The following is a 144179-nucleotide window of genomic DNA, read 5'->3' on the forward strand; positions in this document are numbered from 1 at the left end:
ATGGGTACATTGGGCAGGAGAGTAAGAGGACAAAAAAAAAAAGAAAGAATTCTTGAGACATAAAATACTAGATACAGTAAATGATGCTTAAAGATGATAATACATAAACTTTGCCTATGTCATTATTTTGTCTATGGCTGCTCCTTAGTAGGGACCTATTTTTACATGTAGGGACTTTCTATGCACCTCTCAATTCACACTACATATGTGAATGGCAGACCATTATTCTGCCTAAGGCCAAGGTCGACTTTGCCTATTACTTCTAATTGAGATTTGCTTCAGTTAAGCAAAGATGGTATTTGCATCCAAACTGTACATGGAGTACCATGTCCTATGTATACTATATATGGAGTATTGTGTCCTGACACTCATCATAAAACTTTAGCCATTACATAAAGCAAAGAAGACTATTTTTTGACATTTCTCTCAAATGGTGCAAGCAAGCTCTGCCTAGTCAATTTAGGTATTTTACAACTCCTCTGGATCTCATAAAATAAGCCATGACAGTTCTTACTTGGTGAGAAAGGCCAAAACTGTCTGGCAAGGGAATGGGTCCCTCACAGAATGGCTAGGGTCAGCAGGCAAAAGCTACCTGAAATGTGTTAGCTTCCATCTGAGACTTAACTTGAACAAATGATTAGATCTTTCATGTTCACTGGTAAATCTAGTCAGAACTATTTTGGGCACAGTGAGCGTGGGCATAATTTTCTATTCCCTCTGTTCTATTACCCATGGCTCTTCTACCAATGGGGGAGGTACACTGAATGTCGACAAGGCCCTAAATGAATTCCTAAATAAGGCCCCCTATTTTTTAAAAATTAAAATGGTTACAAGTGCCTCTAATGGGTAGTTTGAAGTAACATATAGATGAGGCAATTTTACATCCCCCTAGGACATCAGTGGGCCTGTGCCACACAGTATCGCCACAACTTCCTATGTAGTTGCAACACTGAGCTTTTTTGCTTTTTGTCTGATGATTTGCACAGGGGTTGTCAACAGCTCTGGCTTAACCTTGGGTTACAACAGGACTAGGTAGACCATAAAAAGTCAAAATTTGGAATCTGGTTAAACAAGAGAAGTTTGATGGATATTTCTAGTCTGTGCAGCACAGGGACCAGAAGGTTAGTTAAGATATTGAGTGGTCATTGCAGGTCTAAATCTAGTACCCATTAAGAAGGTCAGACACAGACATAAGGGTCCTAGACATAGAATTTGGAGCTGAAAGAGATCTTAAAAAATCATTTGGTCTAAGCTTCTTATAAAGATGAGAAAACTGAGGCCTCAAGTGGTTGTGTGACTTGCACAAGGACACACAGGTAAACGAAGCCAGGATTCAAATTGGGATCTCTTGATTCCAAAAGCAGGGAGTATTTTTACCATTAGGTCAGCTAGATGGTGCAATGGATAAAGGACCGGACCTGGAGTCAGGAAGATCTGAGATCAAATAGAGCCTCAGGCACTTACTACCTATGTGACCTTGGGCAAGTCACTAAACCTTGTTTGCCTCAGTTTCTTCATCTGTAAAATGACCTGAAGAAGGAATGGCAATCCACTCCATTATGTTTGCTAAGAAAACCCCAAGGGTGGTCACAGAGAGTTAGACAGTACTGAAGTGACTGAATACTGCCACCACAACCACCAAAAATTTTTACCACTACCATATAATACTTCAACAACATAAACATTTTTACCTACAGGCCTCTATGCTCTCTTCCCAGTTTATTATAGGCACTTAGTGTGCATATATAATGTCCTAATAGGTATTGGGAGAAAGAAAGGCAGAACTCTGCATTTCAATATAAAATTTAGAGCTTAGGTTTTGGAATCAGGAAAACTGAATCCAAAGCCTCCCTCTAACACTTATCTATGTGATCATGGCCAGGACACTTCACCTCAAATCCTCATCTTCCTTAGCTGAAAAATGAGGACAAGACCTTAGGGACACCCTATGTAATCTCATTTGATCCTTCCAAACAACTCTGTGAGGTAGTTACTATTATTACCCCCAATTTATGAAAATTTTTATCTTCCTATATGAAAAAGCCTTTGCAAACCTTAAAGCGCCACATATTTATCATCATCATCATCATTATTGTAGTTGTAGTTATTAAGAAGTAAAGGTCTGGGCCTTCCTGGGAATGTCCTGTTATTATACTATATTAGGTATGTTCAGAATGTCCCAAGAAGTGTTGGTCAAGCCTTTACTCCATTTTATTATCTCTTGAATAGGTATGGAATTGCTGGACAAGCTGAAAACTTGAAAAGTTACTCTAGGTGTACTCCAAAAGTATATTCCAATGTGTATTGTGTATTTGTTGGCCTATTGACAGTGTATTTTCCAAAACATACAAAAAACATTTAGCAAGAAGAGTGGCATTGTTTTACATAATTTTGAAAATCTCTTTAATTACTGGCTTAATAGAAGACAGTTGGATTCTCTATTTGCTGTTGTATTCTGTTTTGCTATGTTGTTTTGGTTAAAGTATATGAAAAAACTCTGGCCTTATACAGATATTTAGTTGGAAAAGTGATGAGTATTTTAATAGGCAAATAATGTCTTAGGTATTTGCCCCTGTGGATCTCCTAAAAGGTTCTTAGGGACACCCAGAGGTCTGTGGACCACACTTTGAGAACGACTGCTCTAGATCAGAGGTGTCAAACATGTAGCCTGCAACATTCTGGAGTGCTGCCTGAATCAGATTAAAATGTTATTGGGAAATATTTAACAACATAAATAAAAATATAATAAAACAGAGAATAGTATGTTTTAAAACTAAGTCAATATGTGGTCCATTGGGATCCTTATGTACAATTTAGTGGTCTCATATTCTATTTGGGTTTGTCACCCACTGGTGCCTAAACTAGACTAAACCAAAGGCTTTGTTCAAGCTGGAACTTTAGGACAATCAGACTCTTGGAGCAATGACTGGATCTTGCCTGTCCCTGGTCACATAGATTGTAAAGATCTGAGAGGGAGGGTCCATTTTTTAGTGACCCTAAGTTCTTCCCTCATTTGAGGGGGCCTCAACCCCAAGGCAGCATTACAAGTGTGGAGAATTGTATAAGTCCCCTGAGGAAGGTGGGGTTTACCATAAGGAAGTGTTGCCTAGCAAACTTGAGTTCTTTCCTTTTGTGGTCATTGGACAGAGTCGGTGGGGCAGGGCTGGAGTGAGGGGGAAAGCAGGTCAGTACAGTTATCCTTTCCACATCAAGAGGGTTAGGGGCTCGGTATCCTCAAGATCTGAGAAATCCACATAAAATTTTTTGGCCCTCCCTTTGTACCAGAGAAGAAGTCTGAACTTTTTCTTTTATGGAATGTTTACAGTATCATTATTGTAAAATTTGGGTTAATATTATACAATACTATACATATATTTTATACTTTTCTGAGTTTCTAAACTTTTTTGTGTCAGTTGCCAACCTTCGCATGTCATCTGTAGCTTCTGCAAAACTCCCCCAAAATTCCCATTTAATTTCTTATGCCAACCCTCAAGGTATCAAAACCTCAATGGGGAAAGTTGCGATGTTGAAGGGATAACTATACTGTTAAGTATGGGGCACTGTATAAGTCTGTGGGAGGCAGAGACTCACTAGAGAGAAAAGGGAAGTAATTTGATTCATTGTGAGGCTTAGTCCTTTACTTTTTCTCTCAGGTTCAGTGTTTTATTAACTTGAATACTGCCAAGGGAGCTGAAGGTCCATTTCCTTTTCTGCATAGAAATTTGGTATTTCTGTATAGAACCTTGGCAGGAGACATGAGGCATAAGAGGAATTTTGGACAACTCCCCAAAAAACTTCATTCAATTCATGTGAGTTTAGATCTTTTGTAATGGACTGACCATAGGTCAGAATAGTTGTAAACCTTGTAAATTCCTTGAGAATAAGACATATGTTACATTGCATGACTCTTCTTATTGGTGGAGATTGTTATTCCCAATACTGACTACATAATACATTTTTAAAAAACTAACTTTTTGAAGTATTACTAACATTTAAGCAGTCTCTTTTAACTAGTTAATAAACTGCTTTTAAAATCTTTTGACTAATCTGGACAACTTATGTGCATTTTGAATCTGATACTAGGAATGGAGCAGTGGAAGTGTATGGAATTATGTAAGCATGAATCAATTTTTACTGATATACAAGATTTTACCAAAATACAAGTGATATACAAAACTGTCACCAACTATAGTACTACTCTGAAACATTAATAACAGAAAGATGACTATGTAATTTCTCAAACATAGGTCTCCTATAGGTATTAAATTCAACCAAAAACTCCTGAATATAAAAAAACCACTGCGACTATCAGAAACTACTAAAAAATATAAAGTGAATGTTTCCAGAAAAGGAGGAAAGATGAGAATAGCAATACTGAAGTTGGTTATGAAACCTGACCATATTAGGAAGAACACCTAGACATTTAAATTATCTTCCCTTCTCCCCACCCACCCCTTGTCTTGACATTTTTGCAGCCGCTGATGCTACCCTGCCTCTTCCTCCCTGTACCAGTATTCTGAGCATGAGACTTCTAAAATCGATTTTCCAGGTTCCTAAAAAAATTAATCTATTCGGTTTTGGAACTCCCACCCTAGGGCTGAGCCATCTCAATTAGTGACTGAGAAAGTACAGATTTACCTATTCTTTATATCCTGTTCCATCTAGTCATCCTCCCAGATTTCCTCTCCTTTGCCACCCCCATCCCCACATTCTCCATAGTAATCAAATAAAAATTACCATTCCTTTAGGAAAGGTGTATAAATTGACTGAGCTATGGATCAGCTTACCATCCCTGTGGCTTTCCAAACCAAAGTTCACATCCCTGGATACCATTCCCCTATCTGTGTTGTTTCCTTCATCATAATGTAAGTTTTGTCAAGGCAGATAGTCTCACTTTTAAAATTTGTATCCCCAGTGCTTAGCAGAGTGCCTGGCATATACATGCACTTAAATGCTTTATCATTCATTCGTTGATAATATTTGTTAATTCATTTGATTCATTGATAATGATCATAATCATTTAAAACAATGCAAATAGGAAGTTGAATTAAGAGAGATATCTCATTAGAAGTCTCACCGTTTGCTGAAATATTGATAGGAAATAGCGAGTTTTCCCCAAAACTGCAATTATCAATGGTTTACCTGCAACTCTGAAAAGGAGTGAAAAATATCTGAATAAGAATAATACAAGTATACTAATCATATAGAAAAATGTCTAGAATATCAAGAATGTATATATATTTTATCCATTGAAAATAAATCTCAGACAAAAAAGAAAATTCCACAATCTCAGGTCCTTAAGGGTCCTTAAGCTGCTTTGTTTTGGTCTTTATTCAGATCTCAATGTCTAGCATTTACGAGGTAAATAATGATTCTTTGTTGTATGTTGAAAGAATGAGTGAATTTCAGTATTTTGAAACACAGGCTGTGTAATGCACAGTATAAAGTGGAAAGTGCATTTGGCAATAATCTGGTTCATTTAATCCATGTAGACAACCAAATTATTCTTTTTGGTTGATATTTTATTTTGTTTTCTGTCTACAAAAAGGATATTGACTAGGCAATTACTAAATTACCACTTGGAACAATGTAGATACCTTCCTAAGTATTTTGATGTTTTCTGTTTATTTCCAATTGTTGTATCTTTATAATTTTTTTCTTTAATTTATTTAATTTTAGTTTTCAAGATTCACTTCCATAAGCTCTTGAGTTTAAATTTTCTCTGCCTCTCTCCCTTTTCCCTCCCCAAGACAGCATGCGATCTGATAAAGGCTCTACACATACATTCTTATTAAACATATTTTCACATTAGTCATGTTGTAAAGAAGAATTAGAATGAATGGGAGAAACCATGAGAAAGAAAAAACAAAACAAAAAAAAAAAGAGAGTAAATAGTATGCTTTGATCTGCATTCAGACTCCATAGATCTTTCTCTGGAGGTGGATAGCATTTTCCATCATGAGTCTTTTGGAGTTGTCTTAGATCCTTGCATTGCTGAGAAGAGCTAAGTCTATCAAAGTTAGTCATTACACAACGCGGCTGTTACTGTGTACGGTGTTCTGTTGTTTCTGATCTTTTCACTCCACATCAGTTCATGTCTTTCCAGATTTTTCTGAAGTCTACCTACTCATAATTTTTTATAGCCCAATAGTATTCCATTACATTCATATACTACAACTTGTTCAGCCATTCCCCAATTGATGGGCATCCCCTCAATTTCCAATTCTTGGCCACCACAAAAAAGAGCTGCTAGAAATATTTTTGTACATGTGGGTCCTTTTCTCAGTTTTATGATCTCTTTGGGATATAACCCTAGAAGTGGTATTGCTGGGCCCAAGGGCTATGCACATTTTTATAGCCCTTTGGACATAGTTCCAAATTGCTCTCCAGAATGGCTGGATCAGTTCACAACTCCACCAACAATGTATCAGTGTTCCAATTTTCCCACATCTTCTCCAGCATCTATCATTTTCCTGTTTTGTCATGTTAGCCAATCTGACAGGTGTGATGTGGTACCTAAGGGTTGTTTTGATTTGCATTTCTCTAATCAATAGAGATTTAGAGCATTTTTTCATATGACTATAGATAGCTTTAATTTCTTCCTCTGCAAACTGCCTGTTCAACTATTTATGGAAGGTGAGGAAGAGAGAAGGGTTAAGATGACTCTTAGGTTCTGAACCTTGAAGCCTGTGAGGATGGTGGTGCCCTCAAAAGAAACAGGGAAATTTAGAGGGGCAGGTTTAGTGGGGGAAGATGGGCTCTATTTTGCATTCAATTTGAGATGTCAACAGAACATCTACTTGGAGGTGTCCCGCATGCTTATCTTTCACATTCACATTGTAGCAAGTGCTTTCTGTCCTATTCTCTCAGAGGAAGGCTGGCTACATCCACTCCCCTGAGAGTTCTAGGGATACCTTGGAGAAGTTGGGTCTTTTCTTCTCTAATTCTTCTCTAATCCTTGAGCCCCCATTCTAGGTTTGCTTCCCCATCCTACCTTCCCACAGTGTTAGATGCCGCTGATTACAACTCCAATGCTATTTAGCCAATTAACATCAACTAGCTTTTACAAAAGGATCAATGACTTCAAAGACACAGCAAGAACAGAAGTATAAATTCTTCCTTCACACAGACAAATGCACATACACACAAATTTGGGGATCCCAATTCTCATTCTCTATAGAGAGTGGATTCAGACTTACTTTAGTTTCTACATTGGTCCCACCAAGTTCATGTTCAAATTAAACACTGTTGCTAGATGAGTCTTTGTCTCGAAGGTTGCTCCTTATTCTTCAGAGCACAGAAGCCAGACAGACTGCAAATTCCTGGCACAGATTCCACCTCTGGATCTGTTCATGGCTTCCTGCAAGACCTTCCGAAGCTCATAAAGTCATAGTCATCTCTTCTTTCTTTACCTAGAACAAAAGAAAACATGCCAAGACAAAACAAACAAACAAAAGCAAAACCCCCTGAAAACCAAAAGAACTCAAGGTCTGTGTTCATGGGCCCCATGTTGGCCTCAGATGGGGAGGGTCAAAGGCCTCTCTTCTCATAGCATTATCTCTCTCTTCTCTCACTTCTGTCAGCCAAGAAGAAGTCACACAAAGAAAAATTGTTGAGACTGGTGCTACACAAGTAAGCCAAAGAAGTTCTTATTTACCAAAAGTCAGCAGATCAGAATTAGTTACAGAACACCTGAGGATGCCCCAAATCTCTCCATTACAATCATCATGACTCTCCCAGAAGCAGGCTGCCCAGGCTGGACCAACAGCACTTGCTCATGCTCAATGGGACTGGGCTCCATGGCCAGTCCTCTGTTACATACAAGTTAAATGCTCCTTAACTTTTCTTCATAGATCCCATTTTCTTTTTTTATGTGAAAACTGTCATATTTTATTTTTTTCCAATTAGATTTTTTCTTTTTTTCTCTCCTTTTTTTTTTTGGAGGGGGGAAGGCAAAGTAATTGGGGTTAAAGTGACTTGCCCAAGGTCACACAGCTAGTAAGTGTCAAGTGTCTGAGGCCAGATTTGAACTCAGGTCTTCCTGATTCCAGGGCGGGCGCTTCATTCACTGCGTCACCTAGCTGCCTCCAATTGCATGTTAAAACAATCTTTAACATTTGTGTGTTTTTTTTTTTAATTTTTGAGTTCTAAATTCTTTCTTTCCTCCTGTCCTCCTCTTCCTCCTCCTTGTGAAGGCAAGCAGTTTGATACAGATCATATATGTGTAGTTATACAAAACATATTACATACTAACCACGTTGTGAAAGAAAACACAAACCAAAAACAAAAAAAATAAAGAAAATTCTAAAGAGTATGCTTCAATCCACACTCAGACTCCATCAATTCTTTCTCTGAAGGTGGACAGCTTTTTTCACCTTAAGTCTTTCAGAATTTCTTAGATCACCATATTGCTGGGGATAGCTAAGTCATTGACAGTTGATCATGGTACAATATTGCTGTTACTGTGTACAACATTGCTCTGGTTCTGCTCACTTCACTTTGCATCAGTTCCTGTAAGTCTTTCCAGGTTTTTCTGAAAGCATCCCGCTCACATAAACCCTATTTTCAAGTTGTTTCATCATTCTAATGACTTACTCTCTTCCCAGCTTTCTCAAAATGTACACAGAATTTAAACAAAGGGAATAAGAAAATGTGTGTCAAAATTATTAAACTGATGAAAGAAATAAGGATTAGAATAAGGACCTTTGAGTAGATGACCTTAAAGCTTCCTCTAGTTCTATTATCCTATAATATTAAGGATGTATGGAAAAAGCCGGCTATTTAAATGCAACAATGTCAAAAATTTAGAGTACTGCCTTGTAAAAAAAAATCAACATGTGGAAATCAAAAATTAAAAATATATAATTATCTAAGGGATGGTTGTTTCAAATTTTAAAAGTTACTCAACTTAAACAAATATTCATTAGGTAGTCTTCCTAGGTTGTGCATGCTCTCAGCAAATTAAAAGTATATTTTGATTTACACGAATTCTACACAAATCATACAGTTTCTCTAGGACACATCCATTTTATCAAGTGATCAAAGATAAGTGTGCTTTCCCTATGCTATATTGAGGACTAGGCTCTATAATGACACCATTATAATTAATGGACTGAATAATTTTTAGCATTTAATATAATTTCTCTGATAGGAGTAGGTCAAGTTCAGAAGCAATGTGGACGGAATGGATTCAAAAATAATCAAAAAGCTACTGTAATTATATACTGACTGCTTCTTGTCATTAGTGCCTTTTCCAGTTCTGGGTAGATTGAATCATTAAGTACTTACTTTAATGCATCGTGTGGAAAAGGTCCAAAGGCTTAGTTTGTCTTGGTGCTAGTATGAGTCTATGGACTGATGATATGGAACAGCTAAGGAGGAAAAAAAAAAAAGAGAGTTCATCAATCATTTCTTGTAAATCCAGCAAAATTTTCCAGTGCATGTCTTTGTTATCTGAGCATACTGTATTCTATTGGTAATAACTGTTTTATATTAAAATTCCTCTGTGCAGGGAAATTATACTTTGCTTTATTAGTTTACAAGCTGATAGAAATGCAAACAGCCTGGGCCATGATTTTATCAGTGTGGCAGGATTTGCTCTTTTTTTTCTTCACAAGTATTGTGTGTCTACTAAATGAGGTTTTACCTTTTGTGATATAAATTAAATGGCACAAATTGAATTTTAAAATTCTTTAAAAAAAAAAGCATTGAGATTAGATTTGGATGCCATACAAGGACTAAACCCCCCTAAGGAGAAGCTCCATTTTAGGGAGGGAATAAAATAATTTCCTCTAAGCTTAAAAAAGAAAACCAGTATTTATTATATTAGCATCATTAGCTTCCCCCATGATTTGGCAACTTGTTCTAGAAATGGAAGAACAACTGTCGCAGGCTGTCAGTTTGCAAGAGGATGAAAATAGAAGATGTGTCAGAAAAACTGCAACCACAATCCACAAAGGCAGTTTCCCTTCCCCCACTCCATGCTAAACTACAACTGACTTCAAGTTATTAGATTGATACAAACGATTTTCATATTTTTCAGACATGTGGCCCAACTTGGGTAGAGAGGTCAAGGAAGGAAATAGGCAAGGTGCAAACACAGGATTTGTTCTTGATTCAACTCACAGAATATTAGAGTTGAAATGACTCTTTGAGATAATCTATTCCAATTCCCTTGTTTTATAGATAAGGAATCTGAGCCCCACCGAAGAAAAGGGGTTGGTCCAAGGTCACTTAGACAATAAATTGGCAAACTCAGGGCTTCTGAATCTTTTGATTCAAGTTCAATATGTCTTCCATGAACATTAAACTTCTCCATTTCTCAAACTGGTGATCAGTTTTTTAAAAACTGGAGCTTTGGAAAAACCAGTGGTGTAAGAAATACAGCAATTTGGTTCCTGGTTGGAAAGAGGGCAAAGGTCATCAGCACTACCAGTTCCACCCTGCCCTTTTTCACCTTGCTCAGAAATTGATTTGCATAGAAACTGATGTCTTTGCCAGGGTTGGGAAAGAACCTCCTCATTCTGGCCCCACCCAGCTCCCTTTTTGCTAAGTGGCATCTCTGGTATGATTTGAAAGGAACATCAACTGCTGACCCAGAGATGCCATAGTTAAAAGGAATTTTGGACCATGACCCAGATAAGGATTTAGAATGAGAGACTTTTCTGTACTGCAACTGGAGAAAGGGAATTAATTGAAAGGATGAACTTAAAATACCTGAAGGTTTCTCTGCCTCAGGGCTTCTTAAACTTTTTCCATTTGAGATCCCTTCCTGACTTCTCAAACCATAGGTTTTTTAATGGTAGCTTGTCGGCCTAGCGAGACTAAGTAGAGTCTGCTTTCAACTGGCTAAGAAGAGAGCCGCACGACTATAAAGAGCTAAGAGACCATGTCCCCATTCTCCATGAAGACGGTCATAACAGCTACAGTGGAACAGTGAGAACAGAGAGGCTAAGGACCCCCATTTTGTGGAGAAAGCAGTTGGTCTGATAATATCATCAAAAGACAGAAGGACGTCTGCTTTATTGGAATCCTGCTGTGGAGGAACATGTTGCCCACGCATGCCCCCTTCATGAATGTTCTCTGGCCATATGTGTTCCCTTGTTTCCTCTCCCCCACTGGTGGTATAACTTGTTGGAGAGTGTACTGTACCCACTGTTTATGAGGAAAAAAAAAACTTCCTTAATACTTATTTTGTTGTGCTATTTCTTTTGAAGGAATGTGTTCTCTGGTTGGCTTAGTAAAAATAAACATTTGTGGGGAAATTTTTCAGTCATGATTTTTAGTGGACACTGCCCCACATAGTATCTCAAACTTGGGATAACTTTCTGGGAATCTATGTGTGAAGGGTTTGCTAGAGACTATGACTTAATTTTTTTTTTTAAAGAAAGAAAAGAACTTGGTCTCACAAAAGATTCAAATCAGTAGACTTGTTTGAATTGTACTAGGTAAATGATGATGATGAAGAAGGAGGAGGAGAAAATTTGTTGGTTGAGAGTAGGCTGGAAATTTAAAAATGGTTCAGTGTTTTTAATGACCCCCAAATTTTCTCTGAAACAAAGGCCAATCATTTTAATACATTTTTTCCGGCAGGTAGGTGGAACAGTGGAAAGAACACTGGGCCTAATTACTCTGGGAAACTCAATCAACATCTGTCTGCCTCAGTTTCTTTAACTGGAGATGGCAATAGAATCTATTTCACAGGGTTGCTGTGGGGTTCAGGGAGATAATGTGTGTAAAGTTCTTAGTACAGTGCCTAGCACATAGCAGGTACTTAATAAAAAAAAGCATGTTCTCTTCCCTTCTCCTTCTGGTGATACTACATATCTGTGAATGATGGAATGGAGAATTAAAGTTACAGGCCACCAAAATGCAGGGAAAAGACATATAATTGGTGTGAATAATCTGTCTATTGCTAATGAAGAATTGTGCACCAAAGCCAACTCAGAGACATAAAAAAGATGTAGGACCAGAAGAAAAGATAGGCTGGTCATGTAGAGAGAGTGAGGGATAGACTGTTTACATGTTCCATTGATACCTAAGTAATGTCCAGTAATCTCAGCCTTGTTGAGGAAGGTTCCCAGCATGTTTAAAGGACTCCCTGTGGAAGATCTATGGGAAGACATGCACAAGAGTCACAGGATGAGAAAGCATCAGTAGGTTGTAATTGACCTCCCTGGAGTAGTATATACATCTACTAAGTGGTATCAAATTAGGATGTCAAAAATAAAAAATGTTCCTTATTCTTTCTTTTTTACAAAAAAGAAAAAAAAAAGAAAGAAACCCAGTCAACAGTGCTTGAAACATTTTTTTTAACCATAAACAGCTTTATTAGATTAGTAAGTGTATAGTGATTGAAGAAGCATGTAGCATAGACTACACCTTTCATTCAGTCCCTGGATGTAGCTCCTTCCAAGGAAGAAATACATTTTAGACTGGAGTCCATTTCTCAGCTACAGCATGGTATTATAAGAGAAAAAGAACCCAGACCTCAGTAACCTATGATAGTCTTCCTGTCTCCCAGAGAAATTAGAGTTGCACAGTTAACTCGCCACCAATCGTCTACACCAAATTTTTAAAGTACTGTGGAATCTTCACTGATTCTTGTGGTGACCTCTACATGAGTAAGTGGAAAAACTGAAGGCCAACTTTAGGGTCTCAGGAACTCCTCTGCTAGATTTGGAATTCTGTTCTATGGTCTACTCCAAAACCTCCAGCACTGAATTGGGAGGGAAGGAGAGAGGGAAACAAACATTCATGCCTATTATGTACAAAGCACTATGTTAGTCATATTATAAATAATCATTTCATTTGATCTTTACAACAACCCTGAGAGGTAGTTACTATTATCACCCTTATTTTACTGTTGAGGAAACTGAGGCAAACAAATGTTAAGTGACTTGACTTGGCACTGCATTTGACTCAGATCTTCCTGACTTACAACTCAGCACTCCATTCACTGCACAACCTGGGCATAGCTAGCACCAAAAATGTGCTGGAGCCAAATCTAACAGGCTTGTTTGCATAAATTTTCTTTCTACTTCCCTCCTTTGTCCTACCACCTCCACTCCCCAACTGAAACTGGTTGTTAAACATTTACTAGCTTACATCTGTATTGTTCTAATAATCTACAAACGTTGCTTGTGTTCAGCAGGAGTTCAGTAGAAGGCTCAGGGAATGAAGGAATCATTGTACTGGAGACCTGGATGACCTTCAAGCTAACAAAAACTGGCATTTCTATAGTGTTTTAAGGTTTGAAAAGTGCTTTACATCCATTATCTCATTTGAGCCTCACAACACCCCTGGCTACTACCCAAAGGGTACCTCCTGGCTGTAACAAATTTAATTTTGACAATAATGGGGTCATAGATGCCACTTAGTCACCACTGTGTCTAAGTGTCTATCTTTTGCTTGTTGCCTTGTCTTGCTTGGCCTCTGTTTAATCATCCTGGCCAGTTGATTTTACTGTATTTTAAAAAATTCTGAAGTTAAACAAAAAAATTTTGATGTACATAACAGAACAAACACAAAAAAGGATTTTATGTGAAACCATTAATCTCTATTTCACTATGTTTTATAAACAATGAAACCCTACACATTACTTTCAAAACTGCCCTGCTTGACTCTGCTTCTTTCTGAACTTCTTTCTGTTCTCTCCCTTCCCCCTACTAAAATATGTGAGAAAAGAAACACATTGCAATAATAATTTTAAAAAAGCACAGTCAAAAAAATTAATCCATGCAGTGGTCAGGTTTAAAAATGTATGCCTTTTTCCGCAGCTTTAGTTTACCATCTCTCTATGTCAGGAGGTGGATTATGTTTCATCATAGGTCTTCTAGAGAGGTGATTGGTCTTGTATTGATTAGATTTCTTAAGTCTTTAAGTTTTTATTTTCCAATCATACATTTTTCTTTCCTTCTCACACCTCCTTTACCCACTGAGAAGGCAAGCAATATGACAGCAATTATACATGTGAAATCATACAAAGCATATTTCCATATTAGCCATATTGTTAAAAAAGCAAGAAAAATAAAATGAGAAAATTATACTTTGCACTCAGAGCTCATCATTTCTCTATCTGGAGGTGGATGATATTTTTTTTATCATGAGTCCTTTGGAATTGTCTTGGATCACTGAATTGATCATAGGAGGCGAATCTTCCAAAGTTGATCATCATTACAATATTGCTATTACCAAGCATAATGATCTCCTAGTTCATCTCCCTTCACTTTGCATCAGTTTATATAGGTCTTGTCATCTTTTTTGAAACCTTCTCCCTCCAACCCCTGGTAATTTCTTATAGCACAATAGTACTTCATCACAATCATATGCCACAATTTGTTCAGCCATTCCCCAACTGATGAGCACCCCCTTGATTTCCAATTCTTTGCCACCTCAAAAAGAGCTGCTATAAATATTTTTGTATATATAGGTCCTTTTCCTTTTTCTTTTTTCTCTTTGGGGTACAGATCTGGTAGTAGTATTGCTTAGTCAAAGGTGATGCACAGTTTTATTGCCCTTCGGATGTAGTTCTAAATTATTCTCCAGAATGGTTGGACCAGTTCAAAACTGTGCCAACAGTGTATTAGTGTACCTATTTTCCCTATTCCCCCCTCCCCTCAGCATTTTTCACTTCTGATTGGTTTGAGGTGGGACCTCAGAGTTGTTTTAATTTGCATTTCTCTAATCAATAGTGACTTAGACCATTTTGTCATATGACTAGCGTTGCTTTCTTCTTCTGAAAGCTGCCTGTTCATATTCTTTGACCATTTATCAGTTGGGAAATGGCTCTTATTTTTATAACTTTGACTCCCTTCTCTATATACTTGAGAAATGAGGCCCTTATTAGAGAAACTTGCTGTAAAATTTTTTTGATATTATTTCATTGTCTATGGTACCTTCTAGCAAAGTGTAGTTTCTTTGATTATCTCTTTTAATTAAGTTTATTTTTGCTTTTGTCTAAGATCATGATTGCTACCCTGGCCTTTTTTAGTTTAGCTGAAATATTTTCTTCTCCAGCCCTTCATTTTAACTCTGTGTGTTTTTCTGTTTCAAGCGGGTCTTTTGTAAACAACATATATTTGGATTCTAATTTCTAATCCATTCTGCTTTTGGGTTCTTTTTTATGGATGAGCTCATTCAATTTACATTCACAGTTATGATTACTGTATATTTCCTTTTATCCCATTTTCTTGTTTCTTTTTCTTCTCTGTTTTTATCCTGTCCCTTCTCAGAAGTCTGTTTTGCTTCTGATCACTGACTTCCTTAATCTGCCTTCCTTTTATCATCCCCTTTTCTCTTATCGCCTTCCCTTCCTATTTTTTTTTTGGGTAAGATAAATTTCTTTTCATAACTGAAAGTATATTCTTAACAGGATTTTTGCTCAGACAGTCTCTAACCTGAGAATGGTTGGCCACACAAAGTAGGCCTAGAGACTCGAGTGCCAGTGATCAAATAGTTTAATCAATTTCAGAGTGAGGCATGCTCTCTAAGCTGAAGAAAAAGCCAGAGTCATATGCTTAAATTGCAGGTGGGGAAGAAAAGGCTAAGGCCAGGGTTTGAGTGATTTCCCACGGGAATCCCACAAATGCTACAATACAACAATTCTAGAGTTAAGTCTTTGGGGATTGTGACCATCTTCCCTAGGGCACAGATCTAGAGTTCTGTGATCAGAATAGGTTCTACAATTCTTGATTTGCTTCACTTAAGGTACATGGTCACAAAAATGGCAGTGATTGTAAGAGCTGTCAAAGGTTTGATTGATCATTTTAAGCTACATTGTTAATCTAACTCGCAAGTTAAAAAAGGAAATTCTGAAAATCAAATCTGTTAGCATATTCATTACATGTGTCATGTAGATTATTATGCAAATCATAATTCTACATTTTTCACACTTAATTTTTATAATATTTTTACATTCACTTTTGATTTGTGTGTGGTTGTTATTTCCATTTACATTGTATACATACGGTTTTCTTGACAATGTCTACTTCACTCTGTTATCAGTTCACGTAGATCTTTCCATGCTTCTCTATATTCATTACATACATAATTTCATCAGTAAGCAGCAACACATGTGAAAGAAATGGTTATTAATAACTAATTATGGGGGAATTCTAGGCTTTTTCCCTGTTCGAAGCCCAGACTTTGAAGGACATTACTGACCTCTGCCAAAAATTTACCCCACCTAGACCATCTTATTTAGGTGAATTCCTGCCCACTGTGTTGTACTTAGGTTTGAGTGGAGATAAATTCTTTGATTAAATTAGCCAAGGCTGGGGTGATTTCAAAATAAATGGCATGATCAAAGTCACATCCCCCAACTCCTCATTACAACAGGTCCACCTCTTATTATAATACATATTCTCTCTCATTGCTTGTTAACCAATCAGGGTCAATTGCCATCCTCGGGAACACCCACTCTTCCAAGGGCACATAAGCATTAAGTAGGTTCCATGAAGAGTCTTTATCATTTTAGGGTGTCACTGACCTCTTTTAATAATAATATGCTAACATTATTAATAAAATGGTTAAATACCCAGAAACTATGTCTCTCGAACCTTTTAAACATCACAAATGGAGATAGCAGAGGAGAGCTCAGTAATATACACTTAGCTTTGCCACCTTGAGTGAGATCAGTAGGAGTACCTGAGTAAAATGGAGTGGACACTTATCCTACCATAAGGTTTGATTTTAAGTGTGAAAGCCTAGAAATAGACACATTGCTACTTTCCTACGGGAGTCGATGGAGGGAGGTCTTGAGTTCCTGGGTTCTTACCTTTCTTGCCAAAAATGAAGGCTACTTTGTGGTCAGAATGATCTTATGGGCTAGGAAGAGATAAGATTGCTTGGGTCAATAATTTTTGCCCATTTTACACTCCTATGTAACTAGACTGATGTAATGGAAATGCCTCTGAACATATACACATATTTTATACTGGGTTTTGGTCTGGCAACCATACGGTCAATAGGAGGCTCTTTGATTAGATGTATAGACAGAACTGAGTTTACCTTCAAAAATCCTAATCATCTTTAGCTTCACCTAATTCTCTTCAGCTGCATTTTGATGGTCTGAGTCCTTCACTGATAGGATCTGGAAAATGACAACAACCTGGAGTGAAATTTCATTCTGCCACTGATTAAGATCTGGGAAGGCAAGGCCAACGGTTTATAAAATGGTTCTAAATAAGGATGCTAGATTTATTTCCTTTCATTTTCATTATATTTAACAAACTATGTAATTACAGCATGTTAAGCATCTGAGTCCTATTATTTTGAGTAACTAATAACCTGTCAAATCAGAGTCCAGTTACAGGGTGGGAGCTGTGTACAATCACAGATTTCATTCAGGCCCTTCTCACCTCATTCCAGAAATACTGCAATAGTACCTTATTTGGTCTCTCTGCCTCCTCTTTCCACTCCATCCTTTCTCTATATAGATGCTAAATAAAATTTCTGTATAAGTGGGAGTCTATGTCATTCTCCTACTCAATAAACTCCAGTGGCTCATTACTGTCTCCAGAATCAGGGATAAATTTCTGTTTGGCATTTAAAACTGTTCACAACCTTGCAACAACCTATCTTTTCCAGCCTTACTACACGTAATTCCTTTTGTCCAAGCAAGAGGGACTTAATAAACGCTTGACACTTCCCTCAACCCCCAACACTACAATCTAAGCAAACTGGCCTTCTTACTTTGTTTTCCTCTTGGGGAAGAAGACAATACGTCTCCTGTCTCTCTGCCTTGGCACAGCCCAGGAATACACTCTTCCTCGCTTCCTCTCTCAGAAATCTTAAGTTTCCTTCAAGTCTCAGCTCAAGCCCTACCTTATACTTGAAGCCTTGCCAGCACACCAATTCCTGGTGGTTTTTTTTTTCTTCCATGTTACCTTGTGTCAATTTTTTGTATTCTAAACTCCTCTAAGACAAGCTATTTTGTCTTTGTATCCAGGACTCCTAGCATCCTATTGGGTACATGGGAGACAATAAAACGCTTGCTTAATCTTTACTTCTCCCCGCCCCCCCCCCCCCTTTGCACTTCTCTTCCTCTCCCCTTTCTCTATATGTTCGAAATTTATCTTTGTCATGGTCGTCGTCATCATCATCAAAAAGCCTTAAGCGCCCAATTTTGTGAGGTGGTGCTGTCCAGCCTTGCGTACCCGATCTGGCCAGACCCTGACCTCTAGGGCGCTATTTTAAAGAACAGACCACAGTAATTCAGACTAATTTAAAAAGGGGTTCTTAACTGGGGGGGGGAGGTCTGTGAACTTAAATTTTTTTAATAACTATTTCAATATAATTGATGTCCTTAGTACTCCTATTATTTTATGCATTTAAAAACATTAGTCTGAGAAGGGATCCATAGACTTCACTAGACCAAGGGGAGGGGGTCTATAAGAAAAGGTTAAGAACCTACGAATAACAATAAAACACTTAAAATATACAGTTTAAGCCACATTTTGACTCATCCATTTCTCATCCAGTCTCTTTCTATTCTTTTTCCCAACGTGAAAAAGTAGCATCTTAAGTCATGGAAGGCACGTGCTGCTGATTTTCTATCAGATACTTTTTCCTTTGAACTCCAGAGAAAACCTACGCCTCTCTCTTCCCCTCCCCCCTCCCTTGCCTTTTTAAGACTCTGAGCCACCCCTGGTCGCTGGAAGCGCAGCCTCGCACCAGGAAGCTCTAGCAACCTACAGAACTGATCATTGAGGAGGAGTAAGAAAAGGAGGCGGCTCATCACGTTTGTAAGGACCTCTGCTGACTTCCCAGCTCCGCCTTCCCTGGAAAACCCGGCGTTGGATTAGCCGAAGCGAGCTCGGACCGGAGCCAGGAACCTGGGTGGGGAAGCTGCCACCGCCTCCGCCGGGCGCGCGCATGCTCCTTGGCCTCCCCGCCTGCTGGGTGGGAGGAAGCTGTGGCAGCGTTCTCCGCTGGGCCGGGCCGGGCTTGGGCGTCAGCGCCGGCGGCCATCTTGGCTTCTCCGAGAAAGGAATTGAGAGGGGAGAAGTTGTAGAGGGGGAGGGCCGGAGTGGGGCGGGGAGAGAGAGCGAGGAGAGCGGGGAGGCGGCCGCGGCGGGCTGGGCGGGGACTGCCGGCCTGACTGACTGGCTGGGTTGCGGAAGTGGAAGCCGCTGGCCGAGGCTGCTGCTCCCTCCCTGCCCGCCCGCCCGCCCGCCCGCCGCTGCCGCTGCTTCAGCTTCCTCTCTGCTTCCCGGGAGCGCGAGGCCGGCCCGGCTGTGGATGGTTAGATAGCCCCCGCCGCCAGCCCCCCGTCCTCCCCGCATCCAGCACGGACCCGACGGCGGCGGCGGCGGCGGCTGCAGCGAGAGGAGGAGGAGGCGGAAGATGGCGGGACGGCTGCCGGCCTGTGTGGTGGACTGTGGCACCGGGTGAGCGGCGAGGACGGGCCCCATCGGGGACCGAGCAGAGCCCACGGGGGTGCGGGGGGGAGCTCCGGCTGAGAGGGAAAATGGCGGGGCGAGGGTGTGAGAGAGAGAGAGACAGAGAGGGTGTGGGGGAAGAGATGAATGGCGTGGGGAGTCGCCACCACCGCCGCCGGTCGGGGTGTCAGTCACCGGCTCTGCTGGGTTCAGGAGGGGTGGGGCCCTGGAGAGAGGGACCCTCCCTCGGCTCCCTCCGACCTCGCCCTTTTCGGACCTGGCCCAGTGTGGGGGGAGATGGGGGGGCGAGCACTCTTCTGGGGTTCAGAGTCGGGGGTGGTACAGTGGAAAGGTTCTGTGAGGACCCCCCCCATCCCCTGAGCCTGCCCCTCCCCCACCCCCTTCTGTCTCGAAGACCTGGGGACCCCCTTGCTTCTCAAAGGTTGGGGGGAGGGTCTTCTCTCGGATCAGAAGCCCACACCCATTTCTCTCTGGCTCCCATCCTCCCTCCGGTATCTGCGGGGAGAGCTTGTGAGAGGCGGGGTGGGGACCGGAGGAAGAGGACTAGACAGAGGGGAGGGGGGAAAAAGGCAAGCCCACGTTGTGGGTTTTGCAAGGTTGCTCTGACAAGACTCATGCCCAGGGTGTGGGTTGGGGAAAGGGAGGAATGCACTTCCTTCATGGGAATTGAGAGCAGTGTTTAAGGAAAAAAAGAATCAAAACTCGCTTACTAAAGCTATGAACATCTTTTCCCCCCTCCCCGCCCCCCAACTTAGTCTGCTGTAGTGTCTCCATTCCCTTTTACATATTTTGCAAGGGAACCAAGTCACATTTTAATTTAGAGTGAAAGATGTCATGTGTTACTTCTCTTGTCTCAAAGAAAAAAGTCCCTCAATGAGCAAGCGCGCAACAACTTCCTTAGTTTTGTCAAAGCCTCTTCCTGCTTTAAATCTTTTGTATCCTTATAAGGTAGTTTTCGATTTCAAACCTGAACAATTCTACTAGATTTTTTTTTTAATTAAGCAAGTTTAGATACATGGTAGGGTGAGTTGTAGGTGTTGGGCATTTTTATGAATTAAAATAAAATGCATCTGTGTCCTAGAAAAAGTAACAGAAAACATTTTATTAAGTAATTGTAGTCTCTGTTGCAATATTTTTTTTTAAAAGAGAAGCTGTCTAGGTGTTTGTACAATAAATGTGGTAAACTTGCAAGCATTTCATTTACTAAAATTTGAAATAAAGAAAACTTGGCCAGTATAATACACTTTAAAAAGTGTATTAAGAACACCTTATATGTTAAACATTTTTTAGTTTTAGTAAGTTGTGGTATCTCAAAGAAAAATTAAACTTTTTTTTTGCTATACTTGTTTATATAATGCTTCATGGTTTTTAAAGCCTTGTGCCTTCCCCCGGCCCTCCCCCCCCCCCCCCCCCCCCCCAGCAAGCCAGAGGATAGATGGTTCAAAGTATTTTTGTCCCTATTTTATGGAAGAGAAAACTGAGGCCCTGTGGTAAAGTGACTTGCCAAAGTTCACACACAGCAAAGTAAGTTTTGGAGCCTGTGGTGGGCTATTTTGGAGTTATGTATTCTTAGTGGAACTCCATTTATTTCCCATTAAACAGTATTTCTCATCTGTCTGACTTGATGGCATTGAATTCCCAAACATTCTCTTTAACTTTTGGTTCCCAATTTTTTTCTCTTTAGAATTTATTTTTGTTGCCAAGTGTTTATCACTTTCCTATATAAGGTACTACCTGTTACACTAACATAAGATTTCTTTACCGTGAAGTCCACAGTGACTGCTCTAATGACATTTTCAGATGTTACACTGTTGTTAGAAACAGCAGAATTGCTAATACAGGACTCTCCTTGGAGTGGGCACATTGGCAGTTCTGTATCTTTTTCTGATAAAATCTCTTTCAGAATGAAAAGTACTATTAATTTCTATAACATTTCATGTCATTGAAATAGCTATGACATTTTCAAGTTAGATATAATCTGTCTTTTTGTATTTTTGTTATTTTCTTTGTAATAATTTTTTTTGGTTATTTTATGAGGTATAATGATGCTGAAGAAGTTCAGTGTCCTCATATCACCCCATTTTCCAAAAGACAGCCTTGAATTTAACCAGTCTGCCCAGTAGAAGAGGTCAGTTTGTTTTGAATTACAAAATTATTTAATTAGCATTTAATTTTAAAGAAACTTGTCCATAGAAAACTCATTTATGAACCTGAGTAATTAGGACTAATTCATATTTATGAATTGTGAAATGCAAAATCAAGACTTCTGTCTTCACTGGATCATAGAATTTGAGTCTTGACAGGAATCGCAATGGCCATCTCATCCAATCCATAGATGAAAGGAATATCTATAACATAGCCAACAAGTGGCCATACCATTTCTCCTTGAAAACTTTCAGGGGAGGGGAAAGGGTATGGAGCAGGATGATCCATTGTTTCCAGACGCATCTCATGTAACTTTTGAACAGTTCTAGCACCTTCAATCACAGTGCTATTTTAAGTAATTTTTTGGCAGGGGTGGATTGAGGTACAACTCTGTATTTTCATCGTTTTTGGAACACCCAGTGTTGAAACTGTCTCCAACACAAATCTGCAACTCCTCTGAAACTTAGTTTTAGAGAATTCCCTTGGAGTATGGAGAAGCTGATACAGTAGAAAGAGCTGTGATTTCAGAAATGAATTTGAACTTGGGTTCAAATTCTATCAAAGAGCGGTGATTCACATCAGAAGTCCTGGGTTCAAATTCCACTTATGGTACTTACTGTCTGTTTGATTTCTAACAAGTCATTTAACCTCATAGAATTTGAGATCTGGGACTTAGAACAACTGTGTAGTCCAGATCATACACAGAAGGAATCCCCACATAGTTGACAGGTAGTGGATACTATGACCTCCTCTGTTAAATAGGGGGTTGGACAAAATGGCTTTTAAAGCCCTAAGGATTTCTTTCAGTCCTAGTTCTATGATCCTATGCCTGTCTACAGCTTCATAGGATGTGTCAAATCCTGGACTTGAATCCAAGTTTTCTGAATTCCAGGGCATATTTTCTAGCCCCTATGCCAGATATTATTCATATAAATATATTGTTTAAATGACAATGTGTCTATATATTATTACTGTTTAGTTAATATTTGACAACAAGAGAAAGTAGGTATTAGCTTAGTGGAACAAAATGTGGATGTGAGTGGAACAAAAATAGCCCTAGAATCTGCTTCAGGTGTCTGACATACCATTTGAGATTCATTTCTTTTGGGTCTTCTCCCCTTGTTATTTTCACATTTTAGTTTTCGTCTGAGGACAAGACCATGCTGAAATGCAACACAAAACAAGCATTTTGAAGAAGCTCTTTTTAAAGGAGTTGTCAGGGGCAAATTTTGTCCATTTTGTAATATTTTTGCTAGTTTTAGAGCCTTTTAAAAAATTAAATTTATCCCATTTAAGAGAAATAAAACATACTGAATCAAATCCAGCTTTCTGTTATGTTAGTTGGGCAATGCTTGAATCAAAAAAGAGGAAATGTTTTTAGAGACTGAAAAATGTTGCTTAGAATCGGCAAGATTTAGGAAAGTTGCTAATCTAACAGAGTACAGTGACCCTTCTTCCCACCACCCACTCCCTACCTTATTTTTTTTGAGACTAGATTTCTCTGTTTCTTCTAGGATGGAAGTGTAGGGGTTACTCACTGCCTTATCCCACTGTTGACCATCTTGGAAGCTTTTTCTGACCTGGGTGGGCTCATCCCTTCTTAGGCAGTCTGGAGGCCTCCCACTTCTGGGAGTTCACCATACTGGTCAGTCAACAAGCATTTATTAAACACACACGTGGCAGGCACTGTGCTGTGCTAAGTGCAGGGGATACAAAGAGAGGCAAATACATTTCCTGCCTTTTTTTAGGAACTTACATTCTAATGTAGAGATAATATGTAAATAACTATATATAGGTGCCAGACTTAGTATGGACCCCCAGACCATCCCTTTTGTCTCTACTGGGGCTTAGAACTCCAGAACTCAGGGGATCCACCAGCTTCTGATTCCCTAAATACCAGAGATTACTGACTTGTGCCAACAAGCCCAGCTCTTTATTCTTAACAATTAAAAATTGGGAACTTTAAGCAGAAGTAATTCTGACCTACATTAAGGAATAAGCAGCCAGGACTCACCAGTTAGTTTTATCAATTAGAGGGATCATTTTTTAAACCACCCAGAAAAAAAAGTTAGATGATAATTCATCTTAGATAATAGTAAAATTAAATTTCTGAACTTTTTCATTGTAGATTAAAATTAGAACATAAAAATATTCTGTATTCTGAGGCTAATTTTTTCAGTTACCCAAAGTTTAATTGATAAGAATTAAATTCTTAGAGCTATAGAACATTGTAAAGTTTTAAATTATTTCCTATACATATATTCAAGATTCTCCAACACTTAAAATAAGATTTTCTAATACTTTTGTTTTAGATATCAGTTTTAATTATTAAATTTTTCTTTTTCCTTTTGTCATGTCATTTTAAAAATTGTGTTAGTAAAAATCTTTTTTCCTTGGGACTTTATGTGGGACTCTTAATTGTTGGAATAGACAATTTTTTTATTTTTGCTGAACAGTTAAACTTTCCAGTTGTATTTAACATATGAGAATATGTACATATCTAGGTAGGGTAAAGCATTAAAGAAAAATTTGGAAAGGCTTTTTTTTTTCTCCCTTGGTTATATTGCCACAGTCTTGTTGCCTATTCTGTATTCATGAAGTATGGGGGATTCTGAAAAAAGAAACGCATGTTTGTCTCTCATAGTCACAATACAGATTACTAGTAAACATTACTAAATGTTTATTGAATGAATGGTCACATGCTCTTCTTCCATCCCAAAGGATTGAAGTATTTGTAGTCCCTTTTGTTGTCACCATTAAATGTATTTATTAGTACTTATCTGTACCTGTGTTATTTGTTGTAGCTGTTGGACCAGTTAGGATATAAGTAAGTTTAGAGTTTTGTCCCCTGCTATCTAGGAGCTTATATTCCCTTTCTAGTACATCATATTCTCTTTCATTCCTCCACCCTAGATGGAAAGGTTTATTTTAGATTGTGTATATGTTTATTAAATAAATATTACTACTTTACTCTGAAACCTACTTAAGGAACTTTTCTGCATAGAGTTCTCTATGTGTTATTTTAAAAATTTTTGGCAGTGATGACCATTAGACTGCAGCTGTACCATTTTACCACTTAGACTTTATCAAAATAAAAGTATTTTTAAGGGTTTGATACCTTAGTTTTTGGGACTTAAATTTGATTGGAGTAGTCTTTCCATGACATACTCTGTGAAATTGTAGAGTGTTTTTTGGGCCTTGATATTTTGGGTGTGTGAATCCTCAGAATATCTATTACTGTGACCTCCTGTTTAGCGTTTTTTTGGGTTTTGTTAATGAAAGAATGGAGTTTTGGGAAAGAATTTTAAATTGATAATCTTTAGAATTTAGTTATGTAAGTAAACTTGGTATTTGCAAATCATGCAAAAATGATGTGCTTGTACAGCTGGCAAAAATGGCATTAATTGTAAAGTTAAAATTGAATTGAGTCTGTGCTCTATGCTAAATACTGCTAATTGCTCTGAAGAGATAAAAAGCATCAAATAACACTTTCCCCATAAAATTACAATCCCAATGATAAGACAAGACTTAACACAATGTTTTGTGAGAAATTGTCTCTTGCTGAAATGTGTCCTACAGATAAGTATTATTGGGATTAGGAAGGGAGAAGTAGTGCTCTCATTTCGAGGACCAACTGACATGAAGAGTATATGTTGTTGGAAAGTTGTAAGGGATAAATTTGATAGCAGGGTTATTGAAGGCCATGGTTGCCAGGCTGAAGATCTGAGTTTTATCATGTGGGGTCTTCCTAAGAACTTGAGAGCAATTGACATTATAAGTGAGGTTTAAGGAAGATTAATATGGCATAAGGGTGCGGGATACATTGGATGGGATGGGAGGAAAGGTGAGTGAGTGGAGAGAGACTTAGATATTCACAGTATTTTGGAGAAATACTACAGGAGAAAGACCTAGTTAATATGGTAGCAGAGGAAGTAAGGAATAAATCAGGGAGAAATTTTAAAACTAAAAATAAACAATGCATGGTGATGGTTTGCATCTAATAAAAAGGATTTTGTGATTTTAGAACCTCCTTTTTGTATTTTTGGCAAATCAGGAAACTGAGGCCTGATAGAATTGCTAGGTACAATGAAGTAATTTGAGGCATAAATTATAAAGTTTGTGATCATACGTGAAAAAAGGCCCTGGATGAAAGTTTAGCTTTGCTGATAGCTTAATGATTTCCTCTCCAGTGCTAGTTGGGCCTGAATTTCCAAACCACCTACCAAAAGAAATACAAGGTCTAGGCATTGGGAGGACAAAAGGAGTGTTCTTTCCCTGTTGAATATAGAGTATTAGTAGCTGACTCAATATCTAGCAGACTAGAAATACAATGGACTCATTTAATTACAAGAATCTTTTATAATAAAAACAATTTTGGAAGTGGTTTGTGGAATCGTTATGAAAGAATTTCGGAATCTTTTTTTTGAAGGGAGAAGGCAGGGCATTTGGGGTTAAGTGACTTGCCCAAGGTCACACAGCTAGTAAGTGTGTCAAGTGTCTTAGGTTGGATTTGAACTCAAGTGCTTCTGACTGCAGGGCTGGTGCTGTACTCACTGCGCCACCTAGCTGCCCTGTTATGAAAAAATTTTACTTTCATTTCCTTGAAAGTCCAGAAGTGGCATTATTGATATAGACTGTAGTCAGAAGTATAGAGACAAGAATAAGTTCCTTAATAAAGTGATTAAATGTGAGGACCAGTGAGATTTTTTTTATTTGTTTTATTTTAAATTTAGTTCTTCCAGGCAACATGATTCAATAGACCTTCGTTTTCACTTGTTTACTTCTCCAGCAATGTAGATTGCAACTTACCCTAAATGATTTTTGTCTGTATCTTTCTTAAATGCTCATTAGATATTCTCTATTCACCCTAAATCTCTCCATTGCTTTTTGGGTCACCTCAGATTTTCTATAGAGACTGGTATTCCTCATTTGAAGTCATGTGTGTGTGTATGTATAAATACTGGGAAAATACTGGTCTTGAAAATGTGGATTTTGTATTGGGAAGCAGCTTGTCTCAAGTTTCTCCCCATTCCAAACCATCCTCTACTCAGCTGGTTTAGGTCTGATCATGTCATCTCTCTACTCAATGAACTCCAGTAACTCCCTATTACTCTAGCTTCAAATAAAAAGCCTCTCTTGGCATTTACAGCTCATTTTAAACTGACCCCTTCCTGGCTTTCCATTCTTCCTCTGTTTTTCTCTCCTTCAAGCCGTCTATAATCTAGTCACACTAGTCTACCCATATACTTTGCACATGATAGACCCTTCTCCTTGTACCTTTGCACAACTTGTCTTCCCTTGCCGGGAATTCTTCTTTCCTTCCATACTCCTCTTATCTTCCCTGGCTTCCTTCAAGTTCTAACTCAAATCCCATCTTCTGCAGGAGGCTTTTCTGGGTCCCTTCAGCTGCTGCTTCCTTCCCCTCTGGGATTTCTCACCATCTACTCGGTGTACATTTTGTATGTACTTGGCTATTTACTTGTTGTTTCTTGCTTTAGAGTGTGAGTTTCCCTTAAGGGAAAGGACTGTTTTTGCCTTTGTATCCTCAGTGCTTTGCATACTGCCTGGCACATAGTGAGTGATTTATAAATGCTTTTTGCTGGACTGATTTTCATCATTGAAAGCATTGTACAATTTTGCAAATGCATTTCAGCTTGCTTTTTTAATCTTCTATTTAATTATCCATTGGCTCATTCCTTGTCTTTCTACAGTGACTATCCAAGATGGATGTACTGATAGATTGACTTGCCGGATTGCTCATGCAGCTGAATGTCTGACAGTGAGCAGATCCTTCTCAGTCTCCTTTGCTGGATCTTTATTCAGATTATTTTCTCTAACTATAAGTATCCCACAGGGTTCTATCCAGGGCTCTTTTCTCTGCTGCCTCTATAACAGGGCTGTCCAACCTTAGGTTTTTATTGAAACAATAGACAATATATTTTGATTTGCCATTTTAGTGAGAGCTCTGCAGTAGCCCAGCTTTGTTTACTAAAGCATTTATGTAAATTTCTATACTTGTAGGCGGTCTGCATAAATCACACTGCAGCATTTTGGACAGCCCTGCTCTATACTACTTAATTTGGTGATCTCATTAGCTCCCATATATTAATTATCTCTATGTTGATGTTTCACAAATCTACCTATCCTACCCTAAACCATCTCACAACTTCAGCTATACTTTAGACTTGAACTGGGTGTCCAGTGACATCTTAAACTCAACATGTCTAAAACAACTTATTTCCCCCCCAAACCTTCCCCCGTTCCAAGCTTCCCTAGTACTGTGGATGGTAACACCATCTTTCCATTTCCCCCAAGCTCAAAACTTAGGTTTCATCCTTGACTCTTCACTCTTTCCCTTCCACCCCTTCCCCCAATCAAGTCTGGTGCCAAAGCCTGTAAATTTCATCTTTTCAACGTCTCTAAAATGCTTGCCCTTTTTCCCTCTGACAGTGCTTCCACTCTGGTGTAGGCCCATATCACCTCATGCCTGGAGTATTCCTGCCTGCATCTGCCTGCATCATAGATACACCATACATCTGCCTGCATCATAGATACACCATACATCTGCCTGCATCATAGATACACCATACATCTGCCTGCATCGGGTCTCTCCCTACTTCAATACATCCTCCATCCAGCTCAATGATTTTTACTGAAGAGAAAATCTGACTATGTAAATGTTTCCTCTCTCCACTCCCCGGCCCCCCCCCCAAAAAAACCCAAAACACAACAACTCCAGTGGCTCTCTATCATCTCCAGGACCAAATACAAAATGCTGTGTGTCAAAGCCTTTCATACCTTATCTTCCTACCTTTTTAGTCTTACACCTATTCCCTACCATGTACTATTTTTCGATTCAGTGAAACTGGCCTGCTTGCTGTTCCATGACCTCACATCTCTTGGCTCCAGGCATTTTCTCTGGTTGTCCTCCATGACTGGAATGCTTTCCCTCATATCTGCTTACTGCCTTCTCTGAAACCTCAACTAAAATCCCATCTTTCTCAACCCTTCTTATTTCTAGTGCTTTCCCTCTCTAAATTATTTCATATTTATCCTGTATATAGCTGGTTTGTACATATTTATGTGCTTGTTGCTACCGCCACTAGGTTGTGAATGCCTGAGGGCATGGACTATCTTTTTCTTCTTTGTGTATCCTAAGCAGTTAGCACTGTGCCTGGAATATAGTAGACATTTGAATGTTTATTTGCTGACTGACCATTTGATTTTTCTTGAATGGCTTTTAAAAATATCTCTTTTGAATGATAAATTTAATGAGGTGCTCTTCCAGTATGCGTTTGACCCAACTGATCCTTGTAGTGATGAGAGGGGAGAGAAGGTTCAGAATAAGGAGAGAGAGAGAGTGTGTGTGTGTGGTGTGTGTGTGTGTGTGTGTGTGTGTAAGTGTGTAGAATGTTAAGCACATATGTGTAGAGGCACAGAAGCAGCAGCTAGGCTGCTGGATTCAGGGAATGGCAAGACAATTACTTTATCTGGAACATAGTGTATGAAGGGGAGTGATATGAAATAAGCCTTGAAAAGTACATTAGAACTAGTTTGTGAAGGGCTTTATAAATGTTTCGTATGTTATCCTAGAGGTAGTGGGAACCACTGAAGATTCTTAAGCAGGAGAATGACAAGAACACATTTTTTTAGGTAGAGTATTTTGGCTTCTGTGTGGATGATATATTGGAGAGGGTTGAGACTGGGAGCAAGGGGTTCATTTAGCAGGCTGTTGTGATATTGCAGCTATGAAGACTTGAACTAGGATGGTGGCAACATGAACAGAGAGGAGAGCAGATGTGTTGTAGAGGTGGGAGCTATAAGATTTGATGACTTGTGAATGTGAGGGAGAGGGAAGACACTTTCAAACTTTAGGATTTAGGGCATACTCTGCAATTTAATTCATTGAATATTTAAGTGTTAGTTCTGCATGGACTGTGGTAGTGAGATGGAAAACAATAGAACCTCAGTCCTCAAGAAGTCTGAGATAACTTGGCAACTAGTAGGCACTTAACAAATATTCCACAGCAAAGAGAGGATATCAAAGTTTAGGTAAGGAAGGGTACCTCCAGTTGGAGGGAGGGAAGGTAAAGAAAAGGATTACTTTTCAGCTTTGATTCCATGTACCATGAGACTTGATAGAACTTTATAAAGTTAATGTTTCAGCAAAGTTAATGTTGTAAGACTCTTTTCCTGTCAATTTAAGTAATAGTTTATTAATACAATAACAGATATAGTAAATATGGAAAAATATTTTGCATTTTTCTTAAGAATGAACTTTATAATGCATCTCGCACAGCAAAAGGTGTTAAAATGCCATTTACTACATACAAATTGGGAACCTTGGTTCAGCAAATTGTAGATTTAACTAATAGCTAATAGAATTATAAGTTTTCAGATCTGGAAGGAACTTAAGTCTTGTTTCACAGATGAAACAAGGCATAGAAATAACATGTTTTTAGTATAATTTCTTCAAGATAGCTTTGGTTTAATATTAATTTCTTAAGTTTTTTTTTAAGTGTTTATGCCTCTTTCCATAAACTTTTAACTTTATAGTAGTGGAAATTTTTGCCTGGGTTGTTGGTGCTATTTACATTTAGAAAAAGGAAGCTTGATTGAAGCTCAGTGTGATACGTTTGAGAGTCTGTATTATATATCTGTTGTAATACAGAAGCATACTGTATGGTTCAAATGAAAGATGACCGTTGAACTCCCAGAAGATTTGGTAATAAGAAATGCAACATTTTGTGGATTCCAGGACAGACTACTTTAAAAATAAACATGATATTCAAACAAATGTACTATTTATCTCAAGGCTTTAAATCTCATCATTTTTTAATATACTGGAATTTTTTCACCCTATACCCATCTGTTAATAAGTAATGCTAAATGAAAAGAGCAGTTTTCAAAGTACCGTATGAAAATTTCAAGGTAATCTAAAGTTGGCATGACTTTTATTTGTAGTTACTTTGGGTATTCCTAACAAGTTAAAATTGTAGGCCAAGTGTGTAATGAGTGTCTACCCATCTTGAATAATTATTTTTAAAAATCTCATTATCTTTAGACCTAGATTTAGCACAAATATAGAACATATAGGGAGCCTACTCACCACTAGGTTATTTTTTATTAATTTTGATCTCCTGGGTTAAATTAGAATAGTTTGGTGGTTTGAACATTGAGAAGTTATTTTACAGCTAAATATTAGTTAAATTGGCCATGGCTAGTTGTTACTACTGCAGTAATAACTAATATAGTATAATAAGGGATAGTTATAAAGGAGCAGTTTGAATGAAGAAAATTGACACCTTTAATTTTGATCTGAGTTTTTTTGTCTCTGAAGTGGACATCCTTAAACATAGAAAAAGATTATAAAGACAAAATGACATTGACCAGTACTTCAGCTCTTCAAGGATACACAGTTTTGTGTGATATTTTTTTTTAGCACTCATTGCGGCTCCTTTATTGATTGCTATATGGTATTGCTTTGGACAAAAAAAGAATGAATTTATTGGGCGAAATTGGTAATGAGTATTCAAAATGAGAACAGGATGATTTCTTTTTAGGGATCCTGGAGTACTGTGGGGTTGTGGTGGGGAGAGTACTGTATTGGTTTACAATATGCTTCATTTCTCTATCAGGGCTTCCTACTCTTCCCACATATTTTTTTCCTAACTCTTCCATAGGCTTTGGCTCTCTTCTTAAGGATGTTGTAATGGTTATAGTATTAATGACCTGTCAGAGATATGAGAAGCTTAATCATGTTTAATCATGGAATTTGGGATGACTAAGAAAATAGTTTGATGTGATTATTACCAGGTCTTCTTGGGAGTATATTCATTTTTCATTTGCATCATAACAATATGCTTCTTTCTTACAACAGATAAATGATGCAGAATTTCAAATGTATCATGCTGGGGCTTTATCCAAGATTCCCAAGTAACTTTTTAAAATGTAAATTCTTTATGAGGAACTTTGAATGGTTCTGTAGGGTCAGGCTTTATTAACACATTTATTCTCTTTTGGATACTTTTATTTTTAGGTCTGCTAGATAGGAGCTAAGAAGTCAGAAGTGATAAGGAAGAGAAGAGCAAGGTTTTCTTTTTCCAAGAGAATTTGCCATTGTGATTTAAGATGAGAGAAAAAACATGATATAGTGGAAATTAGGTTGAAGTTGAAATCAGAGGTCTTGAGTTTAAATCCCAGCTTTGCCACTTAAAGCTTGTATGACTTTGGGCAAGTCACTTAACCTCTCTAGGACTGATCTGTAAAATGATGGTGGTTGAATTAAGTGGCCTCTAAGGTCCACTCTAGCTCTGAATCTGTGATTCTGTGATTAATTGGAAATGTTCATACTTTTCATTGTTATCTTTCAAAGGTGGTGTGATCATTGATTCATAGGTTTTGGATGTAGATGGTCGAATTGCAAATCTTTTTTCTAGTCTGATTGTATTGAAAATACCATTTTCGGGGTATTATTGGGGACTTCTGGGTCACATGACCAAACAACATAGAAGATCAGACAATTTCTTGGATCCTCAGGACCTCTGAAACTAGGAATTATACATAAGAGATAAAGCAATTTGAACAGTCCAGGACACTAAGAATACTAAGGAGGTATGGGAAGTTACTACCTTAAAAAATACTAACAGATAGTTGGTATTGCCTTTTGCTGAGTATCAAGGGGGTTGGGAGGAGGCAACAACTTCCTGATGGTGTAGAGAAGTTCTGGGCTCAAACGAGGGTGGAAAGAAAATATAGGAGACAGGAGCAGCTCGGGAGCTGTGTGTGTGTGTTGAGGGTAGGATGTTCCTAAATTTTCTTCTATAGTCAACAAACATTTATTGAGTACCTGCTATGTACTAGACACTTCTAAGCACTGAGGAATATTGTTTGATAATAAGAAGCTTTACATTCTGAGGAAGGAGACAGCATGTATAGGTAATATGTAAAATTAAGCCTTAGTGGATAGAAACATCCCTGTGAGGAGGCTCATCATAGATGATACTATGGTGGGTAGAGCACTGGACTTGAAATTGGGAAACCTTAAGAATTGTGCCGCAGTTACTTACTGGCTTTTGGGCCTTGATCCTCCCTGGGCTTCAGACTCATCTGTAGAATGGGAATAAGACCACCTGCCTTATGGAGTCATTATGAGGAACAAATAATATATGTAAAATACTTTGTAAACCTTAAAGCACTATGTAAATATTATTATTTCATTATTATTGTGTAACCTTAGTGGACATGATACAAGCAGCTGGGGTAGAGAGAGATTCATTGTGGAGGGGAGAAACAACAAGAAAGACTGCAAAAAGGATGATTCTTAATATTAGTCTTTAGGAAACCAAGGGATTATGAGTGGTTGAGGTGCAGGGGGGAGTATGTATGGGGAACAGCCAGTGCAAAGGCACAAGATAGTGTGTGAGGAACAGTAGGTAGACCAAATAGGACTGGATTGTAGGGTGTGTGGAGGAGAGTAATATGTAAGAAGACTGGAAAGTTAGGAGCCAGGTTGTAAAGAACTTCAAGTGCCAACCAGGAGTTTATATTTGTTCCTAAAGGTAATAGGGAGCCACTGGAGTTTGGGGGATGGAACGTTGTCAGTCTGTGCTTTAAGAAAATTTCTGCTAGTGCTACTGTCGGGGATGGATTAGCATGGGAGAGACTTCAGGCAGAGAGACCATTTAGGAGGCTAATGCAGTATTCCAGGGCTTGAACTAAAGTGATGGCTGTATGAATGAATAAAAAAAGTATTTATTAAGCTCTTAATCTCTTCAAAGCACTGTACTGCTAAGTGTTAGGGGTACAACTAGAAAAGCAAGACAGTCTTTATTTTCAGGACTTCACATTCTAATAGAATTCCAACACATGGAAGATTTCAGCTTCAAGTCATATGGAAAGGTGATGATCCTTAGTGTACAGGGGCAAAGCAGATAGTAATGCCTTTTTTATGTCATTTTTATTTATTTATTTATTTTTGTTTTACATTTTAAATTTTTTTTAAATTTAATTTAAATTTATTTATTTAACACATTTAGTTTTCAGCATTGATTTTCACAAGAGTTTGAATTACAAATTTTCTCCCCATTTCTACCCTCCCCCCCATTCCAAGATGGCCTATATTCTGGTTGCCCTGTTCCCCAGTCAGCCCTCCCCTCTATTATCCCACTCCCCTCCCATCTCCTTTTCCCTTCCTTTCTTGTAGGGCAAGATAAATTTCTACACCCCATTGCCTGTGTATCTTATTTTCTAGTTGCATGCAAAAACTTTTTTTTTTTTGTTTTTGAACATCTGTTTTTAAAACTTTGAGTTCCAAATTCTCTCCCCTCTTCCCTTCTCACCCACCCTCCCTAAGAAGTCAAGCAATTCAACATAGGCCACATGTGTATCATTATGTATAACCCTTCCACAGTACTCATGTTGTGAAAGACTAACTATATTTTACTCATTCCCAACCCATCCCCCTTTATTGAATTTTCTCCCTTGACCCTGTCCCCTTTTGAAAGTGTTTGTTTTGGATTACCTCCACCCCCATCTGCCCTCCCCTCCATCATCCCCCCCCCCTTTTTTTTTTATCTTCCTCCCTCTTCTTTCCTGTGGGGTAAGATACCCAATTGGGTATGTATGGTATTCCCTCCTCAGGCCAAATCTGATGAGCGCAAGGTTCACTCATTCCCCCCTCACCTGCCCTCTCCCCTCCTCCCACAGAACTGCTTCCTCTTGCCACCTTGATGGGAGATAATCCACCCCATTCTATCTCTCCCTATCTCCCTCTTTCAGTATGTTCCTCTCTCATCCCTTAATTTGATTTTATTTCTTTTAGATATCTTCCCTTCATCTTCAACTCACCCTGTGTCTGCTCTCTCTCTCTCTTTTATATATATATATACACACACATATATATATACACACACACACATAGACATATACATACATACACATTCACTTATATATATACATTAACATATATATACATGCATATTCCCTTCAGCTACCCTAGTACTGAGGTCTCCTGAATCATACATGTCATCTTTCCATGTAGGAATGTAAACAAAACAGTTCAACTTTAGTAAGTCCCTTGCAATTTCTGTTTCTTGATTACCTTTTCATGCTTCTCTTGATTCTTGTGTTTGAAAGTCAAATTTTCTATTCAGTTCTGGTCTTTTCACTGAGAAAGCTTGAAAGTCCTCTATTTTATTGAAAATCCATATTTTGCCTTGGAGCATGATACTCAGTTTTGCTGGGTAGGTGATTCTTGGTTTTAATCCTAGCTCCATTGACCTCCGGAATATCGTATTCCAAGCCCTTCGATCTCTTAATGTAGAAGCTGCCAGATCTTGGGTTATTCTGATTGGGTTTCCACAATACTCAAATTGTTTCTTTCTGGCTGCTTGCAGTATTTTCTCCTTGATCTGGAATTTGGCAACAATATTCCTAGGAGATTTCTTTTGGGGATCTATTTGAGGAGGCGATCGCTGGATTCTTTCAATTTCTATTTTGCCCTGTGGCTCTAGAATATCAGGGCAGTTCTCCTTGATAATTTCTTGAAAGATGATATCTAGGCTCTTTTTTTGATCATGGCTTTCAGGTAGTCCAGTAATTTTTAGATTATCTCTCCTGGATCTATTTTCCAGGTCAGTGGTTTTTCCAATGAGATATTTCACGTTGTCTTCCATTTTTTCATTCCTTTGGTTCTGTTTTATAATATCTTGATTTCTCATAAAGTCACTAGCTTCCACTTGCTCCAATCTAATTTTTAAAGTAGTATTTTCTTCAGTGGTCTTTTGGACCTCCTTTTCCATTTGGCTAATTCTGCCTTTCAAGGCATTCTTCTCCTCATTGGCTTTTTGGAGCTCTTTTGCCATTTGAGTTAGTCTATTTTTTAAGGTGTTGTTTTCTTCAGTGTATTTTTCAGTATTTTTTTGGGTGTCCTTTAGCAAGTCATTGACTTGTTTTTCATGGTTTTCTCGCATCCTTCTCATTTCTCTTCCCAATTTTTCCTCTACTTCTCTAACTTGCTTTTCCAAATTCTTTTTGAGCTCTTCCATGGCCTGGGACCAGTTCATGTTTTTCTTGGAGGTTTCTGTTGTAGGCTCTTTGACTTTGTCAACTTCTGTCTGTATGTTTTGGTCTTCTTTGTCACCAAAGAAAGAATGCAAAGTCTGAGACTGAATCTGGGTGTGTTTTTGCTGCCTGGCCATATTCCCAACCAACTAACTTGACCCTTGAGTTTTTCAGTGGAGTATGACTGCTTGTAGACTAAAGAGTTCTATGTTCCCCGTTTGGGGGGGGGGGAGGTGCCAGCTCTGTCACACCAGCACTACTCCTTCCCCAAGAACCCCCAACTCGGACTGGACTTAGATCTTCAGCAGGCTCTTCACTCCTGCTCTGATCCACCACTTCATTCCTCCCACCAGGTGGGCCTGGGGCCAGAAGCGGCAGCAGCTGTAGCTGCCCCACCTCTGCTGCCACCGGGGCTGGAAGCCGAACCTCGAACTCCTTCCACTCCTGCAGCTTTTCCCACTAACCTTCTCTGCTGTCTTTGGTGTTTGTGGGTTGAGAAGTCTGGTAACTGCTGCAGCTCACTGATTCAGGGCACTAGGGCATGCTCCGCCCGGCTCCTGGTCTGCTTGGTCTGCGCCGCTCAGGCTGGGCTCTGCCCTGCTCTGCTCCCAGCTCCGTGTGGGATAGACCTCACCCAGAGACCATCCAGGCTGCCCTGGGCTGTAGCCCTGCTTCCCTCTGCTGTCTTGTGGGTTCTGCAGTTCTAGAATTGGTTCCGAGCCAATAGGTTTTATAGGTTTTTGGAGGGACTCGGCAGGGAGCTCACGCTTTTCCCTGCTTTCCAGCCGCCATCTTGGCTCCTTTTATGTCATTTTTACTGATGAAGTCATATCACTTTATGATGTTCAACCATTTGACAGGGCCACGTACTTTATTTGCATGAGCTTCTTTTCTGAGTCTTCAGTAGCTGTTGCTTCAGCACCTGTAGGAGCTTTTGCCAGGCTATATCTCCACAGAGGTTGCTTCTCAGGATGATGAGCTGAGGGTGCTCGGCTTGGAAGCATTTTGCTGTTTCCAAGGCTTTTGAGTTCAGGGTCCAGGGTCCAGCATTGTCTGAGCAGAGATGGTGTTAAAGTTAGTGGTGGTAGATTGACTTGGCGGGCACATAGCGTTCCTCTCTTCCCTAGCCCCCACTGCTACCCTCATGAGAGCCTTGCCCTGTGAGAGGCAGTTGTGGGGGTTGTGGTTCAACCCTTCTTCACAGAAATTGCTACCCAGGATGATGACTTTGAAAGTAGGACTGGAAGCAAAGCAGTAGTCTAAGAGGGCTGCCATTCTCTGGGCTTTTGTGTTTATCTGCCTCTTGGGGCATTTGGTTAGCAGTTGTTGCTGATGGAAAGTGGAGAGACTAAGACAGGGGTGGGGAACCTGTGGCATCGAGGCCACCTGTGGCCCTCTAGGTGCAGCCCTTTGACTGAATCCAAACTTCACAGAACAAATCCCCTTAATAAAAAGATTGTTCTGTAAAACTTGGACTCAGTTACAAGGTTACACCCAAGGACCTAGAAGGCCTCAGCTTCCCCACCCCTGGACAAAGATGCTTCTGAGAGATGTGGAGAGAAAATTCACAAGGTTTGTCAACTGATTAGATGTATGTTGTAATGGAGGCAGTCTGCTGTAGAAGCTGAGAAGTAAATGGTGTTAAAGGTACAAGTAGGGTAATTGGTCTTGGCAATATGAATCATCTCTTCAGAGATTAAACTAAGGGAGGAGATGGTAGGGACTGGTATTAAGAGAATGTGAGAGGAAGGAGGAGGAGAGGAAGTTTCAGTGGAATGGCTTCAGTTTTTTCAGTGAGGTAAGGTCCTTAGCTAAGAAGGTAGAGAGAAGGAATGCAATAGGAAATTTGAGGAGAAAAGAGGTTTAGAAAAGCCACTGCAATAAATGGGATAAAAGATCTAGCTAGGGTGGAGAGAGGATTACCTTGCTGCTATATGAGAACCTAGTGGAGACTACATAACATAAATTTATAGTGGATTCAGTCATTATGGCTTTGTGACTTCCTCCAGCTCTGTACTAATAACATGTGATTGGGAGTAATCTAGTGTTAGAGTTTGGTAGAGTGTAGTCTGTAAAGGGACAAAAGAGCAAAAGGTTTACAGTAGAGAATGGTGTTGAATTGAACTGCTTCACCAAGAGTTTAAGATTGGAAAGAGGAGAATGTAGCCAGGAGCAAAGGTGATGGATAGCCTTGGAAAATACTGTGGGATGGAGGGATTGGAGGTCAGGATGAGGACAGAAAGTAGATTTAGGAGTAATTAAAGCATAAGGAGAGATGGAATGACAGAAGATTATGATTGGATAAAGGAATTTCATGGTTTTTGTACATGGAAGTACGTGTGATAGCAAGATCAAGGTATCCCTATCCTTAAGTATTATAAGCTGAGGTGGAGTGGAGGAATAGGTCATGAGAGTTTAGTAGATTGAGTAAAATTTTCATTTTATTTTGATATCTTACTGAAATGCCACCAGAGTTTCCTTTGAGTTAATAAGCACTGTGTATATGTATGTATATGTACAAGTATGCACCTGGGAAGGTTATGGGATTAATAGCTGTTCGAGCATTATAATTAGTTCAGTGAAATTGTTTTCTTAGTAACAGCTGAGACCAGCTGCATGTGAAGGAGTGCATTTAAGAAGGTAAGAGAGGCTGGAGGAAGTGGGGGTACAGCATTAGAAGTTTTTAAAGCACTATAGGGCATTGGATAGGCAGTGTTTCTGGGTATAGAGAGCTAGCCTTTTAGTCAGAAAGACCTGAGTTCAGTTTCTACCTCTCTGCCATCTATTGGCTTTTCAACAAGAGCCAGTCACTTAACCTCTCAGTGTAAGATTGAAATTACAGATCTGTATTAGCAGACGAAATTACTGGTCCATTTTAAAAAAAAAAAGATCTTAATTGAGGAAGGGGATCTAAGGGTATGGGAGGTTGCCAAAGACAAATTAAGAATTTCAGAATTTAACTTTTGCCCAGGAAATTTCATGCCTCTTTTCTAGGACGCAGACTTTAGGCAGGCATTATATCTATTTAAAAATTTCCCTGACCAATATAATTTCACATTTACATGTTTAATGCACTTTATTTAATTTTACACTAAAAGAAGATTCTTTTCTGTGAGGAAGGGCTTTCAACCAGTCCTAGGAATTGGACCCATTTTAGCCCCTGTAGACAGTTGGAGTCTTAGTGTATTACTCCAGTTTTAAAATATCGCTGAGAAATGTTAAATATTTTATTCATTTTTTATTCATTTAGTTTACTGATAAGGTCAGTGCACCTGTATAAAACTATCCTTTGCAAGACAGTCATCACATCAGCTAGGTGGTGCGGTGGATAAAATACTGGGCAAGTCAGCCTCTCTCAGCTTCAGTTTCCTCATTTGTAAAGTGGGGATAATACCTCTCAGAGTTGTGAGGACAAAATGATGTATTTGTCAAGTGCTTTGTAAACCTTAAAGTGCTATATAAATGCTAGCTATCGTCAGTAATTATTATCAAATTAATTATTCCACCTAGTTTTTGAAAGTTTTTAGGAAGCCTGATTGAGGATTCTCGCTCTGGGATCGCCCTTCCAACTCTGAAATTTTGGTGGGAGTAGGGGGAAAGGGGATGGACCTGAACTATAAGGTTAAAGAATATTTAGCCCAGCATCTTCAATCTCAGCATGAGATTGCTGTTGTTAAGACTTGAAGAAAGTCAAAGGAGGGCATATAAGGCCTGGGTAGGCATCTGGGAGATTTGGCTCTTGAGCTTAGCACCTGCAAAAAAGAGTTATCCTGTTCTTTCCACCTGCTAGTGTAAGGTTTCACATTTTTCCATTGTTCTGTTCCTTTAGTTATATTGATTATAACTTCCCTAGATATGAACTGTAGATTTTTTGGCGGGATAAACATTTTCTGAACTTCTGAGAGTTATCCTGTCCAGGTAGATCTTAATCTAGAGGTAAACAGATTCTTGAAGGAAAAGTTTTTTTGCTATGTTTTTGTCATAATGTCATTGGATTATCTGTCTTCCTCAACTTTGGGAGGTCCAGTTTACTGTGTTTGCTTTTTAGTATCAAGCTAGCCTCCTTTCTCTAATCTCTGTGTCCTATATGGTCACCTTCATTCTGTTTCGCTACTTTGTTCTATCACATTTTACTTCAAATTAAATTCCCAGTTTTCCAATCTCTTTAACTCTAGCCCTGAATCTCCAAATTGCCTTTTACTTGGGTTCACATTCACCTTTGATGCTTATTTGTATGACCTTGGGCAAGTCATTTAACTGCTGAGCCTCATGAGGATTCCTCATTGGTAAAATTAGGATAACAAAATCTGTAGAAACCTATCTCACAGGGTCATTGTATGGCTAATATGATATAAACTCTGAAGAGATTGTAAACTTTAAGGTGCTATTCAAATGTGACTGTTATCATGATGATTTCCTCATGAACGTCTCATCAAAAACTCAAACTTGGGATTTAGAGCTGGAAAAAGGATCTTGGAGATTTATTTCAAGTCTAAAACCTTCATTTCACAGATGAGGAAAATAAGGCCTAGAGAAGTTAAGTGACTTGTTCTATCCTTCACACATTGCCTGTTTCTGTTCCTAGTCACTTAGGTTCATTATCACTAGATAATAACTCCTTGACAAGCAATTGCTAAAAGTCTTGTAAATTCTCCCTCTGCAGCATCTTTCACATCTTTTTTTTTTTTTTATTTAGTTCCTCACTCACTTGAAGAATACTCTAGTTCGGGCCCTCATCACCACTCAACTGGATTGTGTTATAATAGCCTTCTAATTGGTCTTATCTTTCCTTTTCTTAATCCCTCAACAACTGCCAGAATCTTTCTAAGGCATAGATCTGATCATAGTTACTCTGCCCAAAAATCTTCTGGTAGTTCTATTGCTTCTGGGAAAAAATACAAACTCTTTAGCCTGGCATTTAAAAAATACAATGTTTATTGATGCCTTCTCCCTCTCAGAGAGCCATCCTATTTAATAAAGAAGGAGAAAAAAGGAGAGGGAAAGCAGTTCAACAAAACATAACTAAGACATCAGAAAAATCTTACTTCTGTAGTGTTCCTCACCCATGTTTTCCTTATGCATTGAAGTGGGGAGAAAAGGAAATAACTTCTCATACCTCTTTGGGCAGGAATATAGGTGAGGCCTGAAGTAGATAGAGAAAAGTTCATATAGTAGATAGAACTAGATCAGGGATCAGGGTCAGAGACTGATACATTGTGACAAAAAGGAAAGGTTTTCAGGCATATCATTACTGTGATGAATGGGAGGAGATATAATGGTGATATTTATATAGCTTCTTAAAGTTTGCAGTGCTCTTAAGATACAAAATTACCTCATTTACATATGTATACACATACACACATGTGTATATATACATATGTGTGTACATATACGTATACACACACACACACACACACACACACACACACACACGGACACCTCATTTGAACTTCGTGACAACCCTTTGACGTATCTGCAATATGTGACCTGTTGGGACACCAAGGAGATTAATCTGAATGGAGGGGTGAGTCTCTGTTCAAAACAGTGAGAAGTTAGAGAAGGTGCCATCTGCTTTGGTAGGGTTCTTCACTGGGAGCTCCTTATACCACCAACAAAATAATTTTTAGAAATACTAGAGGAATGACAGAACAAAAGTGCTATTTAAAGATCCGTCTGGAAGTACAGTATGCATGGTGGATAGCTGAAGGAAAGAGATTAGAGTCAGGGAGGTAAGATTGTTATAGTTTCGTTAAAGCAGTGGTTCAAATCAATGGAGCCAACAGAAAAAACTTGCTTTTCCTTTATAACAGTGGCAAGAATAGAGTCAGAGGACCTGAGTCCAAATGCCAACTCTGTGAGACAGGGCAAGTGACTTAACCTTTGAGCTTAGTTTCTTCATCCAAAAAATGGTGGAGTTGTACTAGATGACTTGCCATGCCAGGCCTTTTCTAGTTCAAAATCTATGGTTTTATGAAAGGCTAAAGTTGATGGGAAGAGTTTCTAAATCTGAGAATGATATTATTTTCTACTGTTAGTGGAGTCTTTCTTTTTTTCCTGTATAAGTCAAGTATATTTTGAAATTACCTAATTTCTATATGTGAATTTTTACTCTTCTGTTTGAAAAGCTGTTCTTTTAGATTTTTAAAAATCATCTAATATGGCATAGCAAGTTTTTCCCCTTCAGTTTTAAGGATATGAATATCGTTTGGAATTGTGTCTTAGGGTGCATTTTTTCTTTTTATATCTCAAGCAGCTTTTAAAATGTGATAAACCAGGTTTTGCCCACCCACATATTCATAAAAATTCACAAAAACTTTCTAATTGTATCTTAAGTATGTTCACATGTTATAAGCCTGTGTTCTTAGTGGCGTGGTACAAAGACTGGTAGGTTTGAAGTTAATGCAGAACCAAGTTTTTATCCTTTTTCTAGCACACTAGAATGTGAATGTGCAAGTTACATCTTTGAACCTATTTCGTCATCTGTAAAATGGGGGTTGCAATAACTATATTAGATATTTCATAGTATTTCTAGGAGAATTAAATGAGATAAATATTATGTAAAGTTTTTTTTAACAAACTTTACAATGCTATAAAATGTTAGGTGTTACTGACCTATTATAATTATTGTGGTTTTGCCTGGGGTATGTAGAATGGGTTGCTGTCACACATACTGTAATGTTTGAATTTGGCATTGAAGGTAACAATATTTGTCATTGTATTTGAGGGACATTGGCTTAGAGCAAATTTAGAGAAAATTTTTGTTCCGCATTAAAACTAATTTGAAGCTGAGATTTACAAAGAAAGCAAAGATTCCAGAATAGGGAAAGCTTATATTCAGGTTTGAAAAAGATTATACTACCTTGGACAAGAATTTCACATTTATATAATGCTTTCTTTACATATATTTTGCTTGCAAATTAATATTTCATTTTATTCCCAGATGAAGTGAGACTTGATGTTGTGATTTGTTCAGTTACATAGATAAAAAGTCTTTCCTTGAGCTCACATCTTCTGACTCAGTGCACTGTCTATTATACCATATTTTAGGAAATAAAATATATGAGTGTTTCTGATGGAAGTTGAAGTAGCAGTGATCTACAACTGTGCTTGTACATATTCTTGTACATGGCTTCCCATAAATCAGCCAAATAATGTCTACCCAGTAGATTGGAGACCTTTACCTAGGCCTTTTAATATTTCGTACGTAATAATACAGCACTTGGGTCTACATTTGTTATCCCTCATACTCCTTGAACAATCATTCCACCTACTTTTTAAGTTATACATCTCAGTGACGTCTTTGTTCCACTTCTTGTGCATAAGTCAGTAATATGCTTGCAGCTTACTTACACATGCTGTTTCTCTTTTCATTCCATTTTGGATCACCTAAAATTTTGATTGTTTGGAGAAAGAGGCATTTTATGATTTGCAGCCATATAACAAAACTAGGAGAACACCAATGCCATCTAGCTCTCTAGCTATCTTGCTCTAGGGTGCAGTTTAGGTCATTGAAAGTGCTATATAATTTCTCAAATGCCTTCTATCGGTCTTTCCTCCTTTTCAGTTCTGGCCTCAGTCTTGTAATAGATAGCAGGAGATACTGCTTTCAATGAATTTAAATCTTTTGATAATCTAGCACTGAATGGTACACACACTCACTAACATCCTTTGTATGGTGTGATAAAATGAGCTTAAAGTTAGGGGTTTTGTAGTATTCACAGTCTAGTGTATTCCTACAATCCTCGCTACAGACTACCAGTTCGCTCGCAATATACATTGGTAAAAAGTAAGAATGATTGAAGCTTCAACCTTATCTCCCTAGTCTTCAATAAATTCAGCCTCCTTTTCCCTTTCAGGAATTTTCATTATCTCTAAATATGCCTTGCTCATTCCAAACCTTTTTTCTGCTGCTTTCCCTGACTGGACAGTAGTGTGCCCAAGAGAAATTTAATTAGTGGGCTCTCCTCCTCTTTTCCTTACTCCTTTCTAAATCCTGTCTTTTTCTCAGGTCTGTACTCATCCTACCTTTTCCATGAGGCCTTTTCCAGTTACTCTGGTCAGGAGTTCTCTGAACTTCAATTTTACTTATTAACTATGTAATTCATTTTGTCACTTAAATCACATGCTACTCTGTGCTTAAGAGTTTTGTGATGTATATTCTGGACAGTATTTTATACCACAAGTATATTTTTCCTTTTTTTTCCTAGCAATTGCATATCTACAATTCTAGATTACAGGTACTTGGGAAATCAGGAACTGTACTTTTGTATTTCTTTGTTATCTCTTCACTATTTAGCAAATTATGTTTAAATGTTTGAGTCAGTGAATAAAAGATTCTCTTTTATTCATGGATACAAAAAAGTCTAAGAGTTATTGATCACAGAAATAACCACCATCTTCATATAGGAAAGAATTGCTTAGCATATAATTTGATTAGGAAACTATTTGAGAGGAACTTTTTAATGGTGAAAAGAAAAGTTGAATATGAACTTGGTAATCTTCCCACCTAGTATCTATGTCCTTCTTGTTTATCTCTGTCTGTACAAGTGGGTGGTTCCACTTTTATTTCCTGGTTACCTAGGCCTCAAACTTTAATAGTCATCTTTGACTTTTCACTTTATTCTCATCACTCATATCCATTCTGTTGCCAGGTCTTATCAATTCTAGTCCTGTATTTCTCTAACAGTATTCTCCTTTACATTCCCATTGTAATCACCTTAGTTAGTTCAGTTGTAATATTTTTCTAAGTGGTCTCCCTGTCCTCAGAGTCTTCTCTTTCTAGACTATGGAGTGACTTTATATAAGTTTGAAAGCACTGTAAATTCATACTTCCTTTTTTCCTCCTAAATTCAAGATGTAACCTGTACTAATGCTTGGCCTTTCCAGCAGCGAATTAATGTACATGTATAAGATTTATTTTTCTATTAAGGTACATGTATAAGATTCATTTTTCTACATGTGGTTTTGCTGTCTTTGTACACAGATTTTTAAAAAGTTCCCTCCATCTATTATTTAGAGAAAGTATGGTGGCTTTTGTCCAAAAATTTTTAAAGGTTTTCATGTGGGTTTTTTTGGGGGTGGGTGTCATGAACCCTTATATACCAGTAAGTAAGTGGTCATCTAGCTTTTGTTGGAAGACTTCAAGTGAGAGGGTAACCTGCTGCCTCTTGTGGCAGCCCTTTCTACTTTTGGAACACTATTTGTAGGAAGTTTTTCCTTTCATCAAGCTCAAATCTGTTCTTATTTTCTACCTATTGCTCCTAATCCTGCCTCTGGATCCAAGCAGAACAAGTCTAATCCCTCTTCTTCATGCTATATTCTACCCTTATTTATTATTTATTTACCCAATCTCTTCCTTCAAGTATGTCCTTACTTCCTTCTGTGGATTCTCATGTGACCTGAGCCTAAGCCCCGTCACTTTCGGTGTTGCTGTCATTTAGATATTGTCAGACTTATTGAATCTTTCTTAAAATAACTGAACATAACATTCTAATTGGGATCTGGCTAGGGCAAAGTACAACAGGACTATTGTTCCTTAGTCCTAGGCGTTATCTTAATTCAGCATAAGTGCATTCTTTTTCTTGCCTGCTTTATCACACTATTGACTCATTGAGCTCATAGTTCACCAAAACCTCCAGGTCTTTTTCAGACAAACTGCTCTGTAGTCATACTTCCCTCATCTCATATTTGTGAATTGATTTCTTGAACTCAAGCGTAAGACTTTATATTTATCCCTATTAAGTTTAATAGATTTGACCTATGTTCTAGCCTATCATGATACTTTATAATCCTATCACCAAGTATATTAACCGCCCTTCCAGCTTTGTGTAATCCACAGATTTCATAAGCATAACATCTATGACTTTATTTAGGGTAGTCCCTTGGAGGCTTGTTTTCCAACTTGTAATCCTGCTATTCAAGCACTGCTGAACTTGCTATTTGTATTATAATACATCCCCTTTTTCTCCATCTTTTCCACAAGAATGGCACGAGAGTTTTGTCAGATGCTTTGCTAAGATCTTGCCTGATGTACTGAGCTTAATAACCCTGTCATAAAATGAAATGAAGTTAATCTGGTATGAGTTTATCCTTGATAGAGCCTTGCTCTCTCTTTGTCATTACTGCTTTGTCTTCTGTATGTTTACTATCACTTTAATATTACATTCTAGAATCATGCCAGGAATCAATCAAAATAATTTACAGAGTTCATTATCGTTTCTTTTTATGTAAATTGGGACTTGGTACTTTTCAGCTACTTGTTTATATGAAATTGAGATTCTGATTGTAGTGGGGAATAGGATAGGGGTATCAACTGATCCTATGTATAGGAAACTTCCAGGTGAGGGAAACTTCCTGTATTCATGAAGATTAGCATATATCTCATTGGGGAATTGTTGATCTTATTTTAATTGTGCTTCTCCTGTTTTAGTAGAGTTGTATTTCTGACCAACTAAATTTTATAGAGCTTAAAAATATACCTTAATTTTCTTTATGAGATTGATAACTACTTGAACCTTTGTAAACTGGAGAATTTTTCTAGTTGAAATTATAGCTGAGAACAACTTCTGGGTTTGAAAATTTCATTTGTAAAATAGATTTGTGGCCATGAAACTATAAAATTTATGTTTTTGTCTTTTGCATTAGCATAATAACAACCACATTAAACTGGTTAAATTTATTTTGCTAAACTAAAATCTAGTCTTGGACTACTTTTCTCATTCAGATAGAATGTTTGAGTACATTTTATACTCTTATGTTTTCTAAATGATTTTCTAAAGATTTTCTATTGGGAACAAAAAAGAATAAAAATAGCTGTTATTTATAATTATATGTTTGAAAGATGGAGCAAGGGGCTTGGTGTAGATGACTTCTTAGGTCCTTTTAAACTCTAATTTTTGTAAGTCATTTTACATTTATTAAAATGCTATTATATTAATACCCTGCACTGCAATACTGAATTTTTAACGTGGAATATTTTGTTTTTTGATTCCTGTACTTTCTCCATACATCTCCATCCCCCAAAGTGTGAGTTTTCAGTTATCATCTGTTGATTCTCATGGTAATTTCCCCAACCACTCACTAACTTGAATAAAAAATTAGTCCATAGAATCATTTGTAAAACCAAAACAAACAATAGCCCATTCACTGAGCATTTACTATTTGAAAGATACTCTTATTTTGATCTGGGTTTTCAAATAGATGGTTTCCTGCCCAAGTCACTCTGGAGCTCATAGATTGCATTGTAGTGCCCTCCTAGCACAAAGTGAATGTAAATAGTAAATAGTTAACTGTTTCTCTTTTGGCCAGGGGGATCCTGAAGGTCTTCCCCCCCCCCCCCCCCAGTTTGATTTTTTTTTTTTTGAGTTTTTCGTTACAGGGGCTATCCCTTGATTAACTTGTTAAAGAGGCCTAGTCACTGAATGGGCATTACAGTGAGAACCTGAAAACACCTTGGCCTGAAAGGCCCAGGGTCTCCTAATGCATCCTGGTCCATCTCCAGTCATCCTGGTGAATATCAGGTCACTGCACCCAGATGGCTCTGGAGGAGAAAGTGAGGCTGGTGACCTTGCATAGATAGCCCTTCCCCACTCAAATCAAAGTCAACTGCAAGTCATGTCATCATTTTCCTGCAGTCATGGTCCTCTTCGAGAGCAAAGGACAAACATAACAATTCCTGCCTTTAGGAGCCTTAGTTCTAGTTGGGATATGTGAAAAATAAATAGTATATGTTTCTCTTTGCTGTTTTCCTGCAATATGAATTGTACTTTGGTGGACAAGAGACTGGGTCAGTGGGACTTAACTTCCACCATCGTACAGTGGAAAAGCTACATCTAAGTATGTCTTAATTGACAAATCTAATGGCCTTTTCTCAACTCTCATCCTTCTTGACTTCTCTGCAGCCTTTGCCACTATTATTCACTCTTTTCTTGATGCTCTTGTCTCTCTGGTGTTTGAGACACTACTCTTCTGGTTTTCTTCCTATTTATCTGACCATTTCTTCTCAGTTTATTTTGCTAGATCTTCATCCAGGTCACTTTTACTAACTGTGGGTGTCAGAGCTCTGTCCAAGGCTCTCTTTTATTATCACTTGGTTATCTCCATCACCTCCTATGGATTTAGTTATCATCTCTATGCCGATAATTCTCAGATCACCTTATCCAGCCCAAACTCTGCTGAACTCCAATCTTACATCTCCATCTGCCTATTAGATGTCTCAAAATGGGTGTCCTCTAGATATCTCTAGCTCAGTGTGTCCAATACTGACTTTGTCTTTCTACCCAAACCCTTCCCTGTCTTTCAGAATTCTCACAGTCAAAGGTACCACTCATCCCAGTCCTCCAGGCCGACACCCTAGAGGTCGTCTTCTACTCGTCACTCAATACCACCTTATCCAGTCTCTTGCCAAGATCTGTGAATTTTTATACCTTTGTAACTAATGTTTTTTTCATATGCTCCCTTCTCTCTTCTGAAATTGCTGACACCCTGGTGAGGGCCCTCATGTCTTACTTCTATACTGTTGGAATAGTCTGCTCTTTGGTCTGCCTGCTGCAAGTCTCTACCCATTTTATGACATCCTCCACTTAGCAGGCATAGTGATCTTCCTAAAGCATAGGTCTGATAATGTTACCCCACCAACTCAACAAATTGCAGTGGCTCCCTATCACCCAGAATCAAATATAAAATCCTGTTTGGCATTTAAAGCCGTTCATAACTTGACTTCTTCCTACCTTTCCAGTCTTCTTACATGTTCTGTCTCCTCTTTCCACTCCACTCCCCCTAGGCCTGTAATGCTGTCCTTCATCTTAGCCCCCTGGCTTTCTGGGCTTTCTTCAGGTCCCAGCTAAAATCCCACCTTCTCTAAATAGGAAGTTTTTTTCCAATCCTTTTCATTCCAGTGACTTACTTCTTTCAGTTTATGCTATATATAGTTTTACACATAATTGTTTGCATGTTGTCTCCTTCATTAAATTATGAGCTTCTTGAGATCAGGGCCTGACCGTTGCCTTCCTTTCTATGCCCAGTGCTTAGCACAGTGCCTGCCACATAGTAGATGCTTAATAAATGTTGACTGACTGGATTGGAATGAAGAGGCTTGAGTTTAAACCTGTCTCTGAGGCTGTGTGAACTTGAGCAAGTCACTTCAACTCTTGGGCCTTAGTTTCTTCATAAAGTGAAAGCTTGGAATAGAGAGTCTCTAATGTACCTTCTAGTTCTAAATCTATGGTTCAGTAATCCTATGGTCCTTTTAAGGAAGAGTAGAACTTAAATTCCAAATGGAGAAAATGAAACAAAGAAACACAGTTTTCCAGTTCATTTCATCATGTTTTTGGAAAATGAGTAGAATGTTTTAGCTGGAGCAAAAGGGTAGTATAGAGATATAGTAGGAGACAAGATTGGAAAGAGAGAGGCCAAATTACAGATTTCTTTGAATGCTAAACTAATGACTTTTGCCCATAGGAAGCTATTGTAGGATTTTGAATGGGTTGGAGTACCTTACAGTGTTTTAGGAAGATTTAACATTTATTTTCTCAACAAGTATTCATCAAGCTCTTACCCTGTACAGAACACTGTGGTAGTTGCTAGAGAGAATACTTTGAAATGTCTTTGATCTTTGATCTCATGAGTAAAACTGCCTTTCCTATGGTAAAGTTTATGTCTCATCCTGTATGAATCTTGCCCATGCTTTCTCATAAATCACCATTGGGGATCCATTTGGTATGTTGGGCATCTCTAGATCTGGGCATGTTGCTTAGGATCTGACCATTGGTTATTCTTTGCTCATATTATGACTTCTCTGTCTTTTTTTGGTAGTATGACTTATGTCTATTGGAGTTTTTTGTTGGTGATATGTACTTCTCCATTGTTATTTAGGTGACATGAAACTTAAATTTGGAAGTTTTGGTATTTCAAAGCTTAATATACAGCTTCACCAGAAGAATATTGATATATAGAATATATTGATATAAAATATTTATATATAATACTACTCCTGCGTACTCATGAAGCTTACAGTTTAGTAACAGTGATATATAGGATAGACTAAAAAAGGAGGGACAGGTACTTGAAAAGGAGACTTTTACAGTAATTCTTATTTGCTGAGGCACTATGATGATGGCAGCTAGGTAGCTCATTATATAGAGTGATGGGCCTGAAGTTAGGAAGGCCCATCTTCCTGGGTTGAACTCTGGCCTCAAACCCTTAACAACTGTGTGACCCTGGGCAAGTCACTTGACTCTGCCCCAGTTCCTCACCTGTAAAATTAGCTGGAGAAGGAAATGGCAAACCACTCCAGTATCATTGCCAATAAAACTCCAAATGGAGTCATGAGTTGGACATAACTAAAATGACTGAACAACTGAACTATGATGATGTCAGTGTTAATGAAATGGAGGGGACATTGGCTGTGGTGAAGTTGAGGAAGATTACAGAGGATTCTGGTGTATTGCATGTGAAGGGAGAGAAAGAAGAATGAGTATAAGATGATTTTTCTAAGAGATTGCTAGTTAGGACCATTGAGAAAAATAAGAATGGTGAGAAATAGGGTAATTACTTAGGATTCTAGCAATTTGTTTTTTCAATTTTCATTTTTAAGATAGAGTTGATTCCTGGGCATGTTTGAAAGCAGAGTGGAAGGAATTATGGGGGGGAGGGAGGGAGAGAGAGAGAGAGAGAGAGAGAGAGAGAGAGAGAGAGAGAGAGAGAGAGAGAATAGTACTATGATAGCTTTTTGATTGTCACCCTGTCTTCAAATTTCTTTCTTTTCTAATCCGTCTAATCCATACAGCTGCCAAAAGCACTCCTAATGCATAGGTCTGACTTTTTGATTCAGTAATTTCCATAGCTCTCACCATTGCTTATAGGATAAAATACAGATCTAGCCTGAAATTTAAGTCCTTTATGTGATTCTAACTAATCTTCCTTTCTTCATTTCCCTTCAGTCACTCTACATTCCAGCCAAACTGAAGTACTTATACTAGTTATTTTTCCCTGCCTCCAAGAATTTATTCAGACTCCTCCATCCCTGCAGTGTTTTCCTTCCTTTATGTCTGTCTTTCAGAATCTTCCTCTTCTTTCAAAGCTTGACTCTGGTGTGCCACCTCTTTCAGCAAAGGGTTCCTGATAACTCTGCCCTCTCCCAAAACTATCTCACATTCCTCAATATGAATATAAATTCACTGAGGGCAGGAACTCTGTTTTGTTTTCCTTGTATCTCCAGTGCCTTGTATACATAGAAGGTAGAAGGTACTTAATAAATGCTCAAATTCAATTGGATCTCCCCCCCCCCATAAACATTTTTTTTACTGCTTCATAAGATTGCACCAACTTTATTTCAGGATCATGTGAAAATCTGTTTTATCTATGAATGAGTGAAAAAGCATTTCTCAAACGCTTAGTTTCAGGCACTGTGTTAAGTGCTGGGGATACAAATAGAAAAAGCAAGACAATTCCTGCTCTCAAAGAACTCACAGTCCTATTGGGGGAGACAATCAATATAAAAGAAAGTTCAGTTTCTTGGTGCGTTGAAAGGCTCCAAAGACCTAAGGTTATGTAATATAAGTAATTAAAATGATATTGCCAAGGTACTAACGTTACAGAGGCAAGACAGGTGATAAGGTATGATTTTAGGAGGCAGTAATAAGACAGATAATAAGGCCTGGTTTTCCTCTATCTTATAAGGAAAAAAATGGAGTTTTGGGGCAAAGGAGGAATACAAGGAGGTAGGCCAACCCTGGTGGTAGAGGCTTTTTCTGCTACTTGACATTTCCAATGGATTCAGGTTAGTCAGGGGAGGGGTTGAGGAGAATACACTTCGCTCTTCCCAGCACCCATCATTCTGGAATGGATGCATGAGACATTGACCCCAAGACAATTTCTACCTTAGGCATATAGTTTCAAAACATGATGCTTATTAAATGTCAACTGTTAGAGTTTTAAATTGTAAAAGTCAAAAGTCCTTTTTAAATATTTAGGAAGAGAATGAAGAATCCACTACAGCAAGGTTCACATTTTTAAAAATTAAATTTTTCTGCTCTGGATCACTACTGATTAGAGAAATGCAAATCAAAACAACTCTTAGATACCACATCTCTCCTGTCAGATTGGCTAAAATAACAAAACAGGAAAATGATAAATGCTGGAAAGGATGTGGGGAAATTGGAACATTGTTGCAGTGCTGGTGGAGTTGTGAGCTGATCCAGCCATTTTGGAGAGCAGTTTGGAACTATGCCCAAAGGGCTATAGAAATGTTCATACCCTTTGACCCAGCAATACCACTTCTAGGGTTGTATCCCAAAGAAATCACACAAGTGGGAAAAGGACCCATATGTACAAAAATATTTATAGCAGCTCTTTTTGTGATAGCAAAGAATTGAAATCAAGGGGATGCCCATCAATTGGGGAATGGCTGAACAAGCTGTGGTATATGAAGGTGATGGAATACTATTGTGCCATAAAAAATGGGGATGATGCAGACTTCATAACAACCTGGAAAAACCTACACGACATAATGCTGAGTGAGCGGAGCAGAGCCAGGAGAATGTTGTGCACAGCCACAGATATATGGATTCCGTGAGGACCAACCCTGACATACTGCGCTTCTCTCAGCAACCTAAGGGGCAAGGACAACTCCAGGGGACTCACGATGGAGAATGCTATCTTCATCGAGACAAAGAACTGCGAAGTTTGAATACAGACTGAGGCACACTACATGCTCGCCTTTTTTGCTTCTTTTTTTGTTTTTGTTTTTGGGGTTTTTTTTTTTGGTTCTGTTTCTTCTTTCTCATGATTCATTTCATTGGTCAAAATTCTTCTCCACGACTTGACTAGTGCATAAATTAATTCAATGCGAAGTTATACATGACAGTTATATGAGATTTCATGCCGTCTTGGGGAGGGAGGGGGGAGGGAGGGGAGAAAAACTGGAACTCAAAACCATGTAGAACCGTGTGTGGTAAACTAAAAATAAATAAAGAAATTAAAAAAAAATTAAATTTTTCACACACTTTATAGTACATGTCATTATATAGAATTTCTTTTCTAGGGAGAGATGACTATTAAATTTCAGTATTGTAGCGAATTAGTTTCACATGCTAATGAAGGGTTTTACAGAGTGCTATCTGTTTTTCAGGTATACAAAACTTGGATATGCTGGAAATACAGAACCACAGTTTATCATCCCTTCATGTAAGTACTGCCTCAAATGAATGCATAAACAGATTTAATATTGTTCCTGCTTGCTGTAAACTTCTGTCTAATTAGTAAATAATTCTGCCAAAATAATAGACATATAGTTTGCCATATTTGAAGTGTGCCACATATTTCTAAGACTCTGAATAAAGGAATGACTTCACTACAAATAATACCTTTAGCATTAAATTAGATTTAGAATTAAAGTTCTTCTAAAAGAAGAAAGGATGAGATTATTAGTTGTTAGAAAATATTAGACAAAATCCTTTCCCTGTTCACCTCTTTTTTTGTTTTTGTTTTTAAATATTTTATTTTTTCCTAATTACATGTAAAGACAAATTTTTAAAAATTTTGAGTTCCAGATTTTCTCTCTGTCCCTCACTTCCCCCCCTCCTTAAGATGGTAAGCAATTTGATATAGGTTATATATGTGCAGTCATGTAAAACGTTTCCAAATTAATCATGTGGTGAAAGAAGAAACATCAAATTGGGGAAAAAAAACCACCTTTAAAAAAAATCTATTTGGATTGTCTTCCTCAAGGCCTTGTTGACGTTGCTTTTCATGGGTATGGGTAGCAGATTCCCTTCCATTACAGACCCATGGAGTACTGTCCTTTGGTTTATGATTAGGTAACCACTTTTTGCAGGACTTGTATCTGTTGTCATTCCTGTATATCTCATTTTAGGCTCCATTTGCTTTAAAATGAGGTATTCCATTTCATTATCAGTTGATCTATTTTCCGCCACTACAGGTTTTTGCTGATTATTTTAAGTTGTATATTTGTTTTCTATCTCTTATGTGCTTATAGCACCTCAGCTGTCCTCCTTTCTTACATTCTCGCATACATTCTTGGGGAGCATTGCTGCAGCAAGCGCATTCCTTGAGTTTGGGTAGCTTGTATATCAGGGTCATTATGGTGATGAAGTGTTATTATTTAATATTGAACAATGTATTGCCATTTAATCTTACCAATGACTTAGGCTTAATAATGCCATTTAATCTTAACAATGACTTTTAAGCTTAATGATGCTTGTAGTTGTTGAGTCGTTTTTTAGTCGTGTCCAACTCTTTGTGATTTCATTTGGAGTTTTCTTGACAGACATACTGGAGTAGTTTGCCATTTCCTTCTCCAACTCATTTTGTAGATGAGGAACTGAGACAAACAGAGTGAAGTGAGTCGCCCAGGTTCACACGGCTAGTGTCTGAGGCCAGATTTGAATTCATGAAGATGAGTCTTCCTGATCCCAAGCCCAGTGTTCTATTCACTGCATCAAGTAGCTGTCCCAAAGATATCTATAATATGTCCTGTGATAGAGGACCCCTGCATGTTTTGCTCATTTCATTTGTGTCTGACTCTTCATTCACCCCATTGGGGGTTTTCTTGGAAAGATACTAGAGTGGTTTGCCATTTCCTTCTCCAGCTCATTTTACAGATAAGGAAACTGAGGGAAACAGGGTTAAGTGAGTTGCCCAGGACTACACAGCTAGTAAGTGTCTGAGGCCAGATTTGAACTCAAGAAGATCACTCTTCCTGACTCCAAGCCCAGTGTTCCATCCACTGTAACACCTAGCTGCAATGATTACAGACTGAATGATATTAAAACTGCCTTTCCAGTTGGGTTTATTAGTCTGTTTTTGATGCTAGTACTCTTTTCTAGAACTTTATTTCTGTGCTGCATTGGTGTCAAATCTTAAGAAGTTTTAGCAAAGATGACCTGGTTTTCTTTATTTTTACTTTTATATATCATATTATCTTTTAATTTTGTGATAGCTTGCATTTTGGTTGCTGAATGTCTTGAGCTTCATATATATGATTACTCTGAGGAAACTTTGACAAAATTTATGTGTTTTTTAAAATTTCTACTTGTGCTTTGTTTATTCTGCAAAATAGGCTGTAATGCCATGTATAAATCTTGTATTTTTTTTTTAACATTTGGTTTAGTGGAAATAGCATAGGATTGAAATTAGAAAAATAGGTTGAAATCTCTACTGTGGCTTGCCCATGTGACCTTGGGACAAAGCAGCTAACCTCTGGGTGCTTCACTTTCCTCAACTGTAAAATGAGGGTATTAGGCTAGATGACCTTTAAAGGTTCCTCCGTGTCTTATTCTATGATCCATTGAGTTTAATGTGATGGTTATAAATGCATTACAGGAAGAGTGTAGCTCCTTTTACCTATGTGACCTTTGGCAAATCACTTAACTTCTCTGGACCTCTGTTTCCTCAACTGTTAAATAGGATAAGACTACATGATCTGAGGTTCCTTTGAACTGTAAATCCTATAATACTAAAATCTCCATTGAATTCCTGGTTTTGTTCCTAAGTAACACCAACGCAATTGGATAGGCTTCTACCTTTCAGGATTTAGAAGGTTTAATTTGTTAGAAAGCTTCATAGAAGTAATCTTTTAGACTTTTGCGTCCCATTTCTGGTCTTATATGTTTTTGCTGCTTCATTTGATGTCAGAGTCTAGACTTGACTTTCCTTTTTTCTTATGAGGGCCTGAAATATTTATAATTTCTTTATTTGCTGCAAGTAACTATTGGATTTTCAAGTCTTTCTCACCAAACTATTTCTGAGGCTGCTGACTTAGTGTTATAATCACTTTATGGTATTTATAATTATTTTCATCATTTAATCACAGTGAGTATTTAAATCAGAAAGCCTGTTAGTAATGCTTTAGATAGTTTAACTAATTTTGAGCCATATAGATGTCACTCTGAATTAGAAATATGTTGCTTGTGAGAATGTAGAGCATGTTAACTGATAGTACAAATCTTCATAAACTACTGGAGTTGCTGAAGGAATATAAGGAATTCTAGAGGATAATTATATCTTACAAAAATTTTCCTATTCTTAAAAGTGGGGATTAAAATGAAAAAAAATTATAAAAAAATTATACATAGTTGAGGGGCTTATAAGACTGCAGTGTATTTCATATGGTAATAAGGTTGGCACTATGTTGTTTATTCCCCTTCCTTACTCTTGAAAATTAACTCATAAAGTATTGTTAAGCTAAGCCTTGGTTGCTACACATTTTTGTTTATAATGGTAGTCTCTTGGAGCACCATTTTCTTGTATGAGGTATGAAAGTACTATGACCTAGATAATGAATTGCTTTTTGAATTTTAAATGGTATTCTCAATTTTTCATTTTTATACATTTAGCAATTTTTGGTATGGTTTTTAGCTTCTGTCTCCAAGATAAAATATATAGAATTGGATGGCATTTTTGATTAAATACTATTTGACAGTTTTGTATATAGCTTTCAAAAGCGGCCGATTACATAATTTTCACCATTTCTGCCCTCATGGGTTAAGATTTTATCCTTAGGTCATATGGTACCTCCATTTTGCTGTGATTGGTTCAGTAAGGATGAACTTAAAGATATGTTACCCTGAATCTGACTTAACCTGTCTTCTTGAATTGCCATATTTTCCAGAAACACTAGACCTGGAATATGCAATTGTAATACTCCTTTTTACACATATACCAGCAAACAGTATAGAAATATACTGAAATAAATTCAAGATAATTGCTTTTCAATTAGCTTTCTAAATACTTAGCAATTTGGGCAAATTATTGGACAAGTTCTAATGGTGAGGTGTTAATATAAAAGTTAGAAAGGGCTGAATGTGGATATAGAATTTTTCAGTATTCTCTGCCCAACTTATTAAGAATATATAACTATTAAAAAATGATGGTACCACAGTTGAGTACAGGATCAACCTAAATACATTCAGATAAGGACTATTTTGAATGAAGAACTGTTTAAAACTTGGAGGATTAAGAACTTTCACTATTTAAGTAAGTTTTAGTTGTGATTATGGTATGTTAAATTTGCTGAATAGTTTGAGAATTATTGTTGGTTTTGAAAAAATGGCTTTATTTTTTTAATGACATTTAAGGGTGAGCTGGGGGATGCAGTGAGTAGAGCACCGGCCCTGGAGTCAGGAGGACCTGAGTTCAAATGTGGCCTCAGACACTTGATACACTTACTAGATGTGTGACCCTGGGCAAGTCACTTAACCCCAATAGCCCTGCCTTCCCCCCTGCCCAAAAAAAATGACATTTAAAACTAGATCCTATGAGTATTTTTAGTTTAAATCATTAAAGAATTGGCTCATGATTTGTGGCACAAAATTATAGGATAGAAAAGTTTGAAGAGGAAAGTATTTTTGCATTTCTTCCATAGTTCTTTTTTGTCAGTATATTTCACCGTTTCCTTTCTGGGCTTTCAGATGACTTTTGAGGTGGTGATAATGACTGCTGTATAAAATTGAAATGAATCTCATGGTTATTGAAATACTTAAAAATATTCTTTCGGCATAATACACTTTTAGCTTTTTATTACATTTAAAGTTTTTTTTTTTTCTTGACGTTAATTATCTGCTTAAAGTTTCATATATGGTCTCAGATATGAGTGTTTGTGATAAAATGAAAAATTATCTTTGGTATATATCCAAGGTGGGAGAGATGAAAGCTACCATGTAACTGTAGTTTGAGAAATGCTAACCTCTAACATGTCTGAGTACCTGTGTTCCTTTTTAAAGGTATTGCTATCAAGGAGTCTGCAAAAGTAGGAGATCAAGCACAAAGGAGGGTGATGAAGGGTGTTGATGATCTAGACTTCTTTATTGGGGATGAAGCAATAGAAAAGCCAACTTATGCAACAAAGGTATGATTCTGTGGTTAGCTAAGATAAAGGAGAAATTTTGTTTAAAAATTTCATGGTATTTCCAAGAATATTTGTTTTCTACCCTCATGAATCCTGTCTCTGTCACTTTCTACCTGTGAAGTCTTAACTCCCATGGTTATCCTAACTTTTCTGATACTTAGTTTCCTCTTCTATAGGATGAAGAGTTTATACAAGGTGACATCTAAGGTTCCTTCTACTTCAAAATACATGCATTTCTCTAAATCCTTTGTTGCCTTAAAAGCTCAACTGAGGTGCCACCTTCTTATGTGTAGGCTAATCCAATCTTGCTTAGTTATTAGGACTCTCTGTCTTCCCTTAAATTACTTTATATTTACCTATATATACTATGTCACATATCTCCTAATGGAATGAAAACTCTTCAAGGACAGGGACTATTTAATTTTTCTATTTTAATCTATTTCAATTTATAGTGTTTAGAACTAGTAAATACTTTAATAAATGGTTTTTGAGTTGAAGGGAATATTAATACAACTTTAAAAAATGTCATTTTTAAAAAGATTGATAATATAGAAAAGCATTTTTCCTGAAGGTATCTAATTATAAAACATGTTATGTGTAACTATTAAAGTAGGGGAAATAATTTTAAAAATACTTAGGAAAAACTGAACTGTGAAGTGTTAGCTCCAGGAAATGGTTTTAGGAGTTGAGAAATGGAGAAAATAGAGAATAGATATAATGGAATGAATAGGAGTATGTGTACATGGATGAGGAATGAATCATGACCACAGCTTACCAGTCATTTGTTACTTCAAAAAAAGTATATTCAGTAGCTACTGTACATATTAAATGCTGTTGCGACTCTTTTTTAAAGATGTAAAACTGTTTTTCTGCTTTTTTGAAGCTCATACTTTAAGGTTTCGCAGAAGTATTTTTGGTTTATGATTTTTCAGGTCATCTAATGTCAAAATGCATCGTGTATAGTAGTTTCTTAGAAATAATTTATTAAATGGATGAATACTCTAACAATATCTAAATACAGTTTTGTAACTTTTATTGTAGATTGTTGTTTCTTGTAGACAAGAGTTCAATTGGATGAATTTTTTATTCTTTTAAAATTGGTGCTATTTTCAAATTAGAGCAAGCTTTTATTTTGTTTGTTTATTTAACAGTGGCCAATCCGTCATGGTATAGTTGAAGATTGGGACTTGATGGAAAGATTTATGGAACAAGTGATCTTTAAATACCTAAGAGCAGAACCTGAAGATCATTATTTTCTTTTGGTGAGTTCAAATAGCACTTTTGTTGAGTACACATTAGAAAAGATTTCACAGAAGTTTTTATTAGTTACCTTGCAAAATACATTGTTTTTTTTGTATTGTTTCTCTCAGAGTAATTTTCAACCAGGGTCATGCTACCAGTATATAAATTGAATAATGTCTGCTGTTTAAAATTGAAATGAATCTCATGGTTACTGAAATACTTAAAAATATTCTTTCTGCATAATACATTTTTAGCTTTTTATTACATTTAAAGTTTGTTTTCTTGACATTACTTCTCTGCGTAAATTTTCATATATGGTCTCAGATATGAGTGTTTGTGATAAAATGAAAAATTATCTTTGGTATATATCCAAGATGGGAGAGATGAAAGCTACCATATAACTATAGTTTGAGGAATGTTAACCTCTAACATGTCTGAGTACCTGTGTTCCTTTTTAAAGGTATTGCTATCAAGGAGTCTGCAAAAGTAGGAGATCAGTTTATATTGGACCTAAAAGAGGTGTTAAGGTAGTCTTACCTATAGGTCAATTTGATATTTTGGATCACAAGAATAGTACTATAATAAAGCTCTCATTTAGATACTTAAAAATTATTTTATTGTGAGATTATAACAAAAGTAAGACTTGTATAATACATGAACATTGATAATTCTTGACTTCTTTTTCCTGAGTCTCTCATATCCATTTACTAAAAAATTTTTGGTCATTTTTATCTTTGTACTATTTCTTGCATCATTTCTACTCATCTACTCATCATTTCTACTGATTCCATTCTAGTTGCTCTCCCATGGCTTCTTTCTCTCCTGTTTTCTATATTCAGCTTTTGAAATTCTACTCATTTTTTAAGGCCCAGTTGAAAAACTCTCTCCTCCTTTTAAGTTTCTATTATTCCCTTACCTTCTTACCTCACACTCATCTTACCTTCTATGAATGTTCATAGAATTTTGCTCTTAGGTCTGTTATACCTATTTTCTATTTTGCATTTTAGTTATGTATGTTCATGTCTTACCTCCTATACTAGACTATAAGCTTTCTGCAAACAGTGAGTGTGTCTTATTTAGCTTTATCTCATTCATTGTCAAGCACAGTGGCTTGAACATACGAGGCACTTAAATGTTTGCTGAGTGGATAACTCACATTTTATAGATTTTTAAGCTTGCGAGTACATTTTCCTTGTAACCTATGTCCAGCAAAGTGATATATCAGTGTGTTAGATGCTATAATCTTCATTATTATTTGTAATAAGCATACTTAATTGAATGCCAAGGATTTAGAAAGTTTCAATTCATGCATTTTATATATGGTAACTTTTTGTTAATCATTATGTCTGGGTAATTAAAATATTCCATTCCATAACTCTGCCAGATAGTTGAAGTTAATTGAATCAGTCAGTGATATTTTGTGCAAAGTAATACATTTTTTACTCTTTTGTATTTATTTGCTTAAAAAGAGATTTCTTCATTAATGGGACTTAATTTTTTTTTAATTTGGCTTATTTTAAAATATTTTTTATTTAATAGACTGAACCTCCTCTAAATACACCAGAAAACAGGGAATATACAGCTGAAATTATGTTTGAATCTTTTAATGTTCCAGGCTTATACATAGCTGTACAGGTAAGCATGTATTTATATTTCTCTAAACCTGAATCTTAAGAATTAAAATTTTGAACATTTAAAATCTCATTTTTAGAATGTCATTTTCCCTGTATTTTTCACAGCAAAAAGGAAATTCATAATAGATGTTAATTAGTTCTGAGCATAGTGTCCTTTGTGAATGTTAAGTTATAGCTCTCTGTCTCTTATCTTTATAATATATATAATATACTGCTCACTGTTTTATAAATCTCGTTTTGTTGATTGGTTGTAAAATATCCTTTATACATAAAATTGTTTATAATTATCTATTTTGAAAACTTGTATGTTGGGTATTTCAGAGTTTTTGCTTAAATGTGTTACATATGCCATTAGATCCTAGACCTTCTTCCGTTGGTACAGATCTCAATCCATTCATGCTTTCTTTTCCTATATGTTTATTGTACAATTTGTGTTCTTCTATAAATCCTCTCCATTATGCCCTCCCAGAGGGTTGAAGGCCTTCCAGTAAGTCTTTTATCTGGAGTACTTAGCTCTCCACCTGATGTACCGATGACAGGCTCACCTCCTTTTCCTTTTATACACTGCCTGAATTGCTTTTATACCTCTTCTTGAGCCAAAGTCGGCATTGGAAATTTGATTTCCCTGTATAGCTAGGGGAATAATGGCTACGTCCTGGAGTCTGCAAGATCTGATTCAAATCTAGCCTCAGAAACTTAATAGCTGTGCTACCCATGCCAAGTCATGTAACCTTTTTTTTTTTGCCTCAGTTTCTTCAACTGTAAAATGGGGAAAATAATAGTACCCTGCTTCACAGGGTTTTTGCAAGGATCAAATGAGAAACTATTTGTAAAACTCTTAGCACCATAGCTGGCACAGAGTGCTTAATAAATGTTTATTCTTTCCCCATCACATCCACCACTCCATTGCCTTTTGGTTTAACTAATAGTGTGAAAGGGAGAGATAGCATAATTTTAATGTGCTAAGGGAAAATATGTTTGTTTTTAAAATTAAAAACGATCTTTTAAGGTGTATTCACTGTTATTTCTGGTTGATCTAAAATGTCTATTTGATTTTTATACCCACAAAATTGAGCATTTTTTCCCCTGATAATTTGAGGTTCTTAATTTGGTATGCTTTTGACTCTTAAAGATAGCTAAATGTTACTAACTTTATCACCAAGCATCTTTGTGGTGAAGGTCAGTTAGGCAACAAAAACTTTTGAACTCCCACAGAGTATTGAGCTATTGCAATATAAAGAAATAGCATTGTCCCTACCCTCTAGATGAAAATGTATGAATGTATACATATGAAAAAAGACTTTTAGACATTTACAAACATATTCCCATGACTATAATTGAGGGAATTAACAGAGAAAGGAACTTCTGTTACTTTACAATGTAGTTTAAGGACCAGGAACTGATTAATATGGAAACATAATATTTGAGATTTTTAAAGGTAGGGTAGATCTCCACCTGTCTGTAGTGATTTTTTTTTTGTGGTCCTACCTAAAGGTAAGGATTGAAATAGAGAGTATCTTCCCATCTCTTTTGGTTAATATTTTGCAAGTGAATAAAACAAAGTAGATACTAACTTTTAATAGCATTGCATATTTGATATAGGCTTATTTGTTTTCTTTGTTTTTTTCCCACAAAGATATTGTGAACAACTTCCCATAAAACTATTGTGAATAAATTGTGAAAATTTAAAAATTAAGTATATCTATATATATTTCCCAGGTTGAATTTTATGAATCTAATTTTAGTATTAGCTCTCCCATATCCTTCCTTAAGGGAAAGAAAAGGCAATTTGGCCATTTTAATAAGCCATAGTGATAATTTTGAGACATTCAGGGAAGTTTTCCTGCCATATAATCATTAATTTTACAGTTTTTTTCAATCGTTACAGTTTTCTTACACATAATCACTCCCAAGAAACAGTTCCTCCTTCCCTCAAAGGGCCTTTATAATGGAACTTTTAAAAATCTGTAGGTCTTTTTAAAGTTGATCTTTCTATAAAGGAATAGCTAATTAATTAGAGCAGTTTATGACCTGAATAATTCACATAGTTATCTGAGCTCCCTTTGCCATATTTTTGTAAGTACAGCCCATCTAAATATTTTGAAAAAGTCTAGCCTCATTTGCAATGTAATATTTCATGAGAAATCTCTTCATTTTAAAAGTAATTGTTGCTTTTTTTAAATAGGGAAATCAGATTGTGTGAATTAAAAATCCTTTATTGAAATGAAAATAATGGGCAATTTTGAATTTTCTTATTTTTGGAAGATTTTGCTTTTGAGATTATAAAGTAAATAAAAACAGTATGCCTGTATATAGTTCTCACTGGTTTTTGTTTTTATATTTTTTTCAAGGCTGTCCTTGCTTTAGCTGCGTCTTGGACATCAAGACAGGTAGGAGAGCGGACGTTGACTGGTACAGTTATAGACAGTGGAGATGGTGTCACTCATGTCATTCCTGTGGTAAGAATGTTTTTAAATTGTTGAATAAGAGAATATTAATTTAAAAAGGCTATCTGGCATAAGCAAAATCTTATCTTGCATATTTAGAATATAAAAATTGACTTTATGAAGATCCCCAAATGCTCCCTCTTTAGTTACTATAATTATTTGAAAAATTTTTTTTCAGTTGTTGCTATATTCAGATAAAAATGGCAAAATGTGTATTTTAAAAAATGGCTTACTCGGGGCAGCTAGGAGGCGCAGTGAGTAGAGCACTGGCCCTGAAGTCAGGAGGATCTGAGTTCAAATGTGGCCTCAGCTACTTGACATACTTACTAGCTGTGTGACCATGGGCAAGTCACTTAACCCCAATTGCCTTGCCTTCCCCCCTGCAAAAAAAAAAATGCCCTACTCTTGCTGTAAGAAGATATTATATTTTAGACAATTACACATTGCAGAATCTGTAACTAGAATATGTAATTTCTTATCTTAATTGCAAGAAATTAGCTTGTTTTGTTTTTAGATATTTTATATATTCATTTGATGAGTTACCATTCATAATTCAGCAATTTAAAGAACCAAAGCCTCTTTTGCAATTAATAGTCAGCATATCAATGTAAGTGAATTTTCATAGTGATTTTTTTTTTATTGAAGTAACACTTTGGTTATGACTGTTAATTAAACCATTGAGTTTCCAGTGCTTAATGGTAAATTACATTTTTTTATTGTGCCAAGTGGATTTAAAATGACTATTAAATATGACTGAGCTTAGTAAGGACCTTTAAATTTTTAATGTTTTTATGGAATTGAAGTCATCTTTTAAAGTAAGTCTTTTTCATAGATTATTACTAAATTAAAATACAATTGTGGAGGCACTGAGAGACAGATACACAAGGTATCTGAATGTGGGGAACATTCTAAAAATGTAGAAAAAAATCTGGGACATTATTGATGCTGAAAAAGATGACCAAAGCACATCAATAAATACTGACCCATGTGCCTACTCTCCTGTGTATAAAAAGTCTTTATAAGGGTCAATTCATGAACTGAGGGAATCTTCAATGAGTTTATTCTTAGTAAGAATTGAACAGGCTTTTTCTAGGTACAGTTAGCAATAGAACAAATCTTTACCATGTCACAATTAACTGAAAAGATATAGAGAATATAAGATCTCATTGGGCTTATTGTTGATTGCAAAAAATCAAGCATTCGATTTGATAGAGACTCTTTTATAGCAAGATATTTTCTGTTCATACATCAAGTTCATTCAGGATTCCTCAGAAGATTTTTACTGTTCAGTGAATTACCTGATTATAAGCAGGTAAGATATAAAAGAGATGTGTGTACATCAAAGATATTTGCCACTGTGTTGGAGGAAAATCTACTGCAGAGTCTGGGTTGAGGAGGGATTCTATGTGGTTGCTGAGTTTCTCCAGATGTGCCTGTTTGTGGAAGACATTGTATTGATTGCAGCAAGTCCCAAGGCATTGCAGAACATTCTTAAAGAGATCATCACTCAAACGTGTTTGACCTAGCCATCCATCTAGGAAAGACCAAATAGAGTATCTCTTGCCCAGATATCAGCATTCATTTAGGTGGACACTGTATAGTTTGTGCCCACAGTTGAAAAAAAGTAAGAAAATGGACTGGATTGCTTTCTGGAAACTTCAAAGTTTTATACTGCCCCTCCAAGCTTCTCATGAAAAAGCAAAGGCCTACCTTTTCAATGCTAACATATTATTGATGTTGCTTTATGACAGAGAAGATGAATAATAAACAGACAGGCTTATGGTGAGTATGAGCAGGTTTCATTGTATAACCCATGAGAAACTCCAAAGAGCAGGATAAAGGATTTCATTGGGGTTGTTTGATAGGAAGATTAGTTAAACTAGTCTCTTGGCAATGGGAGGGAATGACAGGTGTGCTGCCAGTGGCTGTGGCACGGAATGGCTGCAGATGGCTGAATGCCACAGAGAGTGAAAAGAAGACATGGGTCAGGCGGGAGAGTATAGCACAGCTCCGTTTATTAAGCTGAGGGAAAGGGCTTATATACCTTTTAGGCAAGCAGATCAACAAGTTCGCATGTGAAACATTTGTTACATTGTGTGACTTCCTTGTGCTTTGTTCCCTTTTTGCTGTAACAGTATCGTGTTAACAGTCCACAGGTGGTGTTTAGCATGTGTGTGCCAAGGGGGTTTGGAGAGCCCTCATTCTGAGTTATCAGCCCAAGGGCAAGAACAGGCTTCGGGGAAAACCTGGCCTGTATCTTATCTCAGAATGGACTTTCTCAGAGCTGGCGCTCTCACAGGTGGATGTGTCAGAATGCTCCACTGGTAGCCTTGCAATATTGGGAGAAAGTGAGAAAGGCCTCTAGCAAGTTGGGTGGACTTCCGTAGTGAATTCTTGGGAGAACAGAAAGAAGAGTCGTTCAGGATGGGGAGACATGAATGAGTTGTGATCTTCATTATTGGGGGGAGTTCCAAAATCAAGAGATCACAGATCCATTTGACTATTGAGAGATCACTGCTTTGTTTTTCCCATTTACATTTTGAGATTTTATTGCTTTATTATCCTCATTTATATTTTTAATACTGCTGGTTTAATAAATATTCCTAAGATAATGCCTTTTTTACATTACATTCCAAAAAGAGTCAGTGAAGCATAGTAGATAAAGTGTTAGACAATGAGTTAGGGAAATCCAGGTTCAAATCCTGTCTTAGACAATTACTAGCTAGCTCTACTAGGCATGTTACTTAACATCTCTGAGCCTCAGTTTTCTTATTTGTAAAATGAAGGTAACAAGAGTCTTTTATCTCACTGGGTTGTTATGTGAGGATAAAATGAAATTTATGTAGAATATTTTACATATCTTAAGGTTCTGTATAAATACAACCCTATGACTTAGGAGTTATATCAAGGGTTAGGCACAGTGAGTAGAGCACCGGCCCTGGAGTCAGGAGGACCTGATTTCAAATCTGGTCTCAGACACTTGACACATGTACTAGCTGTGTGACCTTGGGCAAGTCACTTAATCCCAATTGCCCTGCCTTCCCCCCTGCAAAAAAAAAAAAGTTATATCCAGATGGTTACTCTAATTGGGTTAGAATTTTGAAATGGTGTTCATAAGAGGTTAATCGGGCCAATGATTATTATCTATAGGATGTGCATTAAGTTTACTTGTTCACTTGTAAATGACTAGAATTGCTAACAGTTTAGAACAAGCGTTCTTAACTTGGGGTCCATGAACTTAAAAAAAAATTAAGTATACTTAGTATCTTTTGCAATTCTATGAATTTAAAAACATTCTGAGAAGTGTTCCATAGGCTTCACCAGATTTCTGAAGGTGTCCACGATACAGAAAAGGTTAAGAACCCCTGCTTTCAAAAATGGGATCGTAAGAGTGATATGTTGATTTGAGGAAGAACCAGCAGAAAACAGAACTATTTTCAGTCAGGACAGTTCTAGAGAAAATACAACTAGGAGGAAAAACAAAACCATCTAGATAGAATGTAAAGTTGAAATTAAAAGTGCAACATAGTAAAAATTTGGGGTGGGAGGGTTAATGATATTTATAGCTTGATACAACAAAAAATATTCTGATAATATACAGGCTAGTACCTCAAAACCACCAGGCCTTCCATCTCCCTAAGTCATAGCATGCATGATGCAACCGTTTGTTCAGGCAGATATATGGCACTGATAAGTTTCATGAGGTGAAAAAAAGATTTAGGGGAATTATATTAATGTCGAACTTGAAGCAATCATAATTTCAATACTGTGTTGCCTTTTCATAGATATCAAAGTTTAAGATTGTTTCACACAAATTGATAGATAGTCTTATATGCTTTTTCTTTGTTACTTTAAATGTTTTACTATTGATTAAATAAGGGGGAAACTTTAATATTCCTAGCAACTTTCAGTTGGAAGTAGACTTGGTATCGTTCTGCATGACATTATAGACAGAGCGAGGCTGCCCCTGTCGTATTATGGAAAGTTTAGTCTATTCTGGACCAGTAGTTGGCTACTTTAAAAAGTCAAATTATTTTGCCTTTGGTTGAATAAAAAAGGTTTAGTGCTTTTTACGGAAGCCTATGTATATTCATTCTAGGAGCTTTTAAAGTGTACTATTTGATAATAAGTAGACTATCCTTAAGCTTAGTTATGCTTAACATATATCCTTTCAACCTTGTTGCTTTCTTTCTTGAGTAATTGAGGTATTGTTGTAAATTCTGCACATGTTAATGGAAGAAAAAACTTAAATAATTAATTACCTAGGCAGGAAAATTTCATTTGTCTTAATTTTCAGTATTGCTATTACTGTTAGGAGTAGTAAATGAAGGATGAAATTGTAATTAAAAAAAAAACAAAAAGGAAAGTTTTCTTAAATTTAGAGGGTGCATAGATGGAATTCTAGTAGTTACATACTGACTTGTATTAACTTTGCCTTTAAATTGTTAATAGAAAATTCGTACCCATCCTTTAAAGCCCTATTCCGATGCCATGTCCCTGATCTTTTCTGTTAATAACAACTTTTCCCCTTATGTAGCAGTTTGTTTTGTATCCCTGTAATGCCTTTGTGTTATAATGTCATATATTTTGGTTGTCTTTATGTCTTACCTGCCATTGGAATGTAGGCCCCAAGAGGTATGATTTTTGTCTTTTTGTTTTCTCCAGTTCATATCACCAGACCCTTCACCTAAAAGATACCTAATAAATAACTTATTTTAATTTGAATTGACCTTTTTTTTGGCTTTTGTTTTTTTATTCCTAGGCTGAAGGGTATGTTATTGGCAGCTGTATCAAGCACATTCCAATTGCTGGGAGAGATATAACATATTTTATTCAGCAGTTATTGAGAGAACGAGAAGTAGGAATTCCTCCTGAACAATCCCTGGAAACAGCCAAGGCAGTAAAGGTAAAGTAGGACAGAACATTTTCATCATGTTTATAAGTTAATCAATCAGCCCTGAAAATGGCACTTGTTTGCATATTGTGCACTTCAGCAATGCTAAGGAATATTTTTCTTACCTGAGCAGAATGCCCTTCCCTTTTTTTCCCTCTTTCTCTTGCATATCACAAAGTTCTTCTGTTATTCCATCTGAGATCTCACCAACGGAATCCAAACTATATAAATACCATTTCTGTTTTTTTCTTTGTTTTTCAAATGTTTTTTTCTTTTGGGAGCATTGAAAATTTTAGTAAATTACCCATGAAACTGCCAGAAGTATATTGTATGAGTAGGCAAACTTTAGTGTTGTTTGTTTGCTGTTACTTATGGTGACTGTGACTAGCCTATGTCATTGCTGTTTATAAACTCCCTGTGGGGAAACCAAAAAAGTTACATATATCAGGTTCACTTTAGAGCAGACAAAGGATCAGGGCAAAACTAAACTAAGCTTTTAAGTGAGCCTCCATCTGTTTGTGAGACTTTCGTTTGCGTAGAGGCTAAGCGTCATCCTTATCTGGACTCATATCCTTCAGGGACGTATTGTAAGGCATATGACCACTTAACCGGTCTACTGGCTTCATTCTTCTATTTACCTCCTATAAAGACAGTCACATCAAGTTGCTTGGGTAGGGACCTGAAAATAGTAAGTAAATGTCTCAGCAGTTTTGCTTGAGTGTCATGATTTTATATTTTTTCCCAGATTGAATTTTTCTTGAAGGAAAAAAAACTGCATTTTAGCACATATTTTATATTAGTATCTATAGTACCAAGAATTAGGCTGCCACTGAAAATATATCAACTCATTTTTTTCTTGTTCATGAGTAGCCTAAAGAGATTGGTTTTCATCTTTTCCCGTTTTAAAATTTTATAAAAATTAATCTTGTTTAAGCAGTGTATTTCGTCATTTTAAAAATTTTGAACTTAACAAGCATTAACTAAACACACAGAGTAGTGTATCAGAAGATGGCTTATAACTTCAAATCTGTATTATTTACAACTTGCTTTACTTTTTCAGTATTATAAATTCAGTGTTACTTTTTGTAACTCCTTTTGGCTTTCTCCTAAGCATTTCATAAAAATCTTTTAAGCATTTCAAAATAAGTTTCTTGCTTCTATCTTCTTTTTAGGGATACAGCTTTATCCATAATTCTCTTCTTTCTCCCCAAATCATTTTCTTCTTAACCACCCAGTTGAGAAAAATGAAAATAAAATCTTTAGAACAAAGTTGTTTGCCAAGTAGCTTATGTTCTCAGTTTTATTCTTACTAGGACCCAAAGGTTTGCTGATTTATGTTGCTCTGTCACCTATTGTAAGGGATTGATGAATTTTGAAGATTTTTTTTCTTGAATATATAGCATATATACTTCATTCTTTCTGTATTATAAACATTATTATTACTAATGAGCACTACAGAAGGAAGACATTACTATACTGACTGCTTTCATAATAATAGATTGGTTTAGTTTAATGCTATTTGCATGTTTCATAAAGAAAAATAGAAATCAGAGCTATTTTTCTCAATATTCCATTCATACCATGGAGTATGAAAATCAAATATAGTAGAAAATGCAATATTTAAATTTGTAAACTGCAATTATAAAATTATCTGGAAGTCTTGTTAATTTTCCTACATCCTAAATTATTCTCTGAAGTGGATTTTTTTTCCTTTACCTGTTTCTAGCTCACTGAAAATGCCTGTCTTTATTCCTTTCCATTATGTTTCTTATTTTGGAGATGAAACACTTTTTTTTTTTAAATTTAGGAACGTTACAGTTATGTCTGCCCAGATTTAGTCAAAGAATTTAACAAGTATGATACAGATGGGTCAAAGTGGATTAAACAGTATACTGGAATCAATGCAATCTCAAAAAAAGAATTTTCCATTGACGTTGGTTATGAACGGTTCCTGGGTCCAGAAATCTTCTTTCACCCAGAGGTGAGTTTGCTTAGATTGAGTCATGCTTCTAATTGTAAGAAAATGTTAACTTTAGTTTTAAATATTCACAATTAGTTTGAAAAATATTTCTTGTAGGGAGAGGACTAATCCTAAATGGGAAAAAGAAACCCAAATTTTTGTTATAAACCCAAATTTTGTTATAAAGTCACCTGAGTGAAAATATGAAAATATACATGTGATTTGTTACATGTTTAGAAACTGAATATTACTTTCTGAAATAATTGTTGATAATGACTAATATTAAGTTTTTAAATTATAAAGATTTTGAAATGCTTCTGTGTTAGAAAGATTTCTGTATTACTCTTTTTGACATTTCAAAACAATATTTTGACGATACAGGTCTTAGTGTGCCTTTATTTTATTTATTGTGTCTACTGTGTATCAGACATTCTGCTAAATGCTGAGGATACAAAGAAAGGCAAAAGACAGTCCCTGCCCTCAGGGAGCTCAGTCTAAATGGGGAGACAACATGCAAACAACTATATACAATCAAGCTATATATAAAATAAGTAGGAAATAATCAATAGAGGAAAAGCACTAGAATTAAAGATCAAGAAGCCTTCCTGTAGAAGGTGAAATTTTAGTTGAAATTTGAAGGATGCCAATGAAGTTAGGAGACTGAGAAGAGGTAGGAGAGCATTCCAGACATGGACAAATAGAGAAAATGCTGGAGCCCAGAAATGGAGTGGCTTTTCTTTGATCAATGAGGAGGCCGATGTCACTGGGTCAAAGATAACATGGTGGAAAGTAAGGTATGATAAGACTAGAAAGGTAGGAGGGAGCTAGGTTGTAAAGGGCTTTGAATGTCAAACAGGATTTTGAGTTTGATCCTGGGGGCGAAAGGGAGCCACTGGAGTTTTTTGAGTAGGAGGTGACATGTTTGGATTTGTACTTTAGGAAAATCATTTTGGCAACTGAATGGTGGATTGGAGTGGAGAGAGACTTATTGCAGTAGTCCAGGAATGAGAGGAGGGCCTGTACTACAATGGTGGCAATATCAGAGGAGAGAATCATGCATATGGAGGGGGAGTAGTGAGAGACAGTGAAGAGTTGATATTGCAGGTAGTATAGAGGGAGAAGAGAAAAGGGCCCAAGATAGAGTCCTGTTAGATATTTGTTTTGATAGTGAACAGACTTGACCTGAAAGAAAAATCTAACAAAGGAAACTGAGAAGAGATCAGGGAAGTAGGAGAACCAGGAAATTGTCTTGTCACAAAAGCCAAGAGAGAAGAGAGTATCAAGGAAAAGAGGGTGATGGAACTGTCAGAGGCTGCAGAAGTCAAGAAAGATGAGGACTGAGAAAAGGTTGAGTTTGTCAGTTAAGAGATCATAGGTAATTTTTTAAAAAGCGGTTGTACAGCGTTGAATGATGATGTTGGAAGCCAGACTGTAGAGTTGAGAGGGAGAGGAAAGGAAATGGAGAAACTGAAATGAACAGTTTTAAGTTACTTTCACAAAACTAAGAAAACAACATATGTGTGCCTACACATAAACATTTTCTCCAGATAATAGCATCAAAGGATTTTTTTTAAAAAACTGAAGTAGAATTCACAGCCTTTACGGAAAGTCAGTTATTTTAAATGTCCATGTAATTGTAGTAGTATTGCTAGAGTTTGGCTGTTTAATAAAAAGTCATTCTATAATTATTGTTAAACATGTATCAGAGCAAACCAGTGACTAATACTGGTAACAAGTAGAGAATCTAAGGCTCTACCTCAGTGAACAGATTAGATTCATTTGTAATCAACAATTCATTTATATAAATTAATGACTATTAAAATTCTTGTCTCCTAAGTTAAATATTTTCAGATGAAATATTAATTTGCTTGCCATACTTTTTGTTTTGGAGAGACAGGCTAACGTCAGTTCAATCCAGGCTGAGTTATGACAGTATCAAGAATTTTAGACCCAAAAAGATCCTTGGTGATTGCTTAATCCTATTTAGAAAAAGCTAGGTGACTCAGATAAGAGTGCTGGGCCTGGAGTCAGAAAGACCTGAGTTCAAATTTGGCCTTAGACTCTTAAAGTTATGTGACCCTGGGCAAGTCACTTAAGCTCTGTTTGGCTTAATCTACTAGAGTAGGAAATGGCAGACCACTCCAAGATGCCAGGAAAGCACCATGGACAGTACTGGTATGCTGTGGTCCATGGGGTCATGAAGAATTTGACACTACTGAACTAAACTACTAACTACTGAGTCCTAAATTTTATAGATAAAGCAAATTGAGGTCTAAAGAAATTAAATAGCTTGCATATTTTAAGAAGTAAAATAGCTATGTGACAGAGGCAGAATTAGGTCCTAAGGACTCCTGTTCCCAGTTCAGTACTTTTTCCACTTGTAAATTTTAGCCCACAGTCCCTGTCCTCAAGGATCTGACATTCTATCTGAGCAAACAGTGCATACATGCATAAAAATATAGCAAATAAATACAAAGTAGTTCAAAAGGGAGGGAACTAGCGTTTGGAGAATCATAAAGAGATTCCCTTGAGCGGAGTATTGGACAAATTAAGGGATTTTAGGATTTGTGGTGAAGAGGGGAATGTGTTATAGGCATGGACAATTCTCAGTAGAAAGGCCTCCATGTAGGTGATAGAGTGCTGTGAATGAGGAACAAGGCCACTTTGGTGGGGTCTTTGAGTTCGTGAGTTAATATAATAGTATTGGAAGGGTTGATTTGGGCTTGGTTGTGAAAGTTTTCAAGAACCAAACAGAAGTGTGTATATTTTATCACAGAGGCAGTAGAGAACCATTGGAATTTAATAAATTTAATAAAAATAGGGCAGTTGTCTATAGTCAGAAAGAAAAGCCACTCTGGCAGCTATTTGGAGGATGGTTTGGAGTGGGGAGAGACCAGTTACGAAGACATTGGGGTGGTGGCTATGTGGTGGTAAGACAGCAATAGACGTGAAAGATGTTGTCAGGGTGTAGAAGTCTCAAGATTGGCAACTGATTAGTTATTTGTAGTGAGTAAGCAATGATGACAGCAAGGTTTCAAACCTGAGAGATTGAAAGGATGTTGGTACCCTTGATGGAAATAAAAAAAAATTAGGAAGATGAATTCTCTTTGGACATGTTGATTTTGAAATATCTATGGGATATCTAATTTGAAGTATCCAGTGAAAGAAAGCTCAGGAGAGAGACTTAAGCTGGATATTTAGATCTTGAAGCCATCAGTACGAAGATAGTTAAACCAATGGGGGCTAATGAGGTTTATTAGCAAGGCAATAATCACAATATAGACAACAATTGTCAATATGCCTATGTGGTTCCATATCATGAAATATAAGAAACTCTCCATATAGAAGGTAGAAGTAAACCATTTATTCACACACCAGAGAATCATATCCCACAACCAGTAAGCCCAATCCACATAGAAGCGAAGAATTCAATACACAGTATCACAGCATGGAGCCTTACCAACCCAAAACCATCTGCGGGCCACCGCCGCGCGCACCCCCCCCCCCCCCCCCCCGCCCCAGGCCTTCCCACAAACAATCACTCAAAGCACAGCTACTGCTGCTCTTTTTTCTCAGCTCTAAGTTCTCTCTCTCTCTCTCTCTCTCTCTCTCTCTCTCTCTCTCTCTCTCTCTCTCCTCTCCCCCCCTCCCCCCCTCTCCCTCTCTCCCTCTCTCCCCCTCCCTCCCCCTCCCCCTCTCTCCCTCTCCCCTCGTGTCACACTTTCCTTTTCCTCTCAGCAAGCTCCTCCTACTACATGTGACTTAGTTTTCCTGTGATGTAACCAGGTCACATGGCTTGTTAATGGGTGGGAAAGATCTTCAAATTTAAATTGTTATTACATGAGGTCGCAAAGTGAGATCATATGTGGAGAGAGGAAGAGGAGAAGGCCCAAGATAGAGCCTTGGGGTAAGGATTAGGGTACGTGATATAGATTACAAGCCAGCAAAGGAAACTTAGATATGTAGGAAAACACAGTAGCAAAAAGGGCAGAAGTAATTTGAGAGAGGAGAGTTTAGTTGGACTGATTAAGTCTAGCTTTGAGATTGGGAAGAGAAGAAAATTAAGCAAGGGCAGAGGTAGTGTCCTGAGAAAGTACTGAGGGATGGAGGTATTCAGTATCATAGGAGGATGAAGACTAAGCTTTGAAAGGGTGTAAGGTATAGGAAAAGATTGAATGATAGGATATGATTACAGGAATGTCAGAGTTTTTGGTGATAGAAGCCAGATTAAGGGCTTGATCCAGCCCTAAGTGGTTGAAGTGGAGTAGAATAGTAAGTAGGTCACAGGCTTGGGAGGATACTGAGGAACTGAGAAGGATGTTTGAGGGAACGTTATCATGAATATTGAAGTCCCCTAAGAAGGAGGAAGACAGCCACACTAAGGGGATGGTAGTCAGCCTAACCTTCCCTATTATCTGGATTTGGTGATACATTTTGTTTATAGGGTAAGGTGACTTAGCTCTAATTTCATCCTCTTTATCTTTGTCCAGGATACAATGTGGGTTGCTTCTATCATGGGCATCCCAACAACTTGGGCTTGCCAAGACCTGGGAGTCACCCATTCTGCTTGTATTTTCTTATTACACATCACTTCCATGATTTCTTTTTCTTCCCACCCTCTCTTAATATGGTGGTACAGAGTACTATGTAATTCAGGTTAATTAGAACTGTTAGATTTCATGTAAAACCATTTCCACCATTATGCTTCATAGTCTTAAGAAGCTGTATCATTTAGTACCTCTTGTCACCATGTAATAAATAGCTCTAAAATTTCTGTGATCAATAAAATGTTCTCCGGCAGTAGACTGGGAGTTTTTGGCACTTCTCTAGGTAGTGCCAATCTGATTTGTAGATCTACTGTTGAATGAAGAGTGGAACAGAACTTGATCATTTTCATTTACAAGACAACCTTCACATTTGATTTAAAAAATTTTGCCTTTAAAAAATACAGTATTCTTTTAATTCATATAGATCAGGATATGTGACCGCTTGAATGTATCTTTTTTTCAAAGGCTGAACTAATTGAGATTCTCTTCGTACTTACGCAGAATTCTTAAGAGACAATGGATAGAATACTGGCCTGGAATGAGGAAGACCAGAGTTGAAATTCAGCCTTAGATACTTGCTACCTGAGTGACTCTGGGTTAATTAACCTTTGTCTGCCTCAGTTTCCTCAACTGTAAAGTAGGGATAATAATAGAACCTGTTTTGTAAAGCACTTAGTACAGAGTTTGGCATATAGTAGGTGCTTAATAAATACTTATTCTCTTTCCCTTGCCAAACATATCTGGTTTCTAGAGCTAACATGTAAAATAATTATTTTTTCAGTTTATGGTATAAGCACATAGAAAAAAGAGGGGAACCTGTCCTCATTATTTAGTTAACAAATGATTTAAAATTTTTTCTTCCATCTTATACCAGTATTGATTAATGGTTTCTTTTAAATTGAAATATTGACAAGCATTCATTACTTCTCAGTTCACTTAATTCTTTATAAATTCAGTATAATCATTTCTATTGCTGTATGTATAATGACTTATCTATAATCAGCATTTTCTCTTTGACATTTGATTTGTTTTCTGGAATATCTAGTTAGTATGAATTTTGGGTGTTAACTTATATTCACAAATAAAAAACAAAATTGGGAACTTAGGTAATTAGTTCAATATATTTTCACCCTATTGTATTTATTATTTATCAATCAAATACTGTACTTTTGTTCCTGAAATTCCTATTATTTTGAAACTAAAATCTTTTGGTTTCTTAACTTAAATGAGTAAATCCAATAATTACTGGACTTGGGCAATTTGTCTTATTTTTCAGTTTGCTAATCCAGATTTCACACAACCTATCTCAGAAGTAGTAGATGAAGTAATTCAGAATTGTCCCATTGATGTCAGACGTCCTCTCTACAAGGTCAGTGTTTTAGTGAAAGTGTCATGTAGGGTGATCTTGTAGTGTGGATAATCAGTTTGTTAAATATTGAAAAGTATTTTTAACATCGTTAAAAAGCAAACATTTTTGGGAAAGGTTCAAAATAGAGTTTTCAGTATTAAATGGTCTCATTATTATAAGTTTTTAAAAAAATATTTCAATTTTTCCAATATAGAATATTGTCCTCTCTGGAGGTTCAACTATGTTCAGGGATTTTGGACGTCGACTACAACGGGATTTGAAAAGAACTGTTGATGCAAGGTTGAAGCTAAGTGAAGAATTAAGTGGTGGTAGACTGAAGGTTGGTTTTCTTAATTACATTTTGGGTGGGATTATATGTACATGGTTACATAGGTTAATCATATGACTCGACTATGTTATGACTGTAATTTTTATGAACTATGTAATGGATTCTTCTTTAAAACAGATTGTTTACTTACATTACATATGTGTAGAAAATAGGACGCCAGATGAAGATATTGCAACTTATAAGTTATTTGTAACAGTGACTGTTTTACAAAATATGCACTGTTGAACAAATGCATATGAAAGTATAAATGTATGTGCATTTATTGGGTTATAGATATTTTATATTCTCTTGGAAAATAAATAAGGAGATCTTGAGGCAAATAGTAGTTGTCTATTTAAGTGTAAACTAAAGCATTCTGGGGTATGATGTTTGGTGAGAGACATACTTGATAGCTGATAACCTTTGTTATCTGACGTTTCATTACTTCATGTAAGCATATTCCCTGGGGTGTAGTGGAATGGAAAAGTGAATGGTGGAGTCCAGGCAGAGGTTAAATATTATTGAACTGTGAAGCCCTAATGGCATGACCTGGAACTTCAAGCAGTTTCATTGTTCTTTGTAATAGGCAGCTTTTGTCTTGTACAAAAATATTTTTTTCATCTTTGTGTCTCTTTGACTTGGGAGACATAAAATCATGCTAATAACCTGTCCAAATCAGAATTCATTGTCTTTTCCTCCAAATGCTGCTTCCTTCCAAATTTCCCTATTTGTTTTTAAGGCACTACCATCCTTCCATTCTCCCAGGTTCATAACACAGTCTTAAGGCACTGCCATCCTTCCATTTTCCCAGGTTCATAACACAGTCTCAAAATTGAATGCTTGTTGACTGACTGATTCCCTCTTCTTTCACCTCACCTAGTCAGTCACTTGCGAGTTGTTACTCTTTCCACTTCCACATCATTCTCGTCCATCATCTTCTCTTAAGAAAACCCTTATCACCACTTGGTTAATTTTTTTTTATTTGTGATAACCATCTAAGTAGTCTCCCTGTCTCAAGTGTTTCACTACTCCATACCATTCTACACATTGCTGCCAAAGTAATTTTTCTTCAGCAGAGATTTGACTCCAGTGGCTTCCTAGTGCCTCTAGCTTAAGAATATAAACTCCTCTGGTTAGCATTTTTTTTTTAAAGTTTTATTTACTTACTTATTTTTAGCTTTCACCATTCACTTTTATAAGATTTTGAGTTCTAAATTTTCTTCCCCCTCACCCTCTCAAGATGGCATGCAATCTAATAGAGTGGTTAGCTTTTAAAGCTGAACACAACTTAGTTTCAACCTATTTTTCTGGGTTGTTTCTCACACAGAACACTCCTCTCAGCTCTGTGCCTTTGCACTGGCTATGTCCTGCATGGTCTTAATTTTACCTCAGAATCCCTCTCTTTCTTTAAGATTCACCATTTTCTTTTTTTTTTAATTTAATTTAATATATTTAGTTTTCAGCACTGATTTTCACAAGAGTTTGAATTACGAATTTTCTCCCCATTTCTACCCTCCCACCCACTCCAAGATGACGTACATTCTGGTTGCTCCATTCCCCAGTCAGCCCTCCCTTTTGTTACCCCGCTCCCCTCCCCTCCCCCTTTCCCTTCTTCTCTTGTAGGGCAAGATAAATTTCTACACCCCATTGCCTGTGTATCTTATTTCCTAGTTGCATGCAAAAACTTTTTTTTTGTTTTTGAACATCTGTTTTTAAATCTTTGAGTTCCAAATTCTCTCCCCTCTTCCCTCCCTGCCCACCCTACCTAAGAAGGCAAGCAATTCAACATAGGCCACATGCTTATCATTTTTTTATTGTTTATTTAATTTATTTAATGTTTAGTTTTCAGCATTGATTTTCATAAGAGTTTGAATTAGAAATTTTCTCCCCATTTCTACCCTCCCGCCCACTCCAAGATGGCGTATATTCTGGTTGCCCCATTCCCCAGTCAGCCCTCCCTTCTGTCACCCCACTCCCCTCCCTTTCCTTTCTCGTAGGGCAAGATAAATTTCTACGCCCCATTGCCTGTGTATCTTATTTCCTAGTTGTACGCAAAAACTTTTTTTTGTGTTTTTGAACATCTGTTTTTAAAACTTTGAGTTCTAAATTCTCTCCCCTCTTCCCTTCCCACCCACCCTCCCTAAGAAGGCAAGCAATTCAACATAGGCCACATGCGTATCATTATGTAAAATCCTTCCATTATACTCATGTTGTGAAAGACTAACTGTATTTTGCTTCTTCCTAACCTATCCCTCTTTATTGAATTTTCTCCCTTGACCCTGTCCCTTTTGGAAAGTGTTTGTTTTTACCTCATCCCCCTGTCTGCCCTCTCTTCTATCGTACCCCCTATTTTATCTTCTTCCTCCTTCTTTTCTGTGGGGTAAGACGCCCAATTGAGTGTGTATGGTATTCCCTCCTCGGGTCAAATCCAATGAGAGCAAGATTTACTCATTCCCCCTCACCTGCCCCCTCTTCCCTTCCTAGAGAACCGCTTTTTCTTGCCACTTTTATGTGAGATAATTTACGCCATTCTATCTCTCCCTCTCTCAATATATTCCTCTCTTATCCTTTAATTTGATTTTATTTTTTTGGATATCATCCCTTCATATTGAACTCACCCTGTGCCCTCTGTCTATATATATACACATACACACACACCTACATATATACTTACATAGACACACACATATGTATATATATGCATATACACACATACACACATATATGCATATATATGCCTATTCCTTTCAGCTACTATGATACTGAGGTCTCATGAATCATACACATCATCTTTCCATGTAGGAATGTAAACAAAACAGTTCAACTTTAGTAAGTCCCTTACGATTTCTCTTTCCTGTTTACCTTTTCATGCTTCTCTTGATTCTTGTGTTTGAAAGTCAAATTTTCTATTCAGCTCTGGTCTTTTCACTGAGAAAGCTTGAAAGTCCTCCATTTTATTAAAAGTCCATATTTTGCCTTGGAGCATGATACTCAGTTTTGCTGGGTAGGTGATTCTTGGTTTTAATCCTAGCTCCATTGACTTCCGGAATATTGTATTCCAAGCCCTGTGTTCCCTTAATGTGGAAGCTGCTAGATCCTGTGTTATCCTGATTGTTTTTCCACTATACTTAAATTGTTTCTTTCTTGCTGCTTGCAGTATTTTCTCCTTGACCTGGGAGCTCTGGAATTTGGCAACAATATTCCTAGGAGTTTTCTTTTTGGGATCTTTTTGAGGAGGCGATCTGTGGATTCTTTCAATTTCTATTTTGCCCTGTGGCTCTAGAATATCAGGGCAGTTCTCCTTGATAATTTTTTAAAAGATGATATCTAGGCTTCTTTTTTGATCATGGCTTTCAGGTAGTCCCATAATTTTTAAATTCTCTCTCCTGGATCTATTTTCCAGGTCAGTGGTTTTTCCAATGAGATATTTCACATTGTCTTCCTCTTTTTCATTCCTTTGGTTCTGTTTTATAATATCTTGATTTCTCATCAAGTCACTAGCTTCCACTAGCTCCAATCTAATTTTTAAGGTATTATTTTCTTCAGTGGTCTTTTGGACCTCCTTTTCCATTTGGCTAATTCTGCCTTTCAAGGCATTCTTCTCCTCATTGGCTTTTTGGAGCTCTTTTGCCATTTGAGTTAGTCTATTTTTTAAGGTGTTGTTTTCTTCAGTGTTTTTTTGGGTCTCCTTTAGCAAGTCCTTGACTTGTTTTTCATGGTTTTCTCACATCATTCTCATTTCTCTTCCCAATTTTTCCTCTACTTCTCTAACTTGCTTTTCCAACTCCTTTTTGAGCTGTTCCATGTCCTGAGACCAGTTCATGTTTTTCTTGGAGGCTCTTTGACTTTGTTGACTTCTTCTGGCTGTATGTTTTGGTCTTCTTTGTCACCAAAGAAAGATTCCAAAGTCTGAAACTGAATCTGAGTGTGTTTTCGCTGCCTGGCCATGTTCCCAGCCAACTTACTTGACCCTTGAGTTTTTTGTCGGGGTATGACTGCTTGTAGAGGAAAGAGTACTTTGTTCTAAGCTTGAGGGGATGCGCTGTTGATTTCAAAGCTATTTCTATACAGCCAGCTCTGCCACACCAGCACTCCTCCTTCCCTAAGAACCACCAGCCTGGACTTGACTCAGATCTTCAGCAGACTCTGCACTCCTGCTCTGATCCCTCACTTAATTCTTCTCACCAGGTGGGCCTGGGGCCAGAAGCAACTGCAGCTGTGGTTCTGTAGCTGCACCACCCCCGCTGCCCCAGGGTGGTGGCTGAACTTTGAACTCCTTTCACTTTGTCCCTGCAGCTTTTCCCACTAACCTTCTCTGTTGTCTTTGGTGTTTGTGGGTTGAGAAGTCTGGTAACTGCCGCAGCTCACTGATTTAGGGCGCTGGGGCCTGTACTGCCCAGCTCTTGGTCTGGTTGGTTCTGCCGCCGCCCACGCTGGGCTCTGCTCCGCTCCCAGCTCTGTGCGTGATAGACCTCATCCAGCGACCATCCAGGCTGTCCTGGGCTGGATCTCTGCTTCCCTTTGCTATTTTGTGGATTCTGCAGTTCTAGAATTTGTTCCGAGCCATTTTTTATAGGTTTTTGGAGGGATCTGGCAGGGACCTCACAGAAGTCCCTGCTTTCCAGCTGCCATCTTGGCTCCGCCCCAGATTTACCATTTTCTCCATGAAGCCTTTCTTGATGCCTACAATCGCTAGTGCCCTCCCTTCCAAACTACCTTATATTTGACTACTTTGTATATACTTGTATTTGTGTTGATTATATTTGTGTTGATTATATTTCTTTATGTACCTATTGTCTTCCCCATTAGAATGTAAGCTCAGTGGGAGAAGGGGTTGTTTCACTCTTTGTGCTTGTATGCCCTACACCCCAGCTCCTTGGCATATATGAGTTGCTAAGTAAACGATTAGTGATTGGTTGATTAATTTTCTATTATGCCAAATAGTTGGCATGTGTAATTTCTACATTCATACTGCTTTTTAATGCCAAAGTAACAGTAAGTGATCTTAGCTACTGGATTTTGGTTTTCACCAACTCATTTTCTGGACATCTAACAAATCAAAATGAATCTCCCCAGAAGCCATATTGTATTTTTCCAGCCACATTAAAAAACATCAATAATATTTTTTTGACATGTTTTTAAAAGCTTTCTTTCATTTCCTTGGTAACTGCTTAAATAAGATTTTTTAAAAATTTAGACTAAAAAACCAAGGCATTATTACTATTCCCCACAATGATGTAACTTAAGTACATGATTTTGGAAGCGCTTTCTAATTTTGTTTCATTTTCCTGTCTTAACTATGATCTATAAAACTGTGACTACCTTTTATATATAAAATATATAGAGTCTCACCATCTTGTGTATTTAGACCCATTTTCCACAGTAGTAGCTTGTTAAATGAATTTATCATTTTTCCTTTTCCCCCTCCTCCATTAACTGTAAGCATTGACTTTTGATTGCGTCTCTTTCAGAATGTATGTTGACATTTTTAAACATATTCTAAACTGGTTTTAATATCTCGAATAGATTCTCACCATCTTGTGTATTTAGACTCATTTTCCACAATAATAGTAGCTTGTTAAATGGATTCATCATTTTCCCCCTCCTGTATCAACTGTAAGCATTAACTTTTGATTGTGTCTCTTTCAGAACATTTGTTGACATTTTTAAACATATTCTTAATTGACTTTAATACCTAAAATACTTTTTTTTTCTGTTTCAGCCCAAGCCTATTGATGTGCAAGTCATTACACACCACATGCAGCGATATGCGGTATGGTTTGGGGGATCAATGCTGGCTTCCACAGTAAGTTTGCAACAAACATCCTTATTTTAAATTTTCTTCTGTTTTTCTTCTTGATGCAAATATGATGGTACAATTTAATATACAGTCAATAATATACTATAAATTCTTACTAGTTAGGTAAATTCCTCATTAAACCCTTGTAGTCTCTTAAAATGATAAGGTTTGGCATTATTTCCTTATTTTTAAAAATTTTTAAGGTGCATTTTTTCTGCTATAGTAACTGATAACTTGTTGCTGTATATCCCTGGAAAGATTTATTTAGAATTTATTGAGTTATGTGGCAGTGCCAAAGATAGACATTCAGTAAGCCCAGGAATGATTTATTTATTGAGTTTTGTAGAAGTATAAGGACATACATATCAGTATTTTCTCTTACTGAAAGGCAACATGGTGTAGTGGAATAAGCACAGTACTAGAATTCAGAAGGTCTGCAAGTCCCAACTTAAACATTTTTTAGCCATATGACTTTGGACAAGTCACTTAACTCAGTTATCTCATCTCCCACAAAATTAAATAAGGTTACCTCCTGCTCAGACTTATGACAGTTGAAACATTAGCTGCTTTAACATATTACAATATAAAATGAGAATTATTAACTTTTAGGATAGAGCATGAGATTATTGGATTGTTGCTTTTCACAACAAATTTTATTCCCCACTTAACAGGAAAATCAAAACAAATGAAAAACTCACTTACTGTTATTATGAAGAGGAGGCTTAAATGTTATCTATGTGAGGGAAACGTCTTAAAACAAGGATTCTGCACCATTCCAGATCATAGTATGGAGCTGAAAGGGCACTGGTTCTGGAGTCAGAGGACTTGGGTTAAATTCTGTCTCTTATTACTATTGACCTTGGGCAAGTCACTGCTTGGGCTTTGGTCTCCTGATCTGAAGGTGAAGGGTTTGGACTCGATGTCTGAGGTCCCTTCCAGTTCTAGATGTATAATGCCATGAAATATAAATTTTGACAAACTAAAGTAAAGAAAAACAGTCTTTAAAAAAATTGTCCTTAGGCATACTGAGAACATGCAAGGAAAAACATAATTTCTTTCCACAAGAGATTTCAAGTCATAGATTACAAAATTTTATTGCTTGAAAGGGGCCTCAGATCATATGTTCCAACCCTTTCATTTTACAGATTGTTTTCAGTTCAGATATAATCCAGCCAGCATTCTTCTAGCCCTCTGGAAATAGGAAAGCAAAGAGGACATAAATTGCACTTAGATGGTTCTATTTCTGTCAAAGATATATACCTAATTGGAAGTCTGACTAAGAACTTTGGAAGCTGGTTGTGCTAGTATGTAGACATAAGGCTTGTCTCCACCTTCACTTTCATCCTGTTTTTAGATTGCTGATTTTTCTGATGTTTGTGGAAGTAGCCTTCAGTCAATATAACCAAAATATTAAGGGACAGTTCACCTTCTTTACCTAAAATATTTCTAGTCCTTAGTCTACTATATCAATTATAAAAGCAAAGCCAGACCTAAAAAACTAAACCAAAACAAAAACCTATGCCTCAACTGTCTCAGCATTGATACTTGCTTGCAAAATATTTGAGCATGAATTAAGCCCCCTATCTCCTGCTGAGAGAGATGGTGGACTTAATTTTTTAAAATTCCTTTTGAAGTTAAATACAAAAAGACCAAAAAAAATTTCCACATAGTACAACACAAAGAGAGGATTCGATATGAAACCATGAATCTCCATTACACTGTTTACTTTAAAAAAACAAAACAAAACTGTGTAATAAAATACTACACACCATTTTCAAAACTACCTTGCTTTTCTTTGCTTCCTTCTGAGTTTTGTTCTGTTGTGCACTTTTTATTTTTTCTTCCCTCCCTCACCATCCCACACTAGAAAAGTATGCCATTAACCACCTGTGCATATATGTATAATTAAAACCATACTTATACATACTTCTGTTTATCAGTTCTTTCTCTGGAGGTGGATAGCATTTTCCTTTATAGATCCTTTGTAGTTGATTTGAGTGTTTATAACACTCAAAATAGTGCAGTCATTCACAGTTGATCTTTCAACAATATTGCTGTTACTATACTATATACAGTGTTCTCTTGGTTCTGCTCATTCACTCTTTGTTATTTCATGCAAGGCTTTCTATGTCTTTTTTGGGGGGGGGGGGTTGGTGTTTCAACAATCCGGCTAGCAGCTTCTGTGGGGGTGCAAGATCCATCCACAGCCAGCACCCAGAAAGCTGCCAACAGCACAGGTTCATTTGATCTGCTTAACTAAGGAAAGCAAGGCGAAGGGGTTGGCAAACTTACTTTAAATTCAGCATACAAATATCATTCACTTAGTTTGGGGGAAAAAGCCAGAACACTGAACTTCAGAGCAAAATACAAACAAATTACAAACATCAACAAACAGACCTTGTCTGATTCAAATCCCAATACATAGTTACCAGAGTTCAACAAAGTCTCAGCATCCGGGTTTACAAGCTGGAGGGCTCCTTAGCTACAGCTTCCCGGAGTCTTCACATCTACACCATCTCCAATGAGAGCCCTTAAACAAATTACAGACAGACAGACCCAATACAGTTCATAGTTACCAACATCTAGGTTCAGCCCAGGAGCTCAGAACAAGGGCTGGCCCAGTCACACCACTGCTGTGGGTAAGAGAGCTCCAAAGAACAGACAGCCAACCTCTGGTTTTTATATCTTTTTCAGCGTCAGGGGTGAGTCACACATGCGACTCACCCACATGACCTAGAATTGTCACAAAGAGTCGGACTTAAACCCATGTGGTCTAAGAGCCTCTGCTGTCCCAGACATGTAAACTAGGCCCTCCCTGGAGTTAGCCCCACCTTGGGCTCCACCTTAGTTGCCAATCCACACCCACTAAGGTTTTACACCTAATAGTGGTTTGGGCCTGGGGCTTAGCACCTAGTAAGGCTCAATGAATTAATCAAAGGGAACAAAAGCCAAACTATTCAAGGGCACTTGTTGAACTAAGTGCTAAGGAGCCTATTTTGCTTACCAACACAGGGGGGAGGGGAAGGCAAGGCAATTGGGGTTAAGTGACTTGTCCAAGGTCGCATAGCTAGTAACTGTCAAGTATCGGATGTCCGATTTGAACTCAGGTCCTTCCAACTCCAGGGCTGGTGTTCTCTTTACTGCGCCACCTATTTGCCCCTTTTGTCTTTCTAAAATCAACCCACTCATCACTTCTTGTAGCTCAGTAGTATTCCATCACAGTCATATACCACAACTTTTTTAGCCATTCCCCAATTGATGGGTTTCCCCTAAATTTTCAGTTCTTTGCCACACAAAGGAAGCTGCTATAAATATTTAGAATGTATAAGGTCTTTTCTTTTTCCCCTGATCACTTTGTGAAACAGCCCCAGAGTGGTATTGCCGGGTCAGTTTTATAACTCTTTGAGCATAATTCGAGATATGGTGGACTTAAAATTCAGAATGAAAGCAGTTTCGAATGTGGCCAATACTGGAATTTGTTTTGTTGGACTTATGAGTGTTATTTTTGAATTTTATTTTGTTTTTAATTGTCCACAGTAGGGGAGGGGATATTGGGATAGATAATAAATGCACATAAAAATAAAATTTAAAAAATAAAGTAATTAGAAAAAGGTTTTGGAGATAGGCAATGACTATAAGGCTTTATTGAAAAACAACAGTAAGAGAATGCTTTGAGCCAAGTTTATTTTTGACCTAGACTCTTCCATTTGTGAAACAAGGGTTATGAGGTAAATCTTTTCACAATAGTACTGCTAATGATTTGATTCAGAGATTTTTTTTCCCAAAGTAATCATAGTAGACCTGCATGAGCCAGATGATGTAAATAAAAATATACTCATTTTAAAATAATATTGCATAGTAACAAATGCTGATGATTATTGCATTTTCTTTTCCAGCCTGAGTTCTACCAAGTATGCCACACCAAAAAGGATTATGAAGAAATTGGACCTAGTATTTGCCGCCACAACCCAGTGTTTGGAGTCATGTCTTAAAATTGACTTCATAGTTATAACAGTTAGGGAAGTGGGGAAGAGCTCATCTTTCTGATTACCTGTTTTGTCTGGATGGCTGATATTAAGATAGCAAACTGACTTGACAAGAAAAAGACCAAACATAGTTCAACAGGAATATTTTAATAAATGTATCAACATACGAATGTAGAAGAAAGCCAAAATGATTAAAAGTGTTTTTCTTTAGATAATATTTGAATCTGTGTGTAACAAAAAGAAGTGGGTTTTAGTTCTTTCTGTGACTGGATATTTTGTATATTAATGGATTATCCAAGATTTGATGGAATTTAACGGTATGTAGATAGCTCTATAATGCTTGAATTGTATACTACAAGTGTACAATGCAAGAGCTTGTTTATATTTCATACTTTTTTATACTTTGAGGAAAAAAATGTCAAAGAAAAACTGTCGTATTTGAGGAAAAGAGAGACCAACCCTAAGGTAAATTAAAAAAAAAAACGGCCTCATGACACTTGCTTACACGCTCATGTTATTCTAGTTATTAAGATTTTCAACCATTCAAAAAAAATCTGGTTGTCTTTGCAAGTGCTTTTTGGAACTAAAGCTAGTATCTTGGATTAACTGATGCCTGCTAGTGCTTTCTGAATACTCTCATTCTGTTTCTTGCTTTAAAAGGAAAGTAAAGACAAGATTGTTGGACCAGTATTGCAGTTATGTAGTGTCATTTCTGATAAAAAACAAATCTGAATATCAAAATTGGTGTATTAAGCCTAACACCATTCCAATAAAGACACAAAATTTCTTTTGATGTTTGTTTGAAGCTCTTCAATCTCCTTGCAAGCTAAAAGATAAATCTTTTCTGAAGACCTCACAATCAACAGTTGAGTTAGCAAGATGAATTTTTTTATGTGCTTTGTACAAACAAGTGTGTAATTTTAGAACTAAAATATTGACTGCTTTCATTTTGATAATTGTACCAACATTTGATATTTTCATTTGCATAATGAATTTTCACAGTTTGAATTTTTTTCCCAGTCACCAACAATATCATGGAAGTTAGATTTTCATTGCATTTTTAAATCTCTGGATCATGCAAAAAAAAATAAATTTAAACTGAACTACCTTTTCTAATGTTTTTTAAAAAGCAATATAATTTCATTTTATGTATATTAGATGTGATTTCTTCTACATTCTATTGAAATTGTAGAAATCAAAATCTTTATAATGTGTGTGTGGTGGGAAAAATTACCTTGAACTCAGTTATACCTGTTATGTACAAAAGACCACAAGAGGGGAAATCTTTTAGACAGTTTTTTGTTCTACAGATTGCATCAGTAATGTCAATATTTGAACTGTAAAATGTGTTATCCTTGAAAATAATATATAGTTAGAACATTAAAGTAAATCTATCCAAAAGACAAAGACCAATTTTTTAAAAAGTTACAATATGTTTTAGTCTAGGTACAGAATTTGGGAGCAAAAGCTAGTTTTCATTTGGAATGATTCTGAAATGTGAGAATTTACTAAATATATGTGAAACTTCATTCTTTGAGAATGGGAGTAAATGCTAATAGAATGTATGTCATGTATCCTTTGTAGCAATCATTTTTCAAAGATCATGTGGTTTAGAAATAAATTGGATGAACAGTGAAAAAGGAATTCTCTCTCCCCCCTCTATTTAAGGATTGTGTAAATCCCTACATCTCTAAATTTGTTTGATTCAGAACTAGTTTTATAATTTGGGCAAATGAACTGAAACTATGTGGTAACTAAGTTGTTGATTATAAATGAATGTTTTTACAGAAAAAAATTTCTTTAGAATGTTTAAAAAAAACAACCAAACTATGTCTAAAATTAACTGTTTGATAACTATTGCAAGAGCAAGATGAACAAATCCATTTCGTTACACATGATATTTACAGTGGCCTTTTTAAGAGAGCACTGGAGTCTGTTCCTTTCCCTCCTTGTCTTCCTCTCCATCCTTTCCGTTTCCTTTCCCCCTCCTCCTTCTATGTTCCTTTGATTGTAAGAAAGTAAACCATAATTTCTACTAATGTCATTCTCAGTAAGAATTGGCAATAATTTAAACTTTCCTTTCTCAATAGATGGAGTTTGAGAACCTGAGGAAAACTTGTGAGTCCATTTAGAAAACAAAACCTCCTAGTTATAGTACAGCCCATGTACTTTTATTTGTTTCTTTCCTCAGCACCTTCTGGTAAAGGATTATAAGATGGGCATGTATTCACATGGCCAAGAGTCTTTTACTTGTAAAGCCTGCTTCAGTAGTTTGAAATGACAGAAATCTAGTAGCCATTCTTCCAAATATTTATAGAAGATGAAACATTTAAGTCATCTTTAAAAACATGTTAAGGATGTTATATATCTCATTTATATTTGAATTTATTATGAACCTTTCAGTATCTGTTTTTGTTTTAATAGTAAATTAACTTAGAAAAATAGACTATGCTCTTTTAAATAAACTTTAAAATGGTATCAGTGTGTTTGTAAAATGATCAGGGAATAACTTATTTAGTTAGGATTCCTTATGCTATTGTATGAAGCAGTATCCCTAAATATTATCCAGTTCAAATGAGGTAATATATGTAAAAAATTATAAACTGTAAATCACTTCACGTACATATACCTATACTTTATACACACATACACATATCCAGGACAATTCACATTTTCTTTTTAGTCTTGTCCATACAACTTTGACTCTAGTGGCTTGTATTGCTAGATAATACGTATATTTCCATCAAAGGCATATATACTTTCCTGTGAGTGACATCCTGGTGCCATTTCTCTGGGTCTTGTGGGATTCTCTACCTGGTTCTGCCACAGAGACTTCAAATCTAACCATATGAGCTGGGATACTTGTAAACAGATATCTAGTTGATAACTTTTGCTGTTCTTATATTATTTGGATTGAAATCCTTTGAAATATTCCTGCAAGGCATAGAAAATCCTTAAATATGGAGGACAGTCCATTTCTAGCGATGATTGTGACATTCCATGTAGCATGAAAGTGGTGACAGCAGGAGCTGAAAATATTGCCTTCAAGTCCCATGTTGAAGTTGACCCTATGTTTTTGGATCTGTGGTAGGGCAGCTTTGATCTGGGACAGTTTTCACTTTAGTAAAAGGGGCTCTCTATGCATCTGAGTGCAGCATTGCTTATGAGGAGTTGCCTTTCAATATATCTTGTTATAATTAGACTTTTGTTTTAAGGAAAAAGAACTCGACTTTAATAGTTTATTTTCTTTATACAGTATGCCTTCAATTAAACTGATGAATTTTGAATGTGAAATGATAATAAAGCCTACCTGAATTGAGTTCTTGCCTTACTTAGGTTGAGACATAATCACTTTAATAGTTTACAGAGTACTGCTTCATAAATGTGAGAATTAACTTACATTGATCCTCTGATCTAGTCAATGTGATTATGCCTCTTAACAGATAAATCCTGACCCCTCCCTTCTATGCATTCATTTCTCTCTGATGGATAATGTATTTTTTGCCACTTCAACTCTATATTAAGTTAGTAATATATTGTAGTTTATCCACCACTGGAAAAAATCTCCCATCAGAATCTGACTTGAAAATGAAATTATTCTACTACTTAATGTGAACAAGCATTGATTGTGCCTATTTTCAGATGTCCTAGTTTTTTTTTTTTGTTTGTTTGTTTTGACATTTTGTTATTTTGAAATAATTAAGTCTAGGGACTGATTTGGGCTTTATTGAGGAATAGGTGAAGGATCATTGGATTTGGAGTCAGTAGCTGAATTTAAATGTACCTCAGATATATCTAATCTTGGTCAATCAACGAACATTTTTTAAAAAGTGTATACTGTGTACTAGGCATTGTGTTAGTTGCTGCGCTTAAACGTATGAAAGTGACTTTATAGAGTGTACAATCTAATGAAAGGATACAGCCCATTGGGAGTGGTTACCAGATCAATACAGGCAGATGGAGGACCAAATGTGACTTTAGGCCACTATATTACTATGTCATTTTCAGTAGCATTGCTTATTCTTAGAGGAATGTGTAGAAAGGGGAATAATGACAGGGCAAATAACAAATACCTGTACCATATAGGCCCTGGTCTGTAAGGTGGATGGGATGTGAAACATTGCCTAGGGTTGGTTAAATATAGTAGATTAGGTGAGTTTTTATTTACTCTGTGGGTCCGTAATAATATACTTGATATATTAATGGACTAAGCTTTACAGAACACATTAAGTGGGAAGCTGTATGATTTGGATAGTGTTGGGAAGACCTGGGTTCAGATTCTACCCCTGATACTAACTGATAACTAAAACTGAACCTCAGTGCCCTTATCTATAAAATGGAGATGATTAACAGAATTGTAAGGTCCTGATGAGTTAATATGTATATAACATGCTTTGAAAGTTAAGGTATTAGGTGAATGTCAGTTAAGGTTCTGTAGATGTGTATGTAACCATCACAGCTTTAGTCACATAGCTAGTAGGTGTTGGGAGTGCTATTTAAACCTAGATCTCTCCTGACTCCAAGCCTAAGTATTCTCTATTGTGCCATTTAACTTCATTGAACAACAGTTTCCTTATCTGGAAAATGGGTGAAGAAGTATGGTAGATGAAATAGAAGGTTTATCCCAGAACTAATTCCTACAATTTTATCAACATGTAATGCATTTCGACTCTCTTAGGACATGGAAAACTTGCCCTTCTACGAATACAATTTGCAGTAACTATGCTAGTATTTTGTAGGATTCATTTTTATATTTAGTGATACAGGCTTAGAGTTTCACCCCATGAAAGTATTTGAACTCTAAGAAGGAAAGTAAACTATAGCAACTATTCTATCAGTTTTATAGAAGTTTAAGATAAATGTCAATCCAATGAATTTTTTTTCCTCATTGATTTGGTTATACTTTACAGTGATGCAGCTTGCAACTCATCCAAGTTAGTTCATCCTGTTCCTCTCAGTCATGTCCTCAGAAATTTTCCAGAGGTGTGTCCAATATTCTGGTGACATTCCTCAAGTGTTCTTCACGTTGTGAGGATACCAGTGCAGCATATGGATTGCACATTGCCCAGTTCCCCCTCCCCTCTTTTTTAAACCTTAAGTCTGCCTTTGATGAATTACACTACTTAGTAATTCCTTGTTTGTAACTTATTAGTCATACCCACTAGTTGCCTCTTGGTAATGCTCAACTTTAAACCTTAGAGACTAATGTCCCATGGCACCTGGCAACACATCACCGTGGAAGGACTTAAAATGTATTAAAACTATGGACCTTTGTTTCAAAGAGAAGCTTGGGATCTTTAAAAGAAATAAAATCCATCTCCCAATAGGAAGCCCTTTTCTTCAAATTATCATAGCATAGCTCATTGTACATTTGAAACGTCTGGCCAGGCAACACTTTAAAAAAAAATTGTTTTTCTGAACTTCAAACCCAAATAGAATATATATGCGTATATAAAAACAGAAAGATTGTACATGAAATTATAGCTCTTATGTACAGTTTTCTTTTTAAGTATTTAAGATCATCTATAGCTTTCAAAGCTGTCTTGTCTTTCTGTTCTTTTCTCCATTAAAAAGATAACCTAAATAACCATCTATTTTTATTTGCTTTCTTACAACTTTTTGACTTCCTCACCCACATGGCGCAGGGGATTGGGGCGGGGGTGGGGGGGGAAGGGAAGAAAGACCTTGCAACAAATAGTGTAACCCAGGAAAGGAAGGAACAAGCTTCTATTTAACAGTGACTCAGGCACTGTGGCAAATACTTTACAAATATTTGATCCCTAGAACAACAAGCCTTTGATTAGGGTAGGTGTTCTTACTTTACAGTTGAGGAAATGGGCAGACAAGTGACTTGCCCAGAGTTGCCCAGTGTCTGAGGCAGGATTTGAACTCAAGACTTTAGGACTCCAGACCCAGTATTCTATTCACTATGTCACCTGGGTAGTCAAGCAAAACAAATTGCTACTTTTCCATACGTGAAAATATAACTCATTCTGTGCCTTGAATCTATCACTTCTGTTAAAAGGTGGATAGAAAACTTTATCATCAGCCTTTTGGAACTCTAGTTGGTCATTGAATTGATAAAAGATATAGAGCCTTTCAAAGCTGTTTTTCTTTGTACTGTGGTTAGTGTATAAATTGTTCTTGTTATGCTGACTTCACTGAATCAATACATACAAATCTTCCCAAGTTTCTCTGAAACTGTCTATTTCATCATAGGATGTAATAGTATTTCTACACCACAATTTAACTGGTTCCCAATAGACAACTGCTTAGTTTTGATTGCTACTACAAAAAGAACTATCATATGTGGGTACTTCTCTGTTTGATTTGAGGTACAGACAATGATACTGGGTGAAAGGCTATGGACAGTTTAATGACTTTAGGCCATTATTCCAAATAGCTTTCAGAATGGCTATGCCAATTCACAGCTCTGCCAACAGTACATTGGTATTCCTGTCCATTGTCATTTTTCTTTTTAATTACCTGCCAATCTGATGTGAAACCTCAAGAACTGCCTTAATTTGCATTTCCCTATAAGTGATATGGAGCATTTTCTATGTGTTTGTTGATAGCTTGAATTTCTTTGGAAATGCCTGAACATAATCTTGTGACCATATATCAGTTGGGGAATAGCTCTAGTTCTTTTAAATTTGAATTAGCTCCTTATACCCACTACGCACTGACAAATGCCCATCTAGTTCAGACAGTGGGTGTTACTAATTTTTTTGAAGGATAAATAGCAAATTTATTATAGATCATACTTAGCTCTGCAGTGCTCAATGGCTTGATGCAGGCAGCACAATGTCATCCACAGAGAGTATCATCTGGAGTAGCATTTACTGAGAACAACTCCAGTCTCTGCGTTGAATTCCTCCAAGGCTTGGTAAACACCTTTGGCAAATACATGTCTCATGATTTTTTCCCCTGAAATATATTAATAATCAGTGAAATTGAACAGTTATTTCATATTTGAAGACAACTTTGACATGCATTGGAGACAGAGAAGAGCCCTTACATGATGTTTTGCTCTATTGAATCAAATGCTATTACATAGTCAACTAAGTGCAATCCTGTGTTTTCTACATCTCGGTTGTGTGAGGGAAAAGATGTCTTATACTGTGAAATATTGCTTCTGAAGGCTCTATCTTTCTAGTTAACTCATCAAGGATGGCCTGGGATCAATCTGTCTGTCCACACACACACATTATGAAAATAGGTTAGTAGATTAATCAAAATTTATTAATTTCCTATCATATGCCATGTATTATGCTAGGATTTGTGGGTAGAGGCAACATTCCCTGCTCTCAAGGAGTTTATAATCTATTTGGAGAAACAACATGCACATAGTAAATACAAGATAATTCAGAAGTGAGGAGAATACTTTGTAGCTGGTGGAGGGAGGGGTTAGGAAAGGCCTCATTTAGGAGATGGTATTCGAAGCTTCGAAAGAGTAGAGGAATTCCACCAGGCAGAGGTGAAAAGGAGGACATTGAAGGTGGAGGACCAGCTTGTACAAAGGCACAGAGGTGAATGGTGGTGTATCATGTAAAAAAAAGTGGCTAAAATGCGAATTTGTTTTTGTTGCTGTTTAGAGTCAATAACCAATAAAGAACAAGTTGCCTTCTGTTTGTCATATGTTGGCAAAATTTTGAATCATTTGAGTGTAATATTTTGGTTTGTGACAAATTTTTATCTTTTGACAATAGCCATATTTATCAAAAGAGGTTAGCATGGTTATTTTTCTTGTAAGCTAGAGAAATATCATCTCTTGCTTTCCAGCATCATTTATCCAGGATCTTTTGTTGGAATGCGTTTGATAGACATTGAAGTGTAGCACCCCATCTAGGCCTACTCCCTCACAACCAACACTCCTTCAGGTTGGGGTTCCTCAGATGAGTGGCTGGTATTCCAGGTTCAACCCTTTGTGTGTGGCTATACTGCTAACACTAGCTCTTGCACTTCATTTATGCTTCCCATTAGTAATTACACTTGCTCATCTATGTTTAAATACACACTTAAATGACTGTATAGATAATTTATGAATAAGTAATGGCAGTAATACATATTGGTACATGTGTGTATATTCAATTTTTTACAGTATTTTGACCAACATAAAAATACTGAACCAGTATGACCAATATCACAACCAAAGTTACTTCAGATTCTTGAAATGTCAGTAGTTAACTACATTTATCTGGATACAGTATACTGTGTCAAGATAACAAGTCTCTTTTCTTAATTCCTTTTCCTAAGATAAAGTTGAAAATAGCATTATCAGAAAAGAAAAAGCTTTTTATCTCTCTTCTGTGTCTTCATTTATTCTCTAATGACAAGAAATATCTTCCTCTTCTCCCAACTAACACATAGTTCCATCTTTTCACAGTTTGTTGGAGTCTTAAAAGATAAAGTCAAAATACACAATCTTTCTATGATTCCATAAAGAGATTACATAAGAGTATGTAATCTTCTTATGTATTACAGTCAACACACCTCTCTGTGTAGGGTGATTTGCAATTTATAAGCTCACATCCAATTGCCAACTGTTTCCCTCAACATTGGACTTTCTCTTAAAGCTACAGTAACAATATCATCTCTATGATAAGGATTTTTGAAACAAGGATTATATTCCTCCTTGCAGCCAAAAAATTTTCAGCCTCCTGACAATAAGGATCCATCAAAGTCATAGTAATATTATATTAGTATTATATATTAATTTTATATACTTATATATAATATGCAATTTGTATTATATATTAGTAATATTATATTAAATACACATATATTAATCCAAAGTACTTGGAAACAGGATGCTAATAAGAGTTAGTAGCATAGTGGCTTATGAGTACTACGTGAATACTTCAATGTTGATTCTGTGACATTTCCCAACTCAGTATGATCCAGGTTAGTTGTGGGATACATCTGTAAAAGAAGTGTTAAGTGTCCTACTGTCCACTAACAAGGTTTGAGGATCATTCATTAATCTGAGGATTGGTCTTTCAGTCAGCTAACCGACATGCTAAATCAACTAGGCTCCTTGGCTCTATATGAAACAGCAATTCAGTCATCTCTTCAAGAAGAAATCCAGCTGTGGAGGAAGAACTCAGCTATTAGAGAATGCTCTCAACTTTGCTTGCACTTCCAGCAGAGTATGGGAGGGAGGGCAGATGTTGGGATTTTTTCCCTCTCTTTCCTCTCCCTTCCATTGGTAATGCCATCTTTCAACAGAAGCGTTATGGCAACATTCAACAAAACTGTGGAGTCCAATTTGCCAGTGAGTGAAAGGAGAGACAACTTGATGCCATCTAGGATCTACTCAAAAAATTACCGGTCTTTGGACCAAGTATTCTGTTGCTCCTGGTGTGGGATATTTAACTTCATTCTCCGGTATGTCTTACTCTGGATCAGTAACCATACCATCATCATTGTTGGTGATGTTAAGATCTTTCTTGTATAGTTCTTCTGTATATTCTTGCCGCCTCTTCTTAATCTCTTTTACTTTTTAAGTCCCTACCATTTTTGTCTTTTATCATACCCATTATTGCATGAAACATTCCCTTGATTCCCTTTTCCCTTTCCCTTTCTTCCCTCAGCTATTTCTAAAGCCTCATCAGACAGCCATTTTGTTTCTTGTTCTTTTCCTTTGGGATTGTTGTTGCTTCCTGTGAACCTCTGTCCGTAGTTCTTCAGGCACTCTCTCTACTAGGTGTGATCCCTTATATCTACTTATCACCTCCACTTCATATTCGTAAGGGATGTTATTTAGGTCATACCTATATGGTTTGGTGGTTTCCCCTGCTTTCTTCAGTTTAAATCTAAATTTTGCAGTAAGGTGTCCATGATCTGAGCCACAGTCAGCTGCAGGTCTTGCTTTAACTGACTGCATAGAGCTTTTCCACCTTTGTCTGCAAAGCCTATAACCAATCTGATTTCTATATTGATCATTTGGTGATGTTCATGAGTAGATTTGCCTCTTGGGTTGTTGAAAAAGAGTATTTGCTGAGACCAGTGAGTTATCTTGACACAACTCTATTAGTCTCTGTCTTGCTTCATGTTGTACTTCAAGGCCAAAGTTGCCATAATTCCAATTACCTTTTGATTTCCTACTTTAGCACTCTAATCTCCTTTGATGAATATATCTTTTGGCGGGGGGGATTATTTCTAGGAAATGTAAGTCTTCATAGAATGAGCACCTTTGGCATCCTTGGCATCAGTGGTTGGAGCATAGACTTGTATTACTGTGATGTTGAATGGTTTGCCTTGGATTTGAACAGATATCATTCTGTCATTTTTGAGATTATATCCCAGTACTGCTTTTCTTATCCTTTTATTTACCATGAGATCTACTCCATTTCCCTTAAGGGATTCTCTCCACTATGATTTGTCTGTCTTTGGTAATCCTGCACAACATAGTTTATAGTTTCATTGAGTTACGCCCCTCTGCCATGACAAGGCAGTGATGCAGGAGGGGGAGGGAGCATTGCAGATCATTAATATCAAGAAATATTTATAAAGTATTTATACAAGTGGAATACCTTGATAGGTTGAAGCATCATCATTAAACTTAGCTATTTTTTTTGAGGGGGAAAGGCAGGGCAATTGGGGTTAAGTGACTTGCCCAGGTCACGCAGCTAGTAAGTGTGTCAAGTGTCTGAGGCCAGATTTGAACTCAGGTCCTACTGACTGCAGGGTCGGTGCTGTACTCACAGCACCGCCTAGCTGCCCCTGCAACTTAGCTATTTACACTGGATCTCTCATGCTGATCTACCAGCCCCAGACTGTGAGCTGACAAAAATCTTGGAATAACCTGGAACCAGGCAGATTATAAATCCTGCTTACGTTACTACCTGTGAGATCTTGGGCAGGTTGCTTACCATCGCTGTACCTCAATTTCCTCATAAAATGAGGGTGTTATACTTAACCTCTGAGGTACCCTCCAGCTCTAGATTTATGATCCTAGGTTCTTAATTTTGCAAAAGAGGACAAAGAGATAATTGAATTGTTCTTAGACATGTGCCAAAAGTGATAGAGAAAGAAATGGAACCCCAGTTTGTTGGATTTCTAGTCCCTTGGTCCAACCACTAGATGTCGCCCTGGCCCTTTGTTCCTAAACTCAACCGGTTTACCTAGGCTTGTAGTTTCCAAATGCAAATTGGAACAGATAAAAATGTCCAAATTTTGTTTTTCCACTTTGGGATGTAACATTTTTAGAGACTTTAAGTGGAACAAACAAGCTCCATTTTTCATTGTGTTTAAATATTCTTCAAACCTTAAAACAATGAATAATGGCAAATATTTTAAAATAGATATTAAATAGCAAGTGTTATTTATAATTTTGCTGAAAATATTTCTTTTAAAAATCAGCTATTTCCATTAACAAAAGAAACATTAAAAAGAAAGTATTGCACAAAATTTTTATCACATGGTATTAAATTTCAAGTTCAGTTTTTAACAGAATACTTATGGTCTAAAAGCTTCTTTAAGGTCGAGGTGTTCCTTCTTAGTTGGTATAAGTGTAAACAATTGAAGCAATAGCAAGGTTAATTGCAAAGTCAACTGAAAAGTGGAAGTTTAAATTGAATGATTTTTTTCTGAAAATTAGATCATTTGGCACTATATAATTATTTTAATTTATCATGTAGCTCTAAGATGCCAAATGAATTTGTGTCTCAGATCCTTCACTGACCAGGGAGAGAGGAGGGGGTTGGGAAGATAATTTTATTTGCAATTAACTCTTCTCTATTTTTTTTTTCCCAGAGGTAAAAAAAAAAAGAAAATACTTTGTTCTCCCCAGATTTGTAATATGTCAACTAGAATGCTTATCATCTTTGAATATTGGAACCTGGTGGGAGAAAGGAATAGGACAGATACTGTATTCTTAATCACATCTGCTAAAACAGTGGTTACTTCCAAATTTTTATAATTAGGACATTTTGAAATAAGGTTAGGTGAGTCTGACCTATCATGATTCCTTTATCATCAGAATTATAGAGCTAGTTTTAGGTTTGCTTTTGGAGAATTTAGACTTTGTCTGATTAGCTATAGAAAGATGGAAAGTCCACTGGCATTAAGTATGTCAAGAAAACTCAGAATTACAATATTTATCAGAAGACTTTAAACCTAGATTTAAACCCTAATTCAGATTTAGATAAATGCCCTTACTGTTTAGTAATATAAGTTTTTAAGCCTGAAAAACACTTTTCTTCCCTGGTCACTGGCCTAGGAGAGAAATATGTTTTAGTGGAAAGAACATTAGATCACATAAATCATAGCAAATCAGGAATTTTGTTTTGTATGACTATACATATTTGTAATGGGTTTTATTTTTCTTGCCTTCTCAGTGGGCAGGGGAGGAAAATGAAGAATTTGGAACTGAAAATAAATATATATATATATGTGTGTGTTTATGTATATGTGCATATATGTATATATGTTGGTGTGTCTGTGTGTCTGTATACACACATATGTATATATACACATATGTGCATATATATATATATATATATATATATATATATATATGTGAAAGAGCATTGGACTACCTGAGTTTGAAGCCCAGCTCTACTAGTTACTACCTGGATGACCTGAATAAGTCTCTCTGAGTCTCAGCTTTCTTATTTGCAAAATTAGGAGGTAGACTAGGTGATCTTGAAGTTTCTCATTCAGCTTTAGCTCTATGGTCCTATGATTTTCAACACTTAGATTTTCTCTGGAAAAAATAGTTCTTAAGAGAAACCACTCTGAAAGAGCTCAGAACTCTGACCCAAACACTGACCAGGTCTTCAAAAGGCTGTTGAGGCTTCTGCCTCTTGATGTGTCTCTTGGCAAAGAGGTAACGGACCAGAGATGCATTCTCAGACGTGGCCAGTGGGTGTATTTGTTTTGCTTGACTTCATAAATTTGTTATAAGGAGAACTTTCTACTAGGAGGTGAAGAAAGAGTTAGATTGATGGGTAGTGATACACACACCCACACATACACATGCACATGCACAGAGAAGCATTTTACAAGGTACATGGAAGAAATGTGCCAAAGGCGGTACAGCAACCTTTGAAACTATTTTGTTAAACTCATATATGTGTGTATATGTATATTTGTGTGTAACACACACGCAAATATATATTTCTTTAAAAAAACACTGAACGTTGAGGAAGTCCATAGTTTTTTTTTTTTTACATTGGCCTCTTCCCTACTGTTTCTAGAAATGTTAATGATTGTTGATGACTGTTGAATCACAATAAAAAAGAAAATTTTTTAAAAGAAAGAAAATAGCTTTCTTATTGTACAGTAGTGTCTGAGTCTTTGTGACTCCATTTGGGGTTTTCTAGCCAAACATGCTGGAGTGGTTTGCCATTTCCTTCTCCAGCTGATTTTGCAGAAGAGGAAACTGAGGCCAATAGCATCAAGTTAGGGTCACACAGCTAGTAAGTGTCTGAGTTGAGATTTGAACTCAGGAAGATGAGTCTTCCTGACTTCAGATCTGGCACTCTATCCACTGTACCACCTAGCTTTCTAGGTGGCAGCCAGAGGACATCTCTGAAGTAAATGAAGTCTGGAGTCCAAACTATATCATTTTTTACAAATCAAATTAAGCAAGAAAAATGTATATGAAGAACTAACTCAGAATCCAGAATGCTAAATACCCCCCAGACTTTCATGTACTCAGTATCTCTCACACCCCTGAGCTAGAGCATTTCCTTTCCAGAAGTTATCTTCCAGGTCAGTCCTATCACATCTCCAGAAGTGAGTTATGGTAGCAGAGGCGAGTGATTCAAGTCTCTTAGGGAGGCAGAAGTGTTAAAATAAGCCATCTTAGCTAAAACTGTGAACTAAGAATCAAGAACTAAGTTGAGATTGATGCATTAGGAAAACAAGACTTTTTACTGTGCCTGGCAATTGTATTTCCCCACAGTGTCCCTGGGAAGCATTCCAAAATGAATCTAAAAACAAAGCAAAAACTTAAATCTAACTATGTGGAAGAATAATTCCCACATCCCCATGGTGGTGCCTGGGAGTTTCTGTGTTCTAATATAAATGTGGGGTCTTAAGTGTTTCAAAAGTAGAACAGACATCTATGGGAGTTCCTCTGAAGATGCCAAGTTGTATTGTGTGCGAGTGTGTGTGAAGGAGGGGGAGATGTAAGGAAAATGGAATTAATCCAGGATCTTAAATAAATGTAGGAGGTTGATTTTGCCAGCTCAACAGGGATATTTGATGCCTAGGGGGCAAAATGGTGAATTGTCACAAGGATTATAAGAAAGAGCCTGAAAACAGGAAGAAAGGACAAAGTTGGAAACCTCCTTTGAAAATGGAATAAAAGAAGAGGGAGGAGAGCAATGGGGGATTTGTGATTATAGATCGACCAGTTTGAGAGTGAGGAGAATAGCTTCAGAGGTGGGTCTTTGTCACAGATGGGAAAAAATACAGAACAAAAGGAGAATAAAGTCAATAATACCAGCTAATGTAATAGCTAATGTATTACTTTATAGTTAAATAGCACCTTATATACTAAATTATTTCCTTTGAACCTCACAACAACCCTGTGAAGTAGGTAGTATTAGTATTAATATGCAAACCTTATAGATGAGAAACCAGGCTGGGAGAGAGAAGGAGATTTGCCACGTAGCTAATAAGGGATGAGGCTAGGACTCAAATCCAGATCTTCTGACAAGGCTTAGGGTTCTTTCCGTTGTATCTATATTTAGCCCTTTATAACCCAAGTCTATCAGCTACAGCAATTTCTGGGTTAAGTAAGGTTGGAAATCTGACCTCATTAGCCAAACAATAAGTTGCTAAATTAATATTTTTAATCATATCTAAAGAGGTAGCTTAGTGTAATCAATAGAAATTCAGCCCTGGAACCAAGAAGGCCTGGGTTCAAATCCTGCCTCTGACATACGCTGGCTGTGTGATAATGGCAAGTCACTTAACATCTCAGTGCCCCAGGTATTTTCCTATGACTACAAGTTGCAGAGCACCTGCTAACTTGTACCAAGTCCAGTCCAAAAAGACGACAAAAGAATCTCTTCTATTTTGTACTTGAAATCTCCTCACCACATGATGATGTTTAACCCATTCAAACTGTGTATCTTAAGACTTTAGCAGACAGGTTCCAATAATGAAAGTTAAAGAAAATGTGGAGAGGGAGATTAAAACTATGGGTCCAAAGCAGAATCTCTGACATCATTGACAAACTGGTGAAGGAAAATAATTTTAGTTGAAAAGGGGGAGCAGAGGGTAGGAGGGAAAGATTCTTCCCTGAAAACAACATGGAGGCAACAATCTCCTGTACTATGTGAAAGTCCACCATGCTGTGGTATATTAGCAATATAATGTCTTGTTCTGTTTTCAAGAGTAAACGAATCCCCTTGATGCAGAGTAATTGAGCATCTGTTCTGATGATAAGCAAATTTCACTCTTAGTGCCTGTCTCAGCTCTAAGATGGGGGTCATACTTAAGCAGAATGATAGCTCACATTTATGCAGCACTTCATGGTTTACAGAATGAGCTCTCCTTAACATAGTAGGGGCCAAATGTTACGATCACTATGTTACAGATGAAGGAGTTGAGCTTTATTTAAATCACCTGTCTTGGAGTCTTCTAGAGTAACTGGCAGAATCAGCTCTCAAATACAAGGTCATCCGGCTCTAATTCCAGTGCTCATTCCCATCGGAGGGAGCATGGTGGCCTTTCAATTTCAATTTTTGTTGTCGTTCAGTTGTTTCAGTTGGGTCCGACCCTTCAGGACCCCATTTGGGGTTTTCTTGGCAAAGACGCTGGAGTGGTTTGTTGCCATTTCCTTCTCCAGCTCATTTTATAGATGAGGAAACTGAGGCAAACTGGGTTAAGTGACTCGTCCGGGGTCACACAGCTAGTAAGTGTCTGAGGCCAGATTTGAACTCAGGAAGATGAGTCTTCCTTACTCCAGGCCTGGCATTCTATCCACCGTGCCACCCTGCTGACCTCAATGTACTTATTAAGTGCCTATTGAATAGAAAGACAGAAAGCGCTGTGATGGGTCCCGTGGATACAAAGACAAAAAAAAAAATACGGAGGTATCCAAGAGTTTACATTCTTCTGGAGGGGAGTGGTGGTGGTGGAGACGTGAACAAAACTTTCAGCAACTTTCTAACAACTGGGTGAGGGAAACCCAAGAGACCTCATGTATGCAGAGGCACTTGAATTGAGCCTTGAAGGAGGCCAGGGAGGTAAGAATCACGCAAAGTTACAGAGTCAGAGGGAACCTCGGGGGCCGTTTTACATAACCCATATTTACAAAAGAATTCCCACTCCAACATAACCAATTGGTCATCCAACTTTTGCTAGAAGATTTCTAGCAAGAGGGTACTCACTACCTCCTGAGGCAGCCCATTCTATTTTTGGAAAGCTTTAATTTTCAGGAAGTCTTTTCCAACCTCAAGCCTAAAGCCTAAATCTGACTCTTTGCAACTCCTGTCCCTTACTCCTAATTCTGACCTTTGGGGTCAAGCAGCATAAATTAACCCTTCTTCCATATGATGGTTTTTCAAATACTTGAAGAAAGTGCTCACATAATTCTCGAGTTTTCTCTTTTCCATGCTAAATGTCCTCAGTTCCTTCAATTAATTGTTAAATGCATGGATTCTAGGACTTTTACCTCTTGGTAGACCTCTTCTGGATGTTCTCCAGTTTATTTCTAACTGGGATACCCAGAATTGGCCATAATTCTCCAGATGTGGTAGGATTGCTCAAAGGGCAGTGTGACTATTACCTCCTTATTTCAGAAATCTATGCTTCTCTTAATGTACCTGAGGATTACATAAAGTTTTTTTGGGGGGGGGAGGTGGTTAGTGCGGGAGGAAGTTCATTGTTGACTCATATGGAGTTTGCAGTTTACTAAAACTCTCTTTTTTTTTCTCAAACTTTTGGTAACCATGCTACCTCTATCTTGTACTTGGGAAGTTAGTTTCTTGAACCCACATTCCAGATTTTCTAGTAATTTATTACTATTAATTTATTACTTTCTTGTAATATATTAAATTTCATCTGCTGGTTTTAGCCCACTGCTCTATCCTGTCAGGATTACTTAGGATCTAAATTCTCTTATTCATCATGTTAGCTATTTGTCCTATCTGTGTGTCATCTATAATTAAAACAAAATATTGATATCTTTAATTTTTTCATTTCCTGAAATATCTTTCTTTCCCCTTTCTAGAGAGTCATCACCTATAACAAAGGGTAAAAAAATAAGAAAAAAAAGTTTAGCAAAATAACGGACAAATCTACCAACTCTGACCTCACACAGAGTGTTCACACCTATAGTTTCCATACTCTGCAAATATTCTTATATTTCTTTGGGGCTAAACTCAGTCATTGCAATTTCACAACACTCAATTTCTATTATTTTCTTGTTCTTTTATTTAAATTGTTGCAATCAATATGTATATGGTTTTGCTGGTTCTGTTAACTTCACTTTGCACCAATTCATAGAAATCTTCCAGTGGGTCTCTATTAATCACATTCATTATTTTATACAGCACAGTCATATTCTATGACATTCATATACTATGATGGGCATCTTTGTTGTTGAGCCATTTAGCTGAATCCAACTCTTGGAGACCTCAGGGACCATACTGTCCATGGGGTTTTCTTGGCAAAGAAAAGAAAGAGTGATTTGCCATTTCCTTTTTTAGTGGATCAAGGCAAACAGAAATTATGACTTGCCCAAGGGTCATACGGGTTGTAAGTATCTGAAGACAGATTTGAACTCAGATCTTCCTGACTACAGGCTGTGGTATTAATGTGATTAAAGATCTTCCTGGCCCATTCAATTGGGCCTTTACTTACACCCTTTACTTATGAGGTGAGAAGCCCTAGGCCCATACCCTTTTGATAATTAGGTCATGAGAGGTGTGAAGCCCTCAGGGCCCTAAGGAGAGGTGCTAAGACCAGAGCCAATTGTATGGGCACTGAGTTCTAGCCAATCAGATGTGCATGAATTCAGACAATTAGAGACCTGAGTTCTAGCCAATAAGATGGAAGCTAGAGCTGTGTATAAGGAGAGCCCAGAGTGTGAGAGAAGCAGAATTGAGAAGCAGACATCAAGAAGACACTGAGGCAGCAGACATCAAGAGGGTGTTGAAGAGTACACATTGAGAGAGCAGACACTGAAAGAGAGCCAGTGTCAAGAGAGACTGCAAAGCAGAGAGTGCAGACCAGAGAGTTGTGGAGATCAAAGAGCTGAGAATCTCCAGCATCAAGAGATTGGAAAACTGAGAATCCAGAGAATCCAGGAGACTGCAAGTGCTTTCAGAACTGTGGGAGAGGACGCAGGCAAGCAGACAGGACTGTGAGTGATCGTTTACAGAAAGGCCTTAGCAGGGGGGAAGGTTACAGGATGACTTGGTTCCTTGCTGTAATTCTGTGTTTCCTTGTTGCAGTATTGAGGTGGGCTTACTGGTTTTGGAATATAATTACTCCTGTATTGAGTTGGAGTAACTGGTCTTGGGATTGGATCCTCTGGTACTTCCTCTGCCTTCTACCTAGAGAGTTTTTCATACTTTGTGATTCCAAACCATACAGGCATGTTCATTGTCATCCTCGAGGTCATGAATCCTGCCTTACTGATACACAGGCCTAGCACTCTTTCCATCAAGCCACTTAGCTGCCTCCTAGGCAAACAGAGGTAATGTCACTTGTCCATGGTCACACAGCTAGTAAGTTTCTGAGGCTGGATTTGAACTCAGGTCTTCTTGACTCTGGGCCCAACTCTCAATCCATTGAGCCTTCTAGCTACCCATGTGTACCTACCTGGTTTCTACTTCTTTGCTACTACAAAAAGTGTTGTTATAAATATGTTGGTATAGATGGGACCTCTTTTTTTTTTTTTTTTTTTGATCTTTACCTCCTCCGAATACCTAACAGTTGAATCCCAGGGTCAAAAGGTATGGGCAATTTAGCCACTTTCTTTGCATAATTTCAAATTGTTTTCTCCAATTGTTGGGCCAATTCACAGTTCCATTAACAGTATATTTGTATCTCTATTTCTCTGCAAGCTCCTCCCCATCCCTAGAATTGATTATTTCCATATTTTGTCACCTTCGCCAATTTGTTGAGTGTGAAGTGAAACTTTAAGAACTGTTTTGACTCATGGTTCTTTTACTATTAGTAATTTGGATCAGTTTTTCCTATGATTGTTAATTGTTTGCAATTCTTATTTTGACAACTTTTTGTTCATATTCTTCGACCACTGATCCCCTGGGGAATGGTGTTATGTATTTGTGTTAGTTTCCTATATATCTTGGATTCATATCCTTATCAGAGATAACTGATGCAATCATTATGCCTCAGTGATCACTTCCACCTATTCAATATTGGGTTGATTTATCAATTGGGGGATGATGAAACAAACTGTAGTATATGATTGCGGTAGAATATTATTGTGCTATAAGACATGATAAGCAGGATGCTTTCAGTGAAACCTATAAAGATTTATGTGAACTGATGCAAATGAAGTGAGCAGAACCAGGAGAATATTGTACACAGTAACAGCAATATTGTACAACAAAGAACTGTGAACAATCTAGCTATTCTCAGCAATACAATGATCTAAGATAGTCCCAAAGACTAATGATGAAGCAAACGATCCTGAGAAAGAACTGATATTGTCTGAATACAGACCAAAGCATGCTATTTCCACTTTCTTTCATTCTTCTTCTTTTATTTGAGTCTTCTTGTACAGAATTACTAATACGGAAATATTTTACATGATTGCTTGCATATAACCTATATCTGATTGCTTACTCTCTGGGGGAGGGGGGAGGGAAGAAGGGAGGGATAGAATTTGGAACTGAAAATTAAAAGAAAAACAAATGTTAAAAAAAGATTGGGTTGATTGATGAACTGCTATTGGCAATTTTTTACAGAACTGCCATGTCAGAAGTTTAGTCCCTTGCTATTTGCCAAAATCCCAGTCACTTTATTCTAGTATTACCAGGTACATCAGTAAACCTTTGGGCAACTCATCTTTTCATCCCATCCTTATGAATGACAGTTTCTCATACTCTGTTCTCTACTTTACTCCCACACAGGCCAATTTACAAACAATCCTATGTGGTGTGTTAGAATTTCATTATGAGACACAGCCCTTCTGTGCTAAGTGGTTTTGGGAACACAAAAGAGCCTTACTTAGTGGGTAGTGAGGGGTTAAGATGAGTTTACCACTCCAAATGGCTTCATTATGTACACCATATAAGTGATGTGATTGTTAAATTACTGCAGATTTGAGCAGAGATGATTGAACATATTTTATCTGAGCAATAAAACATGACAGGCTATGCCTTTCTAGGCAATTAATGTATGCCTGGGGTGGGATAAGAAGGCAAGAAAAGGCTAAATGACTTTAACCACCCGAGAAGAGCAACAATTTGAGAGATACACTGGGCACAAAGCAGCTTTTTGTTTCTTTGAAGTAGGATTTACAAATGGGAGTCACCCTGTGCCCTTTGCAGTTGCTGGCTATTTCCTAACAAAACTCCCTTTCCATCTGCAACTTTGTTGAATGGATTTTCATTGAAATCCTATTAAACCAATGGTGCTTCCAACCAGCCTCCAAACACAACAGCAGTCTCATTTAAATTCTACTGAGCAAAGGGCTTTTTGAGTGGTGATCCCCAGGCTTCTTGCCTGTCTATCTGACTTTGGCAAATACCTTATGGTACCTTGGCCTCCTTTCCTCTGATGAAACTGGAATTTCACCTCTCGTTAGGTGGTTTGAAGAAGACCTTGTTATTCACAACACTGTGACTATTGGTCAGTACTATTGTTACAATGAAAATCAAACCCAGAAAAAATGGCACCAAATATACCTAGGACAAGCAGCATATGCCCACAGAACTTAGGGGTGGGGCAGGGAGGGGGCGTGCAGTTAGGAGATAGTCATCTTGTCACTATAGGCAGAGACTTCAGGCTACTAAGGAAACTGTTGTCCAGGGGGGGAAAGTGCCAGGTGGGCCAAACCTAAAGAGGAATTTACTTGAAGTGCCACCCATGTGCACCATCTGGAAGCTTCCTATTTTAATAATAATATTAACAATAATAATAACAATAATAGTGATAACAATAGCAAATATTTATATAACCTTTAATATGTGCCAGACACTGTGCTAAATGCTTTACAATAATTATCTCATTTGATCCTCTCAAGAACCTTTTGAGGTAGGTACCATCCTCCCCATTTTACAGATGTGGAAACTGAGGCAAATCAGAGTTAAGTGACTTGGCCAGGGTCAGACAGCTAGTATATTTCTTAAGGTCCACCAGGTTTTCCTGACTCTAAGCTAGATGCTCTCTATCCCTTACACCACTTAGCTGGTTATACTTTTAACTAATTATTCTTGTTAAGTATTGCCTCAGTTGCTTTCACTCTTCTGTTTAGCATTTAAAGCCCTATACAACCAGGCCCTAAGCCAAACTTGGATTCAGTCAAAGAGTAGCACTTGAGGACCAAAGGGCTAATGTGGCCCTGAGGCCAAAGGTTTTCCACTCCTGCTCTAATGTATCTTTCCATCCTAAATGGACATGACTGCCACTCTAATACTCTGAAATCTAGTTAAAGTAGAATTCTCTCTGTTCCACATATACAGCACTATATCTTTCATCTCCCATCTACCATCATTGTACCTTTGGACTGGGCATCCTACATGATTGGAATGCCTGCCCTCCTTACCTCTGCATTAGAGTCCCTCTCTTTCTTTAAGTCTTATCCCATACTGAGTATACATTAATTGCCTAGAAAGGCATAACTTGTCATGTTTTATTGCTTAGATAATATATATTCCATCATCTCTGCTCAAACCTGCAGTAATTTAACAATCACATCACCATCTTCTGCATGAAGCCTTGCCTGTTTTTTCAACTTCTAGGGCCCTTCCTTCAAAACTGCTTTGTATTTAAATATTTTGTATATATTCATAATAATTTACTTTATATTTATGCTGCATGTATATTTATTCACACTCATTATTTTCTCTACTAGAATGTAAACTCTTTGTCAGAAGGAATTATTTTCCTCTTTGTTCTTTAGTTTTTGTATCCCTAGCACCTAGCACATTGCCTGGCACATAGAAGATGATTAATAAATACTTGATTGATTTTAATGATGAAGGACTGCAAATTTCTACCCTTTGAAGGACTGCCTTTGCTGTCAACACCTTCTAAACTTCAATGTCTTCAAGGTGAATCCTTTGTTGCTTTGGCCTAGTCATGCATATAGTTACTTATAAAGGACCCTTAGATATTATGTAGACCAGTGGTGTCAAACTCTCATAGAAACAGGGGCCTTTAAACAATGCATAAAGATCTCCGTGGGCTATATTTTGACTTAGAAAGCTACATACTGACATTCTATTCTATTGTATTTTTATTTATTTGGTTAAATATTTTCCAGTTACTTTTTAATCTGGTTCAGGAATGTTCAGGAGTGCAGGTACATTTGACACTTTTGGGTAGACTAACCTCTTTTTTTTAGTATTTGAATATTTCAGATCTCTGGGCCACGCCTGTCCCTTCTTGACTGTACTCTATATACTTTGGCATTTGGTTAATCTCCATTTATTAGTCACTCTTAGAATTTTTTGTTTCACTCTCTTTGTTTCACATCTGACTCACTCATGTAAACTTTGTCCCTACATCTAGATGTTAAACCTCAGAAATTGTTGTTGTTCAGTTGTGTCTGACTCTTTGTGACTCCATTTGGGGTTTTCTTGGCAAATATACTGTAGTGGTTTGCCATTTCCTTCTCCAGCTCATTTTACAGATGAAGAACTAAGACAAAGTTAAGTGACTTGCCCAGGTTCACACAGCCAGCTTCTCCTTAAGCCACAGGAGACAGAGGGCCTATTGTTTACATCTCCCACAATGTTTTAGCTGGCATTAAGTGCATAGTAACACAGTCAATTTTTGCTGAATTAAATTGAAGGAACTACTCATTTCTTTCACTTTCTTGAGACTTTTCCAAAGTTTGAAACCCCACAGATCATCTACAGTGTTCTTCTGAATCGAACTGTCAGCTCTCCCTAATAAAGCAGAAATCAGGCTTATGGCAATAAGACGACGAGCAGTTGAAGCTTTTAATGGCTCCATTTGTCTATAGTCACCTAAATGTCTGTGGACAGATGTTTGTCATAATGTATGGTAAGAGCAAACAGGCCCAGAAGTTTTAGTACAACTAGAAAAGAAATAGCTACCTAGTAACTAATGGAAGTGTCAGGTTGTCAAATTCATAATAATGACCCAGAGAGGGGTTTGGGGGGACCTGTGGCCTTCTAGGTCTTCAGGTGCGGCCTTTTGATCAATCCAAGCTTCACAGAACAAATTCCCTTAATAAAAGGATTTGTTCTAAAAAACTTGGATTTAGACAAATGACTGTACACAAGGACCTAGAAGATCACATGTGGCCCGGAGGCTGCAGGCTCCCCACCCCTGACCTAGAGCATTGACAAAAATTATGTTCAGAATTGTCTGTTTGAAAAGGCAGAAAGATCCCCAATAGATAAATTGCTAAAAGATATGAGCAAGTGGTTTTCAAATGAGAAATGCAAGCTATAAAAAATATCACCTAAATGAGTGTTCTAAATCATGATTAGTTACGGCAATGTCTGAGATTTTACCTCTTACCCAAAGATGAAAAAAAGATGAAAATAGTGATTATTGGAAGCACCATGAGAAGATAGGCATAGTAAGGCACTGGTAATAGAGCTTTGAATGGATACATCTATTCAGAAAAACAATTTGACATTACACTTTTTAAAATTTACTAAACTGTATATATCCTCTGACCCATTTTATAGCATCAATATGTCAATTAATCAACAAGCACTTGTTAAAATGCCTACTACAAGGCACAGTGGGGCAGCTAGGTGGGGCAGCAGAGTGCTGGGCCTGAAGTCAGGAAGACTCATCTTCCTGAGTTCAAATGTGACCTCAGACTCTTAATAGCTATGTAATCCAGGGCAAATTAACCTCTTCTACCTCTGTTCCTTATCTGTAAAATGAGCTGAAAAAGGAAATGGCAAACCCTTCTGGTATCTTTGCCAAGAAAAGCCCAAATGATGTCACTAAAGGTTGGACAAGGCTAAAATGACTGAATAACAAAAACAACAACGAGACATTGTGTTAAATGCTGAGGATATGAAGAAAAGGTTTTTTTTTAAAAATGTCAAGAAGTTGACATTTTAATGCGTGGGGGGTAAAATGTATAAGTCAGAACATATAAGATAAATACAGAGAAGATGGAACCTTTGAAGGAATAGGCATTAATTGGTGGGAGGTCCTGGAAGGGTCTCCTGGAGGTGTTGGCATTTGAGCTGTGTCTTAAATGAAGCCAGAGATTCTTAGAATGGCTAGATTATGGTTAGATTATAGAGTGCATGGAAGTGCATACAAGAAGTGCATACAAGAAGATTGGAAAGGTAGAAAGAACTCAGATTGTGAAGAGCTTTAAATGCTAAAGAGCTTTTTATATTTGATCGTGGAGGCAAAAGGGAGTCACTGGAGTTTATTGAGAAAGGGCAGAGAGAAATGGGGAGGTGATATGGTTAGGTAGTTTAGAAAAACATTTAGGGGCAGCTAGGTGGTGCAGTGAGTAGAACACCGGGGCTGGAATCAGGAGGACCTGAGGTTCAAATCCGGCCTCAGACACTTGACACACTTACTAGCTGTGTGACCTTGGGCAAGTCACTTAACCCCAATTGCCCTGCCAAAAAAAAAGAAAAGAAAAACATTTAGGGAGTTTTGAGCAAGATAGATTTATATGTGGAAAGACTTGAGGGAAAGAGATTAATTAAAAGGTATTTCAATACTCTGTGTGAGAGGTGATGAGGACTTGAACTAGGGTGGCACTTGTGTGTGTGTGTGTGTGTTTTTAAAGGTGGGGGAGACACAGGTACATTTGTAGACATAAGAGAAGGAGTCAAGAGATATAGAGATTGGAGATGAGAGATGGAGATATGGTGGGAGTAATCTGCTAGACAAGATTAGAGGAAACATGTCGAGCAATTGCTCTTGGCAAATAGAAGGACTACTTCATTGCTAAAGACTGAAATGGAGAAGATAGTGAGGGAGGATGTGAGGCCTATGAGATAAAGAAGAGAGGAGAAAAGAGTGCTCTTGGTGGAAGATCTCAATTTTTATGAAGTATGAATCAAGATCTTTAGCAGGGAGAATTGGGGAGGAAGTTTCTTGGGAGATGGGTGGGAAAGGAAAATTTGGAACAGCTATTTTGGAACGTTGGATAGGGAATCAATTAAGGAAGGATAATAGGATTTTCTTGCTAGAGTCAGTGTCCAGTTGCGATTACCTAGCAAAAAATCTGTGGTAGATCCAGTTAGCATGGTTTTGTGATTTTCTCTGGTGTCATTCAGCAGCGTGTGAGTGAAGGAGTGAAAGGCAGATGATAGCAGTAATTTGTGTTGGAGTTTGGTAAACCCTGATTGATGACAGGAATAGGGAACAAGGGATTCAAGAGTAAAAGATCATAGAAAGTTGAATTGGTTCGACAGCTGGTCAATCAATCAACAAGCATTTATTAAGTACTTACTATGAGCCCTGGCACTGTGGGTACAAGTACAAAAAATGAAACCCTCTCTACTTACAAGTGAACTTACATTCTAATCGGGGAGACAACAAGATTGGAAAGGGCAGCCAGATTAGTCTGAATGGCTTAGGCAGCACTGAAGGATGGAGGAGGACTTAGGGGTCATGGTAAGGACAAAGAGTAAGTTTGAGGTATTGAGAGAAATCAAAAGAAAACAAGATTCTAAGAAAGGAAATTCAAAGTTCTTGAACATGGAAGAGGAACATTTGAGGGTAATGGCATTCAAAGGTATGAGCATCCCTGCGTATAGCTGAGGTGGAATAGAGGAATGGTTCGTGGGAAATGAATAGACTGAGGAACTAAGAAGTTAGAGTATTTGAGGGAATATCAACATGTATATAGAAGTTCCCTGGAATAAGGAAACGAGCTGGGGTATAGAGGAAGTCTGTGAGCCAGGCATTGAACTCACTGAGAAATAAGGGAGAATGTATTCAGAGTTGGTAGGGAATAGATACCAAGATCCAGAATGGGTGATAAATTTCAGTTGAAAGAACCTCAGAATAGATGAGGATGCTGAGACTCTGGAGGCAGTAATGAGGAGCAAGGAGTATTCCTATCTCTTCTACTATATAATCAGTGAGTTTGGTGAATGAGTGAAAATGCATCCAGTGCTGGAAAGGGTGACTAGAGTTGTCGAGTCATCAGGAAGGAGCTGGATCTTAGTGAATCTCAGAAGATGGAAGGAGTAAGAAAGGAACAGACTTAAGATGAATGGAAGTTTGCTGACTATGGAGCATATACTCCAAGGAAGTCAAAGACATTTGTTATGGTGGTTGTTCAGTTGTTTTTCAGTCGTGTCCCAATCTGGGGTTTTCTTGACAAAGATACTGGAATGGTTCACCATTTTCTTCTCCAGCTCATTTTATAGGTTAAGTGACTTCCCCAAATTTTTCTTTCCCATCCATCTTCCACAAAACTTCCTCCCCAACTCTCCCTGCTGAAGATCTTCTCTAGTGAGTATCTGAGGCCAGATTTGAACTCAGGAAGATGAATTCCTGACTACAGGGCTGTCACTCTATCTACTGCACCACCTAGCTGCCCTGTCAAAAACATGGGAAAAGGGGTGTGTATGTGTGTGTAGTTTAAATTAGATGTCTGTGATTGGCTTTTAGAGGATCTTTAGAAGACTTCTATGAGTTGATCAAGAGTAAACAGAACTAGGAAAATAGTTTACATGATGGCCATAATAATGTAAAGGAAGACAACATTGAAAGACTTTGGACCTTTGATCTTGTGTACAATTTGACTTCAGGAGAATGATAATGAAACATGAGTAGGGCACACATTTTCAGACATGGCCAAAGTGTTGATTTGTTTTGTTTTTTTGTAATTATTATTACAATGGAACCATTTGAAGTTTCAGTGACCTAAGAAAAAGAGCACAAAAACGTTTAAAAAAGAAAGTAGGATAGTGTGTAATACATTTTAGAAAGGTTTCCTTTTAAAATGTTAACAGTTTTAATGCTTAAAGGGACAAATTCTCAGCTGCCTGTGAAACTCAGCTGAATTTTGAATGGTAGCATGATGCAGTATATAGGAAACTGGTCTTGGAGTCAGTAAGACTTTGGTTCAAATCTAACCTTAAACACTTACTAGCTGTGTGACCCCAGGGCCACTTAATTTCCTTTGTACCTCACCATCCCCAATTGTAAAATGAGGGAGCTGCATTAGATGGCTTTTAATATTCATTCCAGGTCTAAATGTATAATTCTATGATAGAGACTAATTCGTTCCTCAAGATTTCAGATTAGCTGAAGTTTTATTGATTGCATATGTGAAGGAGGATTCTGAAGCTTGACACACAACTTCCTAATTCAGGTGAATTGAAGGCAGGTATCAGGGCACTGCTAGCCATAGTTTGAGGCTTATAATCACACACACACCCACACCACACACACACACACACACACACACACACATGCACACCTGATAGCTTTAGGTAATTTGAATAATTCTATCTAAGTCCCTAAGGAGAATAAATAAAGGAAATGACCAAGTGGCCTTGACAGTCCTAGGACAGAGAAGGAGTAGTTCTTTGGAAAAGGGATTCTCATCCCTGAGATAAAAAGTATTCCTACTTTTTAGTATCCTTTAGTATCCTTCTGGATATCAGGGTTGAAGTGAAGTCTGTTACCGTATATGAAAACAGCTCAAATGTGGATGACATCTACATGAAACTGCATGCAGCAGAAATGGCCTCTGGAGTGAGTTCTGGTGGCTATGAGCCCTGTGGGGTGCATCTGTGTATATAGAGGTGCTAAGCCTCAGTTAGGGAAAATCTGTGATACCTCATCTACAGCCATGAGCTCAAGGGCAGGAAGGGGGAGTGGCAGGGGTACGTAAACTGAAACCAGACCAGAGGAAGAACTCCCAAACTCCTCTACACTAGCACAAAGATTACCTAGAGTGATTTCTCTGTGCCCCAGAGAAGACCCCTCATCTTGGTGAGAGTAACTCCTCAGAGAAAGAACAATGTTCTGTCACCAGTGAAGAGCAGGGAGCTACAGGGAGCAATATCAAATAAGAGTCAGGTTTGGTACAGAGAGAAGAGTTAACACCTGGGAGCAAGAGATGACCATGGGAGGCAATGTGGTCAGAGGAAATAGTCAGAAGACCAAGGTTTTAATCTTGGCCCTGCCGCTTAATAGCATAAGAGTGTGACCTTGGAAGTCACTATGCCTCATTGAGCCTCAATTTCCTTATCTGTAAAATGGGCATAATAGCATAATAACCCTTTAGATCAAGGGTTCTTGACTATTCCCTCGTTTGGTTTGTGCGTGGTCTGCTCATCACCAAACTAGGGCTGTTGCGTTATGGAAAGCTGAGTTTTTGCATAGAAGGTTGTATTCAGTTGTTATGTTAATGAAAATGGGAAGATCTTTCCCATCCATTGATAGGCCCATGTGACCTGCCTTGGTCACATGAGTTTGAGTCACATGGAGTCTGTGGTGGGAGAAATTTGCTGAACAGGTGGAGCAGGAAGGAGTGGAGCAGGAAGTGAAACTGAGCAGTCAGAGCTGGGAGAGAGAGAGACAGAGAGAGAGAGAGAAACAGAGACAGAGAGAGACAGAGAGAGAGAGAGAGAGAGAGAGAGAGAGAGAGAGAGACAGCAGCTAGTGTGAGTGAGAGAGGGAGTGATTTTGCTTAAGGGAACTTGTGTTGTGGGAAGGCTAACAGAGGGAAGGCTTGGGGATGGCGGTCGTCCCTGCACTGATAATGTGTATAGATTTCTTTGTACCTATAATGGATTTGGTTTTCTGGTGTTGGAATAAATGTTTTTGTTCAGTCTTCCATGAGGAGAGTCTGTTATATTTTGCGATTCAGAACTATGCCAGCATATTCATAGCAGCTGCAGCCGCTGTGGGTATCGCATTGGTGCTACATCAGTGTAGTCCAGAAATGTGAGGAAACCTAGGGATCCAGCCTGCAGGTGGTGTTAGAGGGTGGACACAGTGCTGGAAAATCTCCTTGAGAAGCAGGCAGCATCCTTGGCACAAGTTGAAGGCCAGTACGCAGTAAGAAAGTAAGATCAGGCTGTCTACCACCATTAGTAAAGAGGTTAGTGTGGCATAAAGAGGTACCTGAAGGCATCAGTGAGCTGAGAGGTCTACCAGGCGAATATTGGAGATATTTCTTGTTGGGGACAGTCTGAATTAGAAGGCAGACTTTGTGGCAATGTGACAAATAGAGAGAGAAATGAACTTAGAACCAGAGTACCTGGGGTTCCAACCCCAGTTTTGCCATTTATTGCCTCTGTGACCTTAGGCAAACTCTGTCACTCAAGAAATATACTGAAAAACTTAAAACAAGAACAAGAAATGAGAGAAGTTAAAGACTTCTTGATTACACAGAATCCTCTCATGTATAAACCAAAAAAGAACCAGCAGGTGCTAGATGTGGTAACCATTGAAAAACACCATAAAATGAATTGATTATATTTTAATAGACAGAAAATGACTTGCTGGTCATTCTTCAGTCAGTTGTATGTGCTAGAAAAGCCACCAATTTGTTAGGGCAAAGATCAAAATTAGTATGAAATTAAAAGAAAGAATAAAAATGAGAAAAAGGTCACTATGTGCAATTGTCATGTTCTGTCACCAATGGTCATGCAATTGGAAAAGTGCAGTCCTGACCTATTCAAATAAAATATTAATTTCTATTTCTCCTTCTCTAAACAAACAGAAATAAAACAAAAAACCTGTCACTTCTCTTGGCCTCATTTTCTTCTTTTGTGAAATTAGTGGGTTGGATGATCTTGTAAGTCTCTTCTACCTCTAAATTCCATGTTCTCTTTGAGAGATAGTGTAACATACACTAAACTGTTTAGTTGTGATAAAGAGAAACCATAACAATATTTTCAGGGATTTAATAAACAACTAACAAATACAGTAAAAATCAACAAAGTGCCTTGGAGTCAGGAAGCCTTAGGTTCAAATCCTGCCTATGATGCATATTGTCTGGGAGACTTGGGCGAGCCATTAAAACTCTTAATGTCCCAGGCAAATCCCTTGGATTATAAATTGCATACCAGTTTTGGATCTGCATTGGTAGAGGGAATATCCTTGCTGAGAGTACCTTACAGTATAGATGTACTGCTAGAAGCAGATTAAAATATAATTGGAAATTTTTTTTTCTTAATAGTATTTTATTTTTTCCAATTACATGTAAAGATAGTTTTCAACATCCACTTTTATAAGATTTTGAATTCCAAATTTTTTTCTCCCTCCCTTTTCTCCCCCCTCCTCAAGAAGGCATGCAATCTGATGGAGGCTATACATGTACAGTCATATTAAACATATTCCCACATTACTTATGTTGTGAAAGAAGAATCAGAACAAAAGGGAAAAATGACAAGAAAATAATGCAACAACAAAAGAGCAAATTTGATCTGCACTCAGACTCCATAGTTCTTTCTCTGGATGTGGATAGCATAGTCCATCCTGAGCCTTTTGGAATTGTCTTAGATCATTGCATTGGTGAGAAGAGCTAAGTCTATCAAAGTCAGTCATCGCACAATGTTGCTGTTATTGTGTACTACGTTCTCCTGGTTCTGTTCACTTCGTTCAGCATCAGTCGAACAATTTTAATGCAGTAAATAAAAATACAATAGAACGTAGATAATGTCAATATGTATTTTTTTTAAGTTAATATGCAGACACAGGGTTCCTTATGTATGATTTAGTGGTCCCCATTTTTATTTGAATTTGACACCACTACTCTACACCACTGAAATAAATCACAAGTCTGCATAAAGGAGATGGGCAGCTAGATGGCTCAGTGGATAGAGGGCCAGGCCTGGAGTAAGGAAGACTCATCTTCCTGAGTTCAAATCTGGCTTCAGATACTAGCTATGACTCTGGGCAACTCACTTAACCCTGTTTGCCTCAGTTTCCTCATCTATAAAATGAGCTGGAGAAGGAAATGGCAAACTACACCAGTATCTTTGCCAAGAAAACCCCAAATGGAGTCAGGAAGTCAGACATGATTGAGATGACTGATCAGCAACAATGAAAAGGTAAGAGAGAGAGACACTTAGAAAGCGAGACAGAGAAAAGAAGGAAGATGAAGAGAAGAAATTAACAAAAGAGAGGAGAGAGAAAGAACAAAAGGAAGCGAATAAAGTGAAAGAACGAGTGTGTGTTACATGTAAGCTGAACAAGGAGAAATGAAGATACAAGGAGATTCTGTTGGAATTTTACAAGCATACTCAGTCATCATGAAGAATATTGAAAGAAACTGGTGTTAATTTATGTGTTGTCCCATCGTTTGGACCTTGAGAAATTCTGAGAGGCTAGCTGGCTTTACATCTTTTTTCAAATGTAACATGTGAGTAGTTTCACAATTAGCCACCAGATGGTACTTTTCTACCAGAAATAGGTTTGAGATCAAGAAAAGCCTAGTCAAAGTAATTCTCACTGTATGGATACCCTGCAGGAATGGGTCTCTGCCTCTGATTTCTCAAAAGGAAGACATCTATGGGTAGAGGGTTATGGAAAAATGCTGTCAGTGATTTTTTTTTTATTTTTGTTTTTGAAGTGTTCAGCAAGTTCTGCATTGAGATGGTGGCAACGACTACAGATCTTTCAGTAGATCTTTAGAATTAGATGTATGTAAGGGATGGAAAGATTGGAAAATTAGCTCCCAAGTAAGCATAGTCAAATGAGGCTTTTTCCAATGAGGTCTTGATTCCATTACAACTCATGCCAAACATATGCTGAAATTGTAAGATCATGACAGAATCCAGGGAAATCCTGTTTAATGGGAAGGCACTCTATAAAACAAGTATGAATCAGCTAGATTTCTTTATTTGTTAAAACAAAAAACTATTTAGATCTAATTCCTCCAGGGCCATTGACCCCCCTCAGTAGACATTTAGACCTTCAGGAACCAACTTGAGGCCAACCAGGCCTACATCCCGAAAATTCCAAATCTGTATGGCAGGAATTTCTATCTTTCTTTTGTTCCTATGCCTCTTGGATTTCAATAAAACTTCCATACCTCCATTCAATATAAAAAGAAATAAATTCTAGAGTTTGCCAAGCCAAGCATATATACATAAGAAATAAAAGAGATTAGTTATAGTCAGATAATATAGTTATTTTCCAAATATAGAGTAATTTATTATACTCTATACCCACTTGACAGGTTGCTTATACCCTCCTGGGAATCCCTTTTCTATATATAATGAGCATAGTGATGATTGACCCATGATGGAGTTCTATTTCATGTTATCTATTCCTGTCCTGTGAAGGGTAAGATGATGTCAGGATGTGGACTGCCAGGTCTGGCTCTATGTGTAGATGCCTTGGTTTAAACTGGGTGTCTTCTGAGGTCCCTTCCAACTCTGCTCAAGGTCACTCAGCTATCATGTGGCAGACTTGGGAATAGAATAAAACACAGGTTCTCTGTTTCCCAGTTCAGTGTTCTTTCCTTTATACCACAGCATAATAGAAGCCATCTCAATCACAAGGCAAACGTTCTCTTAGACCGTGCATTTCAGTGTTAGTCTCTAATCATTCAGCAAGAGGCCACAGCCAGCCTTTCAAATCTGAGAGTTCATCTCGCACAACTGTTACCAACAAGTAAGAAGGTGAGCCTTTCTGTGACACTCATTTTTCTCTGTCCTTTCTAAGAAAAAAGTCCCTCTTGACAGGCTGAGAGTTGTACCTTTCCCAACAGCAACTGGCAATGAACACTTGGAGGAGAGTCTGCTATTCTGTTAGCCACTTGCCTACTGGTCCTGGGAAACGCATGATGGATGCACTAGATGTGGGTAGGTAGCAGAGGCTCTCCTTTTTGAGATCCTTTCCTTGGGCAGTGAAAATCAGCTGGGCTGGTAGACAGTCTCCTAAATCCATTAGAAAGCAAAGAGTTATCTCTATGCCATGGCAAATGGAAGGAATTGCCCTGCGTATTTTTGCCACTGTGACAATGGGTTTTTGACATAGGGATTTAGCACTGTTATCCAACATAGATACAAAAGGCTATTACAAATGAAGATATAGCCTAAATTTTAGATCAGATGGCAGGCCCTCCATGAGGCCTCTCCTGGTTGCCCCAGCTGCTAGTGCCTCCCCAACAACAACAAAACAAAACAAAAATAATAACCCTGTATTTATTCTGTATATGTTTTTGTGTATGTCCACAGCTACGGCCAAATTATTTAACCTTTCAAAGTTTTAATTTTCTTATTTGTCCAGTGGAGAAAATGTAGCCTGCAAAATGTGGCAGGAGGCCGGGTGGTGACATGGTGATGGAAGACTTGGGCTCAGATTCCATCTTAGCTATTTTCTACCCATGTAATCTTGGGCGAGTCAAATAATAGCGATAATGATAGTAGTAATAGTAGTAGTAATAGTAATAGCTAGCATTTATATAGCAAGTTTTGCAAAGTGATTTACAAACTTTATCTCATTTTATATTCATAATAACTCTGGGATATAGATGGTAGTATCATTCTAATATTAGCCCCATTTTACAAATGAAAAAATGGAGGCAAGTGGAGGTTAGATGACTTGCCCAGGGTCACACAAGTAGTAAGTGTCTATAGCTAGATTTGAATTCAGGTCTTCCTGACTGTTAGTCCAGTGCTCTATCCATCCCAATACCCAGCTATCTCACTTAACCTTTCTGGGTTTCACTTTCCTCTTCTGTAAAATTAGGGGGTTGGACTGGATGGCCTAGAGAGTCCCTTAAATTATGATCCTAAGCAGCAGATGCCTTATGAAACTCCTATACATCGGTTTAGTATCTTGGGGCTAGGTGCCTGGTCTGCTTCGCCCCCCTTAAACACATTATACACACACGCACATATGCATATACATGTACTCTATTCCCATTGTCCTTTTACCTGATACTGTTTTCTTTTGTCCCTCCCAAATGCCTTTTGTGTTCATTTTTACCAGATTTCTTCTGCATAAAAATGTTGAAGATGTGTGGGTGCCCATTCTGTGAGATTTACTCCTATGTTCCATAGACACCTCTGGAGGGGCCTGACAAAGTCCTTAGGTCAGCTTTGGTTTAGGCTACTAATCGACTTTAATTATTCCCAGTATAGACTCATCAATCAATCGTCTAATATTTACTGAATGCTTACTTTATACGCAAAGCAGTTTCAGACATCTTTATCTCAGTGACACTTGGGAAATTATGATGCTTTTGCCACCAGTTACTGATGTTTGACTCAATTCAATGAGCGTGTCTGTACTAGGCACAGAGATACAAATACAAAATAAATGATATTCCCTGATCTCAGGCATCACGTTCTACGTGAAGCCTCCCTTGGTCCTTCTCCAATGCCTCATGTCCTTCCCAAACTTCTTTGTACTATTTGTCCTCTGTCTAGATACCTGTCTCTCTCTTTGAGTACATTACTTGAGAGTAGGGTTATTTTATTCTTCACATTTGTTTCCTAAGTGCCTAGCACTGTACTTGGTAGATAAAAAGTGTCTATTAATGATTGTTAATATGTTGATCGATTGCTCTCAAGGGTTATACGTTCTTGGGAAGGGAGGAAAGGGAGAGAGGTGATACTAATACTTACATTCTTTTACTTGAAATCCAGTTTGCGCATTTCAAAACACTTCCCCCTATTATCTCATTTGATTTCTGTGACAATCTCTAAGATAGCTAGGGCAGGCTACATTTTCTCCACTGGACAAATAAGAAAATTAAAGCTTAGAAAGGTTAAATAATTTGGCCAAGGATGTGTAGTCCCTGTCCCATAGCTGTGGGCATACACAAAAATATATACAGAATAAATGCAAGGTTATTATTTCTGTTGCTGTTGTTGTTGGGGAGGCACTAGCAGCTGGGGTGACCAGGAGAGGCCTTCATGGAGGGCCTGCCATTTGATCTAAAATTTAGGCTACATCTTCATTTGCAACAGCCTTTTGTATCTATGGTGGATAACAGTGCTAAATTTTCTAAGTGCATTGGAAGGTTTGGGATTTGGGCTCTTCTGTGAGCCTCTGTGTTACCAGTATTCTCTTCAGGAGTTTTCTTCTGGGATTACAGATATCGACCCTGTCAACTATGGTTAACCTCCTTGAGCTCAGTCTCATGAATTAGGGGTATAGGTCAAAGTTCCTAGTTTCCCTTGATGACATTATGTGGATCTGTCACCCAAGAATTTTTCTAAACCCTTCCTAAATCCATTTATATTTTCAAACTTAAGATACCTCCTTGGGATGATGAGTCCTACAAAGTCACTCACAGTCTTTTTGTCTGGCCTAAAACTACTACTATCAGCATTCAAACGTCCCCCTTCCTCTCATGTTAGTACTCTGGGATTTTGTGGAAAAGTCTGTACTGATTTTCTTCTTTGCTGACTTTATACACTTTGAAAATACCTTCTTAGTCTTCATATTTCTGATTGTGGGGGCCTAAATGTGTCTTTATATGGAAATCTAACAAGCTTGCACCTGTAATTTATAAATACATTTAAGCAAATCTAAAGTATAGTCATTAACAAGCAATTTTCACACCACTCCCTTCCCCAGGAAGTGACATAAAAACGTGTCATTCAGGAATGTGCTGGAACCAGCTTCTCCTGATTTGTGAGAGCAAATTATTAAATTTTCACTGTAAATATTTGTACCTCAGAAATTGGCAAATGCACAAATCAGGGTTTGATTTGTTGTCTTGTTGATTGCCTAGACTTCAGAAAGTGATGGAGTGGTGATAATGATGCAGATTAAATTTAAATGTGCATCTTGTTTTTTGGAAAGCCAGTTGTTCAACATTTACTAACCATCACCATACAAAATACATCTGTAGAAAGCTACATAGGAAAGAGAGGCAGTGGTAGAGGTTTTTGTGGGAGCTGGGGGTGAGGCAGGGTTGGAATAGAGCTGAGGGAAGGAGAAGAGCTCACTTAGGGTGAGTTGGGGTAGAAAAGAAGTGAGAACAATTTAGTAGCTTCTTATTATTCAGATTAATTAAGCCCAGTTGTTTCTATTCTCTTGAAGGACTGAAAATGTTGTCAGTGTCTTCACCTGGGTCAAAGCCATATAGCCATTATTAACAGTGTTCTTTGTAGGTGGCCCCTCAGGTTTTCTCAGGAAGCAACTGGAGGAAGTAGTTTAGTGGGGTTGGAGGTAGTTACAAAGAGAACAAATGAATCAGTGTGAGAGTCAAAGGGGTAACTAACCCCTGTCCCAAAACCCATTGGTATGGGACTCTCTCCCTATTGGTGGAGATGGAGGCCATGCCCTGTGTGAGGGGTGGGTGGGACTGGTGAAAAGTCAGAGAGCTCCAATCTCTCCAGTCCACCTTTTGGACTCTTTAGGGTTTGTCCCTTTTAGGGACTCTTCAAGGAAGAGCTTCATTTTTTTCCAGCAGGGGAAGCAGGAAGTTGGGGCCTGAGGTCACTTTGCTCCCCTCAGAGGGAAGGGTTACTGCCCTAGAATTATATCTATATGCTTACTTGAATATTATTGGTCTAGGGGACGTGATTGGGTTCTATTTAACTTCTGATCGCTTTGTCATTTGAAGAGGGGGTGGAGGACCCAAGGCTCTACATAGAAGTCTTCACCCTTTTTTCTACCAAATACCAATTCTACAATGAACACAGGTAGTGAATAGCAAAGAAACCCATTTATCCAAATTACTAGCAAAACAAAAAAATCAGAGAAGGTATACATAGGAGAATGTATACCACACAATACAGAGTGAATGAGCTCTCTCACTAGGAAGTAACTCAGCTCAACCAAGAGTGTAGTGGATCTTACTCAAGGGGAAAAACTCCTTACAGCTTCTAGTATAGCAAGCTGGACGTAGGGACATGATGGAGGCTGCAAGCTTCACTCATGTCTTCCCAGGATCTTTTCCTTTAGTGACCTGAAGTGGGGTTAGACTGACCCTGAAGAATCCCAAAGGGAAATTGTTGAAGACTGAAACCTGGAGCTGTTGCCTTTCACCGACTCTGCTCTGCCCTTCTCACAGGGCAGGGCCTTCACCTCCACCAGTAAGGAGAGAGTCCCATACCAATGGGCTTTGGAACAGGGTTTACATAAGAAAAATGCCTGTGTCCCCCAGCCCATGATCCTGGTGTGTTTCTTCCGTATCTCTTTTCCTACTCTTCCTGTCTGACTTTTCTCCATTGCGGGGTAACAATGAGGGAAGGGGTGGAGGTGGTGTGTGCAGTTTGACTTTCTGGTTGTTCCTAGGTTAGTTGACCCTTGGACTCCCCTCAGGCCCTGATATCTGAATAGTTTAGCAGGCCCAAAGAATTAGACTTCCAAAACCACCAATTTGAACCATTTGAAAGGTGTAGCTATCTACTTTATCCATCTTAGTCTATGAAAAAATGTTATCTCTGCTGCTAGCAGTATTCAGTTCTTGAATTCAGATATAATCTCTCCAGTTCTTCTCAAGAACCATGTCCCAGAGGAAGGGAAAATGTGATAAACAGGCAACACTGACCTTGAATCATGAATGAATCAAAACATCATTTCTGGGTTGTCATGGATCTCTCAGCCCATCCAGATGGAGAAATCTAAGGTAGAATCAATCAGCCACAGAGGGAACCATAAAATATTTCATATGGTGCATTAAATATTTAAAAATAGAAAAAGAACCTAGTATGTCTCGGATGAGTAGATGTCCAGATTGAGTCAGAAATACTAAGCCAAAACCATCATTAATGTTAAGCTTTTATGAGCCACTTTGTACCCACAAAGTGAGTTTCAATCATTTATTAGCCCATCTTCGCGCTATCACAATAACATATTAATATATATATATATATATATATATATATATAAACACTGAAAGTCCAAACTTGAACTAATAAACAAAAAACAGGGGATGATTAGTAAATTAACTATTGGGAGTCTTTTCTCTAGCCTGTTGGGAAGTATAGTCATGTGCTAGTCAAAAGAAGAAGCTAAGCTTTCATAAGACTTGTTATTCTGGGAAAATATGATACAGTAGGGCCTATAAGACTATAATGCCTACATCTTAAAAGTAAACATGTTATCTCTTACTGACAGGCAGTCACGACTGTGACAAAGCAATCAAACAAATGATTATTGTTGACAATAAATACACATATTGTTGACAATAAATACCCAACCAGGTTTCTGTTCAATGAGAAATTTTGTTGTTTAAAGTAATAGTTCAAGGCCTTATATGCAAAAGTAGTAGGCAGTGATCTATGTGCTGTGGTAGAAGAGATAAGGTCTACCTACTCCCTAATACTTGAAGTGTCAAGTGGAAGAAGGATATTAGATTTGTTCTAGTCTTTTTGTCTCTTTACAACATATAGACATACATCGGAGACAGTCCATGAGTCGGGCCTTGAGGTAAGGAAGGTGTCCATTTCAGGAATGCAAGATGGTTTGAGTAGAGACATGGAGGAGACATAGAGAACCCCGTCTTTGGAGCAATTAGTAGGCTAGCTTGCCTGGAATGTCAAGAGCACAAAAGAGAGTGGGCCATAATCCTAGAAAGTTAGGCCAGAGCTTGATTTTGACAGGCTTTTCATGTCAAGTGAAGGAGTTTTAACTTTATTCTAGAGGTGATGGGGGGCAATTGAAGTTTCGTGTGTATGTGTGTGTGTGTGTGTGTGTGTGTGTGTGTGTATGTGTGTGTGTATGTGTGTATGTGTATCATGATCAAACTTGTGCCATACAAAGATTATTTTGGTAGCTGGTAAGGATGGATTGGTTTTATCTGGAGACAAAGGATCAGTGTTGGGAGAGACTGGAAGATCTTTAAGGAAAGGCTGAATGGCTGTGAGTACACAATAGAGGGGATTCTTATTCAAGTATTGGATGAACTGCATTGCTTCTGATGTCCCTCCCAACTCTTGACATTCAATGATTGTGGGAAAATGCAAGTGGGAGAACACATTAAGCTATTTATTATTTGAATTTAAGCTCCTTGAGTATTGGGTCTGTTTTCGGCTTTGTAATCCCAATATTTAGCATAGTGCCTGGCACAAAGTAGATACTTAATAGGTAATTGTTGATTGATTGACATTAACCAAGAAATAGCATAAATGAGTTTATTTGTTCTCTACTAAAGGGACAGTTATTTGTGAATAGCTCTCTGAGGAATGAGACACATGGTAAAATCACAGAATCTTAGGGCTGGGATGAATACCAGAGTTCATCTAGTCTGATCCATTCTGGACACAACATCCAGCCTCCACTTTTTTAGAAAGACCAATTATTAGGGGAAGTTTTATCTTTTGCTGGGACAAAATCTGCATCTGTAAGTTCCATCCTCCTCCTAATTCTGTCTTTTGGAGCCAAGCATAAGGAGCCTAATCTAACTTCCTCAGGACAATCTTGAAAATACTTAAAGATAGCTATCAGGCTTCCCTTGCATTTTAAATCTTCTCATCTCCAAGTTAAACATTTCCTTTTTTTTTTTTTAACTCTTTCATGTTTGAATCAAGTTTTTATAGAAGGTGGAAAAACTCAAGGGTTGCACATGTGAAGCTTGGGTGATCTTGTGGAGTAGTATCTGAAGAGACTTTGATAGGGTGCTCTTGGTAGTTACCAAGGTAGAATACATGAGGGCTTGGCCTACATAAATCCCTATGATCCTGCAGACTCATCCCTCTTCTTCACTGTATTTCAATTCATAAACATTTACTAAGTACCTACTATGTGCCAAACATTGTGCCAGCTGTTGGAAATACAAGCACATAATCAAAACAGTCCCTGTCCTCAAAGAACTTGTGCTCTAACTGTGGTGGTAAAATGGTCTCAACATATACACAAAATAAATACAGCATTAGTAAAGCTATAACACTAATAAGTCTATAATATTCATTTGGTCGCGTGACATGAATGAATTTTCCCTCAAAATATCTTTCTTTTCTCTTTTTCTTCCTTCCTATTCTCACAATCACCACATTAGTCCCGGGCCTCATTTCTAAATCACTGCAGCAGCCTTCTTCTTGGTTCCCTGGTTCTTACCCTACTACAATCCATCATCTGCAACACTATTAGAATAACATCCCTATCATCTCACATTCATTTATGTCCCAGCCCTGCTCAAAAAATCTTAGATGACTTTCCATTTCTTAATTCCACTCGAATAAATGCTTCTGCCAGGTTTTCAAGGCCTTTCACAATCTGGCCCTGCCCTACCTATCCAACATGATTTCCAGTAACAACTTAATACTTCCCCTTTACTCTATTCAACTCTTGACATAATGTGGTTCCCTTTGCCTAGAATGCTCTCCACTCTCCTCTCCTCTCCTCTCACATCTCCCAGGGCCTAGAGCAAGTACCACCTTTTCCACCTAGAGAGCTTTCCCTAACCATGCCTCTCCTCACTAATCTCCCTTCCTTTGAATTCCTACGTCAATGATAGTCATTAACGGTAGGATGTTATGGTTAGAAAAGGATATAGTCTATACCGGTGGTTTCAAGGTGTGGTTTGGGGATGCCTCATGGCCCATGAAAGTCTTTTAGGGGGTTCATGAGGTCAAAACTATTTTCATAAAAACACTATGATTTAATTTCTAATGCAGTAGCTATAAATAGGTATAATCCACATAAACAAAAGCTCTTTGGGATCTTCGATAATTTTTGAGACTATAAAGGGGTCCTGAGACCAACTAGTTTGGGAACCATTGGTCTACATCAACTCCCTAATTTTACGGATGAAGAATCTGTGACTTAGAGTGTTGAAGTGGAAAAAAGTCCCAACTGTACCCAGCTTTTCCATGACTGAGCCAGGAATAGAACCCAGGTCATTTTATTCTGGGTCCAACAATTTTTCCATCACAGGATCATGTATTATTCTCCATAGTGTCAGGTGTGTTAGTCTTGCCTTTCCAACTTGACTAGAAATTTCTTGATGTTAGAGTTCAAATCTTATATTTCCGTTTTTCATAGTGCCCCCAGAACTGAGCTCACAGTAGGTTTTAGCATATTAAGGGAGAGTATATGTGTCTTTGAATCTCTTCTCTTGGAATCTGGTACCTTGTAGCAGTGCTTAGTACTGTTCCCTTGTGTTGCTAAGCAAAATGGGCTCTTAGCACTCAGTTCAACCAAGTGCCCTTGAAGAGTTTGGCTTTTGTTTCCTTTGATTAATTCAGTGTATTTCATTGAGTCTTACTAGGTGCTCAGCCCCAGGCCCAAACCCCTATTAGGTGCTAAGCCTATGTGGGTGTGAAGCTCCCAGGGTACTAAGGAGAGGTACTAACTCAAGAGCCAATCATAGGAGCCTAAGTTCTGGTCACTCAGATGACATTTGATGACATCTGAAATGGTATAAGAAGAGAAGACAGAGCTATTTGCACGGGGCTCTCACTCTTGGTGGCGCGGTGACACGGACATTCTGGGCAGCTGTAGCTAAGAGTCCTCCAGCTTGTAAACCCAGATGCTGGGATTTTGTTAAACTCTGGTAACTATGTATTGGGATTTGAATCAGACAAGGTCTGTCTGTCGATGTTTGTACTTTGTTTGTATTTTGCTCTTAAGTTCAGGGTGCTGGCTTTTTCCCCTGAACTAAGTGGATGGTATTTGCATGCTGAATTGAAGTAAACTTGTCAACCCCTTGACTTTGCTTTCCTTACTTGAGCAGATCAAAAGAACCTGGGCTTTTGCAGCATACTGGTAGCCTGCTTGTTGTTGGCCTTGTGTTGGTCTTTCACCCCCACAACAGCTGCTAGCCAGCAACACCCCTATGCCAGCAGGTTAATGCTCTGGTAAAGATCAGGCTCAAATAAAAAGTCTTTCAGAAGCAAGTTTGATTGTATTTCTGAGATTCTTTCCCATCACCTTAAGGGCTTATTTTGAGAGCTCATATGTAACACTATGTAGCTCAATTAAGTACTTGTTAATTGATTGTTAAATCACCTTGGTACTCAGGCCATAGGATGAGAGCCAACTCTAGATTAGCTGTGTATAGATTGTCAGCTTTGCAGATTATGCTGGGCCAACTTTTGGATCCCAAATTGGCTTTTCCTTGATATCCAGTTCAGCTCTGCATCATATTCCTACCCATCAATGGTTGTATGTGCAGGGAAGAGAAACTCATTTTAATGTTAGCCTATCTCAAGTCCAGTTCAACTCGGACTTGAACAAGAAGACTTTTTCAGCACTTCTGACAAATGAGTATTCAGCTTCTTTCAGAAGACCTTCACAATGGGAAAATGGACTACCCCTGAGGTAGGGGTAGTTACTTTTGGACAGCCCTAATTGTAAAGAAGTTTTTATTATATTGAAATGAAATCTATCTCTCTTTTTCTCTTAGTAATGTCTACTCATTACTCTCAATTCTAGCCTCTGGGGCCAAAAGGAAAAAGTCTAATAATAGCTCTATCACATTGGAGCTCTTTCAATATTTGAAGGCAGGGATTATGTTCCCCTCCCTTACTTACAAGTCTTCTCTTCTCCAAGCTAAACAATCGCAGTTCCTTCAACTGATCCTCCTCTCTTAAGCAAAGTTAACTGAAAAAGATAAACTTGCCGTGGTGGCAGAAAATTGTAATGCTATACATTTCAAAGGCAGATTTAAGTGCTTTTCTGCTGTTTTGGTTTATTTGGGCTATATTAGTATGATTAATTGCAAGCTGGCTTGATATAAACCAGTCTTGAAACTGACAGATGCAGGTGTTTTGAGACATCTAAATTAAATTAGATAAAAAGCAGAAGCATAAATGTCCATTTTGTTGGCCCTGGGCATTCTCTGTTTACATATATTCCCTCCTAGAAGTCAATATTGGAAATAATTTAGTTCACATCAGGAGAGGCCTGGGGGAAAATAACAGAGAGGGATTTGATGCCTAAATAAATTTACTGACTCATCTTGATTTCTCTTTATCTCTTTTTAAAGAATTGGTATATATGGAAACATTTGAAACAGGTACAGGCTTGGGTAATTGGTTCATTTTTAACCCAATCGATCCTTTTCCCTTATGTCAGAAGCAAGATATGATTCAGTGCTCTGATAAATCTGATTTAATATTCTCCAGGACTCTGAGGTTATGTACTGTGTATACCCCTCTCCCCTAAATCTGATGGTGTCAATATGGCCTGGTATTTAATTATTTGCATAGCCTATTTAAAATTAAAGTGGCAACTGGCTCCAAGTTCTTTTCAGTTTTAATACTCTCTATCTTAAGAATATCTTTCTATCTATCTACCTATCTATCTATCCACACACACACACACACACACACACACACACACACACACACATACACACACACACACTCAGTAAATTCTTCTGCTGTCTGGCAGGGTGTCACATTCTTCAATTCCTGTAATAAAAGAGAAATGGTGTGATGTGGGTGTGAAATGTGCAACGTGGAGGAGAACTCCACTGTCATTAAACAAGAGCAGGCATTGGTCAAATCCATTAATCAAAGTGCCTTTTAAATCTCTGGAAATTGTGAAATGCAGCATCCATGGATTTGATTCAAGAGGAAACATGAAACAGCAGCCCAGGCAATGCTGCCCAATAGATGACTATGATCAAAGCATACAAGAGAGATCTTGTTTTAAGAACATGGCTTTAAATGGATTTTTGTTTTCATTGGGCCTATTTTCAGAATTTATTTGATAGGAAGGGGCCAAATGAATCAAAGTATCTGGCCTGACTTTCTTCTTGGAAAGTCAGCAAATCCATAATGCAGTATCTTTGGGATTCATGTTAGGCCCATGACTTTCAAATGTTTTCACCTGGAGAGCTCAGTCTTGATCTAACTTCCTTTGCTCTATGACTTCCATGTTCTACCTTCCTGACACACTTGACTCCCCCTCCCCACAAAAAACAAAAACAAAAAACCCAAAACCCAACTAAACAAACCACATACCATTTTGGGAATTTAGGGCATATTTTAATCTGTCTTATTTCCATTTGTCTAATCTATGGATCTGTCTTTCTGTTCTAGATCCAGCAGAGACATTACTGAATGCTGCCTATTAGTGAGAAAAAAAGGGAACAGGGCATTTTGAAAATGACAGTCTAGCTATCACTCTTTAATGGAAGAATTAGCTTAAGGGATCATAGATTTAGACTTTCCCTCCCCTCTTCTCCCCTCCCCTCCCTTCCCTTTCCCTCCCCTTCCTTTCCCTTCCTCTTCCTTCTTTCTTTCCTTCCATCCCTTGTGTTTATATTGCAGTCATTTCCTGATATTCTCTCACTTCCCTCGCTTAGAGCAAAGTTAAGCAAAATTAACTAATAACAGTGATGGTAATTGAGGAATAAAAATGCAATATTCGGCATCTATAGACTCCTGCATCTCTATGGAAAGAGGACACATCCTTTTCTGGTTCCCCCTATTTCAAACTCTCCCACAGAAAAAGTTTTCAGCAGACCAAAACCAGACTTGTTGAACCCATTAAAACAATGAATTGAGAATGTTTTCAAAGCTAATTGTTAATTTTTTTATATACCTCTGCTCTGTTTGTATGTTTAGTTAGTATAGTAGAAACCAACAGATTGAGACCAGGAGTGTCAAAAGAGAAGAAATGGATCAATTCACTGATTATTGAAGGATATTAGCAACTTCATATCCTTTAATTATGACATACAAAGTGTGGCTATAAAGTAATGAGGCTAATTTTCCGTGCTGGCTAAAAAATCACTCCCACTGATAGTTATACGTGGGATTATGTGCATCACATTATAGATATTATCCCTTCTGTTTGAAGAATTACTGCTATAGTGTGGTTATCCATTTATGCAGATGTAAATCAAATATATACGTATTACTATAGAATTCTTTAGACTAATCAACAATTATTTATTAAGTGCCTGTTATGTGCCAGGTACTATGGTAGGCTATATAAACAGACACAGACATACACACAGACACAGACACACACACAGACACACAGACACACATGGAAATTTGAAAAGGTCTATATTAGGTAGTAGCAAGTGAAGTCAGAACTAGAATTAGATATAAACAGACTGTACTTATATACAAATAGAAAAGAGGAAGAAGAAAAGGGGGCCAAAAGTGGCAGAGTTTTGAGGAGGCCTGGAAGGGAAACTAGGACAAGAGTGTTTAATTTCCTTTGTTTTGCTTTATTAAAGGCTAAGAGCTTGAGATAAAATTTTGCCCCTTAGTTTCTGTTTTATTTGATTGTGATTTTTAATTGATGGTTGTTAAATTCATAATTTAAAAAAAATTAAAAACTACCAATAGCCTGTCATTTGTGGTCCTCCAGAATCCGGTTCCCACCTATTTTTCTAGCTTTATCTTTCACATCATCTCCCCTTCTGTACTCTATTTTCCAGTCAAGCTGGACAACCAGTTATTCTATCAATTAAACATTCCATCTTCTTCCTCAGAAACTGTCTTAGGTAACTTCCATAGGTCAGCATAAATGCTTTAGAGAAAGAGTTGAGGAGAATCAGATGGAAAGAGAGAATGCCTTTCAGAACCCTAAAAGACTATGGGCCGTGCTGATGCAGAGGGAAAGCCCAATGCCAAGGTGTCATTTTCTCTGGCTGTCCCCAATGCCTGGTGTACTCTCTCTCCTCCACTCTAACGACTGAACTCTCTGGTTTCCTTTAAGTCCCGGCTAAATTCCTACCTTCTCCAGGAAGCCAATCCTTCTTAATTCCAGCGCTTTTCTTCTTTTAATTATTCTTCTATTTACCCTATATGTAGCTTGCTTTGTATATATTTGTTTGGATGTAAGCTCCTCGAGAGCTTTTTATTTTTGCCTCTTTTTGTCTCACCAGTACTTAGCATAGTGTCTGGCACATAGTAGGCACTTAAGGAATGCTTATTGATTGATCGATTGAGAAGACGTAAATGACTATGAATTTGTCATATAACCAACTGGAGTGGGAGACAAGTCCAAGAAAGAGACCAATGAAGAGGCTGTTCATGCGGATGATAGTGCTGTAGGATCCAGGTGTAAAACATTAAATATGGTCGTGGTTAGGTCAAAGAGAAAACAGTCTGTAATTTGTTGTTAGGTTAAGACCAGTGTCACCAACCTTTCAGTCTTCTCCCAAAAGCCTTGTATAGAACAAAGGTGTTTGAGTGCAGAGGTTAAAAGCAGTTTCTTGACCATATTTTCGGTAAGCTCCTTTTCTCTTTGAAGCAGCAGAGCTCTGGGAATACTAGCTCTAGCCAGGGGGTTATGATAAGATCTAAGAACTAAAATGAGTTTCTAAATATGTCAGATGAGAATAGAACTGAGAAAATGAGAGGAGATAGTGGTGAGGAGGTAGACTTCCCTGCTCCTTTGTTGTCTTGGTTCTGCCTCTTATTTCTTAGACTATCTAGTTTCCTTGAAGGCCCAGATTAGGAATCATCTCCCTTGATCCCCTCTATTATTAGTGCTCTCTCCCTCTTAAAAATGACCTTGTGTTAGCTTACCTGAGTATATTATACGCCTTGATTTAAGGACTGTTTCATGCTCATTTCCTTCTTCCCTATCCCTAACAGATAGCATAGTGCCTTGCTAAATAAACATTTGTTTAGTGCAAGTGAATTATAGAACAACTATTTGTGGATATTTGGGGCTAATAGATCTCTAGAAGAAATAATCAGGACCAACCAAAATGTAGCAGAGGATGTCAGTAGTTGACTTAGGTGTCTATCAGTATTGTAGTTTTTTTTTTTATCAGTTGTGGTTTTTATTCACTGTTATGTTGTTCTGGCTGGCTTAAATTGAATTGGCAGGGACTTGGTTACAATGGATAACACACTCATCTTTCACCTCTCTTACCTATGCTGACTCAACAAAAGAAGACTATCTTGGGCAATAGTCTGACAGTGTAAAACGTCTCTATTGCTCCAAAAGGCCTCTGATGAGTGACTTCACCACAGTCTCTTAGGGAAGGAATTGGGGGTGGGAGTGGGAATGGGCCAGAGGTGCCTTAGTGTAGTTTTCCCTTACTTTTTGTGTGGGCTTGGACAAATCGCTTAACCCCATTTGCCTCAGTTTCCTCATCTCTAAAATGAGAAGTTTGAACTAGATGATCCATTTTAGTAGTAAATCTATGATTCTCCAATGGGTCTTAATTAGGAGATGGTAGAAGAGCCTTGTTTTAGGAAGGTCCTGGGTACTTTTGATCCTCGATCTAAGATTAGGCCCCAAATCAATAGTTCCACCATTGCAAATTTAAAAGGCTCTTCCTAGTGATTTCTTAGTTAGCACATTGGGCACTTGAAGAACAATTTACTCAGTATCTTGTAAAACTTTAAGGATAGGAAGGACTCATGCACTAGCAAGTTTCACAAAATTATCCTTCTTTGCATGGAGTCAATGTGCTGACTTTAAAGGGGCAGTCACTTTTATCTGTGGTTCTCCAAAGTTTTCACCTCTTGGGTTTAGATCTTCAGGTCATGGCCAAGATTCTTTCTCCAAATAGGAAGCTGGGTGCTGTTTTAGATGAGATACTCTTGAGAGAGCTTTGTAGCAGAAGCAGGCTGGATGTCAGTAAAATCCCAGTTAAGTGGGATGTTCATGGCAGGGGTGGGTGGTTCTGCTGAAATGAATTTTCTAATTAAATTAGGGTTAGCTCCCTTCCCCAACTCTTTCTGTGTTTACTTTTGCTTTTTTCCCCAGTCCTTCAATAGGTATTAATCACTTTCTAGCTTTTGCATTTTATTTATTTAGGATTTAAATCTCCCTTATTGCCCCAAAAAGCTGAGGCAGTGTACTGAATTAAACATAGGATAAAATAGGTCAATTAAAAATAAAAATAGGACAAAGCCAATGAAAAGGAATCCATCCTGAATAAGTAACCTACAGAAGGCCCTCCCACCTAGGGATTCTCCATTCCCAGACCATGATATTCACTCTGCCAATCTAGGCTATCTTCCCAGAGAAAATAAGATCTTTAAAGGCAAGGCAAGATTGATGGTATAGTGGTTAGAGAGTTGACCTTGGTTAGAGTCAGGAAGATTTGGGTTCAAGTCCTTCCTCTGACCCATACTCACTGTGTGATCCTGGGTAAGTCACTTTGCCCCTCAATGCTCCAGGCTATTCAAAGAGTCTATAAATTGCAGAGAAGAGGCAGAGAGCTCCCTACCCTGGTGAAATCACAGATCCACTATCATAATAATTACTAATCTTGGCTTCCTTAAAGATTCAACACAAATCCCACCAGCTGCAGGAGGCATTTTCTGGTCCCTTTTCCTCCAGTTACTGGTGTCTTCCCTCTGAGATTACCTTCCACTGACTCTGTATATCTGGTATGAAACTAGTTATTTACTTGTTTTCTCTTCCATTAGCATCTGAACTACTTGAGAACAAAAACTGGGTTGTTTTTTTTTTGGCATCTCCAGGATTTAGAACAGTGCTTGGCATTTAGTAAGTGCTTAATAGATGCTCATTGACCGACTGACTCATAGTAGGTCCCTAATAAATTATCGTTAAATTGAATTAAATATACTGAGCCCCTGGGCTGAAGAAGTACTTGAAAAAATGAAGAAGGTTGTGTTTGGGCATGGAGTACAAGTTACCAAACAAGGCCAATTTTAAATATTTGCCTCCCCTCTAGACTCAAGTGGGGGTGGGAAGTTGGGTGGCCCATACTACTTGGAAAGACACGGAACACTAGAACATTTGCCCGTGTCCTACTTCTTATGATTAACAAGTTAATTCCTTTCAGAAGAAAGAACTAGCATAATGACTTTGTAAAAAAGGAAGGGGTAAAGGAAGCTGTGCTTTTCAGGTTTAAGCACTTGAATTTCTGTCTCTACTATTTGATTTTGACTTTGTTTATAATTCTCTTCTTGTCTCATTCTTGACTGCTCCCTCAACTTTTCAACCAAGATTTGGCCTTCCTGAGAATTCTGTTTGTGACAACTCCTTTTCTGACATCTTCCACCCATTCTAGGCTTTGGTTCCTCCTTTCTTTTGTTGAACATATACTGCTAATTTCCTGGTCACCTTGTAGTAGAATGGGATGGCTTATTGGAAGTATCTCTCACTAGAACCACCAATTAGAAATTCACAAAGGGAGGGCCAAAAAATTTCACATAGATTTCCAGATCTCAAGGGTGCCATGCCCCTAACCCACTCAACGTGGAAGGGATATATCTGTTTTTTCTTGCTCTGTCTTCTCTGGGTTTTGCTTACACCATGCCTCATTCTTGAAATACTCTTTTCTCTCCATCTTAAACTCCACCTGTTCATGGTCACACTGTCCTTCAAGATTGACCTTAGGTTTTCTTGACACCCTTCCTTTTGCCTCTTCCAGAAGTTCAATGATCTTTGTCCTCAAAATTTTTATAGTACTTTGCTTGGTTCTCCTTTGCCCCTATTCCATTCAATCTGACGTCGTTTCATTTTAGCACATGTTCTATCCCTCCTGGCACATTGGACTAAAAGTTTCTCAAGGGCGCATAGTGTATGAATTATTATTGAAATTTTTATATTCTCACCCGCTAGGACAATGTCTTCATAGTAGGCATTTCGTAAATGTTTTTTTGAATTTAATTTAGCTGAGGTTAGACTTCTAATCTCATATTGACCCCCTTCCCTTTCCTTGACTACCTACTCACCCTCAACTCTTTTCCCTCCATCTTTTTTTTTTTCCAATGGATAATCTTGAGGGGGACCATTATAATATATCTGCTGGTTTGCTGAAGCTTTTCTTTGTGTGAAACTTTATTTTACTGAAAAAATTTCAGGGCCCCAAGCAATCATTCTGAATATTTCAGTGACAATTTAAAATGTATAGGAAATTAGGTTGGCATTTCTTAGAAGTTGCTTTTTAAAAAAAAATGAATATTTGCTATGAGTTGGTTTTTTGACTCTGTGTGTGTGTGTGTGTGTGTGTGTGTGTGTGTGTGTGTGTGTGAGTGATTTGTAGGTTTCTTCTATGGGAAAATGAAGCAAAAAAGGGGGAAATCTGGTTTGTTGGAGCCCAGTTAACTAAGGTATCACTACAAAGAGACCAGCCCACAGACTGACTGGGAGACCCTTTGTGATAGGTCTACTATCTGTAAGGGTTTCTCCCTCCTTTGACAACATGGATTAGACTAGTTTTTCCTTGAAAGACAACAAAGCTGTCATGGGATTTGACTGGCCCAAGGGGAGAGGCTTAAGCTCCAGCTTTGCCCTATGTTAATATAGTTTCCTGGTCATCTAACAGGTCACTTTAAAAAGGCTCGCTCATGGGAGCTGGGCCTTCTAGACTTGGCAGATGCTCCTGAGGTTCTTTTAAGTTCCCTCATCCTGCCTTGCTGAACAGATACAAGGGGTGGCAGCAGCAGTGTGTGTGTGTGTGTGTGTGTGTGTGTGTGTGTGTGTGTGTGTGTGTGTGTGTGTATGAGACTGAGCTAAGTGCTACTGTGTCTTTGTTGAGTATCCTTTCTATGTTAGGGCTAAGTAAACCTACTTTTGTTAACTGCTGAAAGACCTGAAAGTGCCTCATTTTGTTCTAACGTCGAAACTAAACTAACACAGTCCTGGCCTGAGTAAGGCCTTCTTCTAACATGCTTGTACACTCTATTTTGAATTTGTTTTGTTCTAGAATCTGTTGGTTTGAACATAGTTATATGATTCCAATCCACAAACAAGAGTCAAAGTAAGTCAGCAACAGAGACAAAGGGAAATTAAATTTGTTCAAACCTCTGGGCATCTGAGTGTCTGAAGGCTGGATTGCTGATGTGACTTCCTAGAATTCTGCATCTCATAGACAATAATTGAGCTCAGGGAAAGTTTGTTTCCTGGAGAGAATGAAAACGGACTGTTTCTGTTCCTCTTATGGCTCAGAAAAAGTCTTCCTCAAACACTGTGGCTGGTTTTCCACTGTTTCAGGCTTTCCCATGGTAAATGGCCTACCCTTTTAAAGCTTTTCTGTTCCTATCTCTTTTTGCTTAAGGGACTAGAGGAGGGGAGAGAAGAGGGGTGTAGCTGGGGATGGGGAGGCCGAACTTTATTCCCTGCCCTCCAACCCCAACTCAGTTGAAATAGTCAAAGGATTTAGTCTCATATAATGAACTTTTAATGTGGTAACAAGGTGTTTAAACTAGCAATAAAATTTCAACCATACCTCATAATATCCTTATTACAGGGGTTCCTAACTTTTTTGGCATGTGTCATGGGCCTCTTTAGCAGTCTGGTAAAGCCTAGGGACTCCTCAAAATAATGTTTTTAAAATGAATAAAACGAAATACATAGGATTACAAAATAAACCAAAGGTTAGTGCAAATAAATACATGTTTCCCACACAAGTTCAACAGATGACCTGAAATATATCTATAGATTCATTAAGGGTCTGCAAACCCCAGGTTAAGAATCTCTGCTTCATGAACTATGAATTCTTTTTTTCTGTTAGAACGAAAAATAACAACTTTATTGTATAATGGAGGAAAATGATATACCTCTGCAGAAATTTAAATAGCTAAGCCTTAGAGCAGGGGTGGGGAACCTGTGGCCTTGAGGCCTCAAGGCCACATGTAGCCTCTAGGTCCTCAAGTGCAACCCTTTGCATCCAAACTTCACAGAACAAATCCTTTTGCAGTTTCGAGGCCACATGTGGTCCTCTAGGTCCTCAAGTATAGCCCTTTGACTGAATCCAAACAGATTTAATTCAAAGGGCCACCGCACTTGAGGACCTAGAGGGCCACACGTGGCCTGGAAGCCTGCATGTTCCCCACCATGCCTTAAAGTGAATTAAAAGACTAGAGTACAAGCTTCAGAGTACTTTGTGGAGGAGACTCCTAGGGTAGCAAATTTTTTTCTTTTTTCATACCTATCCATTTGCTATGGAGCCCAATATTGACTTACCTAGAGGGAGACTGTCTTATATGAAAAATTAAGTTTATAAGATTGAGGTACAGTTGAAGAACCTGAGACACTCAGGGAATTCCCTCCAGACCTTGCCTATTTAAAACCCTACAAAGGCCACTCCATTTTATTTTATTTTTGCTTCTCTAACTAGATTATTCCCTTAACTCCATCAGAGAAAGGAGTTCATACTTCACAAAGGGATCCCTGGTTGTGACTGCATTTTTACAGTTGGTTTAACATTTTGTTCCTCATTAAATCATCTGGGACTGAATCCTGTGACTACATCACCTGTGTGTGTGTGTGTGTGTGTGTGTGTGTGTGTGTGTGCGCGTGTGCGTGCGCGTGCGCGTGCTCTCGCGCGTACTCGCGCGCTCTCTCACTGAGGGATGATAGGAATCATCTCTCCTTCTCCCTCCCAACTTGCCTCTATAAACTTAGTCTTGTTCTCTTCTGGGAATTCACTTGGGTTCATTTGGCAGGAAAGGAGCACTATGAGTCTGTCAGGAGATTGTGGTTTAAAGGTATTCTAAACACTCAACACAGGTCCCTTAACAAAGCCAGAAGAGGTGACACAAGCCACAGGGAATTGTCTTTAGCGTTAAGCTCCCAAGTTACTCTTTTTTCCTAGAGGAGAGGAGAAACCAGCAAAAGAAGCTGTTGACTTAAGTAGAAGAAGTCAAAAAAGAAGCACAAATGATCTGATAACATGGCCTTGTAAATAAACAATCTCTCCTACCCCTGTACAGAGAAATATTTCAGCAGTGAGCTGAGTAGTTTGGGATTACCTACCCATGGCTTTGTGAGACTTTGTGGTTTTTGGTTACCATTATTTAAGCATCAAGGATCTGCCAGGTTTCACGGTATGAATAATCGTGCCACTGAAATAGGTTTCAACAACTTATGATGCTTTCATGAATTGTGTTGGCAGGGAATTTTCCCAATGGCTTCTGAATAGGGCTGCTGTGGGTAACTCCTTCCTTGAAGGGCAGAGGCTCTGCTTAAGAGTGAGGAGGTATGGAGCTTGCATAGTGGTATAAGAGGGAAGAGTTGGAGGATAAGAGTAGATGTGATTATTTTGGAGACAAGTCCAGGATTGGTTATTTTGAGGAGGGTGGTATTTGACTCATCTTCGCTTCTTCAGATTGGTTGATTCCACATGCCTTGGGGCCAGCCCAGAGCCCCCTAGGTCACTGACGTTTTTATTATTCAGATTAAGAAACTGAGTTCTAAAGAGGCCAGATGACTTGGCCAAGGTCCCTGAGGCAATATAGAGTAGAGCCTGGATTTGGACCTAGGTTTTTTTGAGTTCAAATCCAATGCCCTTTTTCTTTACCCAACTCTCTTTCATGTATCTTCCTCCGTGTCCTCAAATACCCTGTCCTGGCTCTTATACCTGTCAAAACCTGCACTCAGGAAAAGAGAGGGTATCATTCATTTACATATCATCAAGAAGTTGATTCATTGTGTTACCTTTCCTAGGAACATTTGAATTTTAAACCTCATTCATTAATTAGTCAGAAACATTTGTTGAACAACTAGAAGGCATTGTGCTAGGTAATCTGGGGTGATACAAAGAAATAATAATAGGGGTGCCTTCCTTGAGGGATTTTATGACCTAATTGGGAGGACAAGGAATAAACCTTTGAAAAGTTAAACAGAAAATATAAGTACATACATACATTTACATCATGTGCACACATACATATGCATGCAAATAACTATACTGTGGAAAGATGCAATGGTATGAATAAGCTCCAAATCATCTGGGAATATACTGCAGGGACATTACAAACCCCTTAGGCTGGCACAAAAATCCCTGCACAATCTGTCTTCCACCTAGCTTTCCAGATGTTTCGCATTACTTCCTTCCGTGCACTATGTGTTCTAGCCAAGAGAGCCTACTAATTATCCCCTGAGCTTTATTCCATCTCTTTTCTCTGTATTGGTGCACTGGCTTGGCCTGTATGGTTCAAAAGTATTCCCTTCTCACCCCTGCCTGTTAAAATCCCTACCTTACTTCAAGGTTTATCTCAGATGCCATTGCCTTTTGATTTGTATATGTTTTTTCCTTCCATTAGAAGGTAAGCGCTCTCTCTCTCTCTCTCTCTCTCTCTCTCTCTCTCTATATATATATATATATATATATACTCATTCATTTTTGTCTTTGCCAAATACAGTGCCTTGAACTGAAGCTCCCTTCATGTTCTACTGGGCACTGCTGCCAACTCTCTTCCATTAGCTTAGGTACAGCTTTGTTGCTTTGACTGAAAGAGGAAATCAAAGAGAAATGGGGAGAGGATATTGCTGAATTAAATGGGTCACCTCTGCATTCTGGACCCATGACTGGTTTTGAGCAACATGGGAAGGTTCTATCTCACCTTTGTCCTATTTCTCCTTCAGTCAGTCAATAAACAAGCATTTAGAATGCACTTACTACATGCAAAGCACTGTGCTGAATCCTGGGGATATAAAGGAAGGGTAAAATGTGACCTCAGCTCTCAAGGAGCTCATATTTTAAATGGGGTGGGGAAGAAATTATATACAAACAATTATGTACATAATTGGGAGGTAATCTCAGAGGGGAGGCAGTAGGCAGGGGTGACTGGATCCTTATCTAGGTCATGTCCACTAACTGTGACTGTCCAACGGGACTCTGTGTTGGATCTGTTTCTCTTCTGCTGCAATATACTTCACTTGGTGATCTTATTAGCTCCCACAGATTTAATTATCATCTCTATGCTGATGATTCTTAAATCTATCTATACTGCTCCAATCTCTCTGCTGAAGTCCAATCTCACATCTTCAGTTGCCTTTCTGGATGTCCAGTAGACATCTTAAACTCAACATGTCCAAAACTAAGCTTATCTTCTTTCCCCCTAAATCTCTCCCCACCATCTCAATCCTATCTTCTCTCTTACTACAGAGGGCAACATCATCCTACTGATGAGGGCGCAGTCTCTGGGAACCCCTTGAACCCTTGAACTCTCCTTGAATCTTGCCACTTGACCTGGTCTTGGCCTGAGGCTATAACCATTAAGCCCAAATGCCTACCTTGCCCAGTCCTCCATTGTCCAGCTGTTTCCCACCCTTAATCCTGTTTCCCATCCTTAATCCTGATCAAAATATCTATACCCTAGCTCTGTTACCCTAGCCCTTTATGGTCTGTCATTTCCATATAGCCTTCAGCTATTTTCCCCCACCCTGGAGTCTGACCTCATCCTTAAGTCCCTCCCTAGACCCCTCTTCTGGTCACCCCAGACCACCCCTCAATCCCTCCCACAACCTTTGTGTATATAATCTCCATCTTGCCTCCATGAGGTTGGTCAGAACCAATCTAGCTCAGATGGGTCTGGCCCTTTTTCCTTACAGGCGTCGCAAGGGGTGGGATCTCTTGGGGCAGGCTTATTTGGCTAACTCTTAATAAACTTTATCCCTTCCCTTGGCTGAGAAGGCTTGAGTCGAATTCTTTCGGCAGGACCCGGTGTGTCGGTACTTTGGGGTGTCGAGCACCTCTCACCTCAAACCCTCATCACTACTGGTCCCTCAGGATTGAAACCTAGGTATTATCCTATGTCTCACTCTATCATCCCCCATATCCAATCTGTTGCCAAGGCTCGTCGATTTCACCTTTGCAATATCTCTCAAATACACCTTCTTTCCTCTGATACTATTACTATCCTAGTACAAGCCCACACCACATGTTTGGATTATTTTAGTAACCTGCTGGTGGTGATGAGGGTTTGGGGTGAGAGGTGCTCGACACCCCAAAGTACCGACATGCCGGGTCCTGCCGAAAGAATTCGACTCAAGCTTTCTCAGCCAAGGGGAAAGATAAAGTTTATTAAGAGTTAGCCAAATAAGCCTGCCCCGAGAGATCCCACCCCTTGCGACGCCTGTAAGGAGAAAGGGCCAGACCCATCTGAGCTAGATTGGTTCTGACCCCTTCATGGAGGCAAAATGGAGATTATATACACAAAGGTTGTGGGAGGGATTGAGGGGTGGTCTGGGGTGACCAGAAGAGGGGTCTAGGGAGGGACTTAAGGAGGAGTCTAAGGAGGAGCTTGAAGGGACTGGGATGAGGTCAGACTCCAGGGTGAGGGAAATAGCTGAAGGCTATATGGAAATGACAGACCATAAAGGGCTGGGGTAACAGAGCTAGGGTATAGATATTTTGATCAGGATTAAGGGTGGGAAACAGCTGGACAATAGAGGACTGGGCAAGGTAGGCATTTGGGCTTAATGGTTATAGCCTCAGGCCAAGGCTAGATCAAGTGGGAAGATTCAAGGAGAGTTCAAGGGTTCAAGGGGTTCCCAGGGACTGTGCCCTCATCAGTGGGTCTACCTTCCTTAAGCCTCTTTCTCTTCACTCCGATCCATTATTTGTTCAGCCATCAAAGTGATTTTTCTAAAGTGCTAGTCTGATCAAGTCACTTCCTTATTTGATAAACTCCAGTGGCTCCCTATTGTCTTCAAGATAAAATACAAAATCCTCGATTTAGCACTCAAAGTCCTTATAACCAAGCTCCTTACTTTTCCTTTCTTCTTATATCTTTCTCCATGTCTTATACTTTTCAATTATGGTATGATTTCCCCTTTCTCCCTCCTGTAACCCTCCAGAAGAAAAAAAAAACCCTCAATGCTTCTTTCACCTATTCACTGACACAGGAAATTTATTTAACAGTGAAACTGGCTTCCTTGCTGTTCCAGAAACAAAACACACCATTTCTTGACTCTAGGCATTTTCTCTGGTCATCCCCTATGCCCAGAATGCTTTCCCTTCTCATCTTTGTCTACTGATTTCCCCGAGGTCTCAACTAAAATCCCATCTTTTACACCAGTAGTGTCAAACCTGAATAAAAATGAGAGCCACTAAATCATAATAAGGATCCTTGCATGTCACATATTGACTTAGTTTTAAAATGTAAAATATTATCTATATTTTATTGTATTTTTACTTATTTTGTTTTGATATTTCTTAATTACATTTTAATCTGGTCTAGGCAGCATTCAGGAGTGTTGCAAGTCACATGTTTGACAACTTTTTCTACAACTCCACTCCCCTCCCCACCCCATAGTGGGGAGCCGATGCATTTATTAGCAGAAGTTGTCCTTCCGAATTCTGATCTGCAGGGACTGGCTGTTCCCAGAGGTGTTTAAGCTCAAGGTTTCCTCTAGCCTTCCTTAGCATTTCATGGGTTAAAATCAGCTAATCAAATTCTAGTTCCTTCCATTTTTAAATTATTTACTATTTTTACTGTATGTAGCTTGCTTGCTTGTTGTCCACACCGTTGGATTGTGAACAACTTGAGGGCAGGGATTGTCCTTTACTTTTTTTCTTTTTTTGGTATCTCCAGTGCTTAGCACAGTGCCTGGCACATAGCAGGCACTTAATAAATAGTATTCCTTTAATCTTCTAGGCTTTAAGTGCCCAGGACTTTTTCAACCTTCCACCTATCAGAATTTGCTTTGAAGAAAGGATTTAATATTAGTCATTAATACCTTAGTGAGAATGTAAGTTACTGTGCTGCTTCTCTCAGGAATGTCTGCATTTTAAATCTTATTAATCACTCGATGTATAAGTACTGAGTGTCTGCCTGGTGTGAGGTGTTGTGGAAGATACGAATAAGTATAAGATGTGGCCTCAGTGATTCTGCAGTCTAGTCACACATAAACATGAAAAGTTAAATAAAATTAAAAGATTAAAATAACACATCAAGATAACAATATCAGAGACAAGACATGATTAACTGCCAAAGGAATTATAGAGACGATAATCGCTATAGTTATTCACAAAAGCTGTATCTCTCATTAAAGAAATTTCCTGCATCAGCGAGTAGGTGAGGGAGGGATTGAGGTTCTTTTTGGGGAGGGGTGGAGAGGAGAAAGGGGCCTAGCCTCTCTGACACCATCCTTATCTAAGTCATGTCCACTAACTGTGAGTGTCCAGCAGGGCTCTGTCCCGGGTCTTTTTCTCTTCTGCCACAATATAACTTCACTTGGTGAACTTATTAGTTCCCACAGATTTAATTATCATCTCTATGTTGACGATTCTTAAATCTACCTATCCTGCTCCAACCTCTCTGCTGACCTCCAATCTCACATCTTCAATTGCTTTTCAGATATCTCAAAATGGTTGTCCAATAGACATCTTAAAACACAAACACACACACGCGCCCGCGCACACACACACACACACACACACACACACACACATGCACACACAAGGTTAGATTATCTTTAAGATCCTTTCAGGCTCTATATCTATAATTCTAGGATAATTTTTTTTATCAGACTGAGAGCACTAAAAAGTTAAAAACAAAAGTGGCTTTTTACTGCTGTTTCATCTTGGCCAATGGGCCTCTTGAGAACTGCACCAGATCATTCAGGTTATCACCTGTTTCCACCCCTGTGCAAAAACAGTACTGTCCCGATTGCATTCTAGACTGGGATAGGGTAGTTGTAAAGGTGATGGAGAAGGAAGTTTGGGGTCAGTTGGCTGTAGAGCCAAACTTTCCTCAGCACCCAGAAGGAGATTCATTGATGTCAGTGGCAGGATTTCAATATTTGCATGTAGAGAATTCCTACCCTGCCCCCTTGTGGTTCTATCTTCCATGTTATGAATAAGTAGCATTCAATTTAAATCAATTTGCATTTACTCTGTACTTACTATATTCAGAGCGCTGTGCTAGGTATT

General features: G+C 37.9%; 1 protein-coding gene and 1 long non-coding RNA gene across 2 annotated transcripts; one reads left to right on the forward strand and one right to left on the reverse strand.

Moving 5' to 3' along the window:
* Positions 1-7326: 7326 nt before the first annotated feature.
* On the reverse strand, positions 7327-12098 carry LOC118837396. The gene is made up of 3 exons (XR_005009555.1): positions 12038-12098; positions 9289-9371; positions 7327-7412 (listed from the first exon to the last, which is right to left on the reverse strand). It is a non-coding gene; the product is annotated as an uncharacterized LOC118837396 (long non-coding RNA).
* A 6811-nt stretch (positions 12099-18909) lies between these two features.
* ACTR3 (actin related protein 3) lies at positions 18910-87303 on the forward strand. The gene is made up of 12 exons (XM_036744226.1): positions 18910-19391; positions 52741-52796; positions 57353-57477; positions 58629-58739; positions 60259-60354; positions 62705-62812; positions 67563-67706; positions 69502-69675; positions 75478-75570; positions 75764-75889; positions 81600-81683; positions 85574-87303. Exons 1-12 carry the CDS (start codon positions 19348-19350, stop codon positions 85667-85669), a joined length of 1257 nt encoding a protein of 418 aa, XP_036600121.1. The 5' UTR covers positions 18910-19347; the 3' UTR covers positions 85670-87303.
* The last annotated feature ends 56876 nt before the right edge of the window (positions 87304-144179 follow it).

Source organism: Trichosurus vulpecula, chromosome 2, assembly GCF_011100635.1.
Source record: "Trichosurus vulpecula isolate mTriVul1 chromosome 2, mTriVul1.pri, whole genome shotgun sequence".
Lineage (NCBI taxonomy): Eukaryota > Metazoa > Chordata > Mammalia > Diprotodontia > Phalangeridae > Trichosurus > Trichosurus vulpecula.

Coding starts and splice junctions, on each gene's coding strand:
- ACTR3 (XM_036744226.1), top strand. CDS start 19,348: ATGGCGGGACGGCTGCCGGCCTGTGTGGTGGACTGTGGCACCGG. Junction 62,813..67,562: donor TCACTCATGTCATTCCTGTG/GTAAGAATGTTT, acceptor TTTTATTCCTAG/GCTGAAGGGTATGTTATTGG. Junction 75,890..81,599: donor TAAGTGGTGGTAGACTGAAG/GTTGGTTTTCTT, acceptor TTTCTGTTTCAG/CCCAAGCCTATTGATGTGCA.